The sequence below is a fragment of the Pongo abelii genome, chromosome 11 (assembly GCF_028885655.2).
Source record: "Pongo abelii isolate AG06213 chromosome 11, NHGRI_mPonAbe1-v2.0_pri, whole genome shotgun sequence".
In the NCBI taxonomy this organism is placed as follows: domain Eukaryota; kingdom Metazoa; phylum Chordata; class Mammalia; order Primates; family Hominidae; genus Pongo; species Pongo abelii.
The window spans coordinates 100441020-100568432 of NC_071996.2; the positions used below are offsets into that span (position 1 = coordinate 100441020).

General features: G+C 42.2%; 4 protein-coding genes and 1 non-coding gene across 9 annotated transcripts; 4 read left to right on the forward strand and 1 right to left on the reverse strand.

Annotated features, from left to right (window-relative positions):
• Window positions 1-10973: 10973 nt before the first annotated feature.
• Window positions 10974-11080, forward strand: LOC112132542 (U6 spliceosomal RNA). Its single transcript, XR_002914290.1, has one exon. It is a non-coding gene; the product is annotated as a U6 spliceosomal RNA (small nuclear RNA).
• Window positions 11081-16455: 5375 nt separating this feature from the next.
• On the forward strand, window positions 16456-37854 carry COQ10B (coenzyme Q10B). Its single transcript, NM_001131653.1, is given in 5 exon segments — window positions 16456-16594; window positions 22839-22988; window positions 25381-25573; window positions 32739-32840; window positions 36304-37854. Coding segments are annotated over 5 exon segments (717 nt in total). The 5' UTR covers window positions 16456-16490; the 3' UTR covers window positions 36472-37854.
• A 12247-nt stretch (window positions 37855-50101) lies between these two features.
• On the reverse strand, window positions 50102-63453 carry HSPD1 (heat shock protein family D (Hsp60) member 1; the record flags this gene model as incomplete). Its single annotated transcript, NM_001133614.1, is given in 12 exon segments — window positions 50102-50716; window positions 51381-51559; window positions 51842-52016; window positions 52532-52777; window positions 53737-53836; window positions 56870-57038; window positions 57703-57796; window positions 58205-58300; window positions 58842-58924; window positions 60691-60943; window positions 62235-62410; window positions 63333-63453. Coding segments are annotated over 11 exon segments (1722 nt in total). The 3' UTR covers window positions 50102-50563.
• Window positions 63454-63639: 186 nt separating this feature from the next.
• HSPE1 (heat shock protein family E (Hsp10) member 1) lies at window positions 63640-66862 on the forward strand. The gene is made up of 4 exons (XM_003776047.5): window positions 63640-63979; window positions 64608-64772; window positions 66519-66608; window positions 66688-66862. Exons 1-4 carry the CDS (start codon window positions 63977-63979, stop codon window positions 66736-66738), a joined length of 309 nt encoding a protein of 102 aa, XP_003776095.2. The 5' UTR covers window positions 63640-63976; the 3' UTR covers window positions 66739-66862.
• Window positions 63832-115440, forward strand: MOB4 (MOB family member 4, phocein). Of its 5 annotated transcripts, none has more exons than XM_009237931.4 (9): window positions 63832-63979; window positions 64608-64772; window positions 87072-87134; window positions 98619-98719; window positions 103230-103272; window positions 103468-103554; window positions 111136-111215; window positions 113083-113194; window positions 113323-115440. In XM_009237931.4, exons 1-9 carry the CDS (start codon window positions 63977-63979, stop codon window positions 113452-113454), a joined length of 786 nt encoding a protein of 261 aa, XP_009236206.1. In that variant the 5' UTR covers window positions 63832-63976; the 3' UTR covers window positions 113455-115440.
• The last annotated feature ends 11973 nt before the right edge of the window (window positions 115441-127413 follow it).

The window sequence follows — 127413 nt, forward strand, 5'->3', positions numbered from 1 at the left end:
CGTGTGGCCAGGTACCATCCAGTCGGCCGGGGACCCCAGGAAGAACAGAAGCATAGAAAAGGTGAAAATGTCAGTTTATGTGCGAAGGCTGGCTACATCCAATCTTCCTCCATTGTTGTTTTTGGACAACAACCCCAAGCTGCTCAACCTTTGGAATCCTGGATTTACACCAGCAGCACCCTGTCCCCACCCCTTCCTCCTGGTTCTCAGGCCTTCGTCCTTGGGCTGAGTTACATCATTGTCTTCGCTGATTCTAAACCTTAGGACTTGGACTGAGCTACCAGCATCTCAGGGCCTCCAGTTTGCAGATGGCCTGTCAAGGGACTTAGTCTCCAAAATTGCAGGAGCCAGTTTCCCTAATAAATCTCAATGTGATAGTTCTTATCCCACAGGCCCACTTTAGTTTAGTTTAGTTTTGCTTTGTTTTTAGAAATGGGGTCTTGCTCTGTTGCCCCAGCTGTGGTGCAGTGGCTCACTCCAGCCTCAAACTCCTGGGCTCTGGTGATCCTCCCAACTCAGCCTCCTGAGTAGCTAGGATTACAGGTGCACACCACCATGCCCAGCTACTTTTTAGTTTGTTTTTTTTTTGAGACAGAATCTTACTCTTTCACCCAGGCTGGAGTGCAGTGGCGTAATCTCAGCTCACTGTAACCTCTGCCTCCCTAGTAGCTGGGACCACAGATGTGTGCCACTACACCCAGCTAATTTTTTATTTTCAGTAGAGACAGGGCTTTGCCATGTTGGCCAAGCTTGTCTTGAACGCCTGGCCTCAAGTGACCCACCCACATCGGCCTCCCAAAGTGCTGGGATTACAGGCGTGAGCCATCTCACCTGCCTACTTTTTACATTTTTTGTAGAGACAGGGTCTTGCTATATTGCCCAGGCTAGTCTCGAACACCTAGCCTCAAGCGGTCTTCCACCTGGGCCTCTCAAAGTGCTGGGATTACAGGCAGGAGACCCTTAACCAACTTCGAGAACTTGGGAAATAAGATGTGGTGGGTCCTTGCCGCTGTGAGCCAAACCTGGGTCAGAACTTCATGTGTGACCTGGCCCCTAGGTACACCCACTCTAATAGGATATTATTACACTTTGGATAACAATGTCGATTTGGACCTTGTGTCCCACAGGTCTTAAAATATTTGGTTATTTCACTTTTCCCAGTGTATAGTTACCAGAGCAAATGATAGGTCCCTTTGGAGAAGTATTAAGGGATCATTAACAAATACTAACAAAAAAAAAAAAAAAAAAAAGGAAAACAAAACAAATACTGTGGTGTTACACAGTCTTTCCTGGGGACCTAGTTTCTCTTTCAATTAGATGACCTGAACTCAAATTTCTAGGTCTGAAAACTACCTCAGGTCTGGAAACTAGCTGAAGATCACTTTTTTTAAAAAATGGGACAAGTGCCTTCAGCCTCCTGATGATTCATCTTTTATTTCTCTTGGTTGCAGAGATTGAGCAGTACCCTTGTAGGCTGCCCATCAATCTTGCCTCTAAGGATATACCCAGTTGTATGAATCATATATTTCTGCAGGTCAACCATTCTGACCTTATGCTAATTGTGATAATTGTGCCCACCTTGCTGCTGACAGTTAAGCATCACTAAAGTAGGAAACAGGGTCCAAACTGACACTACTTAAGGAGGGCAAGTAGTGATAGGACCTCGTCATCCCATTGCTATCATGGAGCTCATCTCTGTCACTGCATCTGCCGCTTTCACCTAAGGTCTGTAAAAGACAGCCACATCAGTGACAGTACCAAGCTGAGCCATATCAGAGAAGTCAGAGGCAAACGGAAAAAGCAGTAATAGTGATTCTTTTTTTTTAATGTGTTTTTTTTTTTTTTTTTTTTTTTGAAACGGAGTCTTGCCCTGTTCCCCAGGCTAGAGTGCAGTGGCACGACCTTGGCTCGCTGCAAGCTCTGCCTCCTGGGTTCAAGTGATTCTCCTGCCTCAGACTCCCAAGTAGCTGGGACTACAGGCGCATGCCACCACGCCCGGCTAATTTTTGTATTTTTAGTAGAGACGGGGTTTCACCATATTGGCCAGGCTGGTCTTGAACTCCTGACTTCGTGATTCAACCACCTTGGCCTCCCAAAGTGCTGGGATTACAGGCATGAGCCACTGTGCCCAGCCTAGGGCCATGCTACTCTTAATACTAATTCCTAGGTGGGGTGTGGTGGCTCACATCTATAATCCCAACAATTTGGGAGACTGAGGTGCAGGGATTGCTTGTGACCAGGAGTTTGAGACCAACCTGGGCAACATAATGAGACTTTGTCTCAATTAAGATAAAAATCAGTCCTGGAGTGGTGGCTCACACCTGTAATCCCAGCACTTTGGGAGGCCGAGGCAGGTGGATCACCTGAGGTTGGGAGTTTGAGACCAGCCTGATCAACATGGAGAAACCCCATCTCTACTAAAAATACAAAATTAGCCGGGTATGGTGGCACATGCCTGTAATCCCAGCTACTCAGGAGGCTGAGGCGGGAGAATTGCTTAAACCTGGGAGGCAGAGGTTGCAGTGAGCCAAGATCGTGCCATTGCACTCCAGCTTGGGCAACAAGAGTAAAACTCCATCTCAAAAAAAATAAAATAATAAAATAAAATAAAAATCAGGTCAGGCGTCGTGGCTCACACCTGTAATCCCAGCACTTTGGGAGGCCAAGGTGGGCAGATCACTTGAGGTCAGGAGTTCGAGACCAGCCTGGCCAACATGGTGAAACTGTGTCTCTACTAAAAATACAAAAATTAGCCAGGAGTGGTGGCAGGTGCCTGTAATCCCAGCTACTCGGGAGATTGAGGCACAAGAATTGCCTGAACCTGGGAGGTGGAGGTTGCAGTGAGCTGGGAGCACACCACTGCACTCCAGCCTGGGTGACAGAGCGAGACTCAGTCTCAAAATTAATTAATCAATTAATTAAATAAAAATAAAAAATTTAAACAATATTTGAATTAGGGACAGCATCTCATTATGTTACCCAGGTTGGTCTTGAACTCCTGGGCTCAAGCCAACCACCTGCATCAGTCTCCCAAAGTCCTGGGATTACAGGTGTGAGCTACTATGCCCAGCAAATTATTTTTAAAGGAATTAAATATATATATATATATGTTAAGTCCTTGTCCTGACCCTCAGCTTTTTCTACTCTCTGGCAGCCAGAGATGAGACTCTTTATGTACTGCCAAGGATGCCCTTCAGCTTTCACATTTAACCTACATTGGGGATTAATCACTCTCAGCCTTTCATTTTCTTTCTCCAGTATCTCAGTAGAAGCTTTTAGTGTTTCACCCACCACCAGTGAGAGAGTCCTCGTTGCTGGCTAGATAGGAGGTAATCCAGATCTAAAAATCACATTTTTTAATCTGCTTGGATAACTCTTGGATCCCAGTTGTCACAGGTTGGGTTGCCTTTGAAGCCAACTTTGAGATGAAGATCTGCATGCAAGAAGTTTGCAAGAATCTAGCCAAGCACGGTGGCTCATGCCTGTAATCCCAGCACATTGGAAGGCCGAGGCAGGAGGATCGCTTGAGCCTAGGAGTTTGAGACTGGCCTGGGCAACATTGTGAGACCCCCATCTCTCTTAAAAACAAACAAAAAAATTTTTTAAAAAAGAAGTTTGCAGCCAGGTGTGGTGGCTCACACCTGTAATCCGAGCACCTTGGGAGGCCGAGGCAGGCAGATCACTTGAGGTCAGGAGTTTGAGACCAGCCTGGCCTACATGGCGAAACCCCGTTTCTACTAAAAATAAAAAAATCAGCTGGACATGGTGGCGGGCACCTGCAGTCCCAGCTACTGGGGAGGCTGAGGCGGGAGAATCACTTGAACCCAGGAGGCGGAGGTTGCAGTGAGCGGAGATCACACCATTGCACTCCAGCCTGCGCGACAAGGGTGAAACTCCCTCTGGGAAAAAAAAAAAAAAGCTGGGCATGGTGGCTCATGCCTGTAATCCCAGCACTTTGGGAGTACAAGGAGGGCAGATCACGAGATCAGGAGATCGAGACCATCCTGGCTAACACAGTGAAACCCCGTCTTTGCTAAACATACAAAAAATTAGCCGGGTGTGGTGGCGGGCACCTGTAGTACCAGCTACTCAGGAGGCTGAGGCAGGAGAATGGCGTGAACCTCAGAGGCGGAGCTTGCAGTGAGCTGAGATCGCGCCACTACACTCCAGCCTGGGTGACAGAGCAAGACTCTGTCTCAAAAAAAAAAAAAGAAGAAGTTTGCAAGAGTCCTGTGAGGATCCACACCTGTGGGAGAGTAAAGGCAGCCGGTTGGGCAAAGGAGGAAGCTGAACTGCCACTCAGTTACAACAAAGACCTAAACCAATGATGGAGGAACTCTAGTGATGAGATGTCCCTTCAGAGTTGTCATGAATTGAGGTAAAGGGGTTGGAACTTTATACTCCCATATCAACAAGAATTTGGATCTTGGCTTCCACTGGAGGAGGGAAAAGGCAGCTCTCTTTTAGCCACAAGCAATCCCCAGAGAGGGATGCACTGGAGAGCTGTTACCCACAGAACTCCCAACAGCTCTAGTATTAGGGGAAGGGGAAGAAATCTGGGCAGGCAGCCCACCATAGCATCCTCTACAGGTGTCCAAAAGTGCCTTCCATGAGATGGACAATGAAACAGAAATAGAGTAGATGGTGACACTATGCCCTAAGGATCTAAACCTTAAAGAAGTTTGGGTTTTCTGGCTGGGCGCAGTGGCTTACGCCTGTAATCCCAGCACTTTGGGAAGCCAAGGCGGGCGGTTCACGAGGTCAGGAGATCGAGACCATCATGGTCAACATGGTGAAACCCCGCCTGTACTAAAAATACAAAAATTAGCCAGACGTGTGATGGCACGTGCCTGTAGTCCCAGCTACTCAGGAGGCTGAGGCAGGAGAGTTGCTTGAACCCAGGAGGTGGAGGCTGCAGTGAGTCGAGGTCGAACCACTGCACTCCAGCCTGGGTGACAGAGTGAGACTCTGTCTCAAAAAAAAAAAAAAAGTTTTGGTAAAGTGGGTAAATTATGATCCGAGAGAAGTAGTGAAGAGTGAAGGAGACATTAGTCCTGTTCTCTTGGCCTTGAAATACTTGGGTAACAAGGGTTATCAAACACCCCCTTTTTTATTTTTTTGAGATGGAGTCTCACTCTGTCGCCCAGGCTGGAGTGCAGTAGCATGACCTTGGCTCACTGCAACCTCCGCCTCCTGGGTTCAAGCGATTCTCCTGCCTCAGCCTCCTGAGTAGCTGGGACTATAGGTGCACACCACCACACCCAGCTAATTTTTGTATTTTTAGTGGAGATAAGGTTTCACCATGTTGGCCAGGATGGTCTCGATCTCCTGACCTCGTGATCCACTGGGATTACAGACATGGGCCACTGCGCCTGGCCAAACACCCCTTTCTTTCTTGGAATGGTGATTAATTGAAAATAATTTTGAATGTACTGTTTTCTTTATGGCAGTTTATCAATGGCTGTGCCTCTCCAGGAGCCTCTAAGTGTGAAAGTGGGGTTGGAGGAAGCCTGCAGCATGCACTGTGTGTGTGTGTGTGTGTGTGTGTGTGTGTGTGTGTGTGTGTGTGTGTGTGTGTGTGTGTGTGTGTGTGTGTGTGTGTGTGTGTGTGTGTGTGTGTGTGTGTGTGTGTGTGTGTGTGTGTGTGTGTGTGTGTGTGTGTGTACCTCCTTTCCCGCCCACTAACGCAGTGATTCTCAAACTCTAAGGGCATCCCCTGAGGAGCTTCTTAAAATTATAGGTTGTGGGCCCAAACTCCAGAGATTGATTGAGTAGGTTTGAAGTGGAGCCCAAGTGCTGATAATTCTCTACAGGTGGCCACCTTTGAGAAGTGTGACATCTCAAAGCCTCTTTTCTCAGCTATGTTTGAATTCTGGGAGAAGGCAGACAGGTCTCCAGTGTTCCATGGTCAGAAGAAAGAGACATATCCAAATATTCAACAGCATGTGTGATCTGTCACCCCCGCTACTCACCCCAGTGTGAAAATGTGCCTGTGGTTGAGAAAGAATAAGCAGCCTCCTATGAGAGAGGAAGCACAGGAGAATGGTGCCACAAGTCAGCCAAGGAAATTGTTCTGAACCCTGTAAGACACATGACCCCCTCCACTCTCCTGAAATAAAATTCATAGAGAATAGAATCTGATCACACAGGTAATTTTGAAAAATATCAATTAATGCCCCAACTGAAATATAAAAGGAGAAATCAGAGGGAAGAAATGCTTATAACAAAAGAGATATTTTGAGGATTTGGGAAGTTTATGAATCACAAATTAGGGGTTCCAGAAGGCACAAAGGAAAGGTTTGAGAGAAAAAAGTTAGTGGAAAGGAAGCAGTGAGCTGTATAGTAATGAGGATAAACGGAAGAATGATTATTGGAGGGGCTTTTAATTTAGATGGCAAGAATAACAAGTGGGGATATCTGGCTATTAGATTATTATTAACATATGTGGTCTCAGGAATCCTCAGGTGAGTGCAGAAAGAGGTAAGTGAACACCCGGGCCATAATCTATAATGGGACAGCAATCTCCAACCCATGGGCTATAGCTGGCTGCCACACCTCCCTTTTTGTGTGGTAAAATATATATAATATAAAATATGCATTTTAAATATTTTAAGTGTACAATTCAGTGGCATTAATTACATTCAAACTGTTAATACGACTATCACCACTACCTCTATCCAAACTTTTTTTTTATCACCCCAACCGAAACTCTGGGATCATTAAGCAATAACTTCCCATTTTCCACTTTTCACTTAACTCCTTGTAACCTCTAATCTACTCCTACAGTGAGATTTCCTGGATAGGGTAACACCACATCAGTCTTATAGATGAGGTAAAAATGATGGAGGAGATGGGGGTGAGAATAGGACACAGGACCCTCTAGAAAAAGAGGACAACGTAGGCAACAGACACCATAGTGTCTGTAGGGGACCTCAAAGCAGTTCTTTGTGGCTAAATGCCATAGTATGTGGCAGGAAGCTGCAAAAGAGGAATTCTAGGATTGGCTTGGAGGCTGGTTATATAAACAGGAAGAATCTGTTTCCTTGATCTACTCTGAGTTCCCTGAAATAAGAATTTCTGAATCCCAGCACTTTGGGAGGCCGAGGTGGGCAGATCACGAGGTCAGGAGATTGAGACCATCCTGGCTAACACAGTGAAACCCCGTCTCTACTAAAAAAATACAAAAAAATAGCCGGGTGTAGTGGCGGGCACCTGTAGTCCTAGCTACTCCGGAGGCTGAGGCACGAGAATGGCGTGAACCCGGGAAGCGGAGCTTGCAGTGAGCCGAGATCGTGCCACTGCACTCCAGCCTGGGTGACGTCTCAAAAAAAAAAAAAAGAATTTCTATATCTGGAAAGCTAAGTATGTTGTCATCTTTTGTGGCCCTGCCTAGGTAATTATCTTATTTTCTTATGCTGAAATTTCTAGTTTTGGCTTACTTGAATTGAATTTTTTTATTTTACTATTATTTTCTTTGAGGTGGAGTCTTGCTGTGTCACCCAGGCTGGAGTGCAGTGGCACGATCTCGGCTCACTGCAACCTCCACCTCCTGGGTTCAAGCGATTCTCCTGCCTCAGCCTCCTGAGTAGCTGAGATTACAGGCGCCCGCCACCAAGCCTGGCTAATTTTTGTATTTTTAGTAGAGATGGGGTTTCACCATGTCAGCTAGGCTGTTCTCAAACTCCTGACCTCAGGTGATCTGCCTGCCTCAGCCTCCCAAAGTGCTGGGATTACAGTTGTGAGCCACCACACCTGGCCTGAATTGAATTTTTTTTTTTTTTTTTCTCGAGATGGAGTCTTGCTGTGTCACCCAGGCTAGAGTGCAGTGGCACGATCTCTGCTCACTGCAACCTCCGCCTCCCAGGTCCAAATGATTCTCCTGCCTCAGCCTCCTGAGTAGCTGGGATTATAGACGCCCGCCACCAAGCTTGGCTAATTTTTGTATTTTTAGTAGAGATGGGGTTTCACCATGTTGGCCAGGCTGTTCTCGAACTCCTGACCTCAGGTGATCTGCTTGCTTCAGCGTCCCAAATTGCTGGGATTACAGGTGTGAGCCACCACACCTGGCCTGAATTCAATTTTTTTTTCTCGAAATGGAGTCTTGCTCTGTTGCCAGGCTGGAGTGCAGTGGCACGATCTCTGCTCACTGCAACCTCTGCCTCCCAGGTTCAAGCAATTCTCCTGCCTCAGCCTCCCAAGTAGCTGGGACTACCGGCGATGCCACCATGCCCAGCTAGTTTTTTGTATTTTTAATAGAGATGGGGTTTCACCGTGTTAGCCAGGATGGTCTCAATCTCCTGACCTGGTGATCCGCCTGTCTCGGCCTCCCAAAGTGCTGGGATTACAGGCTTGAGCCACTGCGCCCAGTTTGAATTGAATTGTTTTTAAAAAATAATTCTAATATGATAGTATTACATTTTTCAAGAAGTCATATAAATTACAGAAGCATCCTGACTCAGATTCAGAAGATGTGGATTTGCTTGCTGGCTCTGCTGCTTTCTAGTTTGTGCAAGTTACTTAATATCCCTAAAGCTCAGTTGCCTAAGGTCTTAGTAAATGTATACTGAAGGATTTGATTAAAACAAGGCTTCATCACACCTTCCTAGATACACCAATACCAGCCAGTGCTTCCTCCGCAGAAATCTGAGTACCAGCTTTGTGGTGCTTGGGGATAGTGGGTGTGTCTCTTCTATGCTTCCTAGACACTAGCATCAGCCAAGCAATGTCCTCCCCTCAAAGATCTGGGTTCCAGCATTGTGAGAATCTGCCACCAAGTTTCTAATGATAACTCCCAATTTCTTCTTTTTGTTCCCCTACCCCTAGAGGTATGTGCAGAAAAGTGTTAGGCCTGACTGCTGTCCTTTGAAAGACCTCCTTATAGGTTTGTACTTGGCTGGCATTTGGTTACTGGGTTTTCAGAAGGGTTCCCATTATTCACAGAACTGATGAGTGTGTCTCACTGTGCCTATGCACAGTGTATTGTTTGCATAAACCATATGGTTTCTGCTGAACACCATTTTGGAGTCTGGAATTTGGGTACATACCAGGCAGAGAGGATGCTTATGTGAGCAGGCCCCCATAAAAACCTTGAGCCTTGAGTCTCTAAGGAGCTACTGTGGTTGGCAATATTTCACATGTGTTGTCACAGCTCCTTGCTGGACTAATTAAGCATTTCCTCTGTGACTCCATGACTTCACTGGGAGTGGACCCTTGAAAGTTTGCTCATGGCTTCCTCCAGATTCCTAATGTGGACCTTTATCCTTGCTAATTTTGCTTTCTATACTTTTCCTGTCATAAATCATAGCTGTGAGTATAAATATATGCTGAGTCCTGTGAGTCCTTTTAGCAAATCATTGTACCCAGGAATGGTCTTGGGGACACAAGGTGATACCTACTTCTTGCAGTTAACTGTTTTCTTATCTCAGCATTCCCTTTTGTTTTTGTATTGTGGGGTTTTATTTATTTATTTATTTATTTATTATTTTGTTTGAGACAGGGAGTCTTGCTTTGTCACCCAGGCTGGAATACAGTGGCGCAATCTCGGCTCACTGCAACCTCTGCCTCCCGGGTTCAAGCAATTCCCTGCCTCAGCCTCCCGACTAGCTGGGATTACAGGCGCCCGCCACCAGGCCCAGCTAATTTTTGTATTTTTAGTAGAGACGGGGTTTTACCATCTTGGCCAGGCTGGTCTTGAACTCCTGACCTGGTGATCCACCCACCTTGGTCTCCCAAGTGCTGGGATTACAGGCGTGAGCCACTGCACCCGGCCTTGTTTTTGTATTGTTTTTGTTGTTTTGAGACAGGGTCTCACTCTGTGACCCAGGCTGGAGTGCAGTGGTGTGATGTTGACTCACTAACCTCTGCCTCCTGGGTTCAAGTGATCCTCCCACCTCAGCCTCCCAAGTAGCTGGGACTACAGGTGCACACCACCATGCCTTGCTAATTTTTGTATTTGTAGAGATGAGGTCTCGCAATGTTGCCCACGCTGGTCTCGAACTCCTGGACTCAGGTGATCCACCTGACTCAGCCTCCGAAAGTGCTAGGATTACAGGCATGAGCCACCATGTCCAACCTTTCCTTTTTTGGGGGGGGTCAACTTAATTCCACAAACCCTTTTAAACAATATCCCTATATTTTTTGTTTAACTAGTATAATTTCTGTTTTCCTGATGCTCCCTAACCAGCATCACCAGGCAGTAAGGGCAAAATGCCTAGTTAATGTCCTTTGCTATTCCCCTATTTATCAGAAACTAACATACGTAATAGGGCTAATCTCTTGTAACTCAGTTCCAAGAGGTGTTCAAGGAAGTTGCTCTTTAACAAGGAAGGTGGTGTTTAAACCAAACATTTCCCACAGACGGTCTCTATTTTTGTTTTGTTTTTGAAATGGAATCTCACTAATTGCCCAGGCTGGTCTTGAACTCCTGGCCTAAAGTGATTCTCCCTCCTAGGTCTTCCAAAGTGCTGGCATTACAGGCGTGAGCCACCACACCCATTAAATATGGTAGAGAAGCCAGGCGCAGTGGCTTACGCCTGTAATCCCACCACTTTGGGAGTCCGAGGCGGGCGGATCACCTGAGGTTGGGAGTTTGAGACCAGCCTGACCAACATAGAGAAACCCCGTCTCTACTAAAAATACAAAATTAGCTGGGCATGGTGGCGCATGCCTGTAATCCCAGCTACTCGGGAGGCTGAGGTAGGAGAATCACTTGAACCTGGGAGGTAGAGGTTGTGGTCAGCAGAGATCGCGCCATTGCGTTCCAGCCTGGGCAACAAGAGCAAAACTCCATCTCAAAAAAAAAAAAAAAAAAAGGTAGATAGAAAAGGTGCCAGTAATACCATTATGTTAACTTTTAAAATTAACTTTATTTCAGGAAAAAAATATATATGATGTTTAGGTAAAGATCTTGTTCTGTGGTTAAAATTCATCCTGTATTTGTTTTGATTGGAGAGGTGATTAAAAGTGCTGTTACTGTGCTCGCCTCAGCAGCACATATACTAAAATTGGAACAATACAGAGAAGATTAGCATGGCCCCTCTGCAAGGATGACACGCAAATTTGTGAAGTGTTCCATATTTTTATAAAAATAACAGAAAAAAGAAAACAATGCTGTTACTACTAGAAATCATTGCCATCTCTATCTACTCGAAGCCTTTCTGGTTCTGTTCAGTCTATAGGGTTCCAAAGAGTGAGCAAAATCTATAATAAACAGTGTGATTCTAAGTGGAAATCAATCATGAGGATTTCATTTGGAAAAATCACATAGAGGCAGAAATAAAAAGGTACAGATAAAATGTTTTATTATGGAAGATTTCAAACATCCACAAATTAGATATGACTATGAAGAACTCCCCATGTACCCATCATTCAGTTCATTGATTATCAATATAAGCTTAATTTTGTTTCATCCACTCTATTCCCCCAACCCCTTCTGGGTTATTTTAAAGCAAAGCACAGACATCATATTTCATCTGTAAATACTTCTGTATGAATATCTGAGATAAAGATTCATTTAAATAAGGTAACTACACCTACAATTTTTTAAAAATTTAAAACTTTTTTTTTTTTTGAGACAAGAGTCTCACATTCTCGCCCAGGCTGGAGTGCAGCGGCACCATCTCGGCTCACTGCAAGCTCCGCCTCCCAGGTTCACACCATTCTCCTGCCTCAGCCTCCCGAGTAGCTAGGACTACAGGTGCCCACCACCACACCCGGCTAATTTTTTTTTTCTTTGTATTTTTAGTAGAGACAGAGTTTCACTATGTTAGCCAGGATGGTCTCGATCTCCTGACCTCATGATCCGCCCACCTCAGCCTCCCAAAGTGCTGGGATTACAGGTATGAGCCACTGCGCCCAGCCTAAAAAATGAAAAACTTTTAGTTTTTTTTTTTTTTTTAGAGACAGTGTCTCACTCTGTCACCCAGGCTAGAGTGCAGTGGTGCTATCCTAGTGCACTGCAGACTCCAACTCCTGGATTCAAGTGATCCCTCACATCTTGGTCTCCCAAAGTGCTGGGATTACAGGCATGAGCCAACTGCACCCAGCCTTAATAATTTTTTTTTTTTTTGAGACAGGGTCTCGCTCTGTCATCCAAGCTGGAGTGCACAATCGTGGCTCACTGCAACCTCTGCCTTCCGGGTTCAAGCAATCCTCCTGCCTCAGCCTCCTGTGTAGCTGGGATTACAGACACGTGCCACCACCCCCAGCTAATTTTTGTATTTTTAGTAGAGACTGGGTCTTACCATGTTAGCCAGGCTGGTCTCTTAACTCTTGACCTCGTGATCCACCTGCCTTGGCCTCCCAAAGTGTGGGATTACAGGTGTGAGCCACCGTGCCCAGCCTCTCTACCATAGAGCTCAACCTTTAGCACATTCAAGAAGTATTCACAAAATAAAGTATATGCAATTTAAAATTTAGTTGCTTAAAAAAGATGTCATCGCCAGGAGCGGTGGCTCACCCTGTAATCCTAGCACTTTGGGAGGCCGAGGCAGGCGGATCACCTGAGGTCAGGAGTTTGAGACCAGCCTCAACATGGAGAAACCCCGTCTCTACTAAAAATACAAAATTAGCCGGGCATGGTTGTGCATGCCTGTAATCCCAGCTACTCGGGAGGCTGAGGCAGGAGAATTGCTTGAACTAGGGAGGTGGAGGTTGCAGTGAGCCGAGATTGCACCATTGCACTCCAGCCTGGGCAACAAGAGTGAGACTCGGTCTCAAAAAAAAAAAAAAAAGTCATCATATAGACAGTAGGGCAAAGTACCCACGTAAAAAGATGAGTTCTATGATTACAGTGAATTTGACATCAACCAGTAAATGTGTTTATAATCGTAACACAGTCCTTACAAACAATGTAATCAAGGCTTTTTTTTTTTTTTTTGAGACCGAGTTTTGCTCTTGTTACCCAGATTGGAGTGCAATGTTGCGATCTCAGCTCACCGCAACCTCCACCTCCCGGGTTCAAGCAATTCTCCTGCCTCAGTCTCCCGAGTAGCTGGGATTACAGGCATGTGCCACCACACCTGGCTAATTTTTGTATTTTTAGTAGAGACGGGGTTTCTCCATGTTGGTCAGGCTGGTCTCGAACTCCTGACCTCTTGATCTACTTGCCTCCGCCTCCCAAAGTGCTGGGATTATAGGCGTGAGCCACCGCACCCAGCCAAAAATTTCTTAAAATCATCTAGTATCCAGCTTTCAAATTTCTTAGTCTCATATACTTTTTTTTAATATTTAGTTTGCGCAAAAGAAAATCAAAATAAAGCCTTTTACATCTTTTAAATCTACAACTGTCTCCCCCTTCCCTTACTTTTTTACTTGATATTTACTCACTGAAGAAACTGGGTGACTTGTCTTATAGAATTTCCCACATTCTGGAGTTGGCAGATAGTGTCCCCTTGGTGTCATTTAACATGTTCTTTTCTTTTTGGTTTGAGTCAGGGTCTGGCTCTGTCACCCAGGCTGGAATGCAGTGGAATGATCACAGCTCATTGCAATCTCAAACTTCTGGGCTCAAGTGATCCTTTTGCCTCAGCCTCCCCAGTAGCTGGGACTACAGGTGTGTACCACCATGCCCAGCTAATTTTTAAATTTTTTTTGTAGAGATGGGGTCTCGCCATGTTGCCAAGGCTGGTCTCAAACTCCTGGCCTCAAGCGACCCTCCTGCCTCAGCATCCCAAAGTGTTCGGATTTCAGGCATGAGCTACTGGTCCCTGGCCTGAAAATGTGCTTTAAAGAAGACCTTACTGGAATACTGGAAATATTTAAGATTTAAAGAAGAGCAAGTGAGAGGTGACAACGTGCTGGCAGCACTCACTTGCTCTTGGCGCCTCCTCGGCCTCGGCGTCTGCTCTGGCCACACTTGAGGAGCCCTTCAGCCTGCCGCTGTGCTATGAGGGCCCCTCCCTGGGGCTGGCTGAGGCAGGAGCCAGCTCCCTCTGCTCGCTGGGAGGTGTGGAGGGAGAGGCGCGGGCAGGAGCAGGGGCTGCTCGTGGCGCTCGCGGGCTGATGCGGGTTCTGGGTGGGCATGGGGTGGGTGGGCCCCGCACTCGGCACAGCCGGCCAGCACCTTCTGGGCTTGGTCTGGGGATGAGCTCCCTCTGGGCTGCCAGAGTGCCTAGGCTGGGTGCTGCAGAGACCCCGGGCAGTGCCAGTGAGAGGTGAAGCCCACTGGGCTTCTGGGATGGGTGGGGACTTGGAGAACTTTTCTGTCTAGCTAAAGGTTTGTAAACGCACCAATCAGCACTTTGTGTCTAGCTAAAGGATTGTAAATGCACCAATCAGCACTCTGTGTCTAGCTCAAGGTTTGTAAACGCACCACTCAGCACCCTGTGAAAATGGACCAATTAGCTCTCCGCAAAATGGACCAATCAGCAGGATGTGGGTGGGGTCCGATAAGGGAATAAAAGCAGGCTGCCTGAGCCAGCAGCGGCAACTCTCTGGGGTCACCTTCCACATTGTGGAAGCTTTGTTCTTTTGCTCTTCACAATAAATCTTGCTGCTGCACTCATTGGGTCTGTGCTGCCTTTAAGACCTGTTAACAGTCACTGCCAAGGTCTGCAGCTTCACTCCTGAAGCCTGTGAGACCACGAACCCACCGGGAGGGACGAACAACTCCAGATGCCATGCCTTTAAGAGCTGTAATGCTGCAAAGGTCTGCAGCTTCACTCCTGAAGTCAGTGAGACCACGAACCCACCAGAAGGAAGAAACTCCGGACACGTCTGTCTGAACATCAGAAGGAACGCTCTCGGGACACACCATCTTTAAAAACTGTAACACTCACAGTGAGGGTCCATGGCTTCATTCTTGAAGTCAGCAAGACCAAGAACCCACCAATTCCGGACACACTAGGATTGTGTATTTTAAAGTAGTTGATACAGAATTGTCCATGCAGCTACAGAACCACCTCAGTCTACAAGTACATCATGTGTTGTACTGCAAAATGTTTGACAAACCTTGTAGCTGATGATTTCAGTTTACTCCACAAAGTATCTAGTAAGGGGTGACTGCAATGAACCAAGCAAGAGGAGAAAATAATCATAGACACAACAGCTGGAAATGTAAATCAGATCAAGTAACTGTTCTGCACTCAAACTCTAATGGCTTTCCTTCACGCTTAGAATACAATAAAAAATTGGTAGCATACTATGGCTTCCGTGGCACTAAGCTCTGCCTACCTCTCTGACCTTATTTCCTACCACTTTCCTCCTCTCACTGTGCTCCAAACTCCTTGCTCTTCCTAAAGCATGCCAAGATTGTTCCTGCCTGGGGCCTCTGCGCTTGCTGTTCTATACACCTGAAAGTCATTTTCTCCCAAGTAATCAGAGTTCACTTCCTCACTTCATTTTAGGCCTTTGTTCAGTGTCATCTTCTCAGAGCCCCTCCTAACCACCCTATATAAAACAGCACCCTACCATATTCCTCCCTCTTCATCTCCTTACCCTGCTTTACTGTTTAGTCTACGGGACATATAAAAAGCTGCCATTGTACTATATACTAATTGGTTTCTTTCCACCACTAGGATATAAGCTCTGTGACAGTGAAAACTTTTGCTCACTTCTCCAGCATCTAGTAGGTGCCACACAAATATCTGACTACATTTAATCAACAATCTCATTTACTGTTCCCAAACTATATTAAATAGGTAGCACTGTCATCCTCACTTTACAGTTTGCAGGAAAACTATTGGCGCACAAACCTTAAGTAAAGACCTGAGAACAAACTGATGGAACAAGAAATCTGGACTTGATGACTGATCACCCAAACAAGTAAATCAAACCGAAGTCGTCTGGTTAATGTGGAATAAGGGAAACCCAAACCATACGAGAACACCAATTAAAATGTGGGACAGGCAGGAAGAAGGCAGACGGAACTGCTGCTGGATAACTGAGTCTTTCCTAATGACAGGACCTTATGTTGCCCTCACAATTACCCCGTGAGGTAGGCAAGGCAGGCATTGTATTAGACAATCATTAACAAGCAGGACGCTGACAGCCAGGCTTTGCAGCCAGGGGTGGTGGCCTGTCTGGCTCCGCACTCACGGGTTTGGACAGTTACATAGTTAACACTCAAACCCTGGGGTTTCCCGCAGCCCCCGGGCGGGGCTCACGTGACTGGCCTCCCGGAAGCGGACCCCAGGAGATCCAGGAAGTTGGTTAATCCAGGAACAGTTCCTGGGCGGGGCGTGGACTGAGCAGTCACTGAGTATTACGCAAATTGCGCGAGCGTACGGGAAAAGCGATTGGTCGGTCAGGAGAGAAAGGTGTGTCCTGGCGGGCCCGCAGCTCCTCCGATTGGCCGACAGGCTGATGGGAACGTTTACAGTCAGCGTGTGTCAGCGACGTGCAACCCGGAAGGGAAGAAGGGGCGTGTCAGGCTGCGCAGGGGGCCAGTCCATTGGCTGGAAGAGACCGGAGCCGGGCTGCGGGCCCGACCAGAGGTGGGCGGTGCTGCAGGGCTGGTCCGGGAGGTGACGACCGGCTTCGGAGAGTCTATCATGGCAGCTCGGACTGGTCACACGTCCTTGAGAAGAGTAGTCTCGGGATGGCGTCCGAAGTCGGCGACAGCGGCCGGGGCGCAGGCGCCCGTGCGGAATGGCAGGTAATCAACAGCGGGGGCTCTGGGTCGAGAGTAGTTTTCGATTTTGGCTGCCGAGTTGGGGGACCGGAAGGATTTGGGGGTGAGGCAGAGCCGGACTCGGTGCATTTCCGTGTCTTTAGAGGAGGCTTTTTTGCGTTTGGCATATAAGGGACTCAAGAGCGGCGCGCATCACCTTGGGCCCAAGGCTGTGTTCGTGGCTCGTTTCCCTCGTGAGAGGCGGTGAATCATCGGCGAAGCGACTTTGGAAGCAATTTGGCCATTGGTGCCTTGGGGCTCTTCCGGTCTCCTCCCCTATGGCTTGTTGCTACTGCTGTTGGAAAGTTTTAACTTTGCGCGGAAGGGCTGCCGGCTGCTAGCTGTATGGGAATTTGTGTTTGGCGGTGAGCCCCCTTCTCCGGTTCCTTCTACCTGCCAGATGGTCAGATGCTTTTTCCCAATTTCTGAAAGAGTGCTTTGCCCTCGCCGTTTAGTGTTTACAAAACTAAATATAGCCAACATAACGGATCTGGATTTTTTCACTCTGCTGTAACTTACAGGTCCTGTAACCTTGAAGCATAGTCTGCTTTCAATTTTCCTGGTGGGTTCATTTTTTGGTAGGTGGGAGTGGAGATGGAGGTCGGGACATGGATACCATACTTGTACGACTTAGTTTCCTTTTACTAATAACATTGTAATATTCTTGAAAATTAAAGTTAGTGTGTTTAAAATGAATTCAGATGTACAAAATACGAGGTGGGGAGAGAAAACACAAATCTGGTTGAGCCCCAGGACATTTAGATTAAATGAAGATCCGACCCTACTGGAAACAAGGAAATAATTTTTTTAAAAAAAGATTCAATGAAGAATTTTTAAAAACACCAACAACCTTACCAAATCCAAATCCCTTTAGACAAATGTTGGATGAGACAAATAAAATCATAAAATTACTCCTGCTTTAGGAAATAACCTCAAAAAGTAGTTTCAAACAATAACGCCATCATACTTGAGATCTGTTTGTATTACTCTTATAAAATGTCTTGCAAATAACACTTACTTTTGAGAAAAATACAGTTGCTTTAGTGATCAAATTGAGGTTTCAGTTCCAAGATAAATACTGTTTATGATAATGAGGGCGGCAGTTTAAGTTCATTTCTAATGTTAAGCATCAGATTCTGACCTTTATTATACTTAAGTATATGAGAGAGTAGTACTGGAAGACGAGTGACAAAAAAGCTGTTCTCCATGTGGCCCAGTGGTCCAGTATTCATTTCATGGTTTAACTGTATATATGAATGTGTGTCTCTTCATATCGTAGTTTAAGACATAGTATTCCTGGCAGTGCATGAAAATAGATGTGCTGTCCAGGGCGCTGTAACTATAGCATGCAAATTGATCAGAAAATGTCCTGTTAGTTTGCTTTAAACACAGGTGTTTTCCTTAGGATTGTAATCAGATTGTGTAAGGGTATTTTTTTGGGTAGGCTGGGAGGCAATATATGAAGCTGGTACAAAGGTTCATGTATTGCCTCCCAGTAAATACATGAACCTTTATATGTAGTAAAAAGTCAACCAGATACCCAATTCACCTCTTTAGAAGCAAAGGTCTCATCTTTTTTCAAGTAAAGGTTTCAGCACTGTTCACAGTAGTTAAGATACAGAATCAACGTAGGTATCTAACAACAGATGAATGGGACTGGGCGCAGTGGCTTATGCCTGTAATTCCAAAACTTTGGGAGGCTGAGGAGGGAGGATTGCCTGAGCTCATGAAACCAGTGTGGACAACATGGCAAAACTTTGTCTCTACCAAAAAAAAGAAAAAAAATGTGTGTGTGTTTACACATAACATATATAGAAAAATTAGCTGGCTGTGTGGTAGTGCAAGCTTGTGGTTCCAGCTGCTCAGGAGGCTGAGATGGGAGGATCACTTGAACCCAGGAGGTTGAGGCTGCAGTGAGCCTTGTTTGGGCCACTGCACTCATTCCTGGGCAACAGAACCAGACCCTGTCTCAAAAAATAAACAAGGCCGGACACAGTGACTCACACCTGTAATCCCAACACTTTGGGAGGCTGAGGCCGGAGGATCACTTGAAATCAGGAGTTTGAAACCAGCCTGGGCAACATAGCAAGACCTCATTTCTACAAATAAGTAAAAAATTGGCAGGGCTTAGTGGTGCGTGCCTGTGGTCCCAGCTAATTGGGACCTGGGGTGGGAGAATCACCTGAGCCCAGGCAGTGGAGGCTGCGGTGTGTCCTGACTATGCCACTGCACTCCAGCTTGGGTGATGGAGTGAGACCCTGACTCAAACACAACAACAACAGTAAAACAGAAGAATGGATAAAGAAAATGTGGTGTATATATTAATACACGATGGGAATACTATTCAGCCATAAAAAAAGAATGAAATTCTGTCATTTGCAGCAAGATGGACTTGGAGGACATTATGTTAAGTGAAATAAGCCAGGAACAGAAAGTTACACATGACGAGTTCTCTCTCATATGTGGAAGCTAAAAGAAGTTGATCTTGGCCAGGCACGGTGGCTTATGCCTGTAATCCCAGCACTTTGGGAGGCCAAGGTGGGCGGATCACAAGGTCAAGAGATCGAGACCATCCTGGCCAACATGGTGAAACCCCATCTCTACTAAAAATACAAAAATTAGCTGGGTGTGGTGGCGGGCGCCTGTAGTGCCAGCTACTTGGGAGGCTGAGGCAGGAGAATCGCTTGAACTGGAAGGCAGAGGTTGCGGTGAGCCGAGATAGCACCACTGCACTCCAGCCTGGCGACAGAGCGAGACTCCATCTCAAAAAAAAAAAAAGTTGATCTTGCTGGGCGCGGTGGCTCACGCCTGTAATCCCAGCACTTTGGGAGGCTGAGGTGGGCGGATCACAAGGTCAGGAGATCGAGACCATCCTGGCTAACACAGTGAAACCCCATCTCTACTAAAAATACAAAAAAATTAGCAGGGCGTGGTGGTGGGCGCCTGTAGTCCCAGCTACTCGGGAGGCTGAGGCAGGAGAATGGCGTGAACCCGGTAGGCAGAGCTTGCAGTGAGCCTAGATCACACCACTGCACTCCAGCCTGGGCAACACAGCGAGACTCCGTCTCAAAAAAATAAATAAGTAAAAAATAAATAAATAAATAAAAAGTTGATCTTACAACAGAGGATACTAAAGATTGGGAAAGCTGGGAGAAAGGAAGGGATGGGAGAGATTTGTTGAAGGATACAAAATTAATGCTAGATAGGAGGAATACATTTCTAATGGTCTATACCCGCGATTCCCAACCTTTTTGGCACCAGAGACCAGTTTTGCGGAAGACAGTTTCTCCACAAATGGGGGTGGTGGGGGGGGGGATGGTTTCGGGATGAAACTGTTTCACCTCAGATCATCAGGCATTAGTTAGGTTCTCATAAGGAGCAAACAACCTAGATTCCTTGCATGTGCAGTTCACAATAGAGTTCTGGCTCCTATGAGAATCTGATGCCACCGCTGATCTGACAGGAGGCGGAACTCAGGCGGTAATACTCACCTCCTGCTGTGCAGCCTGGTTCCTAACAGGCCACGGAGAGGTACCAGTCCATGGCCTGGGTGTTGGGGACCCGTCTTCTATACCACTGTAGGATGACTATAGTTAGCAATAATATATAGTTTCAAATAGGTAGAAGGAGTATATTGAATGTTCCTAGTGCAAATAAATGATGAATGTTTGAGATGATGGATGTGTTAATTACCCCGATGTGATCACTATACATTGTATGTATCGAAACATAGAATTATGCTCTTACCACTATTATAAAATCAACTCCTACTTGTGATGTCCCAGAAAATTTAGAATTCACAAAGCCATCTTGCTTTTTTATATTTTCATTCATAAAGTGTTATTTATAGCTGAATATATAAGAATCTTAAAATCTTAAAACGTCCTAATAAGTTTACCCATATACAGTTTATGTGTCTTTTCAATTACTTTTTTTTTTTTTTTTGAGACGGGGAGTCTTGCTCTGTTGCCCAGGCTGGAGTGCAATGGCGCCGTCTCGGCTCACTGCAACCTCCGCGTCCCAGGTTCAAGCATTTCTCCTGCCTCAGCCTCCCGAGTAGCTGGGGTTACAGGCACGTGCCACCACACCCGGCTAATTTTTGTATTTTTAGTAAAGGCAGGGTTTCACCATGTTGGCCAGGCTGGTCTCGAACTCCTGACCTCAATTGATCCGCCTACCTCAGCCTCCCAAAGTGCTGAAATTACAGGCGTGAGCCACCGCACCCGGCCTCCATTACATTTTAACAGATAGTCATGTAGTATTTACCTTAAGCAAATTCACTGACCTCTATTTCATTTTCTCTGTAATAAGCATGTTCAATTTTGATAAACAGCTCTAAAGTTCTTTATTGTATTATAGAGCCCAAATTTGTCTCTCTCTAATGGGGGTTGTGTTTTACACTTTGGGGTCATATTTTCTTTTTCTTTTTGTTTTTTTTTTCTTCTTTTGAGATGGAGAGTCACTGTCGCCCAGGCTGGAGTGTAGTGGCGTGATCCACTCCATTTACATATATATGTATGTACATATGTATATGTATTCATATATATAAATAAATGGAATGAGGCATTAAATGCTACTAATGCCTATGTGTATTAGTATATACATATACACGCGCACACACAGTTATTATGTATGTACATACTACTTTTCTCTCTTTGCACGGCTAACTCCTTGTCCACTGTGTCTCAGCTAAAATCTTTTAAGGGATTCCTAGGTCACCCTGTCTAAAGGAGGTCCTAATTACAGCTCCCTCTTCCCTGCATCTCTTCTTCAGCACTTTTTTTAATCAATCTTCAAGTAGAATATAATCTTCATAAGGCTTATGTTTGTTCTATTCACCATTACATCCTTAGTACTTAGCACAGTCTTAGAATAGGAGCTCAGTAAATATGTGGATAATTTAAATTGAATTCTCCTGGCCAGCAATGACTAGTAGTGTCAAATAGTCAAATAGTTATGTAATAATCTTTCCTTTTCTCTTTTTTTTTTTTTTGAGATGGAGTCTCATTCTGTTACCCAGGCTAGAGTGTGGTTGCACAATTTCGGCTTACTGCAACCTCCGCCTCCCGGGTTCAAGCAATTCTCCTGCCTCAGCCTCCCGAGTAGCTGGGACTACAGGCACCTGCCACCACACTCAGCTAATTTTTTGTATTTTTAGTAGAGACGAGGTTTCACCATGTTAGCCAGGCTGGTCTTGAATTCCTGACCTCGTGATCCACCTGCCTCGGCCTCCCAAAGTGCTGGGATTACAGGCATGAGCCACCTCACCCAGCCAGTTATGTAATAATCTTATTAAGGAAAGTTGAAAATATTTAGGTGAACAAGCATATAGCAGACATTTGTATATAGAAGTACCTCGAACAATAACTTTCTAGTTAACTAGACATATTTTACATATATGCATTGAAATGGAGACTGCGAGGTAAAGGAGAACGCAGCAACAGTTGGTTTTTATTTGTTTTGTTTTTGCTTTTGTTGAGATAGAGTCTCGCCCTGTCACCCAGGCTGCAGTGCTGTAGTGTGTTCATAGCTCATTGCAGCCTCAAAGTGCTGTATTCAAGCGATCCTGCTGCCTCAGGTTCCTGAGTAACGGGAACTATAGGCACATGCCACCATGGCCGGCTAATTTTTAAATTTTTTTGTAGAGACAGGGTCGCTATGTTGCCCAGGCTGGTCACAAACTCCTGGCCTCAAGGGATTCTCATGCATCAGCCTCCCAAAGCACCGGGATTACAGGTTTGAGCCACCATGCTTGGCATCAGTACTGACCATCTGGTAGGTGGTCCTACCAGATCTCTGCCAAGAGATTTGAGACCTAATTTTAAGTCTCATTGGAGTGGATCAAGAATTAAGAAACACCTGTGGATCCAGCTGGGAAAACAACGTGGGTAGACAACACAAATCAGAAAATAGATTTGTGTATCTAGCAAAGCTTATGGTAAGAGTAAGTTGTAACACGTGACTACAGAGTGAAAGCCAACTTTCTGGGAGAGATACCTTTTATGCCAGAAGCTTCTAACCTAAGTAAGCTGTTATTTTTGTTTTTTGTTTTTTTTACGGTGTTTAAGAAGCCTGTGCTTTTTCTGTGCCCGTGTGTGTGTATTTTTTCAGGAACATTCTGAAGTTGCAAAGCCTTACAAAGTGTGATAATTACTTTATAGTCTCTATAATTTGTGCTTCCTCTTAATTTTTACTGTCACTCTAAATCAGGTGATTTTTGTCTTTTCAGATATTTAGCTTCCTGTGGTATACTGATGAGCAGAACTCTTCCACTACATACCTCAATTTTGCCTAAGGAGATATGTGCACGAACTTTCTTCAAAATCACTGCACCATTAATAAACAAAAGGAAAGAGTATTCAGAGAGAAGAATTTTAGGGTTTGTATATGACAAGAATTCTACTAAAAGAGCATGTTCACAGTTTTCCGTGGGGTATCGTGTCGTGCCTCTTTCTCTCTGGATTATCTTCTTACAGACTAAGCTCTCTTTTTTCTAGGTTGGCCTTTTTCTTTTTTTTTTTTCTTTCTTTTGAGATGGAGTCTCACACTTGAGTGCAGTGGCGCCGCAATCTTGGCTCACTGTAACCTTCGCCTCTCAGATTCAAGCGATTCTCCTGCCTCAGCCTCCCGAGTAGCAGGCGCATGCCACCATGCCTGGCTAATTTTTGTATTTTTAGTAGAAACAGGTTTCACTGTGTTGGCCAGGCTGGTCTCAACCTCCTGACCTCATGATCCACCTGCCTTGGCCTCCCAAAGTGCTGGGATTACAGGCATGAGCCACTGCTCCTGACCTAGCCAGTGCTATTTTATAAATATTTGTTGAATGAATATAATTATATGGTAACACTTTAGTATAGACTTAAATCTTTGACATGTAAAGAAAATTATGACCTACATTTTTTGTACATTGTTCTTTTCTATATTAGCAACATTACTAATACATTGGGCCATATGTTTACATAGCTTCCTCATGTATAGATATACATAGATAAGTACATACATATTAAGGTTCCTTATCTAGAGCCTTTGGTAAACATTTTCTGTAAAGGGACAGATAGTAACTATATTAGGTTTTGTGGGCCATAGGGACTGCTCAGCTCCTGCATTGTAGTCCGAAGGCAGACATAGATAATATGTAAATAAACGGGTGTGGCCACATTCCAGTAAAACTTTATTTACAAAAACAGGTGATGGGCCAAGTGTGGCCCCTGATCTAGGGGTAAATAGAGCAGATGGTAAAGACACTACAGTTCTGCTAAACTGGAAATACACCATCCCTCCATAGGGAAATTTCTACAAATGGCTCTTAGTTCTCAACTGGCCATGAAGCTTTGTGAAAGTGCATTTCGTTAATTTTACTCATTTGCTTTTGTTCTCCCTATTTTTCTGTAGTAAAAGACTTAACAGCATTGTTCACTAAGTTCACCTTTATTACTAGCTAGTCTCTGTATTAGTTAAGGTAATGCTAACAGCCATATAGATAATACCCAAGAGTTTATTTTTTTTTCTCATGTAGAGTTCAAATGGGTGTGCCGTCTACTCTAGTCCAAGTAGTGACTCAGAAACCCAGGCTATATCCAACTTTTGACCTCTGTAATTACTTAGTCTTCAGAATGTTAATCACATTGGTCTGGAGGTGACACACAACACCTCCTCCCAGATATTACTGGCAACAGCTAATTGTGACTCCATCTAAACGCAGTGGAAATGAGGACTGGGAATTGTTGCTCCTGATGGGCAGGTACTTCCTAGCAACAGCACCACGTAAAAAGAGTGCAAATCTTTGGATAGCCATCATTGCCACAGGTGTTACCTGTTAAAAAGAGGAATGGCAACTAAAAAAATACTGATTTAGTCTGCTTTGTGTGTGTGTGTGTGTGTGTGTGTGTGTGTGAGAGAGAGAGAGAGAGGGTGTACAGGGTCTCACACTATAGCCCAGGCCGTGGCATGATCTTCACTCACTGCAACCTCTGTCTTCTGGGTTCAAGCAAATCTCATGTCTCAGCCTCCCGAGTAGCTGAGATTACAAGCGTGTGCCACCACACTTGGCTAATTTTTGTATTTTTAGTAGAGACCGGGTTTTACCATGTCGGCCAGGCTGGTCTCAAACTCCTGACCTCAGGTGATCTACCCACCTCAGCTTCCCAAAGTGCTGGGATTACAGGCCACCACGCCTGGCCATACTCTCAATTTTTAAATGCTGGCTACTAAATATTTAAAAACTACCTCTTTAGGCCGGGCGCGGTGGCTCATGCCTGTAATCCCAGCACTTTTGGAGGCCGAGGTGGGTGGCTCACCAGGTCAGGAGATCGAGACCGTTCTGGCTAACACAGTGAAACCCCGTCTCTATTAAAAGTACAGAAAATTAGCTGACTGTGGTGGCACGTGCCTGTAGTCCCAGCTACACGGGAGGCTGAGGCAGGAGAATCGCTTGAACCCGGGAGGTGGAGGTTGCAGTGAGCTGAGATGGTACCACTGCACTCTAGCCTGGGTGACAGAATGAGACTCTCAAAAAAAATTACCTCTTTATGTCAGATTCAACCTGTGAGATGCCAAATTGTGATCTCTGCCATATCATGTATGTATTTATTTAGAGACCTTTTATTTTCTGTGTTGCTTTGAGGTCATTGATTCCAGAATGTGGTTTAACATATGTGCTGAATGATTTATTTATCATACACAGTTAGTTTTATACATATTCACTTTAAAGTATGCATATATTATATAACTAGATGGAGTTAACACCTCTTTTTTATTTTTATTTTTTAAAGATATTCAATGCAGGAAATGTATGATGTAGTATCGGGAGTGGAGGATTACAAGCATTTTGTTCCTTGGTGCAAAAAATCAGATGTTATATCAAAGAGATCTGGATATTGTAAAACAAGATTAGAAATTGGATTTCCACCTGTGTTGGAGCGATATACATCAGTAGTAACCTTGGTGAAACCTCATTTAGTAAAGGTAACAGTTTTGTTTTTTGTTGTTTTTAAATATTCTTCCGTATATTAACTTTGTCAAATGAGTCAAAATGTAATAGCCTAAAAAAACTTATTTAACCTAACAGGAGGAGGGTAAAAAATTTATTATATCTCCTAACTGTGTTACTTTATACAATGTTAGCATTATTCTTTCCAAATAGAAGTTTGAATATAATATGGGAATGGGAAACTTTTCCCTTTTTTTCCCCTTCTATTGAGGGCTACTGACCTACAGGACAGATCACTTGCGCCACCCAAGTGGGAAATGTTTTAATTTAATTTTTCAACTGTTTTAAAATATGAATTAAATACTTTATTATTGGGGGAAGAGTAAATTTGTTTACTAAATATATAGTTTTTTAAATTAAAGAAGGAATGGTGGGGAAGAAGGAAGGAAAAAAATTAAAGTGGTGAGAGGATAAAGAAAGGTAGAAAAGATACAGGCATGGCGCTGTGGCTCACGCCTTTAATCCCAGCACTTTGGGAGGCCAAGGCGGGCGGATTACGAGGTCAGGAGTTCAAGACCAGCCTGACCAACATGGTGAAACCCTGTCTCTACTAAAAATACAAAAATTAGCCGGGCGTAGTGGTGCGTGCCTATAATCCCAGCTACTCAGGAGGCTGAGGCAGGAGAATCACTTGAACCCGGAGGCAGAGGTTGCAGTGTGCTGAGATAGTGCCACTGCACTGCAGCCTGGGCAACACAGCGAGACTCCGTCTCAAAAAAAAAAAAAAAAAAGATATAAATATGTCATGTCAGGCAGCTGAGGTGGGAACCCAAGAAGTTGAGGCTACAGAGAGCTGTGATTAAGCCACTGCACTTCAGCCTGGGCAACAGAGTGAGACCGTGTCTCAAAAAAAAATCAAATAAAAATGAAAAGAAAAAATATAAAAATATTGGGGGGCACAGTGGCTCACGCCTGTAATCCCAGCACTTTGGGAGGCTGAGGTGGGTGGGTCACCCGAGGTCAGGAGTTTGAGACTAGCCTGGCCAACATGGTGAAACCCCGTCTCTACTAAAAATACAAAAAAATTAGCCAGTGTGGTGGCAAGCACCTGTAATTTAAGCTACTCAAGAGGCTGAGGCAGGAGACTCACTTGAACCCAGGAGGCAGAGGTTGCAGTGAGCTGAGATCGCGCCAGTGCACTCCAGCCTGGGCAACAAGAATGAAACTCTGTCTCAAAAAAAAAAAAATATATATATATATGTAAACATTGTTGAAATTATCCTGCCAAGTACCAGGTACTGAAATGCCAACTACTCTTACATTATATTAATCATCTTATGCTTGTCAGAGGAGGATACACATGTAGAAAAGGGTACCAGCCTTAAAAACAAAAAGGCAGAATTCCATGGGATAATGCATATTTCTTTTGCATTCCCATTTTGGAGTGGCCAAAGATTTTTAAAACTGAGTTATTTTTTGCCCACAGGATTTAATGATGATATCATTTCTTGGTAAGTGGCCAGAGCCAAATACCTTAGCTTTTTGTTAGGCATTGGAGGGGGTGCAACTCTCAGATGTGCTCTTTCTGGTGCAGCTAGAAAGAAAGAGAACACTGTCACTGTCCAGTGAAGCTAAGACCCTATCTGCCCTATTCTTACCCTTAAAACTTTAATCCCACTTAAAATGCTGTGGACTAGGATTTTGCTATTATTACAAATGTTTTCACTTGCTTGCCTCATTGTTTTAGAGTTTTTAAACTACTGTCTCTCATAATAGCTAACATTTATTGAGCCCATTTTACTGCTTTACTTGAATTACTCAAATTTTCACAAAAGCCCTTTGAGGTTCAATAGTTATTATTTATTTTAGAGTTGAGCAAACTAAGGCTTAGAAGAGATAGAAAACTTGCCCAAGGTCACAGAGCCAAGACTCCAGCTGTCTGACACCAGTGAATATTTCTATAATCTTAATTTTTTTTTTTCTATTTCCTGAGCTCAATTTACCATTCAGTCCCTTAGAACTTAAATCTTTTTTTTTTTTTTTTTGAGTTGGAGTCTCACTCTGTCGCCCATGCTGGAGTGCAGTGGCACTTCCAGTGGTGTGATCCTGGCTCACTGCAAGCTCCGCCTCCTGAGTTCACACCATTATCCTGCCTCAGTCTCCCGAGTAGCTAGGACTACAGGCTCCCACCGCCAAGCCTGGCTAATTTTTTGTATTTTTAGTAGAGACAGGGTTTCACCGTGTTAACCAGGATGGTCTTGATCTCCTGACCTCATGGTCTGCCCGCCTCAGCCTCCCAAAGTGCTGGGATTACAGGCGTGAACCACCGCGCCCATCCAGAACTTAAATCTTAGTATATATATTATGCTGCTTCTAACTAAAAGAACTCTAAATAAATCTCATTTCTTCCTCACTCTCTACCTTTCTTCTGTTCCCTGCCGCCTTTGTTTTTTTTTCCTTTGAGACAGAGTCTTGCTCTGTTGCCCAGGCTGCAGTACAGTAGCACAAGCACAGCTCACTGCAACCTCTGCCTCCCGGGTTCAAGTGATTCTCCTGCCTCAGCCTCCCAAGTAGCTGGGACTATAGGCGTGTGCCACCACACTCGGCTAATTTTTTTGTGTTTTTAGTAGAGACAGGGTTTCTCCATATTGGCCACGCTGGTCTTGAACTCCTGAACTTAGGTGATCTGTCTGCCTTGGCCTCCCAAAGTGCTGGGATTACAGCCATGAGCCACCAGGCCCAGCCTCTCTCCCCTGCCTTCTTAAAACCTACAGGATAAGCTAGGTTTGATAGCATGCACCTGTAATCCCAGCTACTCAGGAGGCTGAAGCAGAAGGATCGCTTGAGCCAGGAGGTTGAGGTTGTAATGTACGGTGATCATGCCTGTGAATAGCTACTGCATTCCAGCCTGGGCAACATAGCAAGTAAGACTCCATCTCTAAAAAACAAACAAACAGGCTGGATGTAGTGGCTAACACCTGTAATCCCAGCACTTTGGGAGGCTGAGGCCGACATGGCTGGATCACCTTAGGTCAGGAGTTTGAGACCAGCCTGGCCAACACGGTGAAACCCCATCTCTACTAAAAATACAAAACTTAGCCAGGTGTGGTGGTGAGCGCCTATAATCCCAGCTACTTGGGAGGCTGAGGCAGAAGAATCACTTGAACCCAGGAAGCAGAGGTTGCAGTGAGCCGAGGTCGCGCCATTGCCCTCCAGCCTGGAGAATGAGCGAAATTCCGTCTCAAAACAAACAAACACAAAACAAAAACAAAACCACACAGGATAAAGTAAATCTCTTTATCATTGCACATTGACCCATTTACTTCCCTGCTCCCTCCTCCCACGTAATACTATACTTGATGTTCAGCTAATACCATATGTCTTAAAAGTTCCATGAATGCACAGTACAGCACTATTCCACAGCCATGTGCCTTTGCATATTGCTTATTCTATCTGTAATGCACTTACCTTCTTGATATTCCTTCAAATTCTGACCATCTGGGGTCATTTTCTCTCTTTCCTTTCATACTGATAAGTAGCACTACCTTGGTGATTCTCCTGTGCTTTATTCATGCTTTCTCTTATCACTCTGTAATATATTTCTTCAATAGGATTTTTCCTTGACAAGACTGTGGTACTTGAGGGAAGGAGCCCCTGTCTTTCTCATCTCTGTATCCTCAACAGCAATGCTATAATGATGGGAGTCATGAGGGCTCCTTACTTATGAAGCTTTCACTACCTGTATTTTTGGATTATTGCAGATTCAGAGACATTCATAATAAACTTAGAGTAACTTTCAGCACTGCTAAGGGAGGGATAAACTGTATTAGAAAAAAAAAGTAATCTTCTTAATAACCTGCATTAGATGATCATAGCTATCTCAATTTTATGAAGCTTAAGGAGATTAAGAACCTTGGGCAAATTCACACTTGCATGTATCTGACTCCAAAACTATTTTTTCTTTTTTTTTTCCCACTCTCCTTCCCCCTATTTTTTCATTATAAGTTGCCTCACATAATAATGCTAGTTTGTTTTTAAAGACATACTTGAGAATATATGCTCAACTTTCAGTTGTTCCTGGGTTCAGTTTCCAGATTTTTTTTTTTTTTTGAGACCAAGTTTGACTCTTGTTGCCCAGGCTGGAGTGCAATGGCATGATCTCAGCTCACCGCTTCCTCTGCCTCCTGGGTCCTGCCTCAGCCTCCTGAGTAGCTGGGATTATAGGCATGTGCCACTACACTGAGCTAATTTTTGTATTAGTAGAAACGGGGTTTTACCATGTTGGCCAGGCTGGTCTCAAACTCCTGACCTCAGGTGATCTGCCCGCCTCGACATCCCAAACTACTGGGATTACAGGAATGAGCCACCATGCCTGGCCTAGGTTCTGGATTTTATTTATTTATTTATTTATTTATTTATTTAGATAGAGTTTCGCTCTTGTTGCCCAGGTTCTGGATTTGACTGATTGATTGATTGATTGAGATGGAGTTTCACTCTTGTTGCCCGGGTTCTGGATTCGATTGATTGATTGATTGATTAAGATGGAGTTTCGCTCTTGTTGTCCAGGCTGGAGTGCAATGGCGCAATCTCAGCTCAGCACAACCTCTGCCTCCTAGGTTCAAGCGATTCTCCTGCCTCAGCCTCCTGTGTAGCTGGGATTACAGGCATGTGCCACCACGCCCAGCTAATTTTGTATTTTTAGTAGAGATGAGGTTTCTCCGTGTTGGTCAGGCTGGTCTCGAACTCCCGACCTCAGGTGATCTGCCCGCCTTGGCCTCCCAAAGTGCTGGGATTATAGGCATGAGCCACCATGCCCGGCCAGGTTCTGGATTTTAATACCCAATAGACAACACAGTAAAAATCATTATTATTTTTTACCCAATACAGTAAAAATTATCATAAGGGAAGAACAGAAGCCATGTGACAGTTCTGTGAATTATTAGCTGACCAAAACATGCCTGTCACTTAATATGTCAGTCTACGCTAATCTTTAATGGCCAGAAGCCCTTGAACATTTTCAGAGAGGCAACAGTTCAATGACTTTTACTGCCTGCTTCATGATACAAACATTTTGTATGGATTAGTTTATATAATGGTCTAAATCAGTTCACTCAGAACAGTCAGTAGTAGGTCATCATTATGACAGCTTCTACTGTTCAGTATCTCTGCTCTTAGAAATGAGGTCTTTGGCAAACTGTTCGTGTCAAAACATAACAGTAAAAATCCGTGCATCCTTGGGCTAGATAATTGGAGTCAGTGAAATACTGCCAGATTTTGTATAAAAGTAGTCAGAGGAGGCCGGGTGTGGTGGCTCACACCTGTAATCCCAGCACTTTGGAAGGCCGAGGCAGGGGGATCACGAGGTCAGGAGATCGAGACTATCCTGGCTAACATGGTGAAACACCGTCTCTAGTAAAAATACAAAAAAAAATTAGCCGGGCGTGGTGGCAGGCACCTGTAGTCCCAGCTATTTGGGAGGCTGAGGCAGGAGAATGGCGTGGACCCGGGAGGCGGAGCTTGCAGTGAGTTGAGATTGCACCACTGCACTACAGCCTGGGTGACAGAGTAAGACTCCATCTCAAAAAAAAAAAAAAAGGGAGTCAGAGGAAGGTGCTATGTTATAGTGAGTACTCCCAAAACCTGTTTATCCTTTAGTGTTAAATTTCCTATAAGCTTCTTAAATGATTGTAAAGAAGGGCAGAATGTATTATCCTAAAGTTGAGCAACTGAAATCACAAGGTTTTATTATAGACTCTTGATGCTCGTAAAAATTACCTGTGCACTTTAGGAATGCTCTAGATTATTTGTGTGGATGAGGTGGTTCATGCCTGCTGTAATCCCAGCACTTTGGGAGGCCAAGGCAGGAGGTTTGCTTGAGCCCAGGAGTTCATTACCAGCCTGGGCAACTTAGGGAAGAACACAGCTCTACAAAAAATGAAATAATTAGCTGGGCATGGTGTCACACGCCTGTGGTCCCAGCTACTTGGGAGGCTGAGGTGGGAAAAAATAAAAATAAAAATAAAAAGCTGAGTATCTCTCAGAGTCATAACGAGCATAATCAGTCCTAACAATGAACTAGTAACTGTGGTTCTGGTTACCATTATCACATTGCAGATGGCATCTCTTTCATGGATCTCAATAAATTTTTTTATTTTTTTATTTTTTATTTTATTTTTTTAGACAGTGTCTTGCTCTGTCACCCAGGCTGGAGTTCAGTGGTGTAATTATAGCTCACTGCTGCCTTAGTCTCCTGGGCTCAAGCAGTCCCCTCACCTCAGCCTCCTGGGTACTTGGGACTACTGGTATGCATCACTAAACCTGGCTAATTTTTAAATTTTTTTCGAAGAGACAGGGAATCTCGTTCTGTTGCCCAGGCTGGAGTGCAGTTGCATAATCATAGCTTACTGCAGCCTCGAACTCCTGGGCTCAAGTGATCCCCCAACCCTGGCCTCCCAAAGTGATGGGATTACAAGTGTGAGCCACCACATCCAGCCACAATAAGTATTTTTTTAATGATACAAAATAGGAACTACCAAGATGCACTGCACATAGTATGGTTAAGTATTGTGATTGTGTGCATACTGAATATAAAATATACATGTGCATTGAAAAAATCAGAAAGAAATGGATCAGGGCTAAGGGCCAGGACTACACAGTTAGGAAAACTAGATAGAGGCCTCTAGGAATAAGGAGCAAAGAGTGAAGGAAAGACTATACGTGATTAATAAGAAAACAGTCTTTGAGTAGGAGATAAATGTGTACCAGCTACCTTATTAACATTTTAGCGATCTCATGATATAAAGTAGGTATTATTTTACAGATTAAGGAAATAGGGTATGGGGATTTAACTTGTTCACGATCACTTATATGTGGCAGAGCTAGAAATAAGCTTCCAAGAAGCTCCCTCTTTTGCTTCTAGACGAAGAAAAGCTAAGTAGCAAAGCAGGTGTTAGCAATGGAAGAGAAAACAACTGGCAATCTTGGGGATCCCTGCAGGAAAAAAAAAAAAAAAAAAGGCTAATATTGGCAAGACATTACTTCCTAGTACCAAGCTAAAAATTAGATATCTTTATCTCCTATGGTCTGACCTATAAAAATTATTACTTATGAAAGAAATCAGCCTCAGTCATAGTAGATTCTTAGATTATGTCCAGTAGCAAAGGTATTTAACTGTGGTTTTATTTTTTCATTTTGTTCTAGGCATCTTGTACTGATGGGAGACTTTTCAATCATTTGGAGACTATTTGGCGTTTTAGCCCAGGTCTTCCTGGCTACCCAAGAACTTGTACCTTGGATTTTTCAGTAAGTCTCATAAAGCCCTTGATTTGTTCCACTTATGAGGTAAAATTGGTAAAAAGTAATCATTTTTTAGAACACAGAGGCCATAATTATATTGAATACCTTTTTCTGCATAAATGCTAATGAACATTTCCTTTTTATTCTATTTCTTGCAACCATGAATATTCCTTCATTCTCTTTTTACAAATCTGTAGATTATAAGACACATGCCATGACTTTACAACCAGCTTAATAACAGTTTTGAACTTAATAATAGTTTTAAATTAACACCAAATGAAAGAACACATTGCATATAAGATGCAGAAACAGGCTAGGTGCAGTAGCCCATGCCTGTAATCCCAGCACTTTGGGAGGCTGAGGCAGGTGGATCACTTGAGGCCAGGAGTTTGAGACCAGCCTGGGGAACATAGCAAGACTTTGTCTCTAGTGAAAATAAAATTATCGGCTGGGTGGGGTGGCTCATGCCTATAATCCTAGCACTTTGGGAGGCTGAGGCGGGCGGATCACCTGAGGTCAGGAGTTCGAGACCAGCCTGACCAATATCATGAAACCCCCGTCTCTAGTAAAAATACAAAAATTAGCCGGGCGTGGTGGCATGCGCCTGTAATCCCAGCTACTCGGGAGGCTGAGACAGGAGAATCACTTGAACCCGGGAGGTGGAGGTTGCAGTGAGCCAAGATCGTGCCATTGCTCTCCAGCCTAGGCAACAAGAGCAAAACTGTCTCAAAACAAATAAAAATAAAAATAAAATTATCCTTGTGTAGTGGTGCCCACCAGTAGTCCTAGCTGCTGAGAAGGCTGATGAGCAGATTGCTTGAGTCCAAGGGTTCGAGCTTGCCGTGAACTATGATCACATCACTGCACTCCATCCTGGGCAACAGAGTGAGACCCTGTCTCAAAAAATTTAAAAATAAAAGATGCAGAAATAAGGTAATAGATTTTTTTCATTTTTTTGAATCTGGAGTCTGGTAACTTTCTTTTTTTTTTTTGATATGGGGCCCTACTCTGTCACCCAGGTTGGAGTGCAGTGCTGTGATATTGACTCACTGCAACCTCTGCTTCCCTGGCTCAAGTGATCCTCCCACCTTAGCCTCCCAAGTAGCTGGGACTACAGGAATGCACTCCCACACAGGCTTATTTTTGTATTTTATGTAGGGATGGGGTTTTTTCACGTTTCCTAGGCTGGTCTCGAACTCCTGGGCTCAGGAGATCCGCCTACCTCGGCCTCCCAAAGTGCTGGGATTACAGGCATGAGCCACTGCGCCCGGCCTAGTAACTTTCTTTTTCATATAATCGTAGTTATAGAAAACTTAAAGCAATTTGTGGCTTTTTCTTTGCCAACAGGTAATATGGGAGTTGTTCTCTGTACATGCAACTCGGGCATTGAATTTTAGGAAATGGTGGCAATTTTGACTAAATTATCATGTGCTGTTCTCAGCTCTTGAGTAATTTTCATTAAAGCATTATAGACATTAATAGGACAATTGGAGCCAAGCACAGTGGCTCACGCCTGTAATCCCAGCACTTTGGGAGGCCGAGGCGGGCAGATCACTTGAGGTCAGGAGTTTGAGACCAGCCTGGCCAACATGGCGAAACCCCATCTCTACTAAAAATACAAAAATTAGCCAGGTGTGGTGGTGCCTGCCTGTAGTCCTAGCTACTTGAGAGGCTGAAGCAGGAGAATCACTTGAACCCAGGAAGTGGATGTTGCAGTGATCTGAGATCATACCACTGCACTCCAACCTGGGTGACAGAGTGAGACACTGTCTCAAAAAAAGAAAAAAAAGGACAATTGGGAAAATTTGAATAAGGTCTATATAAATTAGATAATAGCATTATTATCTAGTAGTAGTAACTGCCTCTGTTAATTTCGTGATTTTGATAATTGCAGTATGGTTATTGAAGACATTAAAGTAGGGAAATATGGGTAATGGGCACATGGGAATTCTTTGTATTATTTTGTAGTTTTTTTTTTTTTTTTTTTACAAAAATGAAATTATTTCATAATGAAAGGTAAACATTTTAATATTTAGAGGATATTTGGTCCTTAAAACACAGTTCTCAAACCAGTTGTCTTGAATTCTATGTGGCACAATGAGAGGGTGTAAATAAAGTTCTAAGAGGGTATCCAAGGGAGAGAATACAGTCATGGGTTCTTAGTTTCTGTTTCTGGTTGGCCAGTAATGTCTCTTCCTCATCCCTCTTTTCCACTTACCACTAGAGACAGAAACTAAAACCCATGGCTTCAGGCTGTTAAAAGCCTAAAACAAAACAAAACAACTACAAAATAAGGTGGATTGGACAAGCTTGTCCAAATCATTAGCTACTTTAAGATTGAACCACGTGGCCGGGCGCAGTGGCTCATGCCTGTAATCCCAACACTTTGCAAGGCCTAGGTGGGTGGATTACCTGAGGTCAGGAGTTTGAGACCAGCCTGGCCAACATGGTGAAACCCCGTCTCTACTAAAAATACAAAAATTAACTGGACGTGGTGGCAGGCGCCTCTGGTCCCAGCTACTCTGGAGGCTGAGGCAGGAGAATCACTTGAACCTGGAAGTCGGAGGTTGCAGTTGAGCCGAGATTGGGCCATTTTCAGCCTGGGCGACAGAGCAAGGCTCCGTCTCAAAAAAAAAAAAAAAAGAAAGATTAAACCACTTACACCATCTGCCTTGTGGGTTAGGCACACATGTGCATGCACACTTCCAGCCTCCTCTTCCTGCTGGTGCTTCTCAGTGATACCTATGAGAAGGATCACTTTCCTTCCTTATTTCCTTTTGTGGGATAGGATGGATCTAAAAGGGGTGCACATTAATAAGAAGGCATAGTGATTAATGTATTCAACAAAGGTTTTTTCCAGTCTTCTCTTATTAAGAAACAGACTTTTTCCCTTGAAATGAGATTTAATTGGCCTTGTTTATGTAAGCTTATTGTGCCAGCAATTGTGCTTGTTGCAGTAAAAGAAGATTCCTTCTTTTGGGAGGGTGCTAAAAATCCCACCTACATACATCCACACAGTTCTACCTTAGATACCCAGTTCATAGTGTGAACACCACTGTCCTAAGTAGAGATTTAGTTAAAAAAAAATCTTTCTGGCTGGGCACAGTGGCTCATGCCCATAATCCCAACACTTTGGGAGGCTGAAGTGGGCAGAATTGCATTAGCCCAGGAGTTTGAGATCTGCCTGGGCAACATGGCAAAACTCCTTCTCTACCCCCCACAAAAAAAATAAATATATATATACACAAAAATTAGCCACGTGTGGTGGCATGTGCCTGTAGTACCAGCTACTTGAGAGACAGAGGTGGGAGGATTGCTTGAGCCCAGGAGATTGAGGCTGCAGTGAGCCGCGATTGTGCCACTGCACTCCAGCCTGGGCAACAAAGCGAGAGTCCCTCTCCAGGAAAACCAAAAAAAAAAAAAGCAAAAAATAACTTTTTCTAAAATAATTTTCAATATTTTCCTACAGATTTCTTTTGAATTTCGATCACTTCTACATTCTCAGCTTGCCACATTGTTTTTTGATGAAGTTGTGAAGCAGATGGTAGCTGCCTTTGAAAGAAGAGCATGTAAGCTGTATGGTCCAGAAACAAATATACCTCGGGAGTTAATGCTTCATGAAGTCCATCACACATAAAGGCAAAAAAGAACTGGTGCCACCTGCTTCTGACTTTAGTTTGTTCACTTTTAGGAAGTATTTTCATGACATGTTTTCAGAAGCCAGAAAGCATTTGTTAAACGCAGCTTTGGTTATAAACCTGCACCACTGAAAATTTGCACATAGAATATAGACTCACTTGTACATAGAATTATTTCTTCAATCAAGTATAATTCAAAATAATATGGACATTATCATGTTCTGCATTACAATAATGGGATGTCATCACCATTGCTAGAATACTGGCATGATTCTTCTGAGCAGAAGTTGAAACTGTAAATTTAAACCTTTTAATTATCACCTTACCTGAAAGAGGTTAGTTAAGATATTCACACAGTATGTATTATATTAACCATATCACACTTAAGTTATTAAATTCAGACTATTTGTAACTTATTGTTATAGGGCCTGCCATATGGCTTAGGATATTTGAGTAATCATATATTTAAAGTAAAATCTTTGGGCTGGGCGCAGTGGCTCACACCTGTAATCCCAGCACTTTGGGAAGCTGAGGTGGGCAGATCAGTTGAGGTCAGGAGTTCGAGACCAGCCTGGTCAACATGGCGAAACTCCATCTCTACTAAAAATACAAAAATTAGCTGGGCGTGGTGGCACACACCTGTAATCCCAGTTACTTGGGAGGCTGAGGCACAAGAATCGCTTGAACCCGGGAGGCGGAGGTTGCAGTGAGCCAAGATCGCCCTGCTGCACTCCAGCCTGGGCAACAGAGGGAGACTCTGTCTACAAAAACAAAAACAAAAACTGTTAGTGAAGGTTCCCTGGAACTTTTGATATTTTAAAAATTGTTCTTATGACTAGTAGATAAATTCAGTGCCATAATGAGGCTAGCTCCCAGATAAACAATGTATTTTCTTCTTTTTTTTTTGGTGAGTGGTCCAGAGCTTTAAGCTACTTTTCCAGTATTTTGCCACTTTCTCTGAGGTAGTTTGGCTGCTCTTTGAATAATGCTAATTGTGTGTCAAATTTTGTCTACAACAGTAGGCAACAGATGAAGATAAGTTGGTTGAATGTCTCCAGCACTATGCATCCCTATTTTCTATTTATTGTGTATACTCACTTTCAGTAATGTGTTTCAAACTGGTATTTTTTAAAAAACAAATCAATGTTAAGGACTGAAGTTGAAGTAGCAACGTAATAAAGTTTAATTTGTTTATTTTTTGTACAGTTAGTTTGGTTATTGAAATCTTCCTATATTGTTTAAATGTGTATTTGCATAGACATAGTAAAGTGTTACAGCATTTCATGTCTTAAAAATATCTATGAAGATATCTAAAATATCTATTTCTATGAAGAAACAGACTTTAACAAATATAAACAAAATTCAGTTTTCTTTTAACCAGTCATTGATCTCCTGTCCTCCTTTCACTACATACCAACAACCCTCTGGTATTAAACTTCCAGTGATAGTGCTATTAACTTTGTTTCCTCAGATCAACAAGGGACCTCAGTAATTAGTTCTCTACATAAGTATATATATATGTATTAATTTGTTTAATAAATCTGTTTTGAGCACTTGCTTTCTCTCAGACACTGGGTATAGAGTGATGAAGGATTCATACCAGCCTCTACTCACTAGGAGCCAGGTTGTGCTTTCACACAAGGTAAGCAGTATCTTTCCACTTACAGATGAGGTATTTGCCAAGAGCATAAGTAGTTTGTATATAGTTATATACCTTTTTTTTTTTTTTTCTTGAGATGGAGTTTCGCTTTTGTTGCCCAGGCTGGAGTGCAATGACGCAATCTCAGCTCACTGCATCCTCTGCCTCCCACGTTCAAGCAATTCTCCTGCCTCAGCCTCCTGAGTAGCTGGGATTACAGGCATGCACCACCACACCTGGCTAATTTTGTATTTTTAGTAGAAACAGGGTTTCTCCGTGTTGATAAGGCTGGCTGGCCTCGAACTCCCAACCTCAGGTGATCTGCCCGCCTCAGCCTTCCTAAGTGCTGGCATTACAGGTGTGAGCCACTGTCCCTGGCCAATGTAGCTTTTTAAATAACAAAGTTTTTTTTTTTTTTTGGCTGGGCACGCTGGCTCACGCCTGTAATCCCAGCACTTTGGGAGGCTGAGGCAGGCGGATCACAAGGTCAAGAGATTGAGACCATCCTGGCCAACACAGTGAAACCCTGTCTCTACTAAAAATATAAAAATTAGCTGGATGTGGTGGTGTGCACCTGTAGTCCCAGCTACTCGGGAGGGTGAGGCAGGAGAATCACTTGAACCCGGGAGGCGGAGGTTGCAGTGAGCGGACATCACATCACTGTACTCCAGCCTGGTGACAGAGCAAGATTCCGTCTCAAAAAAACAAAACAAACTTTTTTTTGTTGTTTTGTTTTGTTTTTTGTTTTTTTGAGACAGTCTCACTCTGTTGTCCAGGCTGGAGTGCAGTGTCATGATCTCGGCTCACTGCAACCTCCGCCTCCCAGGTTCAAGTGATTCTCCTGCCTCAGCCTCTCAAGTAGCTGGAGAGTACCGGCACACACCACCACATCCGGCTAATTTTTGTATTTTTTAGTGGAGACAGGGTTTCACCATGTTTCCCAGGCAGGTCTTGAACTCCTGACCTTAAATGATCTGCCGGCCTTGGCCTCCCAGAGTGTTGGGATTACAGGCGTGAGCTACTGCACCTGGCCACAAAGTTTTTTTAAAATGGCAAAGTCATTTAAAGCTTTTTAAAAATAAGACTCAGACATTTTATTCTCTCCATATACTGTATTCTCTTTTTTAAAAAATTATGTATGTATTTATTTATTTATTTTTAGAGACAGGGCTCCCTTTGTTGCCCAGGCTGGTCTCAAACTTCTGGGCTCGAGCACTCCTCCTGCCTCAGCCTCCCAAAGTGTTGGGATTGCAGGCCTTAGCCACCATGTCATGCCTGTATTCTCTTTTGATGGAAATAGGAACCCATACTTAATCACTCCTTTTACAAATGCCAGCCAGGTACAGTGGCTCACACCTGTATTCCCAGCACTTTAGGAGGCTGAAGTGGGTGGATTGCTTGAGCCCAGGAATTTGAGACCAGACTGGCAACATGATGAAGCCCCATTTCTACAAAAAATACAAAAACTCAATGTTGATTTCCCCTTTGCGAGGGTGCTCATTGGTTTATGCTAAATTTTAAGGAAGTTGTAAACTTGGGGCTAAACTCAGTTGCCTATGTCTCTCAAATTCTAGAAATTAGTACTAAAATTATCCAGGTGTGGTGGTATGTGCCTGTAGTTCCTGCTACTCAGGAGGCTGAGGCAGGAGGATAGCTTGAGCCTAGGAGTTGGAGGCTGCAGCGACCCGTGATCATGCCACTGCGTCTCAGCCCGGGCAACAGAATGAGACTCTATCTCCAAAAAGAGACAAACAAAAATGGTTCTAGTAGTGTTCTAATAGTTAACTCCAATGTTCCCTTTATACAACAAACAGTGATTATTTGAGTGTTAAGAAATGGATCTTGGGTCTTTGCAGGTACTAAAGGCCAAGTTTAGAGTGTCAGAGTTTATATATCTGGAGTTCATCTGATTCTGCGTAACAGCATTCTAAGCTTAGACCCTCCAAGAAGGAGATAGACCTGGTCAGGAGTTTTATTGAGGGCAATTTTATGATATTCTCCTTTTATTTTTCCTCCCCTGTTTATAAGACAAAGAGTTCATAAGATCATGATATATAGACCTCTGGAATTTCATGGGACTGACCACCTCAGTTTTCAAGGCTCAAGTTTTTCGGCATTTAACAAAATTATTTTGTTTTGCACACTTATATAGCACTAGATGCCAGGCAGTTTAAAATACTTTGTAAACATTTAATCATCATAACTTTTTGAGGTGGATACTATTATCCTCATTTTACATACAAAAAGTTTCATAAAGAGAGGTTAAGTAACTTTCCTAAGGTCACAGTGACTGGTAAAGCCAGGTTGAAAACCCCACACATTCTGGCTCTAGTATCTATGCTCTCGTTTGCTTTATCTAGCCCAACAGTCTTGAGGCCGTGACTTCTGATTCTGTGGTGGGCAGGTCTACACAAACCTAGCCACAAAAGCTAAGGAAACTGAGAGGCGGAAGAAAGATGGACAAATCCAGTTTTAATAGGGACATTTAATAGGGACCTACACACAGGAGCAGAAGCCATGTTTCGGGGCAGCTGCAAGATAAGATGGTGGATCCCCTGGTGGATCATCATGGTCCCAGGGCTTATATACCTTAGGCAACTAAGGGGCGGGATTTGTGGTATGTGTTACAGAGCAACATCAAGCTTGTTTTGACTTAAGGGCAGGATTTGCAGTGAACAGTAGATAAAGTAGAACTCTTAGAGGCATTGTAGACTTAAAACTTGGCATCTATGCTTTACATATAATAAGGGGAAAAACAATACCATGTTTATAAACTTTTTGAAAATGGCATCTGGCCAGTGGAATCTGAGGGGAAGACTGGTGGGATGGGGCTGTTAGATAAGATTTTTCTCTTTGTGGGAGGATCCTTCGAAGAGAAATTCTCCTTATTTTTACCTGATTTGAGAACATGAAGTTTGCAGCTACGTCTGCCATCTTTTCTCTATGAGGAAGAGCCAAGATAATTCAGAGAAGCCAACTCAGAATTCTAACATCATTAAGGGTGAATGAACCAACCCTGTAGTTGCCAACTTTGCACTTCTGGTTATGTGAGATAACAGACATCTAGTATTCACTTTTGGTCTGGTATCAGTGGTTACTTGCAGCCGCCCTTCTGCCCCAGTCTGAACTGGTTGCCCTCCAGGATGTTGCACAGCTATAATTGCAGGGCTTCCTTGCAATCATCCTGGGACTTCCCTTCCCCTCTCCTCTTTGGGACCTGCTATTTCCTGAATTTTTGGCTTCCTCTTATTTTGATGTGCTCTCTCAAAATGCTGGGGGAAATCCACTAGTGGCTTCCTGAGAAAGGGCTAGTGAGAGTAAATTTTTTTTTTTTTTTTTTTGAGACAGAGTCTCACTCTGTCACCCAGGCTGGAGTGCAGTAGCGCAATCTCGGCTCACTGCAGCCTCCGCCTCACGGGTTCAAGCAATTCTCCTGCCTCACCAGTAGCTGGGATTACAGGTGCCTGCCACCATGCCCAGCTGATTTTTTTTGTATTTTTAGTAGAGATGGGGTTTCACCACGTTGGTCAGGCTGGTCTTGAACTCCTGACCTTGTGATCCGCGCATCTCAGCCTCCCAAAGTGCTGGGATTACAAGTATGAGCCACAGCACCTGGCCTCAAGTTTTTATTTTTATACTTTATTTTTTTGTATTAAGAAAAGCATGGGCAGACACAGTGGCTCACGCCCATAATCCCAGCACTTTGGGAGGCTGCGGTAGGCGGATCACCTGAGGTCATGAGTTTGAGACCAGTCTGGCCAACATGGTGAAACCCCATCTCTACTAAAAATACAAAAATAGCCAGGCATGGTGGTGGGGGCCTGTAATCCTAGCTACTCGGGAGGCTGAGGCAGGAGAATCGCTTGAACCCGGGAGGCGGAGGTTGCAGTGAGCCGAGATTGTGCCACTGCACTCCAGCCTGGGAGACAGAGCAAGACTCCGTCTCAAAAAAAAAAAAAAGAAAGAAAAGCATAATTACTACAAATTAAAAAGGACTAAAGCCAGACTGGAATAATGAACGAATCACATCAGCTCAGAAAGCAGATACTCTCAATAATATTAATATTATAATACAAGCTTGTTCAAGTATTTTACATTTTTTGTGTGTGGCCTTTTTAAGTGTGATATCCTGGCACATAGTAAAGATAATGTACTATGAACATAAGCCAGATGACCAGTTTCGCTCTCCAGTGAGAAACAGGCTGTAAGTTCTTACCTTCTCTGCCATCAGCATGGCTGAAGGTAGAGACAGGTGGGGGCTGGGGAAAATCTAGGGACCCTTTAACACAGGAGGAACTCTAGGGTTCCATCCAGGAGGGTGCCAGATAATCCAGATTACTCTATTTAGGCTTTTGGCAAAAAACAACCCTCATCCTCCCTAACTAGTCACTGGTGATCCTTGCCCCTCCTCCTCACTTCTAGGGCCTTCTGAGCTGCCTACTTTCTTTTGTAAATTCAATCATCAGGAAAGGGAAAAGAGCTGTAATTGAACAAAACTTAAGACGTGTAATAACTGTGATGGGCTCAGCACCTCTATCTGAGCTGGGGCAGGGGCGGATGGCCCTTCTCTATTAGTGCATTTGCTTGTCACAAATACATTGGTCCTATATTCATGTGTCTTCAGAAAGTGAAGAGGTAAACTTTGCAACATTAACTCCTAACATGTTACAAAAAGTCATTTGCCAGGCAGAGTGGTGCATGTCTGTGGTTCCAGCTACTCAGGAGGCTGAAGTGGGAGGATTGCTTGATCCCACGAGGTCAAGGTTGCAGAGTGCCAAGATCGCACCACTGCACTCCAGCCCGGGCAACAGAGTGAGACCCTGTCTCAAAAAAAAAAATAAAAAATAAATAAAAACAAAAAGTCCACGCCCCCACTATCACCAGCCTCTGTTGAAATGAAGTCCTCACTTCCGTGCCCCAAAAGAAATTCCTCTTGCAGGGGTATCTGTGAAGAGAATGGCAGCCCCCTGGCCTGTGGGTAAACTCTAGATAAGAGCAGCCTTTTTCCAGACCCCAAGGCTTCCTTGTGTCCCCAAACCCAGCAGAGGACAAACACTTAGGTTTTTTTTTTGGTGCTGGATACAGCACCGGGCTAAGTGAGCTGAAGGAAAGGGGTAACAAAGGGAAGGAGGAGGGGGTCCAGGAGTTCAGTGTCTGGTACAGTGTGGGGCAGGCACCAGACTGGGTAAGGAAAGGCCTCAGATCCCACCGTCATGGCAGAGACTAGACCCTCATCCTTGGTTCAAGACGAATTGAGATGGGCTTCCCACATACCAACCACTGGGAGGGCAAAGGTGGAGAAAGGGCACAGGCTGAAAGCAATGAGGTGCCCAAGATAAAGGGCAAACCCTTGTCAGCGTGGGATATTGTCTCCTACTCCCAACCTTTGAGCCCAACAGAGAAACCAGTTGAAAAGCAGAGCCCAAGACATTTCGGTAAGTCAGCAACAAGACCACAAACTTCTCTGTCTTGCCCAGTTCCCACTGAGAGTCGTGACCGTATCTGATACACATCCTACCTAGTCCGTGTAGCTCAGTCCCTTTGAGAGGTGACAGCGTGCTGGCAGTCCTCACAGCCCTCTCTCGCTCTCGGCGCCTCCTCTGCGTGGGCTCCCACTTTGGCGGCACTTGAGGAGCCCTTCAGCCCACGGCTGCGCTGTGGGAGCCCCTTTCTGGGCTGGCCAAGGCCGGAAGTGGCTCCCTCAGCTTGCAGGGAGGTGTGGAGGGAGAGGCGCGAGCGGGAACCAGGGCTGTGTGCGGCGCTTGCGGGCCAGCTGGAGTTCCTGGTGGGCATGGGCTTGGCGGGCCCCGCACTCGGAGCAGCCGGCCGGCCCTGCCGGCCCCGGGCAATGAGGGACTTAGCACCCGGGCCAGGGGCTGCGAAGAGTGTACTGGGTCCCCTAGCAGTGCCAGCCCACTGGCGCTGCGCTAGATTTCTCGCCGGGCCTTAGCTGCCTTCCCGCAGGGCAGGCCTCGAGACTGCAGCCCGCCATGCCTGAGCCTTCCCCCGCCTCCGTGGGTTCCTGTGCAGCCCAAGCCTCCCCGACGAGCGCCGCCCCCTGCTCCACGGCGCCCCTTCCCATCGACCACCCAAGGGCTGAGGAGTGCGAGCGCATGGCGCGGGACTGGCAGGCAGCTCCACCTGCAGCCCCGGTGCGGGATCCACTGGGTGAAGCCAGCTGGGCTCCTGAGTCTGGTGGGGACGTGGAGAATCCTTATGTCTAGCTCAGGGATTGTAAATACACCAGTGGGCACTCTATATAGCTCAAGGTTTGTAAACACACCAGTCAGCACCCTGTGTCTAACTCAGGGTTTGTGAGTGCACCAAGCGACACTCTATCTAGCTGCTCTGGTGGGGCCTTGGAGAACCTTTGTGTCTAGCTCTGGGATTGTAAATACACCAATTGGCACTCTGTATCTAGCTCAAGGTTTGTAAACACACCAATCAGCACCCTGTGTCTAGCTCAGGGTTTGTGAGTGCACCAATCGACACTCTGTATCTAGCTGCTCTGATGGGGCCTTGGAGAACCTTTGTGTCCATACTCTCTATCTAATCTGATGGGGACGAGGAGAACCTTTGTATCTAGCTCAGGGATTGTAAACGCACCAATCAGCGCCCTGTCAAAACAGACCACTGGGCTCTACCAATCAGCAGGATGTGGGTGGGGCCAGATAAGAGAATAAAAGCAGGCTGCCCAAGTCAGCAGTGGCAACCCGCTCGCGTCCCTTTCCACACTGTGGAAGCTTTTTCTTTCACTCTTTGCAATGAATCTTGCTACTGCTCACTCTTTTGGGTCCACACTGCTTTTATGAGCTGTAACACTCACCGCGAAGATCTGCAGCTTCTCTCCTGAAGCCAGTGAGACCACGAGCCCACCAGGAGGAACAAACAACTCCAAACGTGCTGCCTTAAGAGCTGTAACACTCACCGCGAAAGTCTGCAGCTTCACTCCTGAGCCAGCCAGACCACGAACCCACCAGAAGGAAGAAACTCCGAACACATCCGAACATCAGAAGGAACAAACTCCAGACGCGCCACCTTAAGAGCTGTAACACTCACCGCGAGGGTCCGCGGCTTCATTCTTGAAGTCAGTGAGACCAAGAACCCACCAATTCCGGACACACCTTCATCACTGATAGCTTCTGATGGCAGTCGACTCCAGCTATTGTCATTCACATGCAGTCAGTGGCTGAAGAAAGGTATACTCTATGTCGACATAGACCTTCCTGCCACAGGGCTTCACCAACTGACAGGATTCCACCCAGCCCGCAAGTCCTCTTCACTCCTCATTCCCAGGTGGGCAGAGGTAGATGGCTTGCAGAGGGGGGGATCCAAGATGGGGAGACTCCACCAGACCCTAGGAGGAGAATTAATGTTGCCTTTCTAGGGTCGTTTTTATACCTTTCTGGTCATTCAGGATATTAACTAGACTCAAGAAGAGGCACCATCTTAATCCAACTACAGTTGCAGGATCTGGGTTACTGTTAATGTGTAACCTGGTTGGTTGCACAGGTCAGTGTGATGCTGAGCCTTTTACCCTTAGGATGAGTCCCTTTTTTGTTTGTTTTTTATAACAAAGCTTTACTTGTTACATTATGAGGTTCTTATGTCCTTTGTGTTTCAGAGATGTTAATGTTTAGAGAATTGATACGTTTCCTGGAAATGAAGTACTCTTTTAAGTTGTTAGGTACCTAACTCTTGTTATTTATGGTATATTGACCTGATTTGTCTATTAACATAGATATGTTTCATAAGTAGAAACTATTTACAAGACAAAATGCTGAAAATTATATAGAAAGTTATGTCTATCTCATGAATGTATTAATATTCATGAGTTCATCTCAAAAATTTAGTTCCCTGGAAAGTTCAATATTTCTGGAGAATTTGGATAACCTCCGCCCCCTGGATTCAAGCGATTCTCCTGCCTCAGCCTCCTGAGTAGCTAGGACTACAGGCACGCACCACCATGCCCCGCTAATTTTTGCATTTTTAGTAGAGATGGGGTTTCACTATGTTGGCCAGGCTGGTCCCGAACTCCTGACCTCAGGTGATCTGCCTGCCTCGGCCTCCCAAAGTGCTGGGATTACAGGCGTGAGCCACTGCACCTGGCCATGACTCTTAGCAGTTTTATTTCACTCCTTCCTGTTTACACATACAGAAACAAGAATATAATCTATGCTTTATCAGCAGACATGTATGTCAGCACTCATGCTTATTTTATTTATTTTTAGACAGAGTTTCACTCTTGTTGCCCAGGCTGGAGTGCAAAGGCATGATCTCGGCTCACCACAACCTCTGCCTCCCAGGTTCAAGCGGTTCTCCTGCCTCGGCCTCCCCAGTAGCTGTGATTACAGGCATGCACCACCATGCCCTGCTAATTTTGTATTTTTAGTAGAGATGGGGGTTTCTCCATGTTGGTCAGGCTGGTCTTGAACTCCTGACCTCAAGTGAAACACCCACCTCGGCCTCCCAAAGTGCTGGGATTACAGACGTGAGCCATCACGCCTGGCTTTTTGCAATCACCTGAGGTCAAGAGTTCGAGACCAGCCTGACCAATATGGTGAAACTCCATCTCTACTAAAAATACAAAAATTAGCAGGGCATGGTGGCTCGTGCCTGTAGTCCCAGCTACTCAGGAGGCTGAGGCAGGAGAATTACTTGAACCTGTGGGGGTGGAGGTTGCAGTGAGCCGAGACAGCGCCACTGCACTCCAGTCTGGGCGACAGAGTGGCAAAACAAAACAAAAAGTGAAGTAGAGGTTCCTCTTCAAAGAGACTTTCCTCCTTGTCTAATTAAGAAGAAATACCAACTTCTCCTAGAAGCAAAATGTATTCAAAGACCTGTGCTAACATTCTTAAATATCTGCTAGCCATAATAAAGAAATCAATATACTTTGTGTTCTTAGTTCCCACAATTTAGCCTAAGTATTTGCCCCGGCATGCTTATACTGGTCCAAGCAAACATTAGGTCATAGCCTGTTCCTCTTCCTTATTTGGAGGTGTTTTTTTTACCTTTCTCAGCATCCCGCAAGTTACTTCCTCCTGCCTGTATTCTCCTCTGCCTTTGCCTCTTTTGAAAAGTTCTAAGTTGCTAGCCAATGGGGACAAATAGAGAATGTGAGATCCCATTCCGGTGAACGGAAACTGGACACAGCAGTAGGGTGGATGCACCAGGTTATAAATGACCCTGTCTCTTTTGTTCCGTGTACTCTCATGGCAAAACTGCTGTTGAGTGTACCCTTTCTGCAGAAAGTAAAAATGGCCTTGCTGAGAAAATTAAATACATGTTCAAGTGCTATTTCTTTACAGCACTGGGGAACAAGCATTTCTAACATCCACCCGCCTCAGCCTCCCAAAGTGCTGGGATTACAGGTGTCAGCCATGGCACCCAGCCATGCTGGCTCTTCTGTCTTTAAAACTTCTCTGTGGCTGGGCAAGGTGGTTCATGCCTGTAATCCCAGCTCTTTGGGAGGCCGAGGCCAGAGGATCACTTGAGGTCAGGAATTCTAAACCAGCCTGACCAGTATGGCAAAACCATCTCTACTAAAAATACAAAAATTAGCCAGGCATGGTGGCGTGCACCAGTAGTCCCAGCTACTCAGGAGCCTGAGGCAGGAGAATCGCTTGAACCCAGGAGGTGGAGATTGCCCCACTGTCTGCACTCCAGCCTGGGTGACAGAGCAAGACTCTGTCTCAAAAAAAAAAGGCTCTGGGTGTTTTTGAAAGTATTCTCATTGCCAGGCAGGAGCAGGGTGTTGCAGATCCATCCTGACTTTTTTCCTGCCTCAAGACATGGACTCAACTGCTACTCAAGGAATCCTGTTTCCTTTTAGTGGAGTATTAAACATCTAGGTGCTGGAGATGTACATAAGAATTGTTGATGGGCAACTGGTGGCGGTGGTTCACAACTGTAATTCCAGCACTTTCAGAAGCCGAGGTGAGTGGATCATGAATGAGGTCAGGAGTTCGAGACCAGCCTGACCAACATGGTAAAACCCCATCACTACTGAAAATATGAAAATCAGTCAGGCATGGTGGTGTACACCTGTAATCCCAGCTACTTAGGAGGCTGAGGCAGAATTGCTTGAACCCAGGAGGTGGAGGTTGCGGTGAGCTGAGATTGTACCACTGCACTCCAGCCTGGTGATAGGGTGAGACTCCATCTCCAAAAAAAAAAAAAAAAAAATTTTGATGGGCACAAGTGCTACTGTTGCTGCTACTAGTATTAGACCATTTTTTTAGTGACAAAGTCAAAGATTTCATTTAAGGTTACTAAATTCAAACTATTCAGATTGAGTATTTTCAGTATGACAAACTACACTGTACTTTTCTTACTCCAACACTGACGGTCTGCATTGAACTGTTTGACGGTCAGACTGGGCCAGGGGTGGTGGCTTACACCTGTAATCCCAGCACTTTGGGTGGCTGAGGATCACGAGATCGCGCCACTGTGCTCCAGCGTGGGTGACGGTGAGACTCCATCTCAAAAAGTCTAAGTAACTTCCACCGTCTCAGAGCTGTTAAGTGGTAGACCCAAATTTGAACCCGTTTTTAATTTAAACACTTAAGATCTCAACCTAAGAACAAGCTAAGCAGGGTCTAGGCAATTGTTGCAAGAAACCTGAAAGCTGCAGCCACAGGAATTGGGAAATTCCGTTTTCCTTTCTCAGCTTGAGAAGGAAAGCACCCCAGGTCACACTTACTGGTGAAACCAGAACTAGACCACAAACCTGAATTCCTAAGTCCTATGTCCTATCACTGTTTTTCTTTCTTTTCTCACTGCAACCTCCACGTCCCAAGTAGCTGGGATTACAGGTGCCTGCCACCATGCCCAGCTAATTTTTTGTATTTTTAGTAGAGTTGGGGTTTCACCATGTTGCTCAGGCTGGTCTTGAACTTCTGACCTCGGGTGATCTGCCCCCCTCAGCCTCCCAAAGTGCTGGGATTACAAGCATGAGCCACTGGGCCCGGCTGGCAGTTAGACTTTCAGAGTCTGAGTTTATGTAAATATAGCATAGGCTTAATAGTCCCAAACCTAACATTGAGGGTTAAAATTACCTATCCTGATGTCTAACGTATAGCAAACACTTGGTTAATTTTTCCTCCTGTTAATCTCTAGAGTCTCCTGTCACTCTCCCTGCTCTAATACAAACTAAGTCCACGTGTTTCTTATTCCTTACTTGTTCTTCTAATAAACTAGTTGGCCTCTTAAGATGTAAATTATCTCCCTAGATTTCTTTTACTTGAGTTTGCTTGCTTGCCACTTTTACAGCCCAAACTACATTCTAGACAAGATTTCTTCAGTTAACATGCCTTTTATTCAATCCCCTCTCATTTGCTGACCAATCCTCCTTTTTAAAATTTCTTTGGGTACCTAGCAGGTGTATTTATTTCTGGGGTACAAGAGACGTTTTGATGTAGGCATGCAATGTGAAATAATCATATCATGGAGAATGGGGTATTAGCCCCTCAACCATTTATCCTTTGTTACAATCCAATTACATTATTTTTAAACGTACAATTATTATTGACTATAGTCACCCCGTTGTGCTATCAAATAGATCCTTTTTTTTTTGTACCCCAAACACAACCAAATTACCAAAGCCAAAGGTATTCTAGGTACAGGATTTCAAGTGACTGACTTTTCATGTGATGATGGACTTTATTTTTCCCCTCTACTTCTGTCCAAGGTAAGGACAGCAGAAATATTTGCCTCAATGCCTTGCTTGCAGCAGCAGCCCAAAGGCCATGCTGAGGAGCTGGAGTTCCTTCCAACCTCCCAGATTTTACAGCTCCAAGAGATTACATCCTTGCACTGGGGAAAACAGAAACTGTCCTTCCCCATTATCAATGGAATGTAGTTCAGTCTGCAACAAAGAGAAACATGAAAATATCATAGGTAGGATAATGTTTTACACACATGCCAGCCTGCCCCTTCAACTGGCTTTCAGTTTTCATTATCTTCTAATCATGGAAAGGCTAACACAATTATTAACTTTAAACAAATTTTTATTACACAAAGGTTGTCACATAATTGGATATTTCTCTACTTTGTACACAATTATTCTCACTCTCCACAGAAAGGCTGCTTAACTTCTCATCTGGTGGTGGCAAGCACTAAAATCCTGATTTTAACAGAATAGTAGTAAAAATGCCTCAGTGATTTAAGTTGAAAGCAGTACATTGGTACATGGCTCTTGTACCCAGTATCAGGAATGTACAAATGTTTTTTATTCAAAAATACAAAATAAATTATCTGTAGGCATGGACAATGACAGCAGTAAACCATTATATATTTTGTCAACTGAAACCAGTAACTGATGGTTATAGTGATTTTCAGCCAGCCTTTTTCTTCATTTTCTCCAACTGACTTCTCTGAAGTTATTGGTGAGGAACACTGCCTTGGGCTTCCTGTCACAGTTCATTAACAAAGGTAAAGCACTAGTCTAGGAGTTAGAACATGCCACCTCCCATACCACCTCCCATTCCACCCATTGCACCCATTCCAGGGTCCTTCTCTTCTTTAGGAATTTCTGTGACTACAACTTCTGCTGTAGTTAACAGAGAGGCCACACCAGCAGCATCCAATAAAGCAGTTCTCACAACCTAGAAAAAAATTTAATTAAACATTAAATTTTCCCTTAGTAAAATATGAGCAAGACTTACTGAAAATTTCTGTCTGGGCGTGGTGGCTCACACCTGTAATCCCAGCACTTTGGGAGGCCGAGGCAGGTAGACGACTTGAGGTTAGGAGTTCGAGACCAGCCTGGCCAACATGGTGAGACCCCATCTCTTCTAAAAATACAAAAATTAGCCAGGCATGGTGGTGCATGCCTGTAATCCCAGCTACTCGGGAGGCTGAGGCAGGAGAATCGCTTGAACCCAGGAGGTGGAAGTTGTCACTGCCTGCACTCCAGCCTGGGCGACAGAGCGACTCTGTCTTAAAAACAAAACAAAACCCTATTCTGGGTATCTTGGAAAGTATTCTTACTGCCAGGCAGGAACAGGGTGTTCCAGATCCATCCTGATTTTTTCCTGCCTCCAAGCATGGACTCAACTGCTACTCAAGGGATCCTGCTTCCTTTTAGTGGAGTATTAAATATCTAGGTGCTGGAAATGTACATGAGAATTGTTGATGAGCACAAGTGCTATTGCTGTTGCTACTGCTATTAGACTATTTTTCTGGTGACAAAATCAAAGATTTGGGATGTGGGGATACATTAACAAAATGACCAACAAAAGAATTTTTAGAAAGTGTTCAACCATTTACCTTTGTTGGGTCAATAATTCCTTTTTCCACCATATTCACAAAATCTCCAACCATAGCATCATAACCAACTTCTGAGGAACTTTGCATAATTTTCTCAACTATCAAAGATCCTTCAACACCTGCATTCTTAGCAATGGTCATTGCTGGAATTTTGAGTGTTCTTTTAATAATTTCTATACCTACAGAGAAATTTCAGCAAAATTTTAATACTTTCATTTGTAAATATTGTAACACATTTATAATTTGTGAGGATATTGATGTAGGGAAATCCCAATTCTACTACAGATCAAATCATTTCCCCTGAAAAAGATGTGATGCATGTTTAACTCTGACATTAGCACTATTCTACTTCTGTTATTCAGGAAATGGATGTGCTATTCCATTTAGGGGACTGCAACATTATTATTCTAACAGAAAAACTAAAATCAAGCCACAAACTCATTTAAAAGGTAACTTTTTACCAATTTTTTGATCTTCATTAGCTGGAGTCAATGAGTCCAAGGCTGGAATGCATCGAAGCAGGGCGCAACCCCCTCCCAAAACAATGCCTTCTTCAACAGCAGCTCTTGTAGCATTAAGGGCATCTGTAACTCTGTCTTTCTTTTCATTCACTTCAACATCACTTGTCCCACCAACCTAAAGACGAAAAGAATTCCAGTTAGTATGGCCTCTTCATTCAAGATGCTAATTGCCAAGTCATTTAAAAGCAGTTTACTTAAAAAGCAATCCTGGGGTGGGTGTGGTGGCTCACACCTGTAATCCTAGCACTTTGGGAGGCTGAGGTGAGTGGATCACTTGAGGTCAGGAGTTTGAGACCAGCCTGGCCAACATGGTGAAGCCCTGTCTCCACTAAAAATACGAAATTAGCCAGGCATGGCATGGTGGCAAGTGCCTGTAATCTCAGCTACTCAGGAGGCCGAGGCAGGAAATTCGCTTGAACCCAGAAGGCGGAGGTTGCAGTGCGCCGAGATCACACCACTGCATCCCAGCCTGGGTGACGGACAGCTCAAAACAAAACAAACAAAATTCCACTATGAAGTTAATTCCTCAAGTATTTGTTTAGTTCCATGATACTACTGGGGAATACTACAGAAGCAAAATCATTCTTGGACTCAGAACCCAAGAAACTTATTCATAATAATGAATCTTACCTTCAGCACAGCTACTCCATCTGAAAGTTTTGCAAGCCGTTCATTCAGTTTTTCCTTTTCATATTCACTAGTTGTGACATCTAACTGCTCAATGATTTCTTGAATACGTTTTTCAATTTGAGCCTTGTCACCTTTTCCTTTTAAGAGCATGGCGTCGTCTTTGGTCACAATGACCTCTCCAACTTTTCCTAAGTCATGAGGCTGAACGTCTTCAAGATTCAGGGTCAACCCCTCTTCTCCAAACACCTACAAAAAGAGTTAAAGGTAAACCTGTTGTAGGTTACGGTTTCTGCCATTATACCAAGTTTATTAATATACCATGCAAGAGAATCATCAAAATACTTTATTTCTTTAAAATGAGAGATTTTAAGATCACTGTTAGTCCAGAACAAGACTTGAGTATAGTCTTTCACTGCATTTCCAACTTCTCAATTCTCACAACTCTGGTAATTATTACCAGCCTTACTTAAGAAAAAAACATCCAAGGTCACACTTACTGGTAGAGCCAGGACAAGACCATAGGCCTTGACTCTCAAGTCCTACATCCCTTGTAGCATACACTTCTACCTTTCAAAACTGAGCTCAGTAGCTCAAGCCTGTAATCCCAGGACTTTGGGAGGTGGAGGCAGGCATATTGCTTGAGTCCAGGAGTTTGAGAAGCCTAGGCAATATAATGAGACCCATAACTACTAAAAGTAAAAAAATTAGCTGGGCATGGTACTGCACCTGTAGTCCCAGCTACTTGGGAGGCTGAGACGGGAGGATTGCTTGAACCCAGAAGGTGGAGGTTGCAGTAAGCCAAGATCGCGCCACTGCATTCCAGCCTGGGTGACAGATCAAGACACCCTGTCTCAAAAAAAGGAAACCCCACAGATTTAGTCAATAAGAATAGTCAATATAGATCAAGTCAAGAATAGTCAAGACAGATCAAGACACCCTGTCTCCAAAAAACAAAACAAAAAAACAAAAAACAAAAAAAGGAAACCCCTTATTCAGTCAGTAAGATTTAGTCAATATAGAATAACCAATAAGCTCATTCTTAGGCCAGACTCGTGGCAAATTAACGGGAATTTAATCCAACCCCTACCTTCCAAAGAGCCAAAAGAAACAGATAGTTGTAGTATCTAATTGTGAAAAATGTTAATCTATAAATTCCAGACAAGTATAAACATTCAGCAAACCATTATCACATTTATTTTACTTACTGCACCACCAGTAGCAATAGCCATATCTTTAAGCTGGTTCTTTCTATTGTCACCAAAGCCTGGAGCCTTGACTGCCACAACCTGAAGACCAACCTTTAGCCTGTTAAGAATAGTTGATAGTAAGATTTAAATGAAATAAAAATGCCTATCTGTTTAATTCCCCTCAAACTGTTACTAGATTACTTAGGACTCCTAAGTAATCTGGTTTGGTTTTTGTGTGTGTGTGTTTTTTTTTTTTTTCCTTCCTAGCAATTTTTGATCAAATTAAGACAGGAAATATCTGAGACAGTTTAGGCTATTTTCTATTAATTATACTTGTCTATATCTATTTACCTTCTTAATAAACTGTTGGCCTGGCTGGGTGTGGTGACTCAGGCCTGTAATCCCAGCACTTTGCAAGGCCAAGGCAGGTGGATCACGAGGTCAGGAGTTCGAGACCAGCCTGGCCAAGATGGTGAAACCCTGTCTCTACTAAAAATAACAAAAATCAGCCAAATGTGGTAGTGGGCACCTGTAATCCCCGCTACTCAGGAGGCCGAGCAGCAAAAATCACATCACAGTAAGTTATGGGATACAGTGATAACTATTGTGAATGGTAGAAAAACAATAATTACTAAATATTACATTTGAGGGTCATTTAATAAACATCTACTCCATATATTAATGCTGAGTTTTGAATGAGCAATGTTCTGAATTCACTTCTTTTATACAAAAAGCTGACAGTATTGTTAAGCTCACCTGAAATTTTTACCAGGTAAATGAATACTTGGAATGTGCAATCAAATGTCCATTTGAGAGCAGATTGTGAAACAGAAGGAATGTTCAAACTTCAAGACACCTGGTCTATTTTATTAAGGACCCAAATAAAAATCAGAGGAATAAGCTATATGCTATGTAAACTGGATATTCCACTTTTCAACTAGCAGTAAAATGGCTTAATGAAAACTCTGTAGGCTTGTTTTTTTCTGGCCTCAAGTCTTCAAGTCTCTTTTTTTTTTTTTTTTTTGAGACAGTCTTGCTCTGTCGCCCAGGCTGGAGTGCAGTGGCGAGATCTTGGCTCACTGCAACCTCCGCCTCCCGGGTTTACGCCATTCTCCTGCCTCAGCCCGCCACCACGCCCAGCTAATTTTTTGTATTTTTAGTAGAGACGGGGTTTCACCATATTAGCCAGGATGGTCTCAATCTCCTGACCTCGTGATCCACCTGCCTCGGCCTCCCAAAGTGCTGGGATTACAGGCATGAGTCACCGCGCCCAGCCAAGTCTTTTCTGGCCAGCCAAGTCTTTTCTTAATCCCTCCAAAAAAGCAAATCCAAGCTAAGAAAAACATTCCAGGGTAAGGAAGCTCATTAGAGCTTTTGGGTCAGATCAACACGTATAATGTCTAAAACATACCTGTTAATGTATGCATTTCTACTGTAACAAAATGGAAAGAAAAGTCTTGCTTCTGAAATACTTCAATTCTCAGATAAGGAAGAACAAACATTTTAATAATGCCTTTAGATTGTCTGCAGCATGAACATTACCTGTCTTAAAGTTTAAACTAATAGTAAACTATAGCTTAAAATGTAGATTTAAATAAGTGACTAGACCTCACCTTATTTTAGATTGGATGCTATTTTCTCTACTTCAGACTATTTAGTAAACATTTAACAACAGACTAAATACTTGATCACAGCCAACGGTAGTGGCTCATACCTGTAATCCCAGCACTTTGGGAGGCTGAGGTGGGAGAATCACTTAAGATTCACCAACAGTTTAAGACTAGCCTAGGCAACATATTGAGACCTCGTCTCTATAAAAAAATTAAAAGATAAGCCAAGTGTGCTTGTGCAAGTGTGTAGTCCCAGAAACTTGGGAGGCTGAGGCAGGAGGACTGCTTGACCCCAAGAGTTCAAGGCTGCAGTGAGCTATGATCGTGCCATTGCAGCCCAGCCTGGGTGACAGAGTCTGTCTCTCAAAATAAATGAAAATATTCGATGGTGAAATACACTTACATCTGAGTTATTTATTTAGAGACAGAGTCTCGCTTTGTTGCCCAGGCTGGGGTGCAGTGGCACAATCTCGGATCACTGCAACTTCTGCCTCCCAGATTCAAGTGATTCTCCTGCCTCAGCCTCTGAGTAGCTGGGATTACAGGCGTGCGCACCACCATGCTCTGCTAATTTTTATATTTTTAGTAGAGATGGGGTTTCACTATGTTGGCCAGGCTGGTCTCGAACTCCTGATCTCAGGTGATCCACCCGCCTGTGCCTCCCCAAGTGCTGGGATTATAGCTGTGAGCCACCATGCCTGGCTCTGAGTTATTTGGAAGTTAGTTGTTTACTTCCCTGTTCTATGCAAAATAATATTCTGAAAATATACATATTTTTAACCAGAAAAACCTTTAAAAAAAAAAAAAAAAAAAAAAAGATTGACACTTGAACCCAGGAGGCTTGAGCCAAGATTGAGCCACTGCACTACTGCACTCCGGCCTGGGCAACAGAGACTGTCTCAAAAAAAAAAAAAAAAAAAAAAATTACAAGGCCGGGCGCAGTGGCTCACACCTGTAATCCCAGCACTTTGGGAGGTTGAGGTGGGTGGATCACGAGGTCAGGAGTTCGAGACCAGCCTGGCCAATATGGTGAAACCCCATCTCTACTAAAAATACAAAAATTAGTCAGGTGTGGTGGCGCGTGCCTGTAGTCCCAGCTGCTTGGGAGGCTAAGGCAGAACTGCTTGAATCCAGGAGATGGAGTGTGTAGTGAGCCAAGATTATGCCACTGCACTCCAGCCTGGGCCAGGGAGTGAGACTCTGTCTCAAAAAAAAAAAAAAAAAAAAAAAAAAAATTACAAGATTCAGTCATGTGCCTTCAAAACAACTGTAAACACTTGCAAAATACAGAAAGGTACCCATGTGCTAAATTAGTCTATTCTATGAGAAAGCTGATCCAAATAGTAAAGACTTTGGGGTCTCTTTCAAAAACACAACCATAAGGATACACAGAGCACACTTGATTTACACAATTACAATTCTAGATACAAACCCAACTGGATCAAATGTGGAGGTACACATGATGGAGACTGCAAACAGCAATACAAATAATTCTGTCTTTCACCCAGAAATATAAATCATAAAATACCACTGCCTATTACCTATTCAAGACGAGTGTACTTAGAGCTTCTCCATCAACATCTTCAGCGATTATGACCAAAGGCTTACGGTGAGCATTGGCAATTTCAAGAGCAGGTACAATGGACTGGACACTAGAGATTTTCTTTTCACTCAACAGAACATAGGCATCCTGGAATTCACATTTCTGACCTGTAAAAATAATGAAGATTTCAAAAATATACAAAAAATGACTGCAATACATTTAAATGAAAAGCTAAACCAAGGTTCCAATACACTTTAAAATTCACCAGTGAGTTGGTTTTCCTCCTTCATTTCTCATATGCATTAACTTTTGGAATACATACATTTATGTTTTAGAGGATGACACCAACTAATACCTATAGTTTGACACATATTAGAAAGTATATTTTAAAAATTTCAGGAGGCCAAAGCAGGCAGATGACTTGAGGCCAGGAATTCAAAATTAGCCTGGCCAACATGGCTAAACCTTGTCTCTATTAAAAATTCAAAAATTGGCCAGGCACAGTGCCTCATACCTGTAATCCCAGCACTTTGGGAGGCCAAGGTGGATGGATCACCTGAGGTCAGGAGTTAAGAAACCAGCCTGGCCAATATGGTGAAACCCCATCTCTACTAAAAATACAAAAATCAGCCTGGCATGGTGGCGTGTGACTGTAATCCCAGCTACTTGGGAGACTGAGGCAAGAGAATCACTTGAACCCGGGAGGCGGAGGTTGCAGTGAGCAACGTGCCACCGCATCATGTCACTGCACTCCAGCCTGGGCAACAGAGAATGAGACTCTTGTCTAAAATAATAAAAACAATAATAATTCAGTTATTGATTTGTTCTTACCTTTTGATGTATTAATAAAGTATGGAGAAATATAGCCTCGATCAAACTTCATGCCTTCGATAATTTCTAATTCATCATTCAGTGTTTTTCCATCCTATGAAAAGTCAAAGAATTAGGTATATGGATTTCATTGAACACAAAACATGGAATTACAGGCCAGATTAATAAAAACAGACCCCTCTGGCCATAAGAGATGTAGGGTGGAGTATGAAACAGCCCAGGACATCCGATTGCACTTCTGCAAAAAATCCCAAAAGTGCTTATTTGAATAATCATTTAAGTTAGGATGGATTCATTTCATGCAGCAAAGGCTAATTCACATAAAATACAGTAAGTACTTTATTCTATACATGTGCTGAGACTACATATGAAGGAATAAAAAAGCACTGTTTTTAAAACACAGAATTTTTCTGTTTGGAAAATTCAGTTTTGATCATCAGATAACTCAAACTTTTGATCATGAGATAACTCAAATTATCTTTAAAAATACAAACACACTTGCCTTTACTGTGATGACACCCTTTCTTCCAACTTTTTTCATTGCATCAGAGATGATATTGCCAATTTCTTTGTCTCCGTTTGCAGAAATCGTAGCAACCTGAAATAATCAAGTTACTCTTCGAAATTAAAAGGTAAGGCTAGTGTCCTCAGTCAGTTCCCTTACCTTTTCCTACTAACTTCCAAATTGATACTTCCATCCAGGGGACAGAAGGGGAATTTACGTTATAGTAGTTTTCATGAAGTACTGGTTCTTTGCTCTTTTCCGATTCATTATTTGACTACATTGTTTTGAAGAATATCACATATAAAACTATTCTTGTAACAAAAAGTTTAAAAATGCTGACTTCATTACAAACTGACAAAACTTATGCACCTTTGACAATGGCTAAGAGCATTTTCACAATCATACAAATCCATTTTACAGCCATGTAGAACTAAAATGACAACCACATGCAGAACTAAATGACAACCATTATGGTCATAATTCTTTTCAAAGGTTTTAGCAGTAAGAAACAATGATTCTAATATTGATGATTGGGTAGTATTGTTATTCTGACATTGGTGTGATCAAGGAGAATAAAAAATCACACATGCCATTAAATTTCTTTTAAAAAACGTATAACTTGTTAAGTCCTTACCTGTGCAATTTCTTCAGGGGTGGTCACAGGTTTAGACTGCTTTTTAAGTTCAGCAATTACAGCATCAACAGCTAACATCACACCTAGTTCAACAATATATGTCATTACAATGTTTATTTCTCTCATGGCTTCTATGTCAAGTAGAAATCTTGAGATTTGTGACAAATATTTTAATGCCTTAACTTAAAAAAAAAAAAATTTTTTTTTTTTTTGACACAGGGTCTTGTTCTGTCATCCGGGCTGGAGTGCAGTAGCTCAGATCATGGCTTACTGCAGCCCTGACATCCTGGGCTCAAGGGAGTAGCTGAGACCACAGGCTCAAGCCACCATGCTCAGCTTCTTTTATTTTTGTAGACAAGGTCTCACTATGTTGCCCAAGGTGGTCTTGAACTCCTGGGCTCAAGCAATCCTCCCACCTCAGCTTCCCATGTAGCTGGAACTACAGGCATGTACCTATGCTTGGTCTTTAGTGCCTTAATATTAAATTTACACACAGCTTCTGAGACAGTGCTTCTTAATAACACAGAGTTGCGTGGCATGTACTTAAACAGTAACTTTAGGTTCACACAGTAAATAAAATCTCACAATGCCAAAATTTTGAAAATAGGACTAAAACAAGGTAGATGTGTATAGTTTCAACAGTCTCACCACTGAACTCATCCTATGCAAATTATTCCTAACCCAATCATGCTGTTTCCAATAGGGTCCCCGACGCTTCTCATGACCATTAGATGATGCAAAAAAGGACCAAAATGGTTAACACTCCCTTATTTTCAACAAGAAGTACAGTTCTTAAATGATAGGAATCTGTTGTGACTATGCCTCTGCAGGTGTCAATTATCTGAAATTCCCTCAATTTAGTATGTATTATGAACTAACAAAATATTTTTGTTTTACATCAGTCTTAACAGTCCCATTTTGCTCAATTGGGAATAGTGCTAGCTCTCTTGTTTGAGAAATGTTACTTCAAAAAAAATCCAATGCAAGGTGTTGGTAAGTCCTCTTCATAACCTTAATTAATACTTGTTAGTGATTTACAGTAAAACTGCTTTTAGTGAAGTGTATTCACTTGGCCCATAAACACTGAAATAGATGAGGTAATGATACATTAATAATGTAGTAATACATTAATATGCCAATTCTGACAAAAAATTACCAATAGCTCCCCCACCTTCACTCACAAGAGGGTTCCTGGTTTGAACCCTAACATACCCTAAATATACATAGCAATTCTGCTGATAGGAAAACCCAGTCTTAGCACACAGCTAATAAATGACAAACATGGGACTAGAATTTAAGTCTATACTGCCATGAACCTCATGATGAGGAGCAAATTGTTAATTAAGTTGCACTCTAGTTACAAGCACTAACAAAACACAAACCAATAACATGGTGTGTGCTATTAAGAAAAAATAAACTGAGGAAAACATTACTTTCTGACATTCTGAATGATCCAGTGTATTTAGTCTTACTTTCTACAAAACTAAACTAAAAATTAGCCAGGAATGGTGGTGAGTGCCTGTAGTAGTCACAGATACTTGAAGGCTGAGGCAGGAGGATTGCTTGAGCCCAGGAGTTCCAGTGCAGTCCAGCCTGGGCTACAGAGCAAGACCCTGTCTCTAAAAACAAAAGAAACCAACTAAGTAAAATATCAAAATTACCTAACAGTACCTACCCACCATACAGCCAAGCTTGCTAAAGGAAAACCCAGTTTAAGATTTCCCCAGGCCAAGAGGAGGAATGAGAGAAGGATTAATTTCCTCAAGTAACACTTTCCTTAGGTCCAAGGAATCAATGCCTTAAAGCACACTGAAGTTTAGAACACCGTGGTGAAAACAAACATTCCTACCTCTCCTGATTTCCACTGGATTAGCACCTTTGCTAATCTTCTCGAAGCCTTCCTTGGCTATAGAGCGTGCCAGTACGGTAGCAGTGGTAGTGCCATCCCCAGCTTCTTCATTTGTGTTATTGGCAACATCTTGAACAAGTTTAGCTCCAATGTTTTTATATTTATCCTTTAAGTCAATTGACTTTGCAACAGTCACACCATCTTTTGTTACTTTGGGACTTCCCCAACTCTGCTCAATAATCACTGTTCTTCCCTAGAAGAAAAAAATGTAACAGGATCACACATACCCTAAGGATGATTTACATTTTAAAAAATGAGCAGTCTTCATAATAAAGCAACTACTTCAAAGTCTCAACATAAGTTGTGTCATTTTTATCAGTCTTGCAGCATGAATCTCAAGGGCAAGTTTATCAACGTTCTTTGTCTACAAACAAAATGACCTGATTCTCTGCCAAGAGCATAATTTTGAACTAGGTAATTTAGGAGATTAAAATCCTAGGGGCTAAAATTTGTCATCTTATAAAATGAACAAGAACACAAGACAAAAAATAAAACAATCTTCCTATCACTTATACTTACGTTTTAGTTAGTGCCTGTTATCTTTTAAAGTAATGTGACTTGTTTTAAAATTCGTTTAACTAAAATATTAACCATTAAGGCAAGTAGTGTGCTCTTCCAGGTTCACGCAACATAAAACTTCAACCATGGCACAAACAGTTATTGGCCATCCTTTGGATTTGAACCAAAGCTGCTACTTTCTATTTGTAAGGTGTACAAATGTTGTATTTTATGCAGTTGTTGGATCACTTGATATCTGAACTGTCTTCAAACTGAAATGAAGCACCACTTGACTGCACACCACCTTCAAAGACCTCCTCAAAATATTACCCCTAATAAATGAGACTTATTTTAAATATGCTTTGGAACAAGAGAACAGCAGAAAACCGATGGGTAAAACTAGCATCTTGGGGTGGAGGAGAGAATGGGAAGCTACTGTATAATGAGTACAAAGTTAAATTTTCCCATACAAAAAGTTTTGGAGATGGATGGTGGTGATGACTGCACAACATAAATGTAATTAATGTCCCCAAAGTGCACACTTAATGGTAACTTTATGTTGTGTACATTTTACTACAATAAACCAAAAAAAAAAATTTAGCACCTACAAGCACATACCTAAGGAATTATGGAAGATAAGTTAAACTCCTCTCTACACTTGGCATGAACTACTGGGAAAGGATCCAAATTTTAACTTAGGCAAGCGAAATTCTACCTCGAGTTTAAGAATCCACTTTGAGCTGTAAGTTACTACCCGATTACATCACACATTGAACAAAATAGTTTCGAAAATCTGGCTGAAGCAGTTTAAGCTTTAAGATCATGTCTAAGAAAAAAAGGTTAACCAATACTTCAGAATTCTTACATGTAAACTGAGTTCTCTCAAAAATGGATACGAAAGTACTGTTGAATAGTTCAGTGCGACTATTTGTGAGTAAAATGCTATTAATAATACTGTAATTACAATAAAATAAAAATACTGATACCTTTGGCCCCATTGTAACGGCCACAGCATCGGCTAAAAGGTCTACACCTTGAAGCATTAAGGCTCGGGCATCTGCACCAAATTTTACATCTTTGGCATAAGCCCGAGTGAGATGAGGAGCCAGTACCCTGGACACCGGTCTCATCTGGCGAAAGACTGTGGGTAACCGAAGCATTTCTGGGGATGGAAGCAAATAGATCATCAGAACTACCACCCGTGGTGCGCTGCAGAACAAACATGCCCACCTGTGCAACAGAGCAAGCAACGTGAGATGCTGAGTCTGGCTTACCTCCGCCAGCCACTACGCCTGAATGACGGAAGGCGCCGCAGCTTCGGAACATCAGCCACTAGCGCAAGCTAAAGAGGCCGCCCCGGCGCCTGACCTATAGCACTAGCACAAAGCACATACAGCTCCTTCCCCACGGCCACCTATCCCTGCCGCCAAAAATGAGTTAATCTTTCACCGCGAAAACGGCCTTGTGGGCAGACCCACTCCAACTGTGGCCCCTGAGAAACCAAGTCAGCCGGAGAGAGGCAAGTTACAAATCCAAGTGACCAGGGAAGTTAAAAGTATTCCTGACGGTGCAAAAAGCCGCTCAGCAAAGTGTCTCCATGGATCCACCCAAGGCTACTGTATCAGAGCAGCCAGCAAGGCCGCGATGCTGAGGGCGGCGGCCCGGCCCACTCGGCGCCAGCCCACGTGTCCTTCTTTCCGAACGCCCCCAGCAAGGTCAAGAGTGGAGGCGCGGTATCCCAACTGCCTGCGGGGGAAAAAAGCGGTTCCCTCGCGTACACCACCCTCCCCGGTTCCCTGAAGTCGGCCAGGTGCAGGTTGCACCAGCGGGCCTAAGTGGTTACAATCCCCCACATTCAATCCCCACGAGTTGTCCCTCCCGCGCCCAGACAAGGTCCAGGATCCGCGTCGCACGTGATGGAACCCCCATGGACCCGCGAGGCCTGGACCCGCGGGCCTGGGCCTGCGGCGCGGTGCGGAACTCCAGGCTGTCGCCGCCCGCACCCTCCAGCAGGACCGCAGAGGAGGAAGGCCCACTCGGGGGTCGCAGGCGCCGGGGGGAGGCGGCGCGGGAAGGCCGCGTACCTGCGGGGCGGCGGCAGGGCGTGCGCGCGGCGAGACAGGTCGTCGGCGGCGAGTGAGGGACAGAGTGCAGGGCGCACACCGCAATGAGCCCGTGTCCCCTCCCTCCGCCCCGCGGCACCGCGTGTGCAGGGAGTTCCCACCCCTTCCCGTCAGCCGGGGCCCTGCAATCTGCACACCCTACGCGCGAGCCCCGCCCCTCCCTACCCGCGCAGGGTGTGCTAGCGCGCTCAGCCCTCTCCGGCCGGCTTAGGCTAGTTCCCGGGCCGCGCTCGGTTCCAGAACTTTCCGGAAAATGCCGCGCTCCCTACGGCTCAAGGGTCAAATCGCGTCATTTCCGGGAGGGGACGAAGGGGTAGTTCTTTCACCTCGGCTGGGCGCCTAGAAAAGCCTAGAAACAGCCCCTCTTTTCTTCCGCCTCCGAGTCTTCGCGTCAGCGTCCTGCGCAGGGCCCTTGGGGCGAATCGCGGTGCGCGTCGGGGCGACCGCCCTCCCTCCCTGGGAGGGGCGAGGGGGCTAGCGGCGGGGGCTGGGGCGAGCGCGCCTGCGCGCTGGGTGGTTTTTTCACGTGTCGCCAGGGCCGGACCGCGAGTCTCTCCTTGCGGCGCTACACTAGAGCAGCGTACGAGTCTGAGGCGGAGGAAGTCATGGTGAGTCGCGCGTGGCCCCGAGGCCTGCAGGCCCGGGCCTGTCTGAGGCGTACGGGGATCCCTGACGCCCCTCTTTTGTTGAGCTGGGCGGGAGGGATTGGTGGCCACTCAGTGACCAGCGCCCGCTGGCACCTTGGAGCGGCAAGGCCCGCCCGACCCTTTTCTCCCCCAGGGCTCTTTGCACGCGCGTGTGCTAGGCAGGGGGGCGGGAACCCGGGCGCACGCGCAGCGTCCCACCTGCTTCTGCAGGGCCTTTGTGGATGTGTGATGTCTTGGGTAAAAAGCATGGTGCCAGGCAGGCAGCTTGACCCAGCGTTTCCTGAAAATTTTTGGAAAAACCTGAAGAAGGAAAACATTTGACCTTGGAATAAACTAAGGTTGACCTTAAAGCTGGTCTGGTTGCTCACCGGAGGAGCGACAACGACCCCTAACAGACGTAAGGAATCGGGAATTAAACTTGGAATATTGGTTAGTACATTCAAATGCGTTTCCTTAACGAATAAGCTGAGGTTTGGTGTTAACTTTTAAAGCCAAAACGTGTTGTGTTGAGATGTATGGCACGGTGGCGTTGCCTGTTGATAATGTGATTACATTTAGTTTTTGTTTCAAAACATTTCTTTTCCTACAGGCAGGACAAGCGTTTAGAAAGTTTCTTCCACTCTTTGACCGAGTATTGGTTGAAAGGAGTGCTGCTGAAACTGTAACCAAAGGAGGCATTATGCTTCCAGAAAAATCTCAAGGAAAAGTATTGCAAGCAACAGTAGTCGCTGTTGGATCGGGTTCCAAAGGAAAGGTAAATGGGGGCTGCAGTGGAACTATTTTTTATAGTGTGCAGTGGAGGGAAAAGAAGTAATTGTGGAGTGTTAAAAATCGCTTATTAAGTAGAGTTTATGTCATTTTCAAGATCATTAACTGCTTTGGTTCTAATCTGTTTCTTAAAGGGAAATGACTAATATAAAGTTGCTTATTTTATATGACCAATGCTGTGACGCTTATTTTATGTGATAGTTTCAGAGTATTAAAAATTGTCCTCAATAGGCCGGGCGCGGTGACTTTCGCCTGTAATCTCAGCACTTCGGGAGGCCGAGGTGTGCGGATCACAAGGTCAGGAGTTCAAGACCAGCCTGACCAACATGGTGAAACCCCGTCTCTACTAAAGATACAAAAATTAGCCAGGTGTGGTGGCGTGCGCCTGTAATCCCAGCTACTGGGGAGGCTGAGGCAGGAGAATCATTTGAACCCTGGAGGCGGAGGTTGCATTCCAGCATGGGGGACAGGGCGAGACTCCGTCTCCAAAAAAAAAAAAAAAATGCCCTCAGTAGCAATTTGGTAGCCTAGTGTGATCAGTGTTTGCCTTACATTCTAAATTTTTAATAAAACAAAAGAGGCTGTGCGTGGTGGCTCACACCTGTAATCCTTGCATTTTGGGAGGCCGAAGCAGGAGAATCGTTTGAGCTCAGGAGTTCAAAACCAGTCTGGGCTACATAATGAGACCTGTCTACAAAATAAATAAATAAATAAATAAATACAAAAGATGTGCTTCAAGGTAAAATGAGGGGTCATTTAAGAATTGAGAGGAAACTTGGACTGTTCGTTTAACCCCTAACACATTGAAATTGCCCTAATCTTAACCAGTTGGGGCCTTAGTTGGTATACCTATCCGAAGAACAGGTTGATCAGTCTTGTCCAGTCTGCAGCCCAGGACAGCTTTGAATGCCGCCTAACGCAAATCCCTAAACTTTCTTAAAACCTGATATTTCTTTTGCAATTTTTTTAAAGCTTACTAACTACTGCTAATGTTAGTGTATTTTATGTGTGGCCCAACACAGTTCTTCCAGTGTGGCCCAGGGAAGCCAAAAGATTGCACACCTGTTTTATATGTTCCTCAGTTAATTGTTCAGGCCTCAGGCTTCTAAAGATGTCAGCCAAAATACACAGTAAACGCCATTGGGGCCAAATAATGTTAACTGCATTGTTCCAGTTGCTTCTGAGGAGGAAAGCTCTACTGAGGAGCTGTCATGGAGTTAGGAATAGGAAGACTTTGGGGACTGGACACTTAGCTGAAGTCCCTTTCCCCAGATCTGTTCTTTGGAGGGAACAAAACAATCACAAGAGAAGCGTATGTTCTAAATCCAAAAAAATATTAAATTTTTGTATGTTGAAAGAAGGAAAATATGACCATTTGTATGTGGCATTTTCTGGGTGCGGGCTACTGTTGCAGGTTTATTTCATATAGTTGATAAGTTATGTTAATATTTAACAGTTATAAAGTTAGCTTTTCCAGAATATTTTCTTGAACTTTTACGTTGGAGTCAGGTTTTAGTTTAAGCCACCGTGTATTATTTCAAAGTGTAACTACAGTGGTATTTTTGAGTGAAGATCTGCAATTCTAGTATGAATCATATCACTTAGCCATGAAATATATTTTTAATATAATTGGATTTGAGTGAGCATGTTTCATTAGTTGTGATTTAAAAGTTAACTGTTTATGTTGGGTGAACTAGATATCTTTGCTAATAAACATCCTTCCTTTTTTAAGGGTGGAGAGATTCAACCAGTTAGCGTGAAAGTTGGAGATAAAGTTCTTCTCCCAGAATATGGAGGCACCAAAGTAGTTCTAGATGACAAGGTGTGTAAACTTAATAATTCTAAAAAGAAGTCAGATATTTGCGATTAGTTGTCTTAACTAATGGTTTCTTCATTTGCAGGATTATTTCCTATTTAGAGATGGTGACATTCTTGGAAAGTACGTAGACTGAAATAAGTCACTATTGAAATGGCATCAACATGAAGCTGCCCATTCCACTGAAGTTCTGAAATCTTTCATCATGTAAATAATTTCCATATTTCTCTTTTATAATAAACTAATGATAACTAATGACATCCAGTGTCTCCAAAATTGTTTCCTTGTACTGATATAAACATTTCCAAATAAAAATATGTAAATGAGTGGTTAATCTTCAGTTATTTTAAGATGATTTTAGGGTTTTCTAGTTTATGCTTTTTTTCTGTTTTTCAAGTAACCTGCAGAGAATTTTGGGAAACAAGATTTTCTAGGTAGGTGCATTTTCACACTGAATTTAGCTTTATTAATACATGATCGATACTAATACCGAGCCATGGATTTACTTTTTTTTTTTTTCTGAGATGGATTCTCACTCTTTCACCCAGGCTGGGGTGCAGTGGTTCGATCTTGGCTCACTGCAACCTCAGCCTCCCGAGTACCTGGGATTACAGGCGTGCACCACCATGCCCAGCTAATTTTTGTATTTTTAGTAGACAGGTTTTGCCATGTTGCCCAGGCTGGTCTCAGACTCCCAAAGTGCTGGGATTACAAGCGTGAGCCACCACAGCAACATTCAGATTTCAAATATAACAAGCTAACGAGTTACAGGTCTTAAGGTGTTCAATACTTTGTGGATACAGGTCTTCATTCCTAGCTCCAATTTATATAAATACAAAGTATTTTTTGCATGGTTTAATGTATACTGAATTCCCAGGTACACAAGTACCATGTAAATTGAGGGAAGAATTATACTTTCCTTTTTTTTCTTTTTTTTTTTTGGTGGAGACTGTCCCACTTTGTCACCCAGGTTGGAGTACAGTGGCACTGTCATGGCTCACTGTAGCCTCCACCTTCTTCCCAGGCACAGGTGATCCTCCCACATCCGCCTCCTTGAGTGACTGGGACTGTAGGCGTGCACCACCATGCCCTGCTAATTTTTGTATCTTTTGTAGAGATGGGTTTTTGCCATGTTGTCCAGGCTGGTCTGGAACCTTCTGGGCTCAAGCAATATGCGTGCCTTGGCCTCCCAGACTGCTGGGATCACAAGCCTGAGTGAGCCACCATACTTGGCAGCTTTTTTCTTTCTTTTTAGAACTTTTAAGAGTTGGTCAATATTTTGGAAAATCAACTTCCGTACATTAAAGTTAGGACAATGCTTTTTTTTTTTTTTAATGGTGATGGGTTATATTTATGCTTTTCTATTTGACACTAGTTTGTCAGGGTTGGAAAACAGCCACATGCTTACCTAGTCAGTGTGACCTCAATGTAGTTGAGATGGGAAACAGGAAGACTTCAGTGTAGTTTCTAACCTGATACTGGCATCTAATATCAGCCATATGATGTCCTGTCAAGTTTCTGAAAGACAACGTGAAAAAGGCATCACATAGTCCTTGAGGGGTGATCGTCTTTGGCGGCCAGCAGCAATGACAAAGCAGTGAGCGCACCAGGGTCAGCCCGCTCAGCTGTGGTACATTTTTCCCTTGGCTCAGCTGTAATCCATAGTTTCACCCCAATTAACTTCCCAGATACATTGCGTCTTTTAAGCTTTATTTTGTATTGCATTGGAAAGAACGGTGCTGAGAAGCTCTCCATGGTTATCTGAGCCTCATTGACCACCATCTTCACCTGAAGCTGCCCAGCATCCAGTGACCAAGTATCTAAGGCCACTTAGCAATACTGGAGGTGCTCTGGTATCCTCCAAGTGTTTTTTTATGTCTTGTTTTATTTTAGGAAAATTTAATTCCGGAGTGAACTTTTTTTTTTTTTTTGAGACGGAGTCTCTCTCTGTTGCTCAGGCTGGAGTGCAGTGGCATGATCTTGGCTCACTGCAATCTTCTCTTCTCGGGTTCAAGCAATTCTCGTGCCTCAGTCTCCCAAGTAGCTGGGCTACAGGCGCCTGCCACCACGCCCTGCTAATTTTTTGTATTTTTAGTAGAGACGGGATTTCACCATGTTAGGATGGTCTCGATCTCCTGACCTCATGATCCACCCGCCTCGGCCTTCCAAAGTGCTGGGATTACAGGTGTGAGCCACCGTGCCTGGCTCATTTCATTTTTAAAAACTTAACACTACCACATAATTTGGTAAAAAAAAAAATCTAAGGCAAGTAATTGCAGCTACTTGGAAGGCTGAGGCAGGAGAATGGCTTGAACCTGGGAGGCAGAGGTTGTAGTGAGCTAAGATTGCACCACTGCACTCCAACCTGGGTGATATAGACTGTTTTGGAAAAAAAAAAAGTATATATATAATATTATACATACATATATATGTGATATATACACACATATATGTATATACATATATATGTGTGTGTGTGTGTGTGTGTATATATATATATATATATATATATATATATATGATAGCTAACATTGGCTGAGTGCTTTCTCTCCGGGGTGAGCACTATGTGATAGAATAGCTAACAGGAGCGTTTTCTAGGTGCTGGCTACTGTTGAAGGTGCTTTTCATGTATTTATTGGTTTAATCTTTCAACAACCCTATGAGATAGGTGCTGTTCTCACCCTGCAGATGAGAAAGCTAAGGCATAGAAGGGGTTAAGTAATAACCAAGGTTGCTCAGTGGTAAGTGGCAAAGCCAGGTTTCAGACACAGTCCATCTCCAGATGTTACTGTTTAAAACTTGATCCTTTATAGCCTTTGCTACTTTGTTAATTCTAAGCACTTAATACACATTATTTCAATTAATCCTGGTGATACCCACTGTGGTATGGGGAATGGGTAGTACCGAATGATGTATGGCACTTAAGTTCCTGGTACACCATGTGCTGAATTTAACAAAACTGAGTCAAAGCAGAGGATAAATAGCTTGATATAGCTGTAGCAGCTAGGGAGAAGACTTAAGATTCAAACCCAATAATGCTACACTAGAATTTGGTTGGGTGTGGTGGCTTGTGCTCGTAATCCCAGCACTTTAGGAGGCTGAGGTGGGCAGATCTCTTGAGATCGAGACAGCCTCGGCAATATGGCGAAACCCTGTCTTTACAAAAAATACAAAAAGCTACTTGAGGGGCTGAGGTGGGGAGGTTAAGGCTGTGGTGAGCTGAGATTGTGCCACCACACTGCAATCTGGGTGACAGAATGAGACCCTGTCTTAAAAAAAAAGAATCCTACGCTAGAATTGATTACCAACCCTTAAGCTCAACTATCAGCTACCAGCTGTCTTAGTAGTCAAACTTATTTTCTAGGTTTAATTATCCATAAACTAGTCTGATAATGTCTTTTAAAGGTTGTGTCCCGTATTTATTTTGAGAGGAATTAAAATTTAAAGTTTTAAAAATGGCATGGAATAATGATCTCAACTTTTGATCATCTTCCCATCTGTAAAGTAGTAGGAACTTCCACTATATGTATATTTACGTTTATGCACGTGTTACTGCCTTTGGTATACTAAAGCTTATTTTTTGTCAAACTTAGATACTGGAATTATGCCTAAAAGTTATTTCTTATATTGTCTAAGTGGATTATCAATTTCATACTCTGCTCACGCAGAGCTAGATAATATGCTTTGCTCATCATAACCTTGGGAGCACAGATTTTTTCTGTATTACCAATGAGAAACCTTGACTCAAGAGATAAGAAATCGTTCCAAGGACGTGTGGCTAATATATTGTAGAGTAAGGAATCTGTTCAAAGGCTATGGCTTTCCCATTATTCTCCAATGCTATTTTCCTAAGACCCAGCAAATTAGTTTTGATATCTAAGGTAATAGTTCACAAAGCTTGGTTCATCCCTGCAATTGCCTGGTAAACTTAAAATTTCAGGGCCTCATCCAAACCCACTAAATCAGAAGGATAAGAGAATTTTTGAACCACAGAAGCAGTCCTACTGTGATGCCTGCCTAGCAGAATTGCTAAAGAAATAATTTTTTTTTCTTTTCTTTCTTTTGAGACAGAGTCTCACTCTGTTGCCCAGGCTGGAGCACAGTGGCACAATCTCGGCTCACTGCAAGCTCTGCCTCGCGGGTTAACCCCATTCTCCTGCCTCAGCCTCCTGAGTAGCTGGGACTACAGGCGCCTGCCACCACGCCCGGCTAATTTTTTTGTATTTTTAGTAGAGACGAGGTTTCACCATGTTAGCCAGGATGGTCTCGATCTCCTGACCTCGTGATCTGCCGCCTCGGCCTCCCAGAGTGCTGGGATGTTTTTCTTTTTTTTTTTGAGACAGAGCCTTATTCTGTCTATCCGGCAGCTGAAGAGCAGTGGTGTGATTATAGCTCACTGCAGCCTTGAACTCCTGGGCTCAAGCAATCCTCCCACTTCAGCCTCCAGAGTAGCTGGAAGTACAGGCCTGTGTCACCATGTGTGGGTAATTTTTTATTTTTTATTTTTTGACAGGGTCTTCCTCTAGTGCTCAGGCTGGAGTGCAGTGGTGCTATCATGGCTCACTGCAGCCTTGACCTCCCAGGTTCAATTGATCCTCCCACCTCAGCCCCCTGAGTAACTGGGACTACACATACATGTCACCATGTCCTGCTAATTTTTGTTTTGTTTTTTTTTTGTTTTTTTTTTTTTGAGACGGAGTCTCACTTTGTGGCCCAGGCTGGAGTGCAGTGGTGCGATCTCGGCTCACTGCAACATCTGCCTCCCGGGTTTAAGTGATTCTACTGCCTCAGCCTCCTGAGTAGCTGGGATTATAGGCACCCGCCACTGCACCCAGCTGATTTTTCTATTTTTAGTAGAGATGGGGTTTCATCATGTTGGCAAGGCTGGTCTTGAACTCCTGACCTCAGGTGATCCTCCTGCCTCGGCCTCCCAAAGTGCTGAGATTACTGGTGTAAGGGACTGCACCCCGCCAATTTTTGTATTTTTTGTAGAGACTGGGTTTCACTATATTGCCGAGACTTGTCTCAAACTGCTGGAGTCAAGTGATCCTCCCACCTTGGCCTCCCAAGGTGCTGGAATTACAGGTATATAATTTATTTTTTAGTGAATGGTGTATGTATCTGACTTTATTTTTTCAGAGATGGGGTCTCACTGTGCTCTCCAGGCAGTTCTTGCTCTCCTGAGCTCAAGCAATCTTCCTGCCTCAGCCTCCAGAGAATCTAGGACTACTTTATTTTTTTAATCAATGAGTAGCTTGTTGTCACAACTTTACTTACTGGATTATCCATTCTTCTCCCTGCACACCACCCCCCAACCTCCCTTCTCTCTATGCCCAGAAATCAGAGATGTTGCCTTTCTCATACACAAAATTTCTAAATATGCCTATTCCTGGGTTTAATAATTTGTTCCATTGACCTCCCTATTCCATCACATTGCTTTCAATGTAAATAGCTTTACATTTAAGTTTGACATCTGATACGGCAAGTCCTCCCTGTACCTATTCACCTGGCTGAGAGTATGTTCTTTGTTCCTATATGAGCCGCCAGCTTGTTCTTCAGTGTGATACCAAGTCATGCTTCCTCCAGCAAGTTAATTACTGTTTTCACTGCACCCACACAAAAATGGAGTTTTGAACTTTTGACTTATTTGTGTGACGAGTATTTAAATCCAATCCCTTCCCTTCCCTTCCTTTTTTTTTTTTTTTTTTAGAAAGAGTTTCGCTCTTGTTGCCCAGGCTGGAGTGCAATGGCACGATCTCGACTTACTGCAACCTCCACCTCCCGGGTTCAAGCGATTCTCCTGCCTCAGCCTCCTGAGTAGCTGGGATTACAGGCATGTGCCACCACACTTGGCTAATTTTTTTTGTATTTTTAGTAGAGATGGGCTTTCACCATGTTGGTCAGGCTGGTCTTGAACTCCTGACCTCAAGTGATCCACCCACCTCGGCCTCCCAAAGTGCTGGGATTATAGGCATGAGCCACCACACCCAGCTTAAGTATATTTTCCTTTACTCTCAAGCAACCTCTATGAGAGCCCAATCAATCCTAGCTCTTGTCCTGTGTTGCTTACATACTAGTTCTGTTACATTTGACGAATTACCTAACCCCTCTTAGCTTATGAATGAACTGCAAAACAAGGGCATTAGATTTGCCTCTTAACGTTTTGAGTCAAGCCTATTATTTTGTTGTTAAACTTTCATTTATTTAAAAATAAATAATATGTTCATGTAAAAATTTAAAATTATATACACTGAAAAGAATGCTCTCTATCCTTGTTCCCCAGCCACCCAGTCCCATCCTTGGAAGTAACTTGTATAACTTTTTGTATTCTTCCTTTCAGGTGTTTTATGTATATATACATATATGTAAATGTGTACGTATATATGTACATATCTTATGTATATGAAATATATATTCATTTTTTCTTTTTTAAAAAATAACATTCCATGCATAACATTTGACACCTTGCTTTTTTACATTAACAATTGGTCTCTGGGATTAATCTATAGATAAAGACACTTTAAAACTATAATGTTCAATTATATGGATAAGCCATAATTTATTTCAGGATGCCCCCCCAGCAATGATAGATATTTAAGTTATTCTAACCTTTTTCTATTAGAAACACTTCTGCAATGAATAAATGTATGCGTAACTAAATATGTACATTTGAACAAGCACATCTATAAGATAAATTCCTACAGAACTGCTATGTCAAAGGGTCTGTGAATTTTAATCATACATGTACACATATACAGACATGGATCTCCAAGTTGTCCTTCACTGAAGTCCCATCAGTTTTATTTATTTATTTATGTATTTATTGACACAGAGTTTCACTCTTATTGCCCAGGCTGGAGTGCGGTGGCACAATCTTGGCTCACTGCAACCTCCACCTCCCAGGTTCAAGTGATTCTATCTCAGCCTCCTGAGTAGCTGGGATTACAGGTGCTCGCCACCACGCCTGGCTAATTTTTGTACTTTTAGTAAAGATGAGGTTTCACCATGTTGACCAGGCTGGTCTCAAACTCCTGATCTCAGGTGATCCACCCGCCTCCAAAGTGCTGGGACTACAGGCCTGAGTCACTGCGTCCAGCCAAAATGTCCATGAATTAACAGTCCTACTAGCAATGTGTTTTTTTTTTCTTACTCTCTGTAAAGCAGGATGTTATAAAGTTCTTATTTTGCCAATCTGATAATTTTACTCTTTATCATGATGAATGAGGATGAGCATTGTATGTGTTTAAGACTCTTTATTTTTTTTTTTTGAGACAGGTTCTTGTCTGTCACCCAGGCTAGAGTACAGTGGCACCATCAGAGGCTCACTGCAGCCTTGACATCCTGGGCTCAGGTGATCCTCTCACCTCAGCCTACTGAGCAGCCGGGACTACAGATGCATGCTACCACGCCCAGCTAATATTTGTAGAGAATAGGGTTTTGCCATGTTGCTCAGGGTGGTCTTGAACTCCTGGACTCAAGTGATCTGCCCACCTCAGCCTCTCAAAGTGCTGAGATTACAGGCATGAGCCACCTTGCTTACCCTTGTTAACTGGTTATTCCTATTCACTTAATGTCTTCTGCCTATTTTTTGACTGAGTGCTTGATCTTTTATGACTTCTATTTATTAAAGAAACTAGTTCTTTGTGTTTTTTCCCTCTAGTTTGTCATTTGGGTTTTGATTTTGTTTATGCCTTGCACTTGTAGAAAGTCATTTTGGTGTATTTGAATTATTAAATGTTTTTCTTTATGCCTTCTGGTATGACGTTAAACTCTGAAAAGTCTTCTCCAAAACTTAAAGTTTCTTTAGGTATTTTTATAGTTTGGGTTTTTCTTTAAAAAAAAAAAAAAAAAAAGATGTTGATTTTGGCTCCGTCTGTAGATTTTCCTGTTAAAAGATATAAGAAATGTTTAAAATTCCCCTACCGTCTTATAGATTAAGCCTAAATCTTTAAGACACTTAAAATTTCGCTTGCAAAATGCCCTTCAGTCTCATTTAGCCTGAAGACATGACTTGGAAAAACATCAATGGTTATTTACTTACCTGGCTTGAATATCAGTTCAAAAGGCTAGTTTATTATAGTATTTTTAAGTCATGCATTTTTTGAATATGGGCTAGGCACTGTTCTAGGCACTGGATATACAGGGATGAATAAGATGGGGGAAGCACACAGTAAACAACTAAATTAATAGCATGATTTTAGATACAGATTAGTGTTATCAAGAAAATAAAGACAGACTGGGCACAGTAGCTCACACCTGTAATCCCAGCACTTTAGGAGGCTGAAGTGAGGATCACTTGAGCCTAGGAGGTCGAGGCTGTAGTGAGTGGTGATCATACCACTACAGTCCAGCCTGGGCAAGAGCATAAGACACTGTCTCAAGGGGGAAGAAAATGGGTGAAGCCCAGTGTCTCACACCTGTAATACCAGCATTTTGAGAGGCCAAGGCAGGAGGATCCTGTGAGGCCAGGCGTTTGAGACCAGCCTGGGCAACAAAGTGAGACAGTCTCTTAAAAAAAAAAAAAAAAAGCCGGGCGTGGTGGCTCACGCCTGTAATCCCAACACTTGGGAGGCCAAGGTGGGTGGATCACAAGGTCAGGAGATTGAGACCATCCTGGCCAACGTGGTGAAACCCTGTCTCTACTAAAATATAATGGTGCACGCCTGTAGTCCCAGCTACTCTGGAGGCTGAGGCAGGGGAATTGCTTGAACCCGGGAGGTGGAGGCTGCAGTGAGCCAAGATCATGCCACTGCACTCTAACCTGGCGATAGAGTGAGACTCTGTCTCAAGAAAAAAAAAAAAAAACAGAGAAAATAATGTTCAAATAATATGTTGAAGATGTATGAAACCATACATAGGCACTGACTTGTTCAACTGCGAAGATACGTTCCCATGCTTCCCTGCTGCTTCAACTTTGCTTGGCTTGTAATGAAATCTCCTGTAGCTCTGCACATAAATGCTATCCACACTTTAAGACACATTCCAACTACATACATCATTCACAGTGTGCCAACTTTGCTTTTAGACTGGCTTCCTTTAAGCCAGAATGGCTGCTGCAGGCCCATATTGGGTGATGTCCATTGGCAGAAAAAAAGAGAGCATCTCTTTTGGTATCTTCTGAAGAGCAAGTAAATCTTTCTCCAAAGTGCTTCATTACATCGTTTCACATTTCTTTTCTTTGTTTTATTTTACTTTATTATTTTTTTGAGACAGGATCTCACTCTGTCACACAGGCTGGAGTGCAGTGGTGCAATCATGGGTCACTGCAGCCTTTAACTCCCAGCATCAAGCAATCCTACCATCTCAGCCTCCTGAGTAGCTGGGACTACAGGTGTGTGCCACCATGCCCAGCTAATTTTTGTATTTTTTTGTAGAGATGCGGGTGTATGTAGGGGGGGTCATACTATGTTGCCCAGGCTGGTCTTGAACTCCTGGGCTCAAGCAATCTTCTCACCTCAGGCTCCCAAAGTGCTGGAATTACAGGTGTGAACCACAGAGCCTGGCCCTTTCACACTTATGCCAACAGGAATTTATCCCTCAGCTAGATATGGGTTTACCTTTCCCTGGTCATAGCATGAGAGAGGAACACTGAGCAAGATCAGAGTCTGTTTGCAAAGAGCATGTGAAAGGGGCTGCTTCAATACTTAAGGCGTTCAGCCTTGTACTGTAGTAATCTACATAAGATGCCTTCCCATTAATTTCAAGGCTCTTTGAGGAAAGCTTGTCTTATATATCTTCATGTTTTCCAGCACTTAGCCCAGTGCCTTGCACATAATACGCATTAACTTTTTTTTTTTTTTTTTTTTGAGATGGAGTCTCACTCTGTTGCCCAGACTGGAGTGCAGTGGCTCAATCTCAGCTGACTGCAATCTCCGCTTCCCAGGTTCAAGTGATTCTCCCGCCTCAGCCTCCCGAGTAGCTGGGACTGTAGGCACACACCACTGTGCCCAGCTAATTTTTGTATTTTTTTTTAGTAAAGACGGGGTTTTCACCATGTTGGCCACATTGGACTTGAACCCCTGACCTCGTGATCTGCCCACCTTGGCCTCCCAAAGTGCTGGGATTACAGGCCTGAGCCACCGCACCTGGCTTGCATTAACTCTTTTATTTGGATTTAAAAATTCCCCAAAGTGAATTTCATATTGGATAATTTTTTTAATGTGTCAATGATTTGAAGCGCGTGGGTAATTTGAAATTACTTATGATACTTTGGCTTTATAAAATATTTTCTTCTAAAACTTCAAGGTTCCATATTTAATTTTATGCTTGCTTTCATACTTTATGGGGCAGAGGGAAAGAACTGCTATGCACAATCTTCATTACACATGAAGAAACATTTATTTGATAGCTTGTTCAATGTCTTAACAGTTAACAGGCAAGAGAATCTAGATTTTCTGAATCCCAGTCCAGAGCTATTCCTATTGGTGCATATTGCCTTTAAACAGATCACTCCTCCTTTACCTGAAGTATTCAAGTATTTCATGTAACTGTTATTGCTGATCATGCTTTTTGTTTTTCTTTTCTCTCTCCTTCTACCTCAGACAAATTAACCCTAGTTATAAAATTTGTCTTGTTTGGAGGTACATAATCTACAGGCTGACAGAGGAATGAAAATGTGAAGGTTATGAGCTAGAAACATTCTATCCCTAAAGAACAAGGTCCTTCCTATGAACAAGGCCAGGGGTGACATCAGAATGCAACTTTATTGGACTTTTCAAAAACAATGAATGTGCATTTTGTTCCCGAATTTAACACCTACTCATTCACGTTTTTTGTTTGTTTCAGATGGGTTGAAACAGTTTAACAAATCTGGAATTAAGAGACAGTGAAGATGATCCCATTCAACTATAGGTGACTATTTACAGGTCAGAGAAATATCACACAATCTGGGAAATGTAAACGTAATCCTTGCAGTGAGGTATCTATAGAGCAAGAGGCCTCCCTGGGACTCTTACTATCTCACAGACCCAACCCATCTCTCTAAGGGAGGCAACATTTAGGTGTCACTTGTCCTAGGCTCTCATTCTATTTAATACAAGTTGAGCATCCATAATCTGAAAAGTCCAGAATCTGAAACGCTCCCAAATCTGAAACTTTGAACATCCACATAATGCCACAGGTGGAAAATTCCATACCTGACCTTCTGTGACAGGTCGCAGTCAAAACTTTGTTTCAAACACAAAATTATTTGAAGTTTTATAGGCGCCTGCCGCCACGCCTGGCTAATTTTTGTATTTTTAGTAGTGATGGGATTTCACCATGTTGGCCTGGCTGGTCTCGAAATACTGACCTCAAGTGATCTGCCCCCCTCAGCCTCCCAAAGTGCTGGGATTACAGGTGTAAGCCACCGCTCCCCGCCTTTTTAAAGTATTGTATAAAAGTAACTTCACGCTATGTGTGTAAGGTGTATAGGAAACAAATGAATTTCACGTTTAAACTTAGGTTCCATCCCCAAGAAATCTCATTATGTATATGCAAATATTCTAAAATCCAAAATAATCAGAAATCTGAAAGTGTTTTGGTCCCAAGCATTTAAGATAAGGGGCACTTAACCTGTATAAGAATTTGTGATTTGCACATCTCTGTTGCTGGAGTCGAGGCAATTTGTAGTGAAGGACGGAGCTTTATCATACTTGTACCTTAGTGCCCACCATATAGTGGGGCTTAATGAGTATCTGTTGAACGAATAAATCTTTTCATATGTAGACGCTGGTGCTGGGAGGGCAAAATTAAGTCCCTATTCTTGAAGAGTTACCAGTCAATACATCTTCCAGAGACAACCAACTTCCTGTTGTTAAACCCTTCAATGCCTAGTTCTAAGTCACTGACAATTACTCAGCTAGAGACCCACTCAACTTAACCTCTCCTCTACTCTCAAATTCCATTTCTGGAGGCTGTTACATGGCCCTTCCCTCAGCATTCTCAATACCGCTTCTATCTAGGGACATTTGATGTTTTCTTCTTTTGGAAATCATGCTACTGTATGCGTTTTTTACTTTTTGAACTGTCTTCCCATCTGATATCCCAAGGCCTCCCTCACCCCAGATAAAAGATTCAAGGTTTCTAAGCAGGAAAAAAGTTTGCGAAAATGCTGTGGTTTCTTAAGAGAGAACACTTTAAATTTGCAACAAAGGAAATGTGGAACCCTGTAAGATGTAAAACCCTCACCACCTGTCAAGGACTACTAATTTCCTCCTCCTGCTTCTGACTTGAAAAACACGAGCTAAATCTGTCTGCCTAACGCACAAAACCAGATGTCCACTCTTCATCTCACATAACTGACATCTGCGTCTTTTATCTACGTAAACAAACTTGTCATTGAAAAAGTCCTTGGCTTTGAAGTCGCCGGATGGCGTAAATAACACTGACACTCAAATCCCCAGTCTGATTTCAGATTGGGTCGATTTCACGCAGGTTCTATGGAATTTGCCCAGACTGCCGGCCTGTTTTCTACCCTGATTCCTTAGGTGGCTTCTGGGACAGAATTACGGTTCTCTAAGTATTTGCTTGCACATGGGTTTACTGAAACAGTCGCCACTGTACGAAGTCCGTTCTTCCCGTGTAACTAACGAGAGCCCATACACGTGCAACGCAGCTGTGCACACTGCCGCAGCGGTCGCCGCGATCACGACCTTTCAAACCGCCCCGCAGCCCTCGCAAAGAGGCTCGTGGCCCCCGCCTTCCGGTGCCTCAGTCCCTGCCAGTAGCCACCCAACGCCGTCCGGCTGTTGCTCGTTAGCCCTCTCCCTCAGCCTAGCCCGCTTCTACCCGGACGGCTCCCAGTTCTCCCGTCCTGCCCCGCGCAGGCTGCAGCTGTTCCGTCAGCTGCCGCTCCTCCTCCCAGACGCAGAGCGCCGCTCTGCCCCGCCCCCCGCGCAGGCGGCCGTCCCTACATCCGGGTACCGACTCCAGCCGCCTAGACGCTGGCACTATGGTCATGGCGGAGGGGACGGCAGTGCTGAGGCGGAACAGGCCGGGCACCAAGGCGCAGGTACCATGTCCGCACCTTTCCTGTCGGGCAACTAGGTGCCGAGCAGTGCCGCGCCCAGAAGCTGGCCGCCACTGCGGGGAGGTTGGGCCGAGGCGGTAGGCGGGCGGGCTGGGGCACTGGTGCCCGGCCTGCTCTTCCGGAGCTGCAGCCCCTCAATTTGGCTGAGGCGGTGGCGGCCGCCGTGAGGCCTGCGGAGCTCCGACCCTGGGGTAGGCGTGAGGGGCGGGTGGAGGCTGCGGGTGGTACCTGCCTGCCGAGGCCCTGGGCTGCTAGTCTGTCAGCAGCAACGGCTTCTCGTCTTGCCCCTGAGCCCCAGCTAACTAGCATTGGAGGGGCGCGACCAGCCCGGTGGAGACCCCCGGGGTTTCCTGAAGGTCGGGGCCGCTGAAGTGGGAGGGGGTGTAAACACAGCCTACCTCGACCCGGCGTCCAGTTCCTACCTGGCCTGGGACGTACCTGCCCGTCTCCTGCCATCCAGCTTGTCTAGCTGGATCCGGGTGCCGATATTCTCCGCCTTGTTTCCCTTTGACCACCTCTCCTTGCCGCTTTCCCTGGAGCTGTTCCCTGGTCCAGCAAGTTTTCATCACCAAGTTGTGACTTGTTAGATGTCATTCCTTGCTAATATGCGTGAAGCATAGTCAGAGAATGAACTGATTATAATTTTGTCAGCTTTTTTGTAGGGCATTATGTGTGGTAAATTGGTGCTTGATTAGGCATTGGTTCTTAGGGTTTGGAAAAGATGGGATGCCTCACATTAAAAATAAATAAATAAATAAAATTGGCATCCAGACTTGAACTGATTAATTGCTGGCCGAAATGGCTTGCTATAGACTAGATGCTCTGAAATCGGAAGAGATGTGTTTATAAAATGTTAAAAAGTGATGCAAATGAAAATTGAAACAAAACAATCGTGGAGCTATGATTGTATGTCTGATAATAGATTTTAATTTCTTATACAGAATTATGGAAAGAACACCTTTCGAAGGGGGCATACAGGTATTGATTACCTCCCCAGATTCATGTTACAGATAAGGAAACTGAAGCCCAAGAGAATTAACTGGATTTGCCCAAGGATACATAGTCTCCTGATTCTTAATTCACTGGTGACCTTTTCTCTTTAACAAGCTGCTTCCAGTGCTGAATTTTAGAGAAAATATTAAAGTCTTATTTTGGAGTCACATTAAGCTGTCAGTTACTCCTACTGACAGTTTTGTTTTCATACTACTGGAAATTTATCCGTTACATATGCTTGCTTTTTACCTTTTCCACACTTTACTTCCAAATGCTCTTTTCTCAGATACCTTTACATCTTATTCTGTGGAAACATTGTTTCTGATTACATTTTTATGTTCAGAAGTAGACTTTTGTGTTCATATTCTGAGAATCATCTCATTTATTCATGTACTTAATTTTGAAAGGTTAGAAAATAAAATATTTAATATCGTAACATACTTGCTATGTTGCTGTAAGTCACATAGAAGAAAGCTTATTGTCTTTTTTTTTCACATTGTCATGGATCAAGGTTGTTAGATAAAATATAACAGAAAAAGGATAAAAAATAAAAAAGACTGCTTATGCCATAGTTTGTCCTATCTTGTTTATCACATGAATTTCCTTTAGTGAAATGGGTCTATTCTAAAATGATATATTTAGAACAATATCTCCTTCCCTATTGGGTCAAAAGAAAAAAAAGTAAAAAACTATAATAGAGGGCTGGGTGCGGTGGCTCACGCCTATAATCCCAGCACTTAGGGAGGTCGAGGCAGGCGGATCACCTGAGGTCAGGAGTTCAAGACCAGCCTGGCCAACATGGTGAAACCCCGTCTCTACTAAAAATACAAAAAATTAGCTGGGCGTGGTGGTGGGCGCCTGTAATCCCAGCCATTCGGTAGGCTGAGGCAGGAGAATCGCTTGAACCCGGGAGGCAGAGATCGCAGTGAGCCGGAATCGCGCCATCGCACTCCAGCCTGGGTAACAAGAGCAAAATTTGGTCTCAAAGAAACAAAAAGACTATAGGAGAGTAGGTGGAGTATCTTCCTACATTAAAAAAAAAGTTGGTTAGACTGGAATATAGGCACATAATTGGTTTTCTTTTTTCTTTTTTTCTTTCTTTTTTTTTTGTTTTTTTTTTTTGAGACAGAATTTCACTCTTGTTGCCCCCAAGCTGGAATGCAATGGTGCGATCTCGGCTCACTGCAACCTCCGCCTCCCGAGTTCAAGTGATTCTTCTGCCTCAGCCTCCCGAGTAGCTGGGATTACAGGCGCGTGCCACTACGCCCAGCTAATTTTTTGCAGAAACTGGGTTTCACCGTGTTAGCCAGGCTGGTCTCGAACTCCTGACCTCAGGTGATCCGCCCGCCTGGGCCTCCCAAAGTGCTGGGATTACGGGCGTGAGCCATTGCACCTGGAGGTTTTTTATTATTTTATTTTATTTATTTATTTTTTTGGTGAGGCGGAGTCTCGTTCTGTCGCCCAGGCTAGAGTGCAGTGGCGCAATCTCAGCTCACTGCAGTCGCTGCCTCCACGGTTCAAGTGATTCTCCTGCCTCAGCCTCCGGAATAGCTGGGATTGCAGGTGCCCGCCACCACGCCCGGCTAATTTTATTTTTATTTTTATTTATTTATTTATTTTTTTTTGAGACAAGAGTCTCACTCTGTCGCCCAGCCTGGAGTGCAGTGGCACGATCTTGGCTCACTGCAAGTTCCGCCTCCTGGGTTCACTCCGTTCTTCTGCCTCGGCCTCCTGAGTAGCTGGGACTACAGGCGCTAACCACCACGTCTGGCTAATTTTTTTTTGTATTTTTAGTAGAGACAGGGTTTCACCGTGTTAGCCAGGATGGTCTGGATCTCCTGACCTCGTGATCCGCCCGTCTCGGCCTCCCAAAGCGCTGGGATTACAGGCGTGAGCCACTGCGCCCAGCCAATTTTTTTTGTATTTTTAGTAGAGACGGGATTTCAGCGTGTTAGCCAGGTTGGTCTCGAACTCCTGACCTCAAGTGATCTTCCTGCCTCAGCCTCCCAACGTGCTGGGATTACAGGCGCAAGCCACCACGCTGGGCTTCATAGTTGGTTTTCAATAAATGTTTGTTGGTTAAATTAATGAGAATATTAAGCTGAATTTTTGGTGTCTCTCATAGGCATCTAAAATATGTCACAGTTATGATAAGGCGAAACGTTTCATTCTCAACATCTTTTCTATATATAGTCATCATTGGTGTCCTCTGGGGATTGGCTCCAGGATGACTCTGTACCCCCACCCCCTGCCAAAATCTGAGGATGCTTAAGTTTCTTATGTAAAATGGCATAGTGTTTGCATATAACCTAGGCACATTCTGTTATATAGTTTAAATAAACTCTAGATTACTTAATAATACCTAATACAATGCAAGTGTTCTGTAAATAGTTTTTATACTGTATTTAGGGAATAATGACCAAAAAAAAAAAGACGGTACATGTTTAGTACATTCGCAACTATCTTAGACCTAACTAGGTACATAGTACATGTCAGCAACAATATAACATTTTCTGGATTTTTTTTCTCCCCTGAAATGAATATTTTCAATTCCTGGTTGATTGAATCTGCAGATGAAACCTGCAGATGTGGAGGGCCAACTGTACATATGTTTTCTAATATTTTAAAAACAATATTCTGTAAACTTTCTTAGTTTTTTTAAAAAGGAAAGAATAGACAGAGTATCGGTAGAAACTTTAGTGTAGATCATATAGGAAAAATTTTAAAATTGCTCTTTAATAGTTAGATAATGTCTAAGAAAAGGAATCCTGGAACCATTTCTAGAAGATTGTTTTATTTCTTGATATTTTCCTTTAATAAAATTAGTTCATTTTCATCCAGATAGGCCAGCTATTTCAAAAAAGATGAAATGTTTAAGACACTTAAAAAGGTATACTCATTACCTACTGTCCGAACGAGGACATTGCTAATATAGTTGAATCCTTATGGAAGACATTCTCTGTCTTCTACCCTATCATTCCTTTTCTTTTCTGTATACTTTTACTATATATGCATTATATCCATAAGTATGCCTTGCACTTAAACTTTTTTTTTTTTTGAGACGGAATCTTGCTCTGTCTCCCTGGCTGGAGTGCAGTGCTGCGCTCTCGGCTCACTGCAAACTCCGCTTCCCGGGTTCGCGCCCACCACCACACCTGGCTAATTTTTTGTATTTTTTCGTAGAGACGGGGTTTCACCGTGTTAGCCAGGATGGTCTCGATCTGCTGACCTCATGATCCGCCTGCCTCGGCCTCCCAAAGTGCTGAGCGTGAGCCACCTCGCCCGGCCTAAATTTTTATTCATTTTATATACACTGTGTTTACTTCTAATTTGCTTTTTTTGCTCAAGGTTTTGAAGACTTAATCTTTGTTGATTGTTTTTACAGGTTTATATACAGGTTTATAGATTATTGGTTTACTCTTACCCCCTCCCCACCAAGTTTTACCTGAGACATTTGAGCTCCAAAGATGTGTCAGGCATTGTGCTACCCACTGAGGTTACATAGGTAAACTTTTCTGAAAAATCAGTGAAATGGAAAGGTTCTTAATCACTTAGGGGAATGTCTGTTAACTGTATTAACTACAGAGAGTTCCAGAACCAGGGCAAGATGCTCTATAAAAATATCCCCCTTAAGCCAGGCATGGTGGCTCATGCTTGTAATGCCAGCACTTTGGGAGGCTGAGGCTGGAGGATTGATTGTGACCAGGAGTTTGAGACCAACCTGGCCAACAAAGTGAGACTTCGTCTCTTAAAAAAAAAAAAAAAAAAAGAAGAAGAAGAAATAAAAATATTCCCTTTAATAGAAAGCTGGTTTATTTGGATGTTTACTTCTCTTTTTAAAATTTTTGTGGGTATATAGTAGGTGTATATATATATAGGTTACATGAGATATTTTGATACAAGCATGTAGTGTGTAATAATCACATCAGGGGGGTAAATGTGGTATCCATCACCATAAGCATTTGTATCAGGGAGCCTGCCCCGATGGTCACGTAGGTTCTTTTCTATTTTCCCTAAGCGTCAGCCAGTTTGAGAAATGAAGGGACAGAGTACAAAAGAGAGAAATTTTAAAGCTGGGTGTCCGGGGGAGACATCACATGTCAGTGGGTTCTGTGATGCCCCATAAGCCGCAAAACCGGCAAGTTTTTATTAGGGACTTTCAAAAGGGGAGGGAGTGTACGAATAGGGTGTGGGTCACAAAGATCACATACTTCACAAGGTAATAGAATATCACAAGGGAAATGGAGGCAGGGCAAGATCACAGGACCACAGGACCGGGGCAAAATTAAAATTGCTAATGAAGTTTTGGGCACCATTGTCATTGATAACATCTTATCAGGAGACAGGGTTTTGAGAGCAACTGGTCTGACCAAAATTTATTAGGCGGGAATTTCCTCTTCCTAATAAGCCTGGGAGCGCTATGGGAGACTGGGGTTTATTTCACCCCTACAGTTTCGACCATAGAAGACGGCCACACCCAAGGGGGCCATCTATAGACCCACCCCCAGGCACGTATTCTCTTTCCCAGGGATGTTTCTTGCTGAGAAAAAGAATTCAGTGATATTTCTCCCATTTGCTTTTGAAAGAAGAGAAATATGGCTCTGTTCCGCCCAGCTCACCGGTGGTTGGAGTTTAAGGTTATCTCTCTTATTCCCTGAACAATTGCTGTTACCCTGTTCTTTTTTCAAGGTGCCCAGATTTCGTATTGTTCAAACACACATGCTCTACAATTTGTACAGTTAACACAATTATCACGGGGTCCTGAGGTGACATACATCCTCCTCAGCTGACAGGATTAAGGTATTAAAGACAGGCCTAGGAAATCACAAGGGTATTGATTGGGGAAGTGATAAGTGTCCATGAAATCTTCACAGTTTGTGTTTAGAGACTGCAGTAAAGACAGGCATAGGAAATTATAAAAGTATTAATTTGGGGAACTATAAATGTCCATGAAATCTTCACAATGCATGTTCTTCTGCCATGGCTTCAGCCGGTCCCTCCGTTTGGGGTCCCTGACTTCCCACAACACATTTGTCCTTTATGTTGCAAAAAATTAGATTCTTTTAGTTTATTTTAAATGTACAATTAAATTGGTTTTTTCTGTAGTCACCCTGTTGTGCTAGCAAATACTAGGTCTTATTCATTCTATTTTTTTTGTACCCATGGGTGATTACTCTTTTTTTTTTTTTTTTTTTTTTTTTTTTGAGATGGAGTCTTGCTCTGTCACCCAGGCTGGAGTGCAGTGGCTTGATCTTGATTCACCGCAGCTTCTGCCTCCTGGGTTCAAGCAATTCTCCTGCCTCAGCCTCCTGAGTAGCTGGGATTACAGGCGCACGCCACCATGCCCGGCTATTTTTTGTATTTTTAGTAGAGATGGGGTTTCATCATGTTGGCCAGGCTGGTCTCGAACTCCTGACCTCAAGTGATCCTTCTGCCTCGGCCTCCCAAAGTGCTAGGGTTACCGGTGTAAGCCACCATGCCCAGCCTGATGATTACTTTTTAATGGTGCCCATATTTTGATTTAGAAATTCAAAACTCTATTTGGAATGAGAATAATAATTTATAATTTCTTTTTAAAATAATACTTATGGGTTGAGCATGGTGGCTCACGCCTGTAATCCCAGCACTTTGGGAATCTGAAGTAGGCAGATCACGAGGTCAAGAGATCCAGACCATCCTGGCCAACATGGTGAAACCCTCTCTCTACAAAAAATACAAAAATTAGCTGGGCATGGTGGTGCGCGCCTGTAGTCCCAGCTACTCTGGAGGCTGAGGCAGGAGAATCACTTGAACCCAGGAGGTGGAGGTTGCAGTGAGCTGAGATCGCACCACTGCACTCCAGCCTGGCTACAGAGTGGTCTCAAAATAATAATAATAATAATTATGGAGCAGTAAATTAGCTACTAATGCTAGCTAGTCTCTTTTGGTAAAAATCTGATTTACTTTTTGGTGTCTGGAGTTTTTTTTTCATTGTAACTTTTTGAGAGATATTTAACCATCATAAAAAAGTGATAGACTTATCTCCCCAATTAAGTAATACATTAAAGGTTTATGGGAGCTGTATTTGAGGAATTTGTGATTGGAAAAAACGTAATTTATACTTCAATTAAATAAAATCTTAATGTTCATTTAAAAAACATTAAACAGCCAGGCGCAGTGGGTCAGGACTATAATCCTAAGAATAGGGCAGCTAAGGTGAGAGGCTGAGGTGGGATGATTGCTTACACCCAGGAGTTTGAGGCTGTAGTGAGCTATGATTGTTCCATTGCACACCAGCATGGGCTGCAGAGTGAGACCCTGTCTGTAAAAAAGAAAAGTTGAATAAAATTTATTTCCTTATTTCACTGATAATTGCATTGCAAAAGTTTTTTCTTCCCCTCTAGTGTGAGCTTTGGATCTTTATTAAGAATTGAAGTTAATCATAATAGTATTTTGTATGTGCTTTAACCGTGAATTTATTTTTATAGGATTTCTATAATTGGCCTGATGAATCCTTTGATGAAATGGACAGTACACTAGCTGTTCAACAGGTAATAAAAATAGTTTCTTTTCACCCTGTGTCTTTTGGAGTACGATGTGTAAGTGCCCATTGGGTGGCCTTTGTCTGTTGGTCACTGTGCAGCAGTCTGCTTCCCAATAAAGCGTGCTCTTTCACAAAACAAAACAAAACAAAATAGTTCCTTTTACAACTCCAATAACCTAAGCATTTTACCTCTTTGACATAGTTAAGTATTCTTATATCTTTTAGCATAGGGAAGATTCCACTGAATTAATGGAATGCCTATTTAAAAGTTTAGCCAACCCTCATTTTGTTTTAAGATGGCATATTAAGCTGGGTACCGTGGCTGCCAGCACTTTGGGAGGCCAATCACTTGAGGCCAGGAGTTCAAGACCAGCCTGAGCGACATAACAAGACCCTGTTTCTACAAAAAGATAAATTAGCCAAGCATGGTGGTGCACACCTGTAGTCCCAGTAGCTAGGGAGTCTGAGGCAGGGAGATCACTTGATCCTACTTCAAGGGTCTAATGAGCTATGATTGTGCCACTGTACTTCAACCTGGGTGACAGAGTGAGATCTTGTCTCTTAAAAAAATAAAAATAGCCCAGGTGCGGTGGCTCACAGCTGTAATCCCAGCACTTTGGGAAGCCGAGGCAGGTGGATCACTAGGTCAGGAGATCAAGACCATCCTGGCTAACACAGTGAAACCCTGTCTCTACTAAAAATGTAAAAAATTAGCCAGACGTGGTGGCATGCGCCTGTAGTCCCAGCTACTTGGGAGGGCTAAGGCAGGAGAATCGTTTGAACCCAAGAGGCGGAGGTTGCAGTGAGCCAAGATCATGCCACTCCACTGGCCAAAAGCAAGACTCTGTCTCAAAAAAAAAAAAAAAAAAAAACCAAAAAACAAAACCAAAATACAGTTTCATTAAGGGGCTAATAAAAAGATAATATACATTGGAGCGTACTAGTATATTGGATTAGGCACTGGTTAAATTTTTTTGTTTTGAATTTTTAGTAGAGACAGGGTTTTGCCATGTTGTCCACCTTGAACTCCTGGGCTCAAGCAGTCCACCCACTGTGGCCTCCCAAAGTGCTGGGATTGCAAGTGTGAGTCACTGCACCTGTCTTTTTTTTTTTTTTTTTTTAAGATGGGGTCTCACTCTGTTGCCCAGGCTGGAGTGCAGTGGCTTGAGCATGGCAAAATGTAGCCTCAACTTCCTGGGCTCAGGTGATTGTTCTACCTCAGCCTCCCAAGTAGCTGGGACTATAGGCGCACACTGCCACATCTGGCTAATTTTTTTGTAGAGATGGGGTTTCACCATGTTGCCCTGGCTGATGATAACATTTTTAAAGGGAAAATATACCATAAATCGAGGCTGTTTGGCTTCATTTTGATAGCCAGATAATAAAAGTAGATAGCTGGCCGGGTGCGGTGGCTCGCGCCTGTAATCCCAGCACATTGGGAGGCCAAGGCAGGCGGATCACAAGGTCAGGAGATCGAGACCATCCTGGCTAACATGGTGAAACCCCATCTCTACTAAAAATACAAAAAAATTAGCCAGGCATGGTGGTGGGTGCCTGTAGTCCCAGCTATTCGGGAGGCTGAGGGAGGAGAATGATGTGAACCTGGGAGGCGGAGCTTGCAGTGAGCCGAGATCGCGCCACTGCACTCCAGCCTGGGGGGACAGAGCAAGACTCCATCTCAAAAAAAAAAAAAAAAAAGTAGATAGCTATTTGGATTTGTTATGTTGTTTGAAGATCTTAGAAAATAAAAGAGACATATAGTTGAATTATTTGAGCATTAAAAACCACCCATCTGGGTGTGGTGGCTCACACCTGTAATCTTAGTACTTTGGGAGGCCGAGGAGGGAGGATCACTTTGAGGCTGGGAGTTTGAAACCAGCCTGGACAATATAGTGAGACCATGTCTCTGTAAAAAATAAAAAGGTTAGGTTAGGTGGTGTGCACCTGTAGTCCTAGCTATTTAGGAGGCTGAGGTGGGAGGATAGGGTTTATGGTGAGCTGTGATTGTGCCACTGCACTCCAGGCTGGTGACAGAGACCCTATCTCAAAAAAAAAAAAAAAGAAAAGAAAAAGTGCTGTTCAATCAGCAAACATTTATTGGGTTCTCACTATATAGCTAGCAATGAGTTAGGCCTTGTGGAAGATAAAGGAATATAAACCTAGATCTAGCTCTATGCCTAGAAATTGGTTAAATTTTGAAGAAAAATGTACAGATGGTTATTTCTTTAAAAATAGGGGGAAGCGTCCTGTTACTTTGTTGAATTTGTTCATTTATTCTCGCAGGTTTTTTGGGTGTGAAATCATTAGGGTTTTCTACATATGAGACCATGTCATCTGCAAACAGATAATTTTACTTCTCCAATCTAGATCTGTTTTCTTTCTTTTTCTTGCCTAATTGCTCTGGCTAGACCTTCCAGTACTACTTGGAATAAAAGTGGTGAAAGAGGGCATCTTTGTCTTCTTCCTGATCTTAGAGGAGAGCTTTTAGTTTTTCACTGTTGAGTATGATGTTCACTATGGATTTTTCATATATGGTCTTTATTATATTGAAGTTGTTTCCTTTATTTGTAGTTCATTCAGTGCTTTTTAGATCATAAAATGGTGTTAAATTTTGTCAAATGCTTTTTCTGCACCTATTGAGATGATCATGTGTTTCTTTTTCTTACTTTTTTTTATTTTTTTATTTTTTTGAGACAGAGTCTCGCTCTGTCACCAGGCTGGAGTGTAGTGGCGCGACCTCAACTCACTGCAGCCTCTGCCACCTGGGTTCAAGCGATTCTCCTGCCTCAGCCTCCTGAGTAGCTGGGATTACAGATGCCTGCCACTGTGCCTGGTTAATTTTTGTAGTTTTAGTTAGAGACGGAATTTTACCATCTTGGCCAGGCCGGTCTTGAACTCCAGACATCGTGATCTACCTGCCTCGGCTTCCCAAAGTGCTGGGATTACAGGTGTGAGCCATCACACCCGGCATTAATTTTTCTTTAAATGTTTGGTATTTTCTTTAAATGTTTACTAGTGAAGCTGTTAGGCCCAGGGTTTTCTTTGGTTGCTCAACATTGGGAATATAATTAATGCCACTGAATTGTACACTTAAAAATGGTTTAAATGCCTTTCCTTTCTTTATTGAATGGTCTCAGCAGCCTTGTTGAAATGTTTTGGCCATGTATGTGACACGTTATTTCTGAGTTCTTTATTTATTTCTATTTGTCTGTATGTCTGTCCTTATGCCAGTATCACACAGTGTTTGATTACTGTAACTTTGTAGTAAGTTTTGAAGTCAAGAAATGTGAATCCTCCAACTTTGTTTCTTATTTTATTTTTCTTAATAGAGACAGAATTTTGCAATGTTGCCCAGGTTGGTTTTGAACTCTTGAGCTCAGGTGATCTTCTTGCCTCGGCTGGGATTACAGACATCAGCCACCATGCTCTGACAAAATTTGTTCTTTATTTTCAAGATTTTTTTTTGTTTATTCAGAAACCCTTGCAATTCCATATAAATTCGAGGATCACCTTTTCCATATCTGCAAAAAAAAGGGGGGTGTTGATTGGAATTTAGATAGAGATTGCCTCGTATCTCTAGATTGCTTTAGGTAGCATTGACATCTTAACGATATTAAGCCTTACTCATGCACACGAGATGTCTTTCCGTTTATTTAGGTCTTCTTTAATTACTTGCAGCAATGTTTTGTAGTTTTCTGTCTGCAAAAAATTTTCTCTCCTTATTTAAATCTATTTCTAGGTATTTAAAAGTTTTTAGGTTCTATTGTAAGTGGAGTTGCTTTCTTCCTTTTTAGATTCTTACAGGTATATAGAAACAAAACATTTTTGTGTATTCATCTTGTATTCTACGACTTTGCTGAATCATTTTTCACTTAGAGTAATGTTCTTGTGGATTCTTTGGGATTTCCTATATATAGGATCATGTCATTTGTGGATAGAGATAGTTTTACCACTTCCTTTCCAAATGAGATGCGTTTTATTTCTTTATCTTGTCTAGTTGCTCTGGCTAGAACTTTAGTACAGTGTTGAATAGCGGTGGTGAAAGTGAGCATCGTTGTCTCATTTGGGTTTTCAGGGAAAGGCTTTTAGTTTTTTACCATTGAGTCTGAGGTTAGCTGTGAGTTTTTCATGAATGCCCTTAATCATGTTGGGGAAATTTCCTTTTAAACCTAGTTTTCTGAGTGGTTTTATCATGAAAATATGTTGGATTTTGTCAGATATCTTTTCTGCATTGATATGATTGTGTGCTTTTTTCCGTTTGTATATTAATGTAGCATATTGCATTGTTTTTTTTTAAAAATGTTGAACCACCTTTGCATTCCTGATAACTTTCTTTTGATTTATATTTGTATGGTATTTCTTTTTTCATGATTTGACATACCTACATAATTATGTTTGAAGTAAGTTTCTTGTAGACAGCATATGGTTGAGTCATATTTCTTAGTTCATTTTGACAGACTTTCTCTTTTAATTGGTATGTTCAGACCATTTAACATTGATGTGCTGAATGTTTACTATTATTTAGATTTAGACCTACCGTTTTATTACTTTTTAGTTTGTTCCTTCTGGGCTTTTTGTTTGTTCCCGTTTCCCCTTTTCTGTCTTTTTAAGGGTGAGTTGAACATTTTTAGTATTCTGTTTTAATTCTAATTTTGACATATTTATATACTTGATTACTAAATGGGTACTCTGCGCAGTTTACTGAAAATCAGTATTCTACCACTTTACTTGAAATGTAGAAACTTTACTATCATATGCACCCCTTTTCCTCCCCCTTTATACTATAGTTGCTATATATTACATCAATATACATTGAAAACCCCATCGTTAATCTTTTTGCTTTCACCTGTCAAACATATTTTAAAGAAGTCATGAGAAGAATGGTCTATTATATTTATACCCAGATATTTACAATATCTCCTGCTCCTGATGTTCCCAATTTTTTTTCTTTTTTCTTTTTTTTTTTTTTTTTTGAGACAGAGTCTTGCACTGTCTCCTAGGCTGAAGTGCAGTGGCGCAATCTCTGCTCACCGCAAGCTCCGCCTCCTGGGTTCAGGCCATTCTCCTGCCTTAGCCTCCCGAGTAGCTGGGACTACAGGCGCCCGCCATCACGCCCGGCTAATTTTTTTGTATTTTTAGTAGAGACGGGGTTTCACTGTGTTAGCCAGGATGGTCTCGATCTCCTGACCTCATGATCTGCCCGCCTCGGCTTCCCAAAGTGCTGGGATTACAGGCGTGAGCCACCACGCCTGGCCTCCCAATTTTCTTTGTATTATTTTCTCTCTGAAGAACTTCCTTTAGCAATTCATTTTTTTTTGAGCAGAGTCTTGCTCTGTCACTCAGACTGGAGTGCAGTGGCGCGATCTCGGCTCACTGGGTTTAAACAGTTCTCCTGCCTCAGCCTCCTGAGTTCAAGCAGTTCTCCTGCCTCAGCATCTCGAGTAGCTGGGATTACAGACATGCACCACCACCCCCAGCTAATTTTTGTGTTTTTAGTACAGACAGGGTTTCACCATGTTGGCCAAGCTGGTCTTGAACTCTTGACTTGCCCGCCTGAGCCTCACAGAGTACTGGGATTACAGACATGAGCCACCGTGCCCAGCTGATCTTCATTTTTAAATAATATTTTTGTTGGATATAGAATTCTGGCTTGACAACTCTTTCAGCACATTTTTATTTTTATTTTATTTATTCATTTATTTTTTTGAGACAGAGTCTCGCTCTGTCACCCAGACTGGAGCACAGTGGCATAATCTTGGCTCACTGCAACCTCCACCTCCTGGGTTCAAGCGATTCTCCTGCCTCAGCCTCCCCAGTAGCTGGGACTATGGGTGCATGCCGCCACAGCTGCCTCATTTTTCTATTTTTAGTAGAGACTGGGTTTTGCCATATTGGCCAGGCTGGTCTTGAACTCCTGACCTCAAGTGATCCATCCACCTCAGCCTCCCAAAGTTCTGGGATTATAGGTGTGAGCCGCTGTGCCCGGCCTTATTTTTATTTATTTATTTTGAGATGGAGTTTTGCTCTGTCGCCCAGGCTGGAGTGCAGTGGTGCAATCTCGTCTCACTCCAACCTCCACCTCCAGATTCAAGCCATTCTCCTGCCTCAGCCTCCTGAGTAGCTGGGACTACAGGCGCACACCACCACGCCCAGCTAATTTCTGTATATTTACTACAGATGGGGTTTCGCCATGTTGGCCAGAATGGTCTCGATCTCTTGACCTCGTGATCTGCCAACCTCAGCCTCCCAAATTGCTGGGATTACAGGCGTGAGCCACCCCGCCTGGCCTCCCGGCCTTATTTTCATTTTTATGTATTTATTTTTGATATGGAGTCTCACTCTGTCTCCCAGGCTGGAGTGCAGTGGCGCAATCTTGGCTCACTGCAACCCCCACCCCCTGGCTTCAAGCGATTCTCCTCCGCCAGCCTCCCTAGTAGCTGGGATAACAGGCGCCTGCCACCGTGCCTGGCTAATTTTTGTATTTTTAGTAGAGGTGGGGTTTCACCTTGGCCAGGCTGGTCTTGAACTCCTGACTTCGTGATCCACCCTCCTCAGCCTCCCAAAGTGCTGGGATTACAGGTGTGAGCCACCATGCCTGGACTCTATTTTTATTTTTTTTGAGACAGGGTCTCACTCTGTTGCCAGGCTGGAGTGCAGTGGTACGATCATAGCTTACTGCAGCCTTAAACTCCTGGACTTAAGAGATCCTCTCACCTCAGCTTTCTGAGTAGCTATGACTACAGGAGCACACCACCCCTGGCTGACTTTTTTTTTTTGTAGAGACGTGGTCTCACTATGTTGCCTAGGCTGGTCTTGAACTCTTGGCCTCAAGCAATCCTCCTGCCTCAGCCTGCTAAGTTTTACAGCACTTTAAAAATGTTTTACCATTTTGCTTTCATGGTTTCTGATGAGAAAGAATCTGTCATTCAAATTCTTCTGGCTTCTTTAGTGGTGTTTTTTTCTTTGTTTTGTTTTTTTTGAGACAGGGTCTCACTCTGTCATTCCAGGCTGGTGTACAGTGGACTTCTTAGGCTCAAGCAATCCTTCCAACTCAGCCTCTCAAGTAGCTGGGACTACAGGCATGCACCACCATGCCTGGCTAATTTTTATGTTTTGTAGAGATGGGGTCTTACTGTGTTGCCCAAGCTGGTCTCTAACTCCTGAGCTTGAGTGATCCTCCTGCCTTGGTCTTCCAAAGTGCTGGGATACAGACCTGAGCTACCACTTTGGGTTTTAGCCATTTGATTATGATGTGTCTGGATGTAGATTTCTTTGGGTTTATCTTGTTTGATGTTCACTCAGCTTTTTTTAAATTGTGGCAATGTATATGAGACATAAAATTTATCATTTTTGCTATTTTAAAGTGTACAGTTCTGTGTCATTAAGTACATTCCCATTGTGCAACCATCACCACCATCCGTGTCCAGAACTTTTTCATCTTCCCCAACTGAGATTCTATACGTATCAAACAATAACTCCCTATTCCTCTTTTTTTCTCAGCCTACTCAGCTTCTTGAATTTGCAAGCTTATATCTTTTTACAAACTTGGAAACTTTTCAGCATTATTTCTTCAAGTACCTTTTTTTTGAGATGGAGTCTTGCTCTGTCGCCCAGGCTGGAGTGCAGTGGCATGATCTCGGATCACTGCAACCTCTGCTTCCCGGTTTTAAGCGATTCTCCTACCTCAGCCTCCATGTGCCACCATGCCCGGCTAATTTTTGTATTTTTATTAGAGATGGGGTTTTACCCTATTGGCCAGGCTGGTCTCGGACTCCTGACCTCGTGATCCACCTGCCTCGGCCTCCCAAAGTGCTAGGATTATAGGCGGGAGCCACCTCGTTCAGCTTTCTTAGCTCATTTTTTAAAAATGATAGTTGCCTCTATTGCCTAAAAGTGTGGAGGACTCATTATAGAAAACAAAATGACATTTTTTTTGAGATAGAGTCTCACTCCCAGGTTGGAGTGCAGTAGCATGTGATTGCTGCTCAGAGCAACCTCCACCTCCCAGGTTCAAGTGATTCTCCTGCCTCAGTCTCCCAGTAGCTGAGATTACAGGCGTGTGCTACCATGCCCGGCCAGTTTTTGTATTTTTAGTAGAGACGTTGTTTCGCCATGTTGGCCAGGCTGGTCTTGAACTCTACCTCAGGTGATCTGCCCGCCTCTGCCTCCCAAAGTGCTGGGATTACAGGAGTGAGCCATTGTGACTGGCCAAAATGGCATTTTTGTTTTATTTCTAAGTTAAGGATTTCTTTTTTGCTTTATATAAATTGGTATCAATAAAAGGATTCTAAATTTCTTCAGGATTGACAGCTTGTAACTCCACTTAATAACAAAATTTAGTAATTATATAAGTAAAGTCAGTTTCTAAATATATGGTTAAATAATTAAAATTGGGCTGGGCCCAGTGGTTCATGCCTGTAATTCCAGTACTTTGGGAGGCTGAGGTGGGAGAATTGCTTGAGCCCAGGAGTTCAAAACTAGCTTAAGTGGTCTTGAATTAGCCTAGGCAGTCTTGAATTAGTCTAGGCAGTCTTGAATTAGCCAGGTGTTGTGGGCGCATGCCTGTAATCCCAGCTACTTGGGAGGCTGAAGCAGGAGAATTGCTTGAACCCAGGAGGCAGAGGTTGCAGTGAGCCGAGATAGCACCACTGCACTCTAGCCTGGGCGACAGAACGAAACTCTATCTCAAAAAAAAAATAAATAAATAAAAGTCTCTGTGTTCAGGGACTCACTATATGAAGGGGACACATGAAAGTAAGTGCTAGTAAGTTGTACTATTAAGCGTGAAATAAATGCTGCTAAGAGTTCTAGCCATAGAAGACTGGGTGCGGTGGCTCACGCCTGTAATCCCAGCACTTTGGGAAGCTGAGGCAGGTGGATCACTTGAGGTCAGGACTTCAAGACCAGCCTGACCAACATGGTGAAACCCCGTCTCTACTAAAAATACAAAAATTAGCTGGGCATGGTGGCGCATGCCTATAATCGCGGCTACTCGGAAGGCTGAGACAACAGGATCACTTGAACCCGGAAGGCAGAGGTTGTAGTGAGCTGAGACTGCGCCACTACACTCCAGCCTGGGCGACAGAGTGAGACTCTATCTCAAAAACAAAAAAAAAGTTCTATTCATAGAAGGTGTAGTGGGAACAGGAAAGACAAAAATGAATAGACAGATTGCTAATATATACAAATTACAAATGTGGTGGGAAATCGGATGGAGTTCTGTGAGGATTCGAATAATCAGGGAGTGCTTGAGTGTATTGGGGGAACGAGAGATTTGGACAGAATTGTGATGCGGAATTTGAGGTGACCTTTGGAGAAGGTATACACTTTAGCTGTATCTCCTCAAGGAGAGAGAGAATCAAAACTTTGAAACATTAGGATGAGATAAAAAAAAATCAGGGAGAGTGGTTTCAATAGTAATTAAAGAGTCATTAAAAAGTGTTTGAGGCCGGGTACGGTGGCTCATGCCTGTAATCCCAGCACTTCAGGAGGCCGAGGCGGGTGGATCAGCTGAGGTCAGGAGTTTGAGACCAGCCTTAGTAACATGGTGAAACCCCGTCTCTACAAAAATTAGCCGGGCGTGGTGGCGGGTGCTTGTATTCCCAGCTACTCGGGAGGCTGAGGCAGGAGAATCGCTTGAACCCGGGAGGCGGAGGTTGCAGTGAGCCAAGACCGAGCCATTACACTCCAGCCTGGGCAACAAAACTCCTCAAAAAAAAAAAAAGTATTTGATCCCTTTCCCTGTCATCATGGTGTGTGCTTGTGACTCTGTTCTTTGCCATGCCTTCCCACAAGACTTTAAGACTTTTAGAGTCAAGTGATTCCTGGCCAAGAAACAAAAGCAAAATCATCCCATTCCCCAGTGGATTCAGGTGAAAACTAAGTAATAAAATCAGGTACAACTCTAAGAGGAGACATTGGAAAAGAACCAAGCTGGGTCTAGAAGGAATTTTACATGAGATGGCACACATATTTAATATTGTATCAAGGTCTCTATCATGTCACCATATCAAGCTGAAAATGTCACCATCTGGACAGTTGGACATGCTGTATTGGAACAATGGTTTTTCTTTTGGTTTCTATGCTCTGCAGTAGGCTGGTTCAGTACTAAATATGTGAGACCTTTTGTTTGGAAAAAAAAGTTTTTGAGTAAGCAAGTGATATTCAAGAAAGATTGTCTGAAGTAGGCAAAATTGATTGGCTCAAGAAGGCCTTATAGTTAGTAAGTTTTTGTAACCACCCTTTTAACCTATGTAGACTTCAGAATATCAAAAAGATTGCATAAAGCATTACAGAGATCTGAAATTTAAATTTTTATGTTATTACATTTTAAAAATTGAAAGTGACCCTCCCTTGCCTTTTTTTTAAACTTAGTTTTTTCTGTTAGTCATTTAAAACAACTTTTATTGGGTCTAATGAACATACCATACAAATCCCTATACAGTTAGAGTGATTATATTCACAGGGTTGCACAGCCATCACTACAGTCTAATTTTATAACTTTTTTGTTGTTGTTTTGTTTTTGAGATGGAGTCTCGCTCTGTCGCCCAGGCTAGAGTGCAGTGGCACGATCGCGGTTCACTGCAACCTCCGCCTCCCGGGTTCAAGCGATTCTCTTGCCTCAGCCTCCAGAGTAGCTGGGACTATAGGTGTGTGCCACCACACCCAGCTAATTTTTTGTATTTTTAGTAGAGATGGGGTTTCACTATATTAGCCAGGATGATCTCGATTTCCTGACCTCGTGATCTGCCCACCTCGGCCTCCCAAAGTGCTGGGATTACAGGCATGAGCCCCCACACCCGGCCTTTTAGAACATTTTTATCCTTCCTGAAAGGAAACCTCATCCCCATTAGCAGCCATCTTCAGTCTCCTGTGCCTTCCTCTCTGCCCTCAAGCCCTACACCAGTACAAATCTGTTTCCTGTCTCAATAGATTTTCTTACTCTAGACACTTCATATAAACCAAATCACAATATGTACCATAGTTATGTTTACATTGCCTATGATGAAATCCTGTATCTACAAAATATGGAAAAGTTAACCCGGCATGATGGCGTGTGCCTGTAGTCCCAGCTCCTCAGGAAGCTGAGGTGGGAGGATTGCTTGAGCCCAGGAGGTGGATATTGCAGTGATCTGAGATTGTGCCACTGTACTCCAGCCTGGGTGATGCAGTGAGACCCTGTTTCAAAAAAAAAAAAAAAAAGAATAAATTATGGTTTGCAATTTTGATCCAAGTTCCAGTCCTGACAAATACAATATCTGCATTTATGTACTAGATTCTATCCAAATGAAGTTGAATTGAAGGATAAATAAGTAAGGGTAACCTACTTTTTTCTGAGTTACTGATCATGATTCTATACTTGGTTTCCTATTTAGTGTATAACGCAAGTTGAACCACAAGAGCAGTTATGTATTAACAAATTATGTGTACTTAACATAAGATTTACCAGGTGATATAATTTAATTAACCATGAGAACTTCTTTGTTTTTAGTATATTCAACAGAACATAAGAGCAGATTGCTCCAATATTGACAAAATTCTTGAACCACCTGAAGGCCAAGATGAAGGTGTGTGGAAGTATGAACATTTAAGGTAGGTCCTTATGTTATATCAAAATACTAATAGTACCTCTCACAAAACTAGCTTTCATATTAATGATAATTATGAATTGTAAAATTTACTATGTAACTGCAGACTAAGAAGCCAAATTTTAAAGCTTTGGCATTTTCAGTGTGACAAGGTTCTCAGCTTTCTTCACTGGTTGTTTCCAGATCAAATTATGCTGCAGTCACTCATTTTGAAAGGTGGTTTCAGAGTTGATAATTTGGACCTGCCTCTGCACCTCTCTACTTTTCTTTTCTTTCTTTTTTTTTTTTTTTTTGAGATGGGATCTCACTCTCTTGCCCATGTTGGACTGCAGTGGTGCAATCACTGCTTACTGTGCCTCTACCTCCCAGCCTCAAGTGATCCTCCCACTTCAGCTTCCAGAGTAGCTGGGACTACAGGTGTGTGCCAGCATGCCTCACTAATTTTTTAATTTTTTGTAGAGACAGGATCTGATTATGTTGCCCAGGCTAGCCTCAAACTCCTGGATTCAAGCAGTCTTCCTACCTTGTCCTCCCAAAGTATTGAGCCACCCTTTCTACATTTATTCATTTGGGCCTTATTACCCCGCCTTTTTTTTTTTTTGAAACAGGATCTTGATCTGTTGCCTAGGCTGGAGTGCAGTGGTGCAATCTTGGCGCATTGCAGCCTCTGTCTCCCATGCTGAAGCAATCCTCACACCTCAGCCTCCTGAGTAGCTGGGACTACTAGTGCATGCCACTAAGCCTGGCTAGTTTTTTGTATTTTTTGTAGAGACAGGGTTTCACCATGTTGCCTAGGCTGGTCTCAAACTCCGGGGCTTAAGCAATCCACCCACCTTGGCCTCCCACAGTGCTGGGATTACCACCATGCCAGCCTGGGTTTTATTCTTATTTCATGGTTTTCCTTAATTGTATCTCTTAACCACTAATATAGTATTTCCATTTCCCCATTTATGCATAACTTTGTGTCATCTTTTGTCTTTTGTCTTTTTTTTTTTTTTTGAGACAGAGTCTTGCTCTGTTGCCTAGGCTGGAGTGCAGTGGTGTGATCACTGCACTCACCACAACCTCTGCCTCCCGAGTTCAAGTGATTCTTCTGCCTCAGCCTCCCGAGTAGCTGGGACTACAGGTGCGGCCATGCCCGGCTAATTTTTGTATTTTAGTAGAGACGGGGTTTCACTAAGTTGGCCAGGCTGGTCTCGAACTCCTGACCTCATGATCTGCCCGCCTCAGCCTCCCAAAGTGCTGGGATTACAGGTGTGAGCCACCGTGCCCGACTTGTCTTTTTTTTTTTTTTTGCTTTGTTTCTGTAGAGATGGGGTCTCACTGTGTTGCCCAAGCTGGTCCTGAAATCCTGGGCTCAAGTGATCCTGCCATCTCGGCCTGCCAAAGCACTGGGATTATACAGGCATGAGCCACTGCACTTGGCCACTTTATGTTTTTGTAGAGGATTACTTCTAGTTCCTAGTCTAGTCTTGGTAGCTGATAAGTTGCCTGTAAATTATTGCAAACTTCCAGTCTTCTCTTTGGTAACTAGAGATTAATTGTAATCCTGAAGTAAGGCGTTTTGGTGCTTTTTATAATGCCCTTTGAATGAAAAAAGTGATAACTAGTGGATAGGTGGAGATAACATTAGAAGTAGATATATTCTGAAGTTACTAGGTGTTTCTTGAAATTATAAATTTCCCAGTGCAAATGGGAGCTGGGATGAGTTGACAGATTATTAATAAATATAGAGAATGTAGTATGTGTTCATTGGGGCTTATTATTTGTAAGTTGATTTTTAGATAAATAGAGTAGAAATATGACTTTTCCTGAATAAATTAGACCATGTTTCCTGTGTTGTGTGCCTCCAGGCACTTTTTAAAAATATTTACTTTTTGATGCTGCATGCTTCTTTAGATATGGCTAAGACATTATGTCGTGTCATAATAGTTCAGCAATTTCAGGATGCTAAGACTTCTTTGTACCCTTTGCCGGTTTTTAGACAAATTACTTGACTATTTTCTAACTTTTTTATATATCTGAATGCACAATAATTGAAAGTATGAGTCTGTAGATATTTTCCCATTTTTACAACCCAAGACAGCACTTTAGTGTAGTACATCCTTTGCTTTATTTTTATCAGCCTTGAAAATAACTGCTTTCTTATGTTTTTCTTCTTGAGACAAGAGTCTCTAGTCTCGCTTTGTCACCAGGCTGGAGTGCAGTGGTGTGATCTCGGCTCATTGCAACCTCCGCCACACGGGTTCAAGCGATTCTCCTGCCTCAGCCTCCCAAGTGGCTGGGACTACAGGCGTGTGCCACCATGCCCAGCTAATTTTTGTATTTTTTAGTAGAGATGGGGTTTCACCATGTTGGTCAGGATGGTCTTGATCTCCTGACCTCACGATCTGCCCGCCTTGGCCTCCCAAAGTGCTGGGATTACAAGTGTGTGCCACCACGCTTGGCCGCTTTTTCCATTACAAGCATAATTCCTAACAAATAAGGGCTGATTTTAGTGTTACAAGGTTTTTTTTTTTTTTTTTCCAGGTCTAAGAAAACATTTACCTCCCTATTTAACTTATTCTATGAAACATTATAGAAAACATTACATAAAACTTTACATGAAATATTTCTCACAAGTATTTCATTTGTTCTGGTGCTATTTTTACTTTTGTTATTTTTTTCTACTAGCCACTTTTTGGTCTGGGTTGCATATTAACTATCATGTATATATTCTTTTATCTCTTTATTGTATTGTGTACATTTTATTAGTTGACCAGGAAGAGGTTTTTTTTTCTTTTTTTTTTTTTTTTTGCATACATCCTTTATTGATTTGAGGCTGTATACTTGCCATTTTTAGTTAATGCAGTTGATTATATAATGATGTTAATTTGGATTGGGTGATGACTTCAGTCAAATCTCCCACTAGCTCATATTGAGTCTTAATGATTAGGAAAAGGTACTCCTTTATGTCAGGATACATGCGTGGTGACTGGAATGTAGGCTGGATTCCAGCTCTGGTTGGTCTCTTCAGCTGCACAACTGTGTACATGTTAGCCCTGTATTAAATTAACTTGAAACTGTAAGTTTTGCATTATTTGCCACAGATTATACCCACAGCACTGCTGAATCAACTTAATTTTGCTTTTGGCTGTAAAAGGGTTGGGTAAGAAACTTAACCACAACCCGTCTTTATTACCACTTAGTGGAAAACAACTAAAAAACACATAACATGCAGCCTACTTGATAGGGGACAGTAGAGGGTGATATGGTGATTTAGAAATAATGTTATTTTTGTAATCTAAGGACAGCATTATTAGGCATCTGGAAAGGAAATGCAGTTACAAACAACTGAAAATTTGACCCTTGCCTTTTTGTTTTCTTCTGTTACAATGTGCAGTAAGTAAATGAAGTTTTTCTTACCAAATTTGTTCACATATATCCTGGTTTTTTTCTTTTTTGGGGGGATTTTTTTTTTTTTTTTTTTGTCTTCTGATTATGTAGGTGTTAGCTTTGCATTGTTTTGGGAACCAAAATGATTCAGTTTTTCTGATGGGGAAACATAGTATTGATTTATCTAACTTGATACATTGAACTAAATATTAATAGGTAGGACTTTTGGAGGGAACACGTTCAGTGTTTTGACAGCTGTAAAACTATCTTTGTGACATAGAAGATTGTCTTTTTATCAAATACCTGTCTAAAACTGATGGCCTCAGTGCAATTGTAATGTTTTTTTTTTTTTTTTTTTTTTTTTGAGATGGAGCCTTACTCTGTTGCCCAGGCTGGAGTGCAGTAGTGTGATCTCGGCTCACTGCAACCTCCGACTCCCAGGTTCAAGCAATTCTCCCTCCTCAGCCTCCCGAATAGCTGAGATTACAGGCACCTGCTCTTATGCCCGGCTAATTTTTGTATTTTTGTGGAGATGGAGTTTCACCATTTTGGACAGGATGGTCTTGAACTCCTGACCTCAGATGATTTGCCTGCCTCGGCCTCCCAAAGTGTTGGGGATTACAGGCCTGAGCCACTGCGCCCTGCTGTAATTTCTTTGTATGTTTCTATGTACCAACATTTTATTACCCTCCAGTTGCTGAATTTTTCTGCAATTCAGAAATTTTCTCATATGCATATATAGCTCCTGTGAACATCTTTTTACGTTTATCTGCATGCAGATCTCATTATTTCATTACAATAGATTCTTAGAAGAATGACTTAGTCAAAAAGTATATACTTCCTAAAAGTCTTGGTAAATATTTCCAAATTACTTCCCTGAAAAATTGTACTAATTTCTAGTATATAAGAGAATGATCAGCTCACTTAACTCTGGTATTGAATGTTATGAGGGTTATTGGTTTTCTATTTTTAATCTGTAAGCCTTTAGTAGAAATGTGTCATTGTCAGTTTAGGTGGTTTTGAGAATGGTAATGAGGGAGGAGGGATGATACTGATGGGATTCTCTTTTTGCAGCTAACATTCTAAAAATTGCTGTGGAGAATAGATATGACTTTTTATTTATGTATTTGCATTTTCAGGCAGTTCTGCCTTGAGCTAAATGGACTTGCTGTCAAACTTCAGGTAATATTTTCTTTAAGTCAAAGTTATAATTGAAAGTTCTGATTTTTTTAATCTCTGTTTTTATAACTTAATGTGCTTACAAAAACGTATCCAAATTTCTAACTTTCTTCTAGAATTTATTATGGAAATATAACCTAAATGATAAGCTTTTTCATTATTATTTTACATATTAAGAAATATAATTATTTTTAACAGAGCGAATGCCATCCAGATACTTGCACTCAAATGACAGCAACTGAACAATGGATTTTTCTTTGTGCAGCTCATAAAACTCCAAAAGAGGTGAGGATTTATGAAATAGACTAATAAAATTATTATAGCCTAAATCTCTCTCAAGACAATGTTAGACAAGTTTTTAAGGTTTTTAGTTCACTGTTTATTTTGCTATTTCACTTTGAGTTGCTTGTTGTGAGGTTATTACTGCAGTGCTATTTTAGGATTTCTTATGATAAGCATCATTTTTCATAATTGGGCAATTACATGGGCTAGAATTCACTTCATGATCACTGGCTATTACAGATTAACATCTGTCACATTGTGCTGATATCTACTGTGTAATGATTGAGATACGCCTATTTAGGTTTTTGTTCAGATTATTTCTTTTGATAGGAAGAACTATTGATTACTCTGATGCCTAGTTTAAGTAGAAATGTTACTTTTGAGCTTTTAAATATTCATGTTGTTTTTCTCCTTATTTAGTTTTTGTCAAGGTAAGACTATAGGCAGTAGCAGTTTTTTGTTTTGCTTTTTTTTTTTTTGAGATGGATTCTTACTCTGTTGTCCAGGCTGGAGTGCAGTGGTGTGATCTCGGTTCAATGCAGCCTCTGTCTCTGGATTCAGGAGATTCTCATGCTTCAGCCTCCGAGTGGCTGAGATTACAGGCATGCGCTATCATGCTAGGCTAATTTTTATATTTTTAGTAGAGATGGGGTTTTGCTATATTGGCAAGCCTAGTCTCAAACTCCTGACCTCAAGTAATGTGCCCACCTCAGTCTCCCAAAGTGCTGGGATTACAGGTGTGAACCACTGTGCCTGGCCTACTGTACTTTTTCTTACTTATTTATTAATTTTTTACTTTTTCTTATTTAAAAAATTTCTTCATATCATCTGATACCCAGTATACGTTTCCTTAGTTGTCTCAGAAATGGTCTTTACATCTGGGTTGTTTAAACTATGCATTGCTTTTCCCTTAATCTGTATTCCCATTTAATCTGTTATAATTACTTTTTACTTGACACTGACTCATTGGGGATATTGGGTTAGGCCAATTCTGTAGAATCATAGACCTTGAAGTGGTCATTATATTGATAGACTTCTGAGGCTTGAAGACAAGTGAGGCCCTAGTTGCAAAATCAGCATCTGATGTTTTTTGTTTCAAAAAGGACAAATGCTCCAGAATAAGGAGTATTTGGTACCTAAGAGTATAGTACTTATTTGGAAGACTGGTTTCATTCAGGATGTTATATTTTTGTGTTAATTAATTGAAGCAGTATTCAGATTGTATCTGTCTACATCTGGGAAAATCCACATAGTGGTTTCATTGATAATTCACTGAAGTTGGCTACTTAACGTAGTGAATGATGTGATTATTGCAATTAGGAAACTGAATCAAGAAGGCTGAATCAAGGCTAGTTTTGTTTTGGCAAATAGTAATGATGTATTATTCTTTCTTTAGAGTGGAAGTGATATCCGGTTTGTGATGTGCTATGACTCTTAAATATACTGTCATTCTCATATCCACTTCTTTCTTGATTAATATTATATGACAGGATAGTCATTAGCATTAAGACCTGTAAATTGAGTCTTAGAATTGCAGCATTGCTTGCTGAAGTCCAGATCTGTTGAACTGGCCATGTGTCAAGAGAGGGTGATAGTAGGATTCCCAAGTGGTAGTTATTGAATGGAGTTACTGTAAAAATACAAACAAAAGAACAATTTGAAAGGACACTTTCTGAACTCTTTTTGAATAACTGCTTAGTCAGGAAACTATAGGAACTGACAAACTAAGCTAAGAAAATTGCTCTCATGGATTAAAATCACTAGGAAGATTCTGAAGTGGGAGAAGCAGAATACTTAGCACCAATAATCATTTATTCAGTATCCTTGAGAATTAAAGAGAGGCATTCAGCATATAGAGTAAATTATACAAATAGTGCTTCTAGGCAACAAACATAACTTACTGTCTACAAGCCCTCACAGTCACATGCTGATTGTGATCACTTGCAGTAGCATTATGATTGTATATTTGGAAAAATATATAAAAATTTGTAAACACCATTACATGGTATTTTGTAACCTGCTATATTTTGCCATCTTTTTGCTGTTATAACTGTTACAGAGTAGGAATAGTTACCTGAGAATTAATTGGGGGAAGGTGAAGGGAAGGCAGCTAAAACAAGGCAAAATGTCATCCAAATTAAAAATTCAGAAACCAGTTAAAGGTCTAAAGATACAGTGATATGGTAACCCATGAGCCACATGTAGCTGTGTAGCACTTGAAATGTGGGTAGTCAAAATTGAAATATGCTGTAAACACAAAATAAATACTGGATTTCGAAGACAGTAACACCTGTAATCCCAGCACTTTGGGAGGCCTAGGCAGGTGGGTCACCTGAGGTCAGGAGTTCAAGACCAGCCTAGCCAACATGGTGAAACCCCATCTCTACTAAAAATACAAAAAATTAGCTGAGTGTGATGGGTGTGCATGTGTAGTCCCACCTACTTGGGAGGCTGAAGTGGGAGAATCACCTGAGCCCAAGGACTCAAGGTTGAAGTAAGCAAAGATCACACCACTACACTCCAGCCTATGTGACAGAGAGAGACCATGTCTCAAAAAAAGATTCAGAAATGGCCAGTAAGCACATGAAAAGATGCTCAACATTAGTTATTAAGGCAGATCTCAAAACCACAGACAGTTGGTGCGAGGGTTGTGTGTTATTGTTAAGCTGATTAACATTGTCTCCTCCACAACCATGCTTGATGAGAAAAAAAAAAAAAAAAACACTGTGAGAATGGAGAAACAAAATGTAGCATAGATATACAATGAAATATTATAAAACCATGAAAGAGAATGAAGTTCTGATACATGCTACAACATAGATGAACCTTTAAAATCCAGTATGTATTATGTGGAGTGAAACAAGTCAGATGCAAAAGGACAGATACTGTAGCATTCCACTTATCTAGAGTGAATAAATTCATACAGACATTCGAAGGTAGGTAGAAGCTGCCAAAGGATGGGAGGTATGGGAAGTTAGTGCTTAAGGGTGATAGACTTTTTTTTTTCTTTTTTTTTTTTTTTTTTGAGACAGAGTCTTGCTCTGTTGCCCAGGCTGGAGTTCAGTGGCGCAATCTCGGCTCACTGCAACCTCCGCTTCCCAGGTTCAGGCGATTCTCCTGTCTCAGCTTCCCAAGTAGCTGGGATTACAGACGTGCCACCTCGCCTGACTGATTTTTGTATTTTTAGTAGAGACACGGTTTCACCCTATTGGCCAGGCTGGCCTCGAACTCCTGACCTCATGTGATCCGCCCACCTCAGCCTTCTAAAGTGCTGGGATTATAGATGTGAGCCACCGCGCCCAGCCGAGTTTCTTTCTTTTTTTTTTTTTTTTAAGAGACAAGAGTTTCGCTCTGTCGCCCAGGCTGGAGTGCAGTGGCGCAATCTTGCCTCACTGTAGCCCCCACCTCCCAGGTTCAAGCAGTTCTCTGCCTCAGCCTTCTGAGTAGCTGGGACAACAGGCATGCACCACCATACCCGGCTAATTTTTGTGTTTTTAGTAGAGACGGAGTTTCACCATGTTGACCGGTTTGGTCTCAAACTCCTGGCCTCAAGTGATCCACCTGCCTTGGCCTCCCAGTGTGCTGGGATTATAGGCATGAGCCACCATGCCTGGCCATAATAGTTTCTGTTTGAGAGTTGGAAACAGTAATGATGGTTGCACAATGTTGTAAATTAATGTCACTAAATTGTACATTTAAAAATGGTCAAAATAGCTGTCTGGGCGCAGTGGCTCACGCCTGTAATCCCAGCACTTGGGGAGGCCGAGGCGGGCGGATCACGAGGTCAGGAGATCAAGACCATCCTGGCTAACACGGTGAAACCCCGTCTCTACTAAAAATACAAAAAATTACCCAGGCGTTGTGGTGTGTGCCTGTAGTCTCAGCTACTTGGGAGGCTGAAGCAGGAGAATGGCATGAACCCTGGAGACGGAGCTTGCACTGAGTGGAGATCACACCACTGCACTCCAGCCTGGGCAACAGAGTGAGACTCCGTCTCAAAAAAAAAAAAAAGGGTCAAAATGAAAAAATTTGTGTTGTATATATTTTACTACAATTTTTTAAAATGTTAAGAAAAAAGCACCAAAACCCCAAATGGCATATACTTTCACACCCACTATAATGGCTAAAATAGAAAAGAGAGACAATAACAAGTGCTGGCTAGGATGTGAAGTGGAACCCCTAAACATTGATGATGGGATTGTAAAATGCTTCAGCTATTTTGAAAAACAGTTTGAAAGTTCCTTAAAATGGTAAGCATAGAGTTGCATATGACCCGGGAATTCCACTCCTTAATATGTAGTTCCCCCAAAATGAAAACATTTATCTGCACAAAGACTTGTACATGAATATTCACAGTCACATTATTTATGATAGCCAAAAAATGGAAACAACCAAATATCCATCAACTGATGAATGGATAAGCAAAATATGTTGCAGCCATCTCTCAGTATCCTCAGAGGTTTGGTCCCAGGACCCCCATGAATACCAAAACCACAGATACCAAAGTCTCTTATATAAAATGGCATAGTATTTGCATATGACCTATGCACATCCTCCTGTATACTTTAAATCATCTCTAGATTACATATAATACCGAATACAATATAAATGCTATGTAAATAGTTGTTATACTGTATTTCTTAATTTGTATTATTTTTTATTGTTATGGGGTTTTAAAATGTAGTTTTGATCTGCAATTGGTTGAATCTGCAGATGCAAAGTGCTGACTGTGTATGTGTACAATGGAATAATATTCAGCCATGAAAAGGAATGAAGTCTTAAAGGGAGAAACATACAGTACAGCATTTTGTATATATTAAAAACATTAAAGGCTAAAAAGTTTTGAATTTTAAAAAAAGGAATGAAGTACTGATTCATACTACACCATGGATAAGCCTTGAAAACATAATAGAAGCCAGACACAAAATGCCACTTATTATTTCATTTTAATGAAATAAATATCCAGACTAGGCAAATCTTGTGAAACAGAAATTAGGTTAGTTGTTGCTTAGGGCTGGGGGAAGGAGAGAATGGGAAGTGACTGCTAATTGGTTCAAGGTTTCTTTTTGGGATGCTGAAATGTTCTGAAATTTAGTGGTAATGGTTGCAGAATTTTGTGAATATACTAGAAACTACTGAATTTTTAAGAGTAAATTTTAGTTGTATCAATTATATCTTAAAAGTCAAAAAGTAGCCCATTAATTTTATATCAGTTACCTGCTGAAATGGTATTATTTTGGATATAGTGGGTCAAACTACAATATTAAAATTAATTTCACCTCTTTCACGTTACCTTTTTATTTTTCATTTTTTTATTTTTATTTTTGAGACGGAGTTTCACATTCTTGCCCAGGCTGGAGTGCAGTGGCGTGATCTCGGCTCACTGCAAGCTCCGCCTCCCGGGTTCTTGCCATTCTCCTGCCTCAGCCTCCTGAGTAGCTGGGACTACAGGTGCCCACCACCACGCCCAGCTAATTTTTTGTATTTTTAGTAGAGACGGGGTTTCACCGTGTTAGCCAGGATGGTCTTGATTTCCTGACCTTGTGATCCGCCCGCCTCGGCCTCCCAAAATGCTGGAATTATAGGTGTGAGCCACTGCATCCGGCCTCACGTTACCTTTTTAATGTATCTCTTAGAAAGTTAATTAATTAATTTTTTGAGACGAAATCCTACCCTGTTATCCAGGCTGGGATGCAGTGGCCTGATCTCGGCTTACCTCCCTTGACCTCCCGTGCTCAAGCAATCCTCCTGCCTCAGCCTTCTTGGTAGCTAGGACTACAGTCATAGTGCCACCATGTCTGGCTAATTTTTCAAATTTTTTGTAGAGATAGGGGCATCTCTCTGTGTTGCCTAGGCTGGTCTTGAACTCCTGGACTCAAGTGATCTTCCCCCTTTGGCCTCCCAAATTGCTGGAATTACAGGCGTGAGCCACCACATTGGGCCTAGAAAATTTAAAATTAAATATATGGCTTGCATTATACAGTTGACCCTTGAACAACTCCAGGATTGGGATCCCAACCCTCTGTGCAGCTGAAAATCTGAGTATAACTTTTGACTCCCCCAAAACTTAATTACTAATAGCCTACTGTTGACTGGAAGCCTTACCGATAACAGTCAATTAACACACATTTTGTATGTTCTATGTATTATATAGTGTATTGCAATGAAGTAAGCTAGAGAAAAGAAAATGTTATTCAGAAAATCATAAGGGGCTGGGTGTGATGGCTCATGCCTGTAAACCCAGCACTTTGGGAGGCTGAGATGGGAGGATCTCTTGAGGCCAGGAGTTCGAGACCAGTCTGGTCAACATAGTGAGACCTTCTTTCTTTCCTTTTTTTAAAGAAAATCATAAGGAAGAGAAAATTTATTTGCCATTAATTAAGTGGATCATTATAAAGGTCTTCCTTGTTGTGTTCATGTCGTTGAGTAGGCTGAGGAGAAAGAGAAAGAAGTGGGGTTGGTCTTGCCATCACTGGGAAAATCTGAGCATAAGTGGATTTACGCAGTTCAAACCTGTGTTGTTCAAGGGTCTGCTGTATTTCTGTTGATGATTCTGGTTTAAAGGTTTTAAAACTGTCCCATGGTATACCCAAATGACAAATATGAGAAATACAGTTACTTGGGATATTTGCTTTTGACCAACTCATCTGTGGTCATATATCTGGAGAAAGGTAGTTTTTTTCAATAAATATTGCTCATGGTACTGTTTTTGGCAATGACTCCACTAATCAGAAATTCCTATGGATATACTGCTAGAAAAATACTTCTTTTTTGTTAGATAATTTTTTAGTGCCACGGCACTAAGCCATATTTAGTAGTTACTAAACTGTATTTCTAAGTGACAGCTTCAGTCTCAAACTTGAAAAATAACCTAATTACTGGGTAGAGTCTTTGAGCTAGAGTCATTGTTACTCCTTCCTCTAGTTGTTTTTTCCTTCTGGTTGACTCCCTGGTTTGTTTCTAGACTGCTTTCCCCTTGATGTTGCTCCCTGTCTGCCCTCAGGAGGACTGGATGAGGACAATTACTTTGCAGTTTTATTTTTCCTTTAATAAATTTACTGACTTGCCATGAGACAGTGTTTCATTGTTTCTTTTTTTTTTATTCTTTCTGATAAATGGAACAGAATAAGTCAGATTTGTTAAAATATAAGGAAACTTTGATATTTCATGTTAAAATTCAAAGGTGATTTGGGAGAAAGTTCTTTAGAGGGCTGCTAGGTTGATAATAGAGTGCTAGGGACATAATAAGGAATATTGTTTAGGATATAAGAAGGCATCCCTGGAGATACCGGAGATAAATCAGGATTCTTCTTATCTGTAATTGTTGTTTTCTTGTAGGTACGATGTTGGGAATAAAAATGGGAGACTGGTTTATGTATCATCTAGAATTGTGATATGGTTCAAGGGGCTAATAAACCTTACTTATTAATATAACATTATATTTTACAAGCATTCAGAAATTGTAAGGAACTTTTTTCTTAGAACATGCTCATGTCTTTGGAATAAGGTATACCCATATAATGAATATATCTAACCTAAGGGAGAGCTCTTTGTTGATACATTTCTATATTCTTTCTTTTGTAGTGTCCTGCTATAGACTATACTAGACACACACTTGATGGTGCTGCATGTCTTCTGAATAGCAATAAATATTTTCCCAGCAGGTAATCGAAACTTTTAAACATAGTGTTAAACATTTTAGAGTTAATTTATAAGATTGGTGTTTTAGGGGGGAGGGGGGAGGGATAGTATTAGGAGATATACCTAATGCTAAATGATGAGTTAATGGGTGCAGCACCCCAACATGGCACATGTATACATATGTAACAAACCTGCACGTTGTGCACATGTACCCTAAAACTTAAAGTATAATAATAATAAAATTAAAAAAAGATTGGTATTTTAAAAGTAAAATTAGGTTGCTCGTTAATGCATTTTTATATATATATTTTTTTAGCTGTTGTATTTTGGCTTGTTTATTCAAGTTTTGAAATTAGGACTGTGGTTAAACAGCAGGACTTGGCTGTCAAAGCTCAAGGCCAGTTCAGTCTAAGGCTAGTACCTGTTCATATATGTCATTCTGCAGACAGAGCTCTCCCTCTCATGCTTTAGAGTTGGGATATGTATAAACTTGCTCACTTGAATCTCTATGATAGTTAGACTTGACCTCCCTTTATGTAGTATGCCTAAAGAGCAGACTTTCCGGCTGGGCGCAGTGGCTCACGCGTGTAATCCCAGCACTTTGGGAGGCCGAGGCGGGTGGATCACCTGAGATCGGGAGTTTGAGACCAGCCTGAACAACATGTAGAAACCCCTTCTCTACTAAAAATACAAAATGATCCGGGCGTGGTGACGAGTGCCTGTAATCCCAGCTACTTGGGAGGCTGAGGCAGGAGAATCGCTTGAACCCAGGAGGCGGAGGTCGTGGTGAGCCAAGATCGTGCCATTGCACTCCAGCCTGGGCAACAAGAGCAAAACTCTGTCTCAAAAAAAAAAAAAGAGAGCAGACTTTCCTAAGTTGAACTATTTGTATTTGAAGGATTCCTTATCCTTGCTCATTGATTTTTAAGATCTGAGAAGTCTGTACATGTAATATATTATCGGTGAAGTTTGTGACTGCCTTTTATTTTATTAAGGTATTTGTTACCAGGTGGATAGATTTGGAGATTTCCCCCCAAATATGATTAGCTTCAAAGAGCTCATATAAAATATGTTAAGAAAAATACTGACTTTTGGCCTTAATATTCTGTATATACATATTTTAAGAAAAGATATCAGAAATATGCAATTTCAGTTTTAAAAAAACAATTTTAATTTCTCTCTTTTTTTCTTTTTATATATGGAGTCTTGCTCAACCAGGCTGGAGTGCAGTGGTGCAATCTCAGCTCACTGCAACCTCTGCCTCCCGGGTTCAAGCGATTCTTCTGCCTCAGCCTCATGAGTAGCTGGGATTACAGGTGCCTGCAACCACGCCTGGCTAATTTTTGTATTTTCTAGTAGAGACGGGGTTTCACCATATTGGCCAGGCTGGTTTCGAACTCCTGACCTCAGGTGATCCACCTGCCTCGGCCTCTGAAAGTGCTGAGATTACAGGCGTGAGCCACCACACCCGGCCTTAATTTCTTTAAAAAAAAAAAAAAAAAAGGAAAGAATAACCTAGTTTTGTAAAATAAAACAATAATTCCTTTCAAGAGTTTTCAATCGCCTCTAGTGGACAATGTATTAATGTTGAAAATAGATGTTTCAGTAAATTTTGAAATGTCAGGGATTTATTCTAACTGCATTAAACTTTTACAAAGTTTCAAAACTATAATGCTGAATTTAACTTAGGCCCTGTGATTAGGTAGAAAGAACACTGGCCCAGAACTGAGGAGCAGGGGCTCCAGGCATTTACTCGCAGTGTGACCTTGGAGTAGTCACTTATTTTCCCTAGGTGTCAGTTTCTACACTTGTAAGCTGAGAAAATTGGACTATACTGTTCCTAAGATTCTATCCAGTTCTAAGAATCTATGGTTTCTTTTCTACTTCTAGGGTTAGCATAAAGGAATCATCTGTAGCGAAACTAGGATCAGTATGCCGTAGGATTTACAGAATATTTTCACATGCTTATTTTCATCATCGGCAGATATTTGATGAATATGAAGTAAGTATATTTCACTAATTATCTTGATACATTCTTATCAGCATAACAGTAATATATATTGATGTTATTTCTAGTCTTTTAGTTTGGGATAGTGAATTAAAATAACATTTTTGTCTTCCTCTCTACAGAATGAAACATTTTTGTGTCATCGGTTTACTAAATTTGTGATGAAATACAATTTGATGTCCAAGGATAACCTGATTGTACCAATTTTAGAAGAGGAAGTACAGAATTCAGTTTCTGGGGAAAGTGAAGCATGAAGGGAATCATGGAAAAATGTACTGATCATATAATTAACATTAATTGTGTACTGTATATATCATTTTAGACACATCAATCATGTATCCATATTATAGCTTCTTTGTTTAGTATAGGTTTTTGTATGCTGGGTTTGCCTTTTAAAATGGGAAATACTTTTTAAGTTATTCATAAGCTGTATATTCACCAGTGTGGCACTCATGATTTTTAAATAAGATTAGTATTATCTGTTTATAATGCCTGTTAATAAAAGAATTTACAGTTTGGTAAAATTGCTGCTAAACAATCATTGGATCACAATCCTCATCAGACAAACCCATCTGTAAAAAAAAATGAGGGAGAGCTTGAGGTTTCATACAAGCCATTTACTAAAGAGGTAGAAATGTTTTCCATTGGTTTTACCTTGAGTTTAGATATCCTAAAAAATTCTGTAGTACGTAGTTTTGTCTTACCTGTTAACTTTCCCCAATTGAGATAAAAATGTTTTAAAATTCTGTTTATAGTTTTTGATATGCATATATAATTATGTGTATATCTAAATACAAATGCAAATGAAGCATTAGTAATACTTAAATTTTACTGTGCTACATAAAGTATAACATACTTGGAAAGGATTTACCTTTCTGCAACAATGGACTGGTACATACAGGATGATCACAATGGTAAGGCACATAAATTATGTTCCCACTGGAAACCTGCCCTGTCCACCCCTTCTCATTTCCCTTAACCTTATCCTCAAACTACTTTAGCTGAGAAGCTTTTCACCAGACTGAGTTAGTGGTGGCTTATACCTATTTATATTTGTATTAATTGCTTACAGATTATACCTCATATTAGCAATTACATTACACTACAAGAAAATGTATTTGCATAGGCTCTTGCTGTTTTGCATATCTCTGTTTTGCAAAATTGTTCTACTTAGAAAACAGTCCTTAAAATAGTTTGACTCTTCCTGTTAGTAATATTAATCTTTCATTTAACCAGCTAGGCAGCATTAAATAGAATTGAAGAAATACCGTAGTATTTATTTTACACCCCCTCTCCCACGAAGTTTATGTTTGAATTACATGCACGTGTGAGATTATTTGCAATAATTCATAGGTTCCAAGGGTGTTGATGAGTAGTCATACATTTTTTTGGACTTTGTTATAATTCATTGTGTTAAGAATGATTGAAATGCAGATTTAACAATCTTATAATCTATTGAATGCCATTTTTGATAAAGCACTGGAGGTCTTATTGCCAAACTGATTGTAATGAGGCACTAAGGGTGAAAACATTGTACATGTTGTGAAGAAAGTATTTAAATCCAACTTTTGAACAGATTTAACAAACATGAGAAACTTCTTTTTTATTTAAAAGGATAATTTTGAAATGAAGATGAAAATGTATTCATCTTAATTGTTTTTTCAAATTTAAGGGAATAATTTATACCATCTTTTGAGACAAGAATGTACAGCAAAAATAAGGGGAACAGTAGTATACTGAGAGTGTGTGTATATATAGTGTATGCCTTTCCAAGCTTGCCAGTCTTTTTGGCTTTGAACAATGCCCACCAGCTACAGTCATTACTGTTCCCCAACCCACAACTATCTTTTAAGAAGTCTTAGTTCACAGTGAAAGGAATGTTGACTTTGAAATTATGGATTTATATTAATGGCACTATAAACCAATGGTAATGGTAATTTTTAAACTTGCTAAATATTGAGAGACTAAACTACTAAGTTAATAAATTATATATAGCAGTGTAGCTGTTCTCTCTAGATGGTGTCTCACAATGGATTTCTGTTGCTTGACTATTTTCTTAGTGAATATTTATACTAAGGTAGTGACTGAGATTTGGTGATCTGGCTGAGTATTTTGAAACACATTTTGAATAATATGGCTTAGTGTTAACGGGGACTTAAATATGATTTTTTTTTCTTACTCATTTCACCTTCCTTGTACTGTATGTTTGGAATTGATCATAAAACAGCTCCAAAAGAAAATAATCAGTTTGTAGTCTTGCTTTTGTATTCATGTTGATAATCTTACTAATATTCATTGAACTGTGAAGTTGATTCACTATACTAGGTAAGACCTAAGTGAAACAGTTCCTGTTTTTCCTTAATACTGTTTTCAGAATTTTGAAAATGTACTTATATGTACATAAATACTACTAAAAAATTAATGAGCCTGGCAAACCATTGATTTATAAAAGTAAGTGTTCTAAGAGGGGAAAAAGACAGTTCTGTGTAATAAGGAAGTTAGGCTCGACTTTTTGAATTACCCTATGTATAGCCAAAGGTAAACTTAGGCTTTTCTTTCCAAAAGATCATATAGTCAATTCGTTCTTCTTCTCCTATCACATCTGGGAAAGTAGGGAACTTTTAATTATTTATGTTCCCATAAGTAACATTTCTTTTGTGTGTATACATTTCCTTTTCTCTGACTTGAGATGTCAAATTTGGATTTCTAGAACAGTTTCTCAGTTAAATTCTTGACGACTTAACGACTTTTACTATCAGAATACAATTAGAAATCCTTGGCCAGGCACAGGGGCTCACGCCTGTAATCCTAGCACTTTGGGAGGCCAAGGCAGACAGATCACCTGAGGTCAGGAGTTTGAGACCAGCCTGACCAACATGGAGAAACCCTGTCTCTACTAAAAATACAAAAATTAGCCGGGCGTGGTGCTACTTGGGAGGCTGAGGCAGGAGAATCTCTTGAACCCGGTAGGTGGAGGTTGCGGTGAGCTGAGATCGCGCCATTGCACTCCAGCCTGGGTAACGAGCAAAACTCCGTCTCAAAAACTCCGTCTCAAAAAAAAAAAAAATCTTTGATTACATTGTTAGTAAGGACTGTGTCACGATTATAAACACATTTATTGGTTGATGTCAAATTCACTGTAATCGTAGAACTAAGTTTTTTATATGAGTACTTTGCCCTACTGTCTGTATGATGACATCTTTTTTGAGCAGCTAAATTTTAAATTGTATATATTTTGTGAATACTTCTTGAATGTGCTAAAGGTTTCTTTGTGTAGTTCTTCCATGCTATGCAAATATTTTAGTAAAAGTAGTTGATTTTTATTTCTTCAAGCATCTCATTGTTAACTAAACAGACAATACATATGGACCGGGTGTAGTGGCTCACGTCTGTAATCCAGCCCTTTGGAGCCCAAGGTGGGCAGATCATTTGAGGCCAGGAGTTCGAGACCAGCCTGGCCAACATGGTGAAACCCCATCTCTACTAAAAAAATACAAAAATTAGCCAGGTGTGGTGATGCATGCCTGTAATCCCATCTACATGGGAGGCTGAGGCAGAAGAATAGCTTGAACCTGGGAGGTGGAGGTTGCAGTGAGCTGAGATTGCACCACTGCACTCCAGCCTGGGCGACAGAGTAAGACTCCATCTCAAAAAAAAAAAAAAAAGACAAATGTATTTGTGCAATATGCTTAGCAGTTTATTTGAGATGATAAGAACATTCAAATCTGTTTTCCTGAAAAAATATGCATTATTAGTATAGAGTACACTACGAAACCGGAAAGCTACCAAGTGAATCCTCTAGAGGGTTAGATTACCTATCTAATAATAGGTTCGTTGTGGAGCCTTACTCTTCATTTGTATGACTTTTCTGCTACTTTTTTTTTTTTTAGGCGGAGTCTCGTTCTGTCACTCAGGCTGGAATATAGTGGCGCAGTCTCGGCTCATTGCAACCTCTGCCTCCTGGGTTCAAGTGATTCTCTTGCCTCAGGCTCCTGAGTAGCTGAGACTATAGGTGTGCATCACCACGCCCGGCTAATTTTTGTATTTTTAGTAGAGATGGGGTTTCATCATACTGGTCAGGCTGGTCTTGAACTCTGACCTCAAGTGATCAGCCTGGCTCAACCTGCCAAAGTAGTGGGATTACAGGGGTGAGCCACAGTACCCGGCCTACTTTTTTATAGTACACAAAGCTTCATATCAAGTGTGAGCACCTAATGTAATTAAGCAAAGAGAATACTAAATTTTCGTATTAACCTAAATTTGTAAACGATAAAAACATTGGCCGGGCGTGGTGGCTAATGCCTGTAATCCCAGCACTTTGGGAGGCCAAAGCCAGTGGATCACCTGAGGTCAGGAGTTTGAGACTAGCCTGACTAACAAAAATGAAACCCTGTCTCTACTAAAAATACAAAAATTAGCTGGGTGTGGTGATAGGCACTTATAAACCCAGCTGCTTGGGAGGCTGAGGTACAAGAATCGCTTGAACCTGGGAGGTGGAGGTTGCAATGAGCTGAGATTGTGCCACTGCACTCCAGCCTGGGTGAGAGAGCAAGTCTCCATCTCAAAAAAAAAAAAAAAAAGAAGAAAAAAAAAATTGACACCCTGAACTTAAATCCATGATGTCAATTAAGTGATGATTCTAGGATTAACTGTGACATCAATATTTAAAACTAGTAAACTGTTCATTTTTTCATAAGATCAAGATATGCTGATCTGGATTTGTCTCATAAACCTTGTTCAAAGCAGTTTTTAATTCCATAAATAGTGTATTTATCTTTTTTATTTTATTTTTTGAGACGGAGTCTCACTCCTTTGTCACTCAGGCTGGAGTGCAGTGGTGTGATCTCGGCTCACTGCAACTTCCTCCTCCCAAGTTCAAGCGATTCTCCTGCCTCAGCCTTCCAAGTAGTTGGGACTACAGGCCTGCACCACCGCACCATCACACCTGACTAATTTTTGTATTTTTAGTAGAGACAGAGTTTCACCATTTTGGCCAGGCTGATCTTGAACTCCTGACCTCAGGTGATCCACCAGCCTTGGCCTCCCAAAGTGTTGGGATTAGAGGCATGAGCCATTGCACCCAGCCAAATAGCATATTTATTATTTTATTTTGGGTGGACCTCATGAGAGCCACCTATATCTTATATAACAATTAAAAATATTTACTTAATTCTAGTTTATGTTACAGGTTATAGTATTATCTCTGCCTTTTTTTGTATCAGGAACATGCTCATACAGTATGCTTTATATAAAATAATTATCTGTATCCCTACAAGTATTTGCTGATATTAAATATTTTTGATGACTGGGCATAGTGGCTCACATCTGTAATCTCAGCATTTTGGGAGGCTAACGCCAGAGGATTGCTTAAGGCCAGGAGTTCGAGCCAGCCTTTGCAGTATAGTGAGACCCCAATTTTTGTCTATACAAAAAATTAAAAAAATTAACTGAGTATGGTGGTGCACACTGGTGGTCTCAGCTACTGGGGAGGCTGAGGCAGGGGTTTGGCAGGGATTACTTGAGCCCAGTGGTTTGAGGCCACAGTGAGCTATGGTTGTGCCACTGCACTCCAACCTGCGTGACAGAGACCTTGCCTCAAAAAATAAATATTTTTGGTTTTCCTTAGCATCAATGTCTACAAGAAAATGCTAGGTTTCTTTTTAAAAAATGCCTTATTCCTTGTTTTAAAAGTAAGAGATTAAATCAAGAATAACAGGATTCCATAGCCCCCCACTTCTCTCAGAGATAGATTGAGGGGAGTTGATAAAGGAACAAGGGAACTCCAGAGATGAGGAAATAATAGTGGGTATAGTCATTACGGTAATAGCAAATGAGATACCCCTTCACCCAATTCCAGTATTTCAGTAGGGTCTTTTTGACTGCTGAGAATAAGTCCCTAGTTACCTGCCCTGAAAGATGTCATTGTGTTTTTAAAACCAGATATGTATACATAGATAAATCATACGCTTGCCTTGATTTTGGTAAAATTTAAACCACTTTTTAAATCTTTGGTGCATTTTAAAAACATTTTATGAAACAGATGCAGACCTTGGATTCTGATTGTTGAGATAAACCATGTCAGTGATTGTATTCGTTTCCTATGGCTGTTATAGTAAACCAAAAATTTAGTAGATTAAAACAATATAAATGTATTCTGTCACACTTCCTGAGTTCAGAGCTCAAAATCAGCTTTATTGGGCCAAAATACAATTCCTGGTTCCTTCTAGAGGCTCCAGGGAAGAATTCTTTCCTTACTTCTTTTAGCTTCTGGCTAAATGGCTGCCAGCATTCTTTGCCAGCATAATAATTCAAGTCCCTACTTCCATCATCACATTGCCCTTCCTTCTGTGATGGTATTTCTTTTTGACTTCCTCTTACAAGGACACTTGTGATTACATCATTGAGCCCACTTGGATAATCTCCCAATCTCAAAATCCTTAAATACTTTTGCAAAGTCCCTTTTGCCATGCAAAGTAACATACAAGTTCCAGGGATTAGGATGTGGACATTTTAGGGGCCTTTATTCAGTCTACACAGCAATCCTCTCAAATTCACTTTTTTTTTTCTTTTTTTAATACAGGGTTTTGCTGTGTCACCCAGGCTGAAGTGCAGTGGTGTGGTCTTGGCTCACTGCAACCTCCACCTCCTGGGTTCAAGCGATTCTCCTGCCTCAGTCTCCCGAGTAGCTGGGATTACAGCCACCATGCCTGGCTATTTTTGTATTTTCAATAGAGATGGGGTTTCATCGTATTGGCCAGGCTGGTCTCAAACTCCTGACCTCAAGTGATCCACCTGCCTCGGTCAAATTTACATTGTTAGGCTGGGCAGGCACGGTGGCTCATGCCTGTAATCCCAACACTTTGGGAGGCTGAGGTGGGTGGATCACTTGAGGTCAGGAGTTCGAGACTAGCCTGGTCAACATGGTGAAACCCCCTTCTCTGTTAAAAACAAAACAAAACAAAACAAAACACACAAAAAATTAGTCAGGTGTGGTGGCACGTGCCTGTAATCCCAGCTACTCAGGAGGCAGAGGCAGGAGAATCGCTTGAACCTGGGAGACGGAGGTTGCAGTGAGCCGAGATCGCGCCACTGCACTCCAGCCTGGATGACAGAGCGAGACTCCGTCTCAAAACAAAACAAAACAAAACAAAAAAACACAAATTTACATTGTTAATCTCATAGTTAGTGCTATGGACTTAATTTTTACTCTGTAGTGGGACTTTTTATTTCCTGCCTGTTATCCACTTCTTTGTGTCTCCCAACCACATAGGCATCATTTAAGTCTCTGAAAAATTGAATTTGGGATCATTTTCTGCAGGTTACCATTTGCTACATCCTCCTTGTATTGATCCATTTATATATAACTAAGTTCTTGGTATGATCTTTAAAAAAAAAAATTTATTGTAAGAATACTTAACATGAGATCCACTCTTAACAAATGTTTGTACAATGCATTATTGTTGACCATAGATATAATGTTGTACAGCAGATCTCTAGAGTTTATTCATATTGTTTGACTTTTATGTGCATTGATTAGTAACCATTGATTCTATGTATTTGTCCATTTTATTTTATTTATTTTTGAGACAGAGTTTTGCTCTTGTTGCCCAGGCTAGAGTGCAGTGGCATAATCTTGGCTCACTGCAACCTCTGCCTCCCGAGTTCAAGTGATTCTCCTGCCTCAGCCTCCGGAGTAGCTGGGATTACGGGCATGTGCCACCACACCCAGCTAATTTTTTATTTTTAGTAGAGACGGGGTTTCACCATGTTGGCCAGGCTGGTCTCGAACTCCTGACCACAAGTGATCCGCCCACCTCAGCCTCCCAAAGTGCTGGGATTACAGGCATGAGCCACCGTGCCTGGCCGAATTTGACCATTTTAGATACTTCATTTAAGTGAATTCATACAGTATTTGTCTTTTTGTGATTGGCTTATTTCACTTAGCATAATGTTCTCAAGTTCCATCTATCTTGTAACATATTGGAGAATTTCCTGTTTTATTTTGTTTGTTTGGTTTTTGAGACAGGGTCCCATTCTGTCACCCAGGCTGAAGTGCAGTGGCAGTCACAGCTCATTGCAGCCTTGACCTCCTGGGCTCAAGCAATCCTCCCACCTCAGCCTCTTCAGCCTCAGCCTTCCCAGTAGCTGAGACCACAGCCTCGGCTAAGTTTTTAATTTTTTGTAAAGATGGGGCCTCACCATGTTGCCCAGGCTGGTCTTGGACTGCTAGGCTCTAGCGATCCTCCCACCTTGGCCTCCCAGAGTGCTGTGCTGGCATTACAGGTGTGAGTCACCATGCCCAACCAAGAATTTCCTTTTTTAAAGGCTGAATAATATTCTATTGTATGTATATATCACATTTCTTTATTCATTGACAGATGAATAAAGCCAAACAAATGTTTCTACACCTTGGCTATTGTGAATAGTCTGTAATGAATATAGAAGTGTTAATATGTCTTCAAGATCCTGACTTCAGTTCTTTTGTATGCATACCCAGAAGTGGGATTATTAGAACATATGGTAGTTTATAATTTTCTGAGGAAACTCCTTACTGTTTTCCATAGGGGCTTTGCATTCCCACCAACAGCACCCAAGTGTTCCAATTTCTCCACATCCTTCACAAAACTTTCGGTTTTTGATAACAACCATCCTGACAGGTGTGAGGTGATATCTTATTGTGTTTTTTTTCCTTTCCTAAATTTTTTTTTATTTTAAATTTAATGTTAGAGACAAGGTCTCACTATGTTGCCCAGGCTGGTGTCAAACTCCCGAGCTCAAGTGATCCTCCCACCTCGGCCCCACAAAGTGCTGGGATTACAGGCATGAGCCACCGCACCCGGCCCTTACCGTGGTTTTGATTTGTGTTTCACTGATGACTAGACATTGAAAATTTTTTCATATACCTGTTGGCTATTTGTATGTCTTCTTTGGAGAAAAGTCTATTCAAGTCTTTAGCCCATTTTTAAATTGGGCTTTTAGTTATTTTACTATTTAGTTGTAGGAGTTCCTTATATATTTTCGAGATTAACCTCTTATTAGAGATACATTTGCAAATATCTTCTCCTATTCCCTAGGTTACCTTTTTCACTGTTGATTTTTTCCTTTCCTGTGCAGGAACATTTTAGTTTGAGATAATCCCACTTGTTTTTTGTTTTTATTGCCTGTGTTTTGGTGTCATATGCATGAAATTGCCACGACCAATGTCATGAAGGTTTTCCCCTAAGTTTTCTTGTAGGAACTTGATGCTTTTCAGTCTTACTTTTAAATCTTTAATCCATTTTTAGTTGATTTTTGTGTATAGTGTAAGATAAGGGTCTGATTTCAATCTTTTGCACATGGATATCCAGCTTTTCCAACACCATGTATTGAAGAGACTACCTTTTCCCTTTTGTGTATTCTTGGCAACCTTGTTGAAGGTAAGTTAACTGCATATGCATGGATTTATTTCTGGACAATATGATCTTTTAGCTGATGCATAAAACCACATTGCTGATGTGGTTCAGCGATGTTGCTTGCCAGTTTATGAAAGACAGAGTTCAGGAGAGATGGAAGAAAATGAGGCGGAAGAATGTTTTCCAAGTCTTTTTGTACATCGAAAAACAAAAGAGAGAGTTTAAAACTACAGACTCTTGGACTCCAACTTGGAAACTGCTTTGAGAATGGGAGGACCTGATTCCGGGTTTTTAAAGTTTCCCAGGTGACTCTGATATGCTGCTAGTTCTGGAAATCACTGGGAAATTTAGGCTATGAAGGTAAGTTTCATTTTAGCCAGATCCTATCATCCATCCCAACAGTAAATGATGAGATTCTCTAGTTAGACCTAAAAGTGCTTTTTGGGGCCAGAGTTTAACATTGTAGTCATTGTCTGAGTTGTGGGAGTAGGTTAGAGTTTGGGATCTGCGTGAAATCTTTTCACAGACGAGAATATTTGGTATAGCAGCATACGGTACACTAAATAGTAGGGATGTTTGGGGACTTCTAAAACCCCTGATTTACTCCCAGGGCATATCTTAATCACTACTGTGATTTTGGTTGATTATAAAACAGCCCCTTCTCCTGTTTACAATTCTAAATTGAAAATAGGCCAGTCGTCAACTGGCTAAAATCCCATCTGCCTTTAGCTTTCACTAGCTATTTTATAAGTATGCCAGAAACTTCACAATGTACCCATTCTTTCTCAGGGACTCCTACACTAACCTGATGATTTCTCTCTTTTTTTTTTTTTTTTTTTTTTGAGATGGAGTTTCGCACTTGTTGCCCAGGCTGGAGTGCAATGGTGCCATCTCGGCTTACGGCAAACTCCATCTCCCAGGTTCAAGTGATTCTCCTGCCTCAGCCTCCTGAGTAGCTGGGATTACAGGCATGCGCCACTATGCCTGGCTTATTTTTAGTAGAGATTGGGTTTCTCCATGTTGGTCAAGCTGGTCTCGAACTCGCGACCTCAGGTGATACACCTGCCTTGGCCTCCCAAAGTGCTGGGATTACAAGAGTGAGCCACCACACCCGGACTTAACCTGATGATTTCTTCTTCTTTTTTTTTTTTTGAGATGGAGTCTCTCTCTGTCACCCAGGCTGGAGTGCCGTGGCGCGATCTTGGCTCACTTCAACCTCTGCCTCCTGGGTTCAAGCAATTCTCCTGCCTCAGCCTCCTGAGTAGCTGGGACTACAGGCACCCGCCACCACGCCCGGCTAATTTTTGTATTTTTAGTAGAGACAGGGTTTCACCGTATTGGTCAGGTTGGTCTTCAACTCCTGACCTTGTGATCTGCCTGCCTCGACCTCCCAAAGTGCTGGGATTATAGGTATGAGCCACTGCGCCTGGCCAACCTGATGATTTCTTAAATTTGATCCAAATGTGCTTCTTTTGTCAGAATTGCACATTGCAGTTGTTATCACTTGGTCCTTCTCTTATGCATCAAGTGATTTAATATAAAATATGAAATTTCAAATCATTACCCAGCAAAAATTTAGTCTATTAATCTAGATCCAGTTGAGTGACTAAATCAAGAAATTGTAAACTTAGTGTAGTGCCATTCTATTTCATGAATGTAATATATGTGCATCTGTCTTGACAGGTAAGTAAATGAAGCACTTTTTTTGTTGTTGCTTTTGAGATGGAGTTTCACTCTTGTTGCCCAGACTGGAGTGCAATGGCATGATCTCGGCTCACTGCAACTTCTGCCTGCTGGGTTCAAGTGATTCTCCTGCCTCAGCCTCCCGAGTAGCTGGGATTACAGGCATGCACCAACACGCCTGGCTAATTTTTTGTATTTTTAGTAGAGACGGAGTTTATCCATGTTGGTCAGGCTGGTCTCGAACTCCCAACCTCAGGTGATCCACCTGCTTTGGCCTCCCAAAGTGCTGGGATTCCAGGCGCGAACCACCACACCTAGCCTGTAAATGAAGCACTTTAAAGATTGTATTCATCATCTTGGAAGCAAATTAGAAAACAAATTTTAGATAACAGCTATGTAAACAGCACAGCCTTCTAGAAGCTAGAACTGAGACTACTGGAGAAGAAATTTGATGTTTGTGATTTTGAAAGGAAAGGAGTACGTTATGAATAAGTGCATCTTTGTAAGTTTTTAATTTCTTTCTAAGGAAAATTGGAATGTCTTACAATTTACAGTTTTTTTGTTTATTTGTTTGTTTAATTGTTTATTTATTTTGAGACAGCATCTTGCTCTGTTGCCCAGGTTAGAAGGAGTGGCGTGGTCTCAGTGCACTGCAACCTCCATCCACCTCAGCCTCCTCAGTAGCTGGGACTACAGGCACACGCCATCACGCCAGGCTAATTTTTTGTATTTTTAGTAAAGATGGGGTTTCACCATATTGGCCAGGCTGATCTGGAACTCCTGAGCTCAAGTGATCCTCCTGCCTCGGCCTCTCGAGTGCTGGGATTACAGGCATGAGCCACTACACCTGGCCTTAATTATTAATAATTAGTGTAATCTATTATACTGTATGAATGTCTCTTAGGGTGAGGCTAGTTAGGTTTGTAGGCTTTTATTTTTGTTAGGTTTTAAAAGTAATAGTGGTCTCAGTAAACATATAGCTTTATCCTTATAGGCATCTGATATAATTGAGTTAAGAGACAATATATTCCCTTGTTCTGAGCCTCCTTTGAGGTGTTAATGTGATATTGGATTTAAAATCATATTTAACTCATTTATGTTTTAATCTTTTTTTAAAATTATACTTTAAGTTCTAGGGTACATGTGTACAACATGCAGGTTTGTTACATATGTATACATGTGCCATGTTGGTGTGCTGCACCCATTAATTTGTCATTTACATTAGGTATATCTCCTAATGCTATCCCTCCCCGATCCCCCACCCCACAACAGGCCCCGGGGTGTGATGTTCCCTGCCCTGTGTCCAAGTGTTCTCATTGTTCAATTCCCACCTATGAGTGAGAACATGTGGTGTTTGGTTTTCTGTTCTTGTGATAGTTTGTCGGAATGATGGTTTCCAGCTTCATCCATGTCCCTACAAAGGACATGAAATCATCCGTTTTTATGGCTGCATAGTATTCCGTGGTGTATATGTGCCACATTTTCTTAATCCAGTCTATCATTGATGGACATTTGGGTTGGTTCCAAGTCTTTGCTATTGTGAATAGTGCTGCAATAAACATACATGTGCATGGGTCTTTATAGTAGCATGATTTATAATCCTTTGGGTATATACCCAGTAATGGGATCACTGGGTCAAATGGTATTTCTAGTTCTAGATCACCATACTGTCTTCCACAATGGTTGAACTGGTTTACACTCTCACCAACAGTGTAAAAGTGTCCCTATTTCTCCACATCCTCTCCAGCACCTGTTGTTTCCTGCCTTTTTAAGGATCGCCATTCTAACTGGTGTGAGATGGTATCTCATTGTGGTTTTGATTTGCATTTCTCTGATGGCCAGTGATGATGAACATTTTTTCATGTGTCTGTTGGCTGCATAAATGTCTTCTTTTGAAAAGTGTCTGTTCATATCCTTTGCTCACTTTTTGATGGGATTGTTTGATTTTTTCTTGTAAATTTGTAAGTTCTTTGTTGATTCGGGATATTAGCCCTTTGTCAGATGGGTAGATTACAAAAATTTTCTCTCATTCTGTAGGTTGCCTGTTCACTCTGATGGTAGTTTCTTTTGCTGTGCAGAAGCTCTTTAGTTTAATTAGATCCCATTTGTCAATTTTGGCTTTTGTTGCCATTGCTTTTGGTGTTTTAGTCATGAAGTCCTTGCCCATGCCTATGTCCTGAATGGTATTGCCTAGGTTTTCTTCTAGGGTTTTTATGGTTTTAGGCCTAACATTTAAGTCTTTAAGCCACCTTAAATTAATTTTTGTATAAGGTGTAAGGAAGGGATCCAGTTTCAGCATGCCACATATAGCTAGCCAGTTTTCCCAGCACCATTTATTAAATAGGGAATCCTTTTCCCATTTCTTGTTTTCATAAGGTTTGTCAAAGATCAGATGGTTGTAGATGTGTGGTGTTATTTCTGAGGCCTCTGTTCTGTTCCATTGGTTTGTATATCTGTTTTGGTACCAGTACCATGCTGTTTTGGTTACTGTAGCCTTGTAGTATAGTTGAAGTCAGGTAGCGTGATGCCTCCAGCTTTGTTCTTTTTGCTTAGGATTGTCTTGGCAATGCAGACTCTTTTCTGGTTCCATATGAAATTTAAAGTAGTTTTTTCTGATTCTGTGGAGCAAGTCATTGGTAGCTTGATGGGGATGGCATTGAATCCATAAATTACCTTGGGCAGTATGGCCATTTTCACTGTATTGATTCTTCCTATCCATGAGCATGAAATATTCTTCCATTTGTTTGTGTACTCTTTTATTTCGTCGAGCAGTGGTTTGTAGTTCTCCTTAAAGAGGTCCTTCCCATCCCATGTAAGTTGGATTCTTAGGTATTTTATTCTCTTTGTAGCAATTGTGAATGGGAGTTCGCTCATGATTTGGCTCTTTGTTTGTCTGTTATTGGTGTATGAGAATGCTTGTGATTTTTGCACATTGATTTTGTATCCTGAGACTTTTCTGAAGTTGCTTATCAGCTTAAGGAGATTTTGGGCTGAGACGATGGGGTTTTCTAAATATACAATCATGTCATCTGCAAACAGGGACAATTTGACTTCCTCTTTTCCTAATTGAATACCCTTTATTTCTTTCTCCTGCCTGATTGCCCTGGCCAGAACTTCCAACATTATGTTGAATAGGAG

Coding starts and splice junctions, on each gene's coding strand:
- HSPE1 (XM_003776047.5), top strand. Junction 64,773..66,518: donor GATCGGGTTCCAAAGGAAAG/GTAAATGGGGGC, acceptor TCCTTTTTTAAG/GGTGGAGAGATTCAACCAGT. Junction 66,609..66,687: donor AAGTAGTTCTAGATGACAAG/GTGTGTAAACTT, acceptor CTTCATTTGCAG/GATTATTTCCTATTTAGAGA.
- MOB4 (XM_009237931.4), top strand. Junction 103,273..103,467: donor GACTTGCTGTCAAACTTCAG/GTAATATTTTCT, acceptor TATTTTTAACAG/AGCGAATGCCATCCAGATAC. Junction 113,195..113,322: donor AGATATTTGATGAATATGAA/GTAAGTATATTT, acceptor TCCTCTCTACAG/AATGAAACATTTTTGTGTCA.